General features: G+C 35.9%; 1 protein-coding gene across 1 annotated transcript; it reads right to left on the bottom strand.

Annotated features, from left to right (window-relative positions):
• Positions 1 to 27,885: 27,885 nt before the first annotated feature.
• On the bottom strand, positions 27,886 to 137,122 carry KYNU (kynureninase). The gene is made up of 14 exons (XM_037020789.2): positions 136,955 to 137,122; positions 132,713 to 132,892; positions 116,267 to 116,387; positions 107,943 to 108,025; positions 97,729 to 97,790; positions 96,081 to 96,152; positions 94,826 to 94,900; positions 92,375 to 92,521; positions 71,874 to 71,972; positions 71,004 to 71,077; positions 45,422 to 45,474; positions 37,679 to 37,764; positions 31,989 to 32,219; positions 27,886 to 30,604 (listed from the first exon to the last, which is right to left on the bottom strand). Exons 2-14 carry the CDS (start codon positions 132,879 to 132,881, stop codon positions 30,479 to 30,481), a joined length of 1,398 nt encoding a protein of 465 aa, XP_036876684.2. The 5' UTR covers positions 132,882 to 132,892; positions 136,955 to 137,122; the 3' UTR covers positions 27,886 to 30,478.
• Between the last annotated feature and the right edge of the window lie 7,057 nt (positions 137,123 to 144,179).

Raw genomic sequence — 144,179 nt, 5'->3', positions numbered from 1 at the left:
AAGTAAAGAATGGAGTATTTTATCTTTCCCATATGAAATGTACTACTGCTGAGTAACAAAAAGCTGAGAGAGGAAATTTCTCTTTATAGACATATTTCAGCCAACAAAAGAAGCAACGATAGGATATTAACATTTTATAACCACTAATGGCATAATGGATCTATCCCAAGCAGTAAACATCAACAGTTATCAATACCACAAAAAAGAGAGACAATCAGACTTTATGTGCTTCCTGGTGGAAGTGTCCAGCCCTTCCCGTGAAGTGTTCTTGTAAAAAAAAAACAAAAACAAACCTGAACATAACCAAGCCAAGCTTTTAGATCTAATTACTAGTTTGCAGGAAATACAGGAAACAAACGAACTACAAGGCAAATGACTGTTTCTTCGACAGATACATTTCTAGGGGTGAAAATAGGAGGTGGAATGGGAGGGGAAAGAGTAAGCAGGATTAAAATAAATTTAAGAGACATATCAATAACTACTATTTGTGAACTTTATTTGATTCTGATTTAATTCAACAGAAAAAATATAACAATAAAAAAAAAGAAACATGGTGTGAGGGGTGCTAACATTTGGGGGCTGTTCATGGAACCAGCCACTTTGGCAAGTGGCTTATTCAAAAATGTTAGGATATTTAATCTTCATAGCTGCAGTACAGAGTAGAAGCTAAGTGATGACTCATTTTACACACATAAATTAGAAGGTTAAGGGACAACCTTCACAGTTAAAAAGAATACCATTAAGGAAATTGCTCCATATCAAAGTAGGAGTTCAAACTTAGTATCCTTTCCACTTCTCTGTAATGCTGTTCTTGTATTTTCCCAGCAAAACTACTGTTTCACTGAATGGTCTCTAGTTTGAGCCTTCATTCTAATCATTTTGGAGGATGTTTAAAAGATACACATTAGTACTATGTTCATATCTATTCCTACCCACAGATATATGACAAAAATGTAGCAGTGTATACATAAAATAAGATGGACAGTTTTAAAAATTTGGTTTGTAGCTATTATAAAGAACATTTCATGAGTATAGAAACCAAAAAACAGTAGAGCAAGCATAACAGTTGAAATTTTCCAGTGAAAATACTGTCCATAATAACCCAACACATTTTTTTTCATTTACACATACTTACTAAATTATGTGTAAAATACTGACACCTAATGTTAACTTTTTGTATTATAATTTCAGAAAAATTTTCAATATCCCAAAATTGAATTTAGGAAATTACTGAAGAATTAAGGTTAAGCAAATGAAAAAAACCATACGGTTTTTCAAAATAAAGTTATTTAATTGTCTGGTGTGTTAATGGGATAATATTCTTGAAAATTAAAGATAGAAAAAACAGCTGATACACATTTAAAACTTACAATAAAGGCCATAGGTGTACAACTGAATTGAAGATTAGTGGCACGATGGTGTTACTGGTAACAGGCAACAAACTAAAGTTTTAATGCCAGACTTCCTGTAAAGTTTCCAGAAAGTAAATGTTTTAGATTTTGTACAGCTATGCAACTCTGACCTTACAGTGTGAAAGAAGCCATAGATAATATATGAACAAATAAGTATGGCTGAGTTCCAAAAAAAGTTGCCAATGAAATTTGAATTTCATATAATTATCATGTGACATGAAAAATATCTATTTACTTTTTTAAACATTTAAAAATATAACAGCCATTGTTAGTTTGCGGGATGAAAAAAAAAAAGACACAGTGGACTGGATTTGGTCCATGGGCCATAGTTTGGTGATCCTGTATAATGACTTTTAGTTGAATGATCAATGTAAGACAAGATGGAGAAACATTTCTTTCTCTATGGGGTGAGAATACATCAAATAAAAGGGACATTCAAAGATCAAACAGATTTTTTGGTTCTTATGAGTCCTACTCATATCAGACTGATGTTGCCCAGGAGGCTGTTTTATATTAACTGAATTAGCTGCAAGTGCACGAGAACTTAGTTTAAAACTATACTCACAATTAATGTTTTTCTTTTGTTTAATCAAACTGTATAATAGTCAAACTCAGAAAACAGAAAAGGGTTTTGAACTTTTAAATAGGAAATCTTGCCTGTTACTCTGTTTCTCAAAAGACTGTGAAGCTCATTTCCACGTGAAGCCCTTTTGCACCACACAGGCCCTTCTCTTTATTTAGAATGGTTTTTCCCAGATCCGCTGTTCCCATTTCTCATCCACCAGGTCTCATTTAAATATCACTTCCTTGTACGTGTCTTCACCTGACTAAGGTAGTGAGTGGTAAACATTTCCCCTTGTCAGTCTCCCTTTGTGCCCTCTATTCTTTTTCTTTATAAGCCTTACCAAGTCCTTTAATATCTGCAATGGTTTACCCTATCGCAGTGTACCCTTGATTTTGAGCTCCCTGTGGCTGGATGATGATGCCCTTTTGCTCCATTACTCACTCTTTTCCTGAGCCTGCATGGCGCAGCATCTGTAGCCAGGGCTTAGTGAATGATTCTGAAGGATGAGTATGTAAGTCAGATGAAATCAAATGATGTTTGGTTGAAGTGCAGTGGTGAACATAGGGGCCTTCACCTGCTCTGATTCCTGCCTTTCCTTCTGTGCTTTTAAGGAAATTGTAGAACTTCATTTTAAAATAAGGAGACTAAAGTCCAATAAATCAATTATCTGTTGTGTAGTTACCTAAACATCTTTAAAAGTTATGTATGCTTTTCCTTTTTCAGGGAGGCAGAGTCTGGAACCCTTAGTATAGTAGGAATGTAATAAGCAACATAAAGATGGCAGTTGAAAAGGTGTAAAATGTGGAAGTAGCAAGATGATGTTTAGACAGAAAAGAAACCACTGGATATCACTGACCTGTGGCAAAAGGCCTCATGACAGAATTCCAGAGATTACAAAGTGCTTCCTTGTTTATTTTTCTGATAGGTAAGTGGAGTAGTCATTTACTTTACTTTATCTTTGAGGAAATGGATGCACAAAGTTAGAATTTTATGAGTTTTATATGGACATTGTGAAAGGTGAGAAAGCTGTAAACATTTGAAAATAAACCAAATTATCAGTGAGCTCCAGAAGAGGATATGCTAAGGCACTGGTTAAATATTTGAGCTCTAGAATCAGACTGGATTTGGATCCCAACTCTACCACTTTCTACCTTTTTACTAGGCCATATTACTTAACCTCTCCTGTTTTATCTATAATACAAAGTAATATTTATGTCATACAGTCATAATAGAAATTAAATACAAAGTGTTTAGACAAATATGTCACACATTTAGAAAACAATTAACTGTAGCCATTACTGAGCTATTATCATTACATCTGTTAGATACCAATTAGATTAAACAATGGTATCTATGAGAGAAATACTTTAAGTTTTTAACCTCTAAAAACTCAACTAAAATGATTAAAAAGTCAACAGAAGTAGTTCTTGGTTGGACACAAGTTTATTTTCACTTGTAGAATTTTAATTGTTTCAAATATTCTCCACATTTCAGAGTTTCATCATCAGTCCTAAAATCATTCATTCATTCATTTTTTGAATCAATATTTTAATATTGTGTTAAGATTTGGGTATATGAAGATGAATTAGCCATAATGCAATAGTTAAGTGAATCAAAATTACAACAGAGTATATTAAAAGCATTAATAAAGATATTTTCATGTGCATGAATATATTGTGGAAGAAACTTTTCTTGGCCTAGAAGTGTCAGAGAATCTTCTAGGCAAAGTGGAGTTTCTGTTGATTCAGGAAAGTTAATTGAAATTAACTAAAGAGACAAAGGTAAAAAAAGTATTTCACATAGAAGGAACAAGATGAAAATAATAGACTGATGCAAGAATAGGGTTAGATATATGTATAGTCTTAAAAATGGGTAAGGGTAAGTTAATATTAATGGATAGAAAGAACGATATCTAAAAGAGCTTTCAGTTTCATGTCAAAGAAATCTATATTTTTCTAAAGGTTAAAGGTTTATTGAAAAAATTTTTTAAATAAAAACTAATTTACAAAGGTTTGTATCTTAGAAGTATTTCAATTGTCTATTTCTGTATAAAATACCACCTCAAACATTGACTTCAAACAATGATTTATTTATCCTATGATCCTGCTGGTAGACTGAATAGTTCTAATTCACAGATGGTGTATGAGGTGCTAGACAGACCAGAAGGTGAAGTCACTCATGTTTTGTGTTGACCTTTGGCTAGGAGCTCAGTTGTGGCTATTGTTATGGCCTTAAATACCTTCAGCTGTTTCACATGCCTGATTAAGGTTTCTCAGACTACGGAAGTCAGATTTGAAAGGATTTCAAGTGGTAAAAGCAGAGCTGGAGATCTTCTATGACTAAGACTTAAAAGTTATAGAGTAACATTTCTGCTGCATTTTACAGATTAAAGAAAGTCTAGGACTAGTCTGGATTCAATATGGAAATGGACATCACCAGGGCATCAATACCAGGATGTATCATCTGGACACTAGGTTAGATTCAATTCTCTGGCCTCTAATAGCTCAGTTCCATTCTAAATGCAAAATACACTCACCTCTAATACTTCTAAGACTCTCATTCTATTTTGGCATTGTCGTAAAATCTAGTTTGTCATTACCTAAATCATGTCCTTACATGATTGTGGCTCCTCAAGTATGGTTCCTCTTCATCTAAAAACCTGTGAAGTACAGACATATACTTAAACCAACACAGCCAACATTATATGGTAAGAAAGGGACAGAAAGACGACAACAGACATGCTTATTCAAAAACGGAGAGAGTATGGAAGGCACACAGCATAGAAGGCACATAGCAATCACTGGTCCATAACAATTCTGAAATTCAGAAGGTGTATGTCGCCAGTACCTATATCAGAGTCAGTTCTACTCCCTTGGAGTGGTTCTCTAGATCTTGGGTTCACTATTGGTCCTTTTGATTCCCCATATGAGTCGGAATTCCTTTTTCATGAGAAATAGACCATGTTTGAAACTGAGTCACTTTATTAACTTGCTTCCTGCATACATGGGTTACCTATGGCTGTATTACAAATTACCTGAAAACTTGTTGGCTTGAAACAATAAATGTTTATCATCCTTAGGTGGAGCCAAGATGGCGGCATGAGTAGGACAGTGGGAATCTCCTCCCAAAAACATATATATTTCTGAAAATACAACAAATACAACTAATCCTAAAAGAGAGACCAGAAGACACAGGACAACAGCCAGACTACATCCACACGTGTGAGAACCCAGCACCTGGTGAAAGGGGTAAGATACAAGCCGCAGCCAGGCGGGACCCGAGCACCTCTCACCCCAGTTCCCGGCAGGAGGAGAGGAGTCAGAGCAGGGAGGGAGAGGGAGCCCAGGACTGCTAATCACCCAGCCCTAGCCATCCGCACCGGAGCGCAGATGCAGTGCGTCCGTGGAGGGCTGTAAACTAGGGAAACAGGGCAGCAATACCTCTGAGCGGGTCCCGAAGCTGATGCCTCTGTGACAAAGAAAAGTGAGTGCTTTTTGAAAGTCTTAAAGGGACAGGGATGCAACAGCTGGACGGAAACAACCCAGGTCACAGTCCAGCAGCTGGAAATTCCAAGGAAACCCAGGGGCACTAACCCCCTGGGCAACAGCTCTGGGACCCCTCACAGAGGTAAACAGCCAAACATTCCCCCATCCATTACCCCTCCAGGGTGCAGACATAGCAGAGAAGCAGCCTGAGGCTGGCCATGCCCTCAGCAAGGGAGCTTTCTCCATACCAGCCAGGCAAGACACAAAGACACAGTCTACACGCAATTGCCCAACACAAGCCACTAGGGGTTGCAGTTGTCAAAGTAAAGAAAGGCCAGTAGCGAGGCAGAGCCAGGATGGCGGTGTGAGTAGAGCAGCAGAAATCTCTCCCAAAAGCACATCTATCTATGAAAATATAACAAACACAACTCTTCCTAAAATAGAGACCAGAGGACACAGGACAACATCCAGACCACATCCACACCTGTGAGAACCCAGCACCTCGCAAAGTGGGTAAGATACAAGCCCCGGCCCAGAGGGTCCCGAGCGCCCCTCCCCCCAGCTCCCGGTGGGAGTAGAGAGGTCTGAGCGGGAGGGAGAAGGAGCCCAGGACTGCTGAACACCCAGCTCCAGCCATCGGGACCAGAGCACAGGCAGAGTGCATGCACGGGGCCCTGGATACTAGGGAAACAGGGCAGCAAGAATGGTGAGTGGGTACTGGAGGCCGGTGCCAGAGGACAAAAGAAAAGCTAGCAGACATCTTTTTTTTGTTGTTGTTGCTGTTGTTGTTGTTGTTTTGTTGTGGTGAGTGCTTTTTGGAAGTCTTAAAGGGATAGGGACCCCAATACTAGGGAAACAGGGCAGCAAGTCCGGTGAGCAGGTGCCCGAGGCTGGCGCCGGAGAATAAAGAAAAACGAGTGGCCATTTTTTTTTCTTTTTTCTTTTTTTTTGGTGGTCATTGTTTTCTTTTGGCGGGAGCTTTTTGGAAGTTTTAAAGGGGCAGGGCGGGACACTTAGTCCAGAGGTAGGGAATCCCGGGATCTCTGGGCACTCTAATCCCCAGGGCTGCAGGGAGCACGGAGGCCCCTTACGGAGATAAATAGCCTCCTGGCCGCTCCCCCTCCAACGCAACTCCACCACTTTGGAGCAGCAGCCCGAGCCAGGCCACGCCCACAGCTACAGCAGAGATAAACTCCACAGTGGCCAGGCAAAAAGCAGAAACCGTGTCTGCATGCAGCTACCCAGCACAAGCCACTAGAGGTTGCTGTTCTCCCAGGAGAGGAAGGCCACAAACCAACAAGAAGGGAAGTTCTTCCAGCTGTCACTAATCCCAGCTCTGCAAACTATTCCTATCACCATGAAAAGGCAAAATTACAGGCAAACCAAGATCACAGAGACACCAGAGAAGGAGACAGACTTAACCAGTCTTCCTGACAAAGAATTCAAAATAAAAATCATAAACATGCTGACAGAGATGCAGAGAAATATGCAAGAGAAATGGGATGAAGTCCGGAGGGAGATCACAGATGCCAGAAAGGAGATCACAGAAATGAAACAAACCCTGGAAGGATTTATAAGCAGAATGGATAGTATGCAAGATGCCATTGATGGAATTGAAACCAGAGAACAGGAACGCATAGAAGCTGACATAGAGAGAGATAAAAGGATCTCCAGGAATGAAACAATATTAAGAGAACTGTGTGACCAATCCAAAAGGAACAATATCCATATTATAGGGGTACCAGAAAAAGAAGAGAGAGGAAAAGGGATGGAAAGTATCTTGGAAGAAATAATTGCTGAAAACTTCCCCAAACTGGGGGAGGAAATAATCGGACAGACCACGGAAATACACAGAACCCCCAACAGAAAGGTTCCAAGGAGGACAACACTAAGACACATAATAATTAAAATGGCAAAGATCAAGGGCAAGGAAAGAGTTTTAAAGGCAGCTAGAGAGAAAAAGTTCACCTATAAAGGAAAACCCATCAGGCTAACATCAGACTTCTCAACAGAAACCCTACAGGCCAAAAGAGAATGGCATGATATATTTAATGTAATGAAACAGAAGGGCCTTGAACCAAGGATACTGTATCCATCACGACTATCATTTAAATATGATGGCGGGATTAAACAATTCCCAGAGAAGCAAAAGCTGAGGGAATTTGCTTCCCACAAACCACCTCTACAGGGCATCCTACAGGGACTGCTCTAGGTGGGAGCACTCCTAGAAAGAGCACAGAACAAAACACCCAACATATAAAGAATGGAGGAGGAGGAATAAGAAGGGAGAGAAGAAAAGAATCTCCAGACAGTGTATATAACAGCTCAATAAGCGAGCTAAGTTAGGCAGTAGGATACTAAAGAGGCTAACCTTGAACCTTTGTTAACCACGAATTTAAAGCCTGCAATGGAAATAAGTACATATCTTTCAATAGTCACGCTAAATGTAAATGGACTGAATGCACCAATCAAAAGACACAGAGTAATAGAATGGATAAAAAAAGCAAGACCCATCTATATGCTGCTTACAAGAAACTCACCTCAAACCCAAAGACATGTACAGACTAAAAGTCAAGGGATGGAAAAACATATTTCAGGCAAACAACAGCGAGAAGAAAGCAAGGGTTGCAGTACTAATATCAGACAAAATAGACTTCAAAACAAAGAAAGTAACAAGAGATAAAAAAGGACACTACATAATGATAAAGGGCTCCATCCAACAAGAGGATATAACCATCCTAAATATATATGCACCCAACACAGGAGCACCAGCATATGTGAAACAATTACTAACAGAACTAAAGGGGGAAATAGACTGCAATGCATTCATTTTAGGAGACTTCAACACACCACTCACCCCAAAAGATAGATCCACCGGGCAGAAAATAAGTAGGGACATGGAAGCACTGAACAACACAGTAGAGCAGATGGACCTAACAGACATCTAGAGAACTCTACATCCAAAAGCAACAGGATATACATTCTTCTCAAGTGCACATGGAACATTCTCCAGAATAGACCACATACTAGCCCACAAAAAGAGCCTCAGCAAAATCCAAACTACTGAAATTCTACCAACCAATTTCTCAAACCACAAAGGTATAAAACTAGAAATAAACTCTACAAAGAAAACAAAAAGGCTCACAAACACATGGAGGCTTAACAAAATGCTCCTAAATAATCAATGGATCAATGAACAAATTAAAATAGAGATCAAGGAATATATAGAAACAAACGACAACAACAACACAAAGACCAACTTCTGTGGGATGCAGTGAAAGCAGTCCTAAGAGGAAAGTATATAGTGATCCAGGCACACTTGAAGAAGGAACAACAATCCCAAATGAATAGTCTAACATCACAATTATCAAAATTGGAAAAAGAAGAACAAATGAGGCCTAAAGTCAGCAGAAGGAGGGACATAATAAATATCAGAGAAGAAATAAACAAAATTGAGAAGAATAAAACAATAGCAAAAATCAGTGAAACCAAGAGCTGGTTCTTTGAGAAAATAAACAAAACAGATAAGCCTCTAGCCGAACTTAAGAGAAAAAGAGAATCAACACAAATTAACAGAATCAGATATGAGAATGGAAAAATCACGACAGACTCCACAGAAATACAAAGAATTCTTAAAGACTACTATGAAAATCTATATGCCAACAAGCTGGAAAACCTAGAAAAAATGGACAACTTCCTAGAAAAATACAAACTTCTAAGACTGACCAAAGAAGAAACACAAATGTTAAACAAACCAATTACGAGCAAAGAAATTGAAATGGTAATCAAAAAACTACCCAAGAACAAAGCACCCGGGCTGGACAGATTTACCTCGGAATTTTATCAGACACGCAGAGAAGACATAATACCCATTCTCCTTAAAGTTTTCCAAAAAATAGAAGAGGAGGGAATACTCCCAAATTCATTCTATGAAGCCAACATCACCCTAATACCAAAACCAGGCAAAGACCCCACCAAAAAAGAAAATTACAGACCAATATCCCTGATGAATGTAGATGCAAAAATACTTAATAAAATATAAGCAAACCGAATTCAAAAGTATATCAAAAGGATCATACACCATGACCAAGTGGGATTCATCCTAGGGATGCAAGGATGGTATAACATTCAAAAATCCATCAACATCATCCACCACATCAACTAAAGAAAGACAAAAACCACATGATCATAGATGCTGAAAAAGCATTTGACAAAATTCAACATCCGTTCATGATAAAAACTCTCAGCAAAATGGGAATGGAGGGCAAGTTCCTCAACATAATAAAGGCCATATATCATAAACCCACAGCCAACATTATACTGAACAGCAAGAAGCTGAAAGCTTTTCCTCTGAGATCAGGAACTAGACAGGGATGCCCACTCTCCCCACTGCTATTTAACATAGTACTGGAGGTCCTAGCCACGGCAATCAGACAAAACAAATAAATACAAATAATCCAGATTGGTAAAGAAGAAGTTAAACTGTCACTATTTGCAGATGACATGATACTGTACATCAAAAACCCTAAAGACTCCACCCCAAAACTACTAGAACTGATATCAGAATACAGCAAAGTTGCAGGATACAAAATTAACACACAGAAATCTGTAGCTTTCCTATACAGTAACAATGAACCAATAGAAAGAGAAATCAGGAAAACAATTCTATTCACAATTGCATCAAAGAGAATAAAATACCTAGGAATAAATCTAACCAAAGAAGTGAATGACCTATACTCTGAAAACTACAAGTCACTCTTAAGAGAAAGTAAAGGGGACACTAACAAATGGAAACTCATCCCATGCTCGTGGCTAGGAAGAATCAATATCATCAAAATGGCCATCCTGCCTAAAGCAATATACAGATTTGATGCAATCCCTATGAAACTACCAGCAACATTCTTCAATGAACCGGAACAAATAATTCAAAAATTCATATGGAACCACCAAAGACCCCGAATAGCCAAAGCAATCCTGAGAAAGAAGAATAAAGTAGGGGGGATCTCACTCCCCAACTTCAAGCTCTACTATAAAGCCATAGTAATCAAGGTCAATTTGGTACTGGCACAAGAACAGAGCCACAGACCAGTGGAACAGACTAGAGAATCCAGACATTAACCCAAACATATATGGTCAATTAATATTTGATAAAGGAGCCATGGACATACAATGGCGAAATGACAGTCTCTTCAACAGATGGGGCTGGCAAAACTGGACAGCTACATGTAGGAGAATGAAACTGGACCATTGTCTAACCCCAAATACAAAAGTAAATTCAAAATGGATCAAAGACCTGAATGTAAGTCATGAAACCATTAAGCTCTTGGAAAAAAACATAGGCAAAAACCTCTTAGACATAAACATGAGTGACCTCTTCTTGAACATATCTCCCCGGGCAAGGAAAACAACAGCAAAAATGAACAAGTGAAAGAAGCTGAAAAGCTTCTGTACAGCAAAAGACACCATCAATAGAACAAAAAGGAACCCTACAGTATGGGAGAATATATTTGTAAATGAAAGATCCGATAAAGGCTTGACGTCCAAAATATATAAAGAGCTCACATGCCTCAACAAACAAAAAACAAATAATCCAATTAAAAAATGGGCAGAGGAACTGAACAGACAGTTCTCCAAAAAAGAAATACAGATGGCCAACAGACACATGAAAAGATGCTCCACATAGCTAATTATCAGAGAAATGCAAATTAAAACTACAATGAGGTATCACCTCACACCAGTAAGGATTTCTACCATCCAAAAGACAAACAACAACAAATGTTGGAGAGGCTGTGGAGAAAGGGGAACCCTCCTACACTGCTGGTGGGAATGTAAATTAGTTCAACCATTGTGGAAAGCAGTATGGAGTTTCCTCAAAATGCTCAAAACAGACTTACCATTTGACCCAGGAATTCCACTCCTAGGAATTTACCCTAAGAACACAGAAATCAAGTATGAAAAAGACAGATGCACCCCTGTGTTTATAACAGCACTATTTACAATAGCCAAGAATTGGAAGCAACCTAAATGTCCATCGGTAGATGAATGGGATAAAGAAGATGTGGTACATATACACAATGGAATATTACTCAGCCATAAGAAGAGGACAAATCCTACCATTTTTAGCAACATGGATGGAGCTGGAGGGTATTATGCTCAGTGAAATAAGCCAAGCGGAGAAAAAGAAATACCAAATGATTTCACTCATCTGTGGAATATAAGAACAAAGGAAAAACTGAAAGAACATAACAGCAGCAGAATCACAGAACTGAAGAATGGACTAACAGGTACCAAAGGGAAAGGGACTGGGGAGGATGGGTGGGTAGGGAGGGATAAGGGGGGGAGAAGAAGGGAGGTATTAAGATTAGCATGCATAATGGGGGGTGGGAGAAAGGGGAGGGCTGTACAGCACTGAGAGGACAAGTGGTGATTCTGCGGCATTTTGCTATGCTGATGGACAGTGACTGTAGGGATTCTTGTGGGGGGGATCTGGTATAGGGGAGAGCCTAGTAGATATAGTGTTCTTCATGTAAGTGTAGATTAATGATAACAAAAAAAATAAAAAAATATAAAAATAAAAAAAAGAAAGAAAAGGGGGATTACTCCCTGATAGGAAAAAACTAACTGTAAATCAATGATTAATGCATGCTTTAAATATCCTTAATTTTCATCACTTAAAGGGTGTCAGATGATTGGCTTTAGAGGTACATTTTTCTGATAATATTCCTTTCTCTTAAAAAAAAAAAGCTGTTCCTGTGTGGTGACCTCCAATGAGTTCTACACAATGGTATAAAGGGCATATCAAACTGTGGGCAAAGTGTCTGTTTGTGTTTATACAGAGGATCAAAGCCTAATTTGGCTACCCAGGAAATGAACTAAGATACGATATGAAGAAGAACTTCCAACATCAGCACTCTCTGGAAGAGTCATACCAGAAGATGATCATCAAAAAACCTCAACAAAGATCCAGGCGCTGCTACAGTTGTAGCTGCATTCATCCCACCATTTCCTGGACTTGCCATGGGAATGAAGAAAGAGATACCTAAGCTGGCCTGTGCATACAGTAAAGCAACAAATTTGACTGGATCTATACTGTTGGAACTCAACCAAGAATTAGGAGAAGTGCAAGTTTTAGCGCTCCAAAATCTTACAACTACAGACTATCTACTGTTAAAAGAACATATGGGATGTGAACATTTCCCAGGAATGGGTTGTTTTAATTTGTCTGATTTCTCTCAGACTGTTCATGTTCAGTTGGACAATATCCATCATATCATAGACAAATTTTCACAAATGCCTAGGGTGCCTAACTGGTTTTCTTGGTTTCACTGGAGATGGCTGGTAATTATAGGTCTGCTTTGGTTATGTAACTGTATTCCTATTATGTTAATGTGTGTGCGCAATTTAATTAGTAGTTTAAAACCTATACATGCTTAAGTTACTCTACAAGAAGATATGTCAAAGAAATAATCAATCTTCCCATGTTTTCTTCCATCTGCTACTTCTATAGCTTTTCTTCTTCCTTCCTAATTACAACCCTTAAAATGGAATTCGTGCCTCATATTGAATTTACCAAGTATCATAATTCTTCCAAGTGGTAAAGATACCTCAAGACAAATGCTGGGCATAGAAGCCACAGGGCATAAATCTGCAAAGAAGTAAAAAGCTAACCTTTTCAAACAATATTGCTTCTCTCTCACTTACCAACTTTACATTTCCCTGTATGGCCCCAGAAGATGACTGGTTAGCCAGACACAGGTAAGATTCCTCAAGGGAGGAACAACCTAAGACAGGCACAGTCACAGGGGGGCCATCAGGTGAGAAATTGAGGATCAACAGAGGTGAGGCTTAGAACCTCACCCCCCTGTTTTGAGAGCAATCTTCTGCATCCATGGATGTTTTATTATATATTGCCCTTGTCTAGCTTGGATTAACACTTAGTCTACAGGCACACACCTGATCATCTACATTTGCTCTCTTACAACACTGAACTATGTTTTCTACCTTTATCTTGCATCTACCTACCACTTCAGCATTTTATTAAAAATAATAATAATAAGGAAGAAATGTGGGATTCACATATAAATCAAGTATAAAAATCAAACAAATATTCATATTTGACCTGATTGTTTATAGTTCATAATGAGTGATCAAAACCAAAAGTTTCTATGATGACTGCCCTTGTACTGTTCACCATGTAAGAACTTGTTCACTATGCTTCAGAAGATTGGAGACTGACGAGAATTAGGCTTGGGGTGGATTAATCATTGTGCATTGAGCATTGAGTCCCCTATACAGAATTTTATTGTTGTTAACAACCATTTGATCAATAAATATGAGAGATGCCCTCTCAAAAAAAAAATTAAATAAATAAATAAATAAATGCTTATCATCTTCTAATTTCTGTGGCTCAAGGCAATCAGTGTGTTTGCTGGGGATGCAGTTGTGTCAAGGTTCAAACAAGGAAGATCCTTTTCCAACATCACCCAAGGGATTGTTGGCAAGGTTCAATTGCCCACGAACCATTGGACTGGAGATATTCATTCCTTATTGGCTGTTGGACATAGTCCTCTTAGTTTCTTGCCACATGGTTCTCACCCTAGGGCAGGGAGCGACTTTGCATCTATCATCACACCCAGCAAGAGAAAGAACAAGAGAGAGCAAGAAAGTAGAAGCCAGAGTTTCGTAACTTAATCTTTGCAGGGACAGTTCATAACTTCTGCTATAATTTAGTCATTAAAAGAAAGCCAATAAGTTCAGCTAATACCCAAGAGAAGGGAATTACATAAGAGAATGAAGACCAGGGGTAAATGTCATTGTGAGGCATCTTAGGAACTGCCTGCCCACTACCCATAAAATTTTGGGAACCAATGGACTTATTTTCATTTTGAACTGCCTTTGTCTTTTTAAGTCTGACTGATACAGTTCCTCAAAACCTGTAGATTTTCTCTGTATCAAATTAAGATCCACTCCATTAGATGAATGCAACACCCATTTAAGTTCCATTCCATATTGGGTTAAGAGTTATAGTGCTGTGAAAAACACTGTTAAGATCCTTAGAAGGGATGTCTAGCTTAGAGGTCTATAAGATCTCAACAGAAGATCTGTTAGGGACACCTCTCATCTGATCTTGGGCCTGAGGTCATGTTTAGTGGAAAGATTTGATCTTTACCCCAAGGTTTTATTTTAACTTGGAATTCCTTTTCAGAATGGACAGATCAGTAATTGAGAAATGGTTTTATTTCCCAACCTTGGAAGTCTTGGATTTAAAATATTTCCTCTATATTCTGATTGAAAATTGAACAGTAGTTCTCTCTTTAGTTCATCTCTCTGTAGTTGATTCTTATCATATGAAAAAAGAAAGAAAATCAAAACAAAACAAAACTGTTAGAACTTCCTATGTCCTCTCTGGAAATCTTAGCTAAATACATAAGTTAAATGGATTTTTTTTTTCATATTAAATCATGGCAAACACATTGTTGTTCTACTCCTAACATGGGTCAATTTTTTCAAGTTTCCAATGCCAGTGCACTCACTATCCCTCCAACTTCCATGAGAGTCTTTAAAAAACTTCTGGATTCACTTACCTCCTAGTCATAAAGCCAATGCTAGAGATTTTAGGTTTTTGTTACATTAGAACCTTACTTCCAGGTAGCAATTTTTTAGTTTTCTATAACTGTGTAACTTAGAATTTAGTAGTTTAAGACAGCAGTAATTTATTATTTCTCACAACTCTGTGAGTTGACTAGGTGATTTTTCTGCTTCATATGGTAGGAGCTGAAATACTAGGACAAGATAAAAGTCCAAAGTGGTCTTACTTGTACGGCTGGAAATTTGTGCTGGATGCTAATATTGATGCTATGTGCTGAAACCCAATTTGAGCTATTGGTTGGGACCTCAATTCTCCTCCATGTAGAACTCTCCATGTAGTTCCTTGGTGCGGGGAAAATGGAGCTTTCTGACCAGGACTCCCACCTGGCCTTAATAGCTCCCATTGTGTATATAGTAAGAGCATGTTTGCAGTCCTAGGATCGCCAGTCCAGGGTGGGGGTGGAGAGGAAGCACCCATTCTCTCCTCCCCTCTGTTCCTGGTATGTAACTGGTCAGGTGCCTGCCTGCTGCCAGTCACTGGGGACCTAGCTCTGCCTGATGGTGTAGTGTGGCCAAGCACAAGCTGGGGAGGTGTTTGGGGGAACAGCCAGGCATCTGGGTTTCAGAAAAAGGAGAGACAGAGCTTTAAGAATAAATACTTTCATCCCCAACCTCTTACTCTTGTCTTCCCTCAGTCTGGATGAATTCATAGCGAACTTGCCCCAAGCAGGGAATCTCCTCCCAGAGCTACACTTGGGTTTCTACATGGCATAGTAGCTGGCTTCAAGATAAACATTCAAACGTGGTAAAATTTAAAGATGAAGATATGTTAAAATGAAACTTTAGAAGCTGCACAGTGCCACTTTTGCTACATTCTATTGATCAAAGCAAGTTACAGCACCAGGCCAGATTCTACGAGGGAAAGGACTATATAAGACTGTAAACACCAGGTGGCACGATTCATTAGGAGACATCTGTGGATCCCAGCTCCCACAGAAATGTATTGCCAGTGGTGTGAAATATGGATTAGAAGGCTATAAGACTGAAACCAGGTATAAGAGGAGCCTAGTAGCCTGCCAAGAAATGTTTAAAGCCCAAATTAAGGCATTTATAAGTAGATGGAGAGAACACAGGCACAGAAGGCATTATGAAGGTCACCAGTGGATTGAGAGATTCTAGGGAGTAACAGGATACTAGGATAACTCACATATTTTTACTACAGTAGTTTTAACTACAATGGCTTTACTTACAAATAGGATGTGAAATAGCTTAACTGGATGCTCAAACCAATGTAAACTTCTCTTTTGAAGCCCTGAATATGCTCACTCTTAATTATTTACAGGTACGTTCTTCTATGAATGATTCTTTATGTCCCACCAGCACTTATGAGACAGTGTAGTGAAAAGCATTTGAGTTACTACTTATTTTGCCTTCTAGAATAATGTTAATGATATTCTCCATTATAGTGAGCTCCTGTTCTCCTCAATGTCTGAACAACTAGAATTTGCTAGTACCAACTCTATACATCATTATTTAATTTCACAGACGTCTCAGAAATCTAAATTCCCCTTTAATCACAAATCAAGAATTCAAAATATCCTTATATTATTGCAAAAGCAGCTTTTACTGAAAAAGCAAGAAACTTGCTTCAACAGATTTTCCTTGCAAGAACATCTTGTACACATGTTCTTGTTTACATGGAGCACAGAGGAGAGAAACCAAAGACCCAACATTGAGAGGCCTGAAATAGACAAATAGACCTGCTTCAACTGTAACTCAGAAGTCTACTGGGGCCCCCAGAAGGTAGATCAAGAATGTTCTTCCTAATAGAGTAATAACCAGACAAATTTCAGCCAGTGCTTAAGAAGAGATTTATGACACAAAGAACTATATATAAAATTTGACCAAATAAAGCCAACATTAGACATACTAGAGAATTTTAAGTAGTGCCTACTTCCATTTAAGTGGGTAGAGATTACAATAGATTATCGATGATACTTAGATAAGCAACTGCATCTGCAGACCCTCTACCCAAAACATACAGTTTGCCTAATTCACATGAGTGGCTCACAATTCTAAATATGGCTCAATCTATTCCCTTCTATTGAAACACTAACATGCTCTATAGCTGCAGCAGTTTAAATTCTGCAAGTAAGAAGCCCAGGATGCTCAGTTTCATTACTCACACCTCTCAGATTGTAGGTTTATCCAGAACCAGCATCACATAATCATTTTAAGCAATTGCGTGCTTAAACCATGCAATTGTGCGCCATTTCTGTTCAATGGTCAGAAATCTTTTCTAGTTTTCCTCATTTTTTGTCTTATAAGGAAATCATGAATGTGATTTTGAGATATTTTCTAAGCTGTAAAATAACTAATATTAGATAAAATATGAGTTGAACAGAGGACTATGAAGATAACTTTTAAATTTATCCTACAGTCTCCCCTACTAAAACTCCTTACTAGAAATGTCTTTAAATATTTTCATATATCTGGTGGCCATAACTGGATTAAGGTTTGTCCTTTGCATAACTTTTTCTCTCCTTCAATAGTCAAACACACACATGTATACACAAACTTTCTAGCTTTAATCTTTTTCATATAATGTATATTATTCAAAATTTCCAGGATGCACCCAGATTTACAGAGATAAATATGTCCCACTGTGATTTTTTCTTGAGTTTCTGATACTCTGAATAAAAACACTTCCATGCCTGCATCAGATGTATGATGGTATACATTGTCATCCAAAAGCTCTCCTCTTTTTTAGATTATGTATGTTAACTGTATAATGGAGGGAGAAGTTCCTATTTACATGACCCCATTCCTCTTCAACTTGCTCAATCCTGAAGTACAGAATGCTAAGTTCTCCAAAACCCTTCCTTTTTCATTTACAATAATAAAAATTCATTTTTTGTCCACATGTTTAAAATGTTTTAAAGCTGCCATTCACTAACAGCCTTAGTTTAGCTACACACAAACTGTTTGAATGCCATCAGAACTTCTTTAGTTACAGCTTTTTCCCTAATTATAAACCATACATTATTGTCTCTATCATCTGTCAAATAAACAGCTTTTGTGCTTGCCAAGAAAATATCTGGAGGTGCTCTTATTTACATTGTATGTTAAAAATACAAATAAAAACACAAACATGGTTTACAGCATGTTACAATTAATAAACTACCACAATCAAAACATTACCTGTTTTTTTTCCCCAGTTAACAGTATTCTTTAAAAAACAGTTGATTTTTAAAAATTTGTGTCCTCAACCCCTATTGAGGAGAAAAAAAAAAACATTCAATATGTTTTGCTAAATTTTTGGACTCACTATATATGAAAGAACAGGGACATATGTTAAAAAATGTTAAGAATTTAGGATTTTCTTAATTTTAAACTGCAATGGCACAGCTGCTACTATATGAACTCATTTAAAGCAGATAGAAAACTAATGTTCTGTACAACAGAAAAAATTTTAGCATAAGTATGAATCAGAATCCTGAAAAATATTAATTATTAGTTTGAAATCAATTTTATTGTCTTCATTCTTTTCAGTGAATGAGATTCTGATTTTCTAGAATCCAGTTTTAGTTCATATGTTAGGCAATATGTTCATATACTGATAGTTATAATGGGCACAAATTAATCTTTTATGATTAAGCATAACTCATGGAATGCTCTTATTTAAATATTAAATCATAAAAAACATAGTTTAGTAGTTTAACATGGCTCTATTTCATTAATGACTATTCATTAATTTTAAAATAAAATAATTCTTATTTCTTGACCACTTTATATGTATCACACAATGTGTTATAATTTCCTTTTAATTTACTCAAAGTAATTCATGTAAATAGTTAAGAGTTACATACTAGTAATATGTGCCACATATGATTTAAATGATTTCATATATTAAATTACTTATCTGTTAAGTAACTCTATGAGGCAGTATTATTATTATCTAATTTTAAAAACAGGAAAATGAAGGCATTGAACATTTAAGTCAAAAGATCACATGACTAGTAGGCAGCAGAGCCAATATTTTGGCCTCAGAGTCCATAAATTTGACCTTACAGAGTACTTTATTGCATGTTTTAACTTTTATGCAAGAAACAGAAATCCTCTGAGCCTCCCTCACCTACCTTTAGTTCCTGGTAACCCAGAGGCAACAACTCTCAACTATTCTAGCTATTTCTACTTCTACTTAGCTCAATATTTTTAAATAATCATTTTATTGCTATTTCTTTATATTCAAATTCAGCATTATGTTTTTTCCTACTGTAGATATTGAGGATTAGTTATTATAGATCTCCCTCTCTCCCATGGCCCACAAACACATAAATACAAAACAATATACTTTTTCTTCCCTCCAAATATAGTGAAATCATGATTTAGATTACATCAATATTCATTGTTTGCATGTTTATCACTACATAAATATTATTTCAGCTGGTATTGTGTGCACTTGAAAGAATAGGGATATATGTTAAAATGTGTTGAGAACAGAGCGTTTTTATAATATTAACTTGAGAAATAGAGGGTATGCCTTCTATACCACATAGGTTATTCTGAAAATGTTTCTTTTACAATCTTGGTTTTTAGAATTAATAATCACTTTCTTTTATGTTTACTCAATATTGTTGTATTTGAACTAATTTGGATCCTCAAATTAGTTCTGACAGCATTTAAAAACTCTTCTTAGAACAGTGAAACATATCAGGTGTTAAGGTATTTCATCAATTTGTGTGTGTGTGTGTGTGTGTGTGTGTGTGTGTGTGTGTGTGTGTGTGTGTGTGTTTATGTGAGAGAGACAGAGACAGAGAAAGGTATCCAATTCCCTGAAGCATTTGCTCCAGTCTGTTGTGATTTTTCTCTAGGACTGATGGACTGATATTGTCATGGGACTTCTCTTCATGCTCATTTTCTGAATCCCATTGCTTTTTTATTTTTGCAGCTCAGTCTTTTCCAGTAACTTCTGAGAAGCAGTGCATGGGAAGAAAACATTATGAGAACCTCGCTTACCTTAAAATATCTTTATTTTACCTTCACATTTAATTAATAGCCTGGCTTGCCATAGAATTCTCAATAGGAAATTGAGGATTTCCATTGTTCTTTATCTTTCAGGTTCAGTGGTGAGACTCTGTATATTTTTAATGTAATTTAATTTTCTCTGAAAAGTTTTGAAAATCTTTTTTTTAGTCCCCAGTGCCCTCTGTTTTTCCATGATGTGATTCACTTTAAAATAAATTTATGTTTGAGACTCGTTGAGCCTCTTTATTCTGAAATTACATCCTTGTTTTGGGGTGAGTTTAAAGTTTTTGGATAATTTTCTCCTTTTTCTTTTATCTGCTTTCTATTGTAGCTACTATTGGACTGATGTTGACCTCATATTAATTTTATCAGTATTTAATTTGTTCTACTTTTTTGATATTTCCTCAATTTTGTATTTCAAAATTTCCTTTGAAATTTTTATTTCTGATAACATACTTTTATTTTCAAGAGATTTTTCTTGTTCTCTGTACCTTTTAAGTGTACAGTTTTCTTGCTCCATGGTTTTGGTTTTGTCTTAGAAGATATTAATAAAATCTTTTTCTACTTTTCTTTTCTTTTTCCATTTTATTATTTGTTTGTTTGTTCTTTGGAATTTTATCTTGCATTTTAAATGTTATTATTGAGTATCTGGTGATACTTTGTGTCCATTCCCTTATTTTTTATTTTTTAAATTTTTATTGAAGTATCATTGATATGCAATCTTGTATTTGTTTCAAACATGTAGCACAGTGGTTCAACAATTACCTATATTGTTGAATCCTTACCCTCTCTAGTGCAGTTACTATCTGTCAACATAGAAAGATGTTACAGAATCATTGACTATATTCTATGATGTACTACTATCCCTGTGACCAATTTATATTATGATTGAGAATTTTTGTTCCCCTTTATTTCCTTCATCTTCCCCACCCATTCACCCCAACCCTTCCCCCATGATAATCACTAGTCACTTACCAGTGTCTATAAATCTACTGCTGTTTTTTTCATTCTATTTTGCTTTATTTCCATATTCCACAAATAAGTGAAATCATATGGTATTTGTCTTTTTCTGCACGGCTTATTTCACTGAGTATAATATCCTCTAGATCTATCCATGCTGTTGCAAATGGCAAGATTTCTTTTTTTAATGACTGAATAATATTCCATTGTGTATATGTACCACATCTTCTTTATCCATTCATCTGTTGATGGATACAGGTTGCTTCCTTATCTCGGCTATTGTAAATAATGCAGTGATAAATACAGGGGCACACATATCTTTTCAAATAAGTGACTTTGTTTTCTTCAGGAAAGTTCCTAGAAGTGGAATTACTGAGTCAAATGTTATTTGTACTTTTACGTTTTTTGAGGAAACCCCATACTGCTTTCCACATCAGTTGTACCAGTTTACATTCCCACCAACAGTGCAGGAGGGTTCCTTTTTCTCCACATCCTCACCAACACTTGTTATTTCTTATCTTTTGAATAGTGGCCATTCTAATAGGTTTGAGATGATAGTTCATTGTGGTTTTGATTTGCATTTCCATGATGATTAATGATGGGGAGGATCTTCTCATATGCTTGTTGGCCATCTATATTTCTTCTTTGGAGAAGTGTCTTTTTAGGTCTTCCAACCATTTTTAATTGGTTTATTTGTTTTTTTGTTATTGAGGCATATGAGTTCTTACCATATTATGGATGTTAACCCCTTATTGGATAAATCATTTACAAATACATTCTCCCATATTGTAGGTTGCCTTTTTGTTCTGCTGATGGTGCTCTTTACTGTACAGAAGCATATAGTCCATTTGCTCATTTTTTATTTTGTTTCCCTTGCCTGAGGAGATGTGTCCAGGAAAATAGTGCTGATGTTTATATGCAAGAGATTTTTGCCTGTTTTCTTCTAAGAGTTTTAAGGTCTCATGACTTATATTCAGAACTATTATCCATCTTGAGTTTACTTTTGTGTTTGGAGTTATACAGTATTCCAGTTTCATTCTCTTATGTGTAGCTGTCCAGTTTTCCCAACACCAGTTATTGAAGAGGCTGTTGTCATTTCCACCTTGTATATTCATGTATCCTTTATCATATGGTAATTGACCACATATATGTGGGTTTATATTTGGGCTCTCTATTCTGTTCCATTGATCTATGAGTCTGTTCTTGTTCCAGTACCATATGCTTTTGATTACTGTAGCTTTGTAGTGTAGCTTAAAGTCAGGGAGCATAATACCTCCAGCTTTGTTCTTTCTCAGAATCGCTTTGGTTATTCAGGGTCTTTTATGGTTCCATATGAATTTTAGAACTATTCTTGTTCATCGAAAAATGTTGTTAGTATTTCAAGAGGGATGCATTGAATCTATAAATTGCTTTGGGCAGGATGGCCATTTTAACAATATTAACCACTCTTTGACAATCACCACTCATCAAACACAGAACTGGAGGTCCTAGCCATGGCAATCAGACAACACAAAGATAAAAAGTATCCAAATTAGTAAGGAAGAAGTAATGTCACTATTTGTAGATTACATGGTATTTACATAGAAAGCCTTAAAGACACTACCAAAAAGCTATTAGAGCTAATAATTGAATTCAGCGTAGTTGCAGGATACAAAATTAATGCACGGAAATCTGCATTCCTATAAACTAACACCAAACTAGCAAAAAGAGAAATCAGGAAAACAATTCTATTTACAATTGCATCAAAAATAAAATAATAAAAAATAAAATAAAATAAAATAAAATAATAAAATAAAATAAAATAAAATAAATAAAATACCTAGAAATAAACCTGACCAAGGAGGTAAAAGACCTGTAGTCTGAAAACTATAAAACATTTACAAGAGAAATTAAAGAAGACACAAATAAATGTAAATTTATCCCATGTTCCATTTATTTTTAAAACTGGAACTTTAAAAACCAGGTGCAAACACTGCATACAGGGCAGAACTTTTTGCTTCTTGGGCTGCATTATACTGCAATGAGACCCATGTAAGAATTTGTAGCTCTTATCAATTGGACTGGACAATTTTCCCAGAGAGAAATCTTTAGTCATATTCCTGGGGTGGGCTGGAGGGAAAATGTACATGAACCTGGGTACATGCATAATTTCTTAGAAGCCAAGTGGGAGAAAGGAGTTAGGGTTTTCAACATTGAGAATGTGATATTTTGCTGAATCACTCTATTTTCAGTCAAATGGCTTAGCCATCTCTGCAGCTATCTGCTTGTCCCTAAGGCTAGACCTAAATCAGCTCATCTCTAGAAAGTAAACCTTCTCTGTTAGTGTGGGGAAGATGTACTATTCTGGTTTCACAGGCTGGAGGAATGATCCAACTGCTAATTTTACCAACTTTTAACCACCTGTTTCCCATCCACTTTGAATCCTGGCTTTCAGAAATATGGTACCTCCAATTCCTAAACATTTCAATGGTTCTTTAACCTGCGTCAGATACTACTCTTTGATTTCCTTCCCTCTCACAGGGCAATTAATTATATTTCAGCTTTCTACATCCTGCTAAGTTGGTTTCTTCTGCTTCCCATCTTTGAGAATGTGTTGACATCTTTCATGTACTCTTAGCCCTTATCATTCTATGTTTATGCCACTTTTTTCATATACTATCTTTTTTGTGAGATATATGACTAGTATTATATGGAAATATAGATTAGCATATACTGATTTTGCTCCCCTAAAATGATTGTTAACTTACCCAACTTATTCAGGGGCTGTACTTTAAAATGTATAATAGTTTTCTTATCTTTCTTTTATATTCTCTGACACAACTATACTTCAGTATCTTTTAAAAAGTTGAGATTTTCTAAAGGACAGGTAATTACACAGTTAAACTGTTAAACTGCATGGAAGTGCATGAGTTGATCACAATTCCATTCAAATGAAATGTTTTCTAACTTTTAACATGCTTTTCTTCAGTTTTAAGTATTATGGACAGAAAGAAGCATAAGAAGCAGAAAGGTAACAAATATAGTGTATAAAAATATATATAACAAGTTTGTTATGAAATAAGTTAATATGTCCATCAATACAAACCAGTAACAGTTACACAATGGCAATATTATTTAGAATTCAGTGAAAAATGTGACATTTGGAGTCAGTTACCAGTTTCAAACAGTCTGGTTCTGTTGTTGTCACCTAAAAAAAGACTGTCTGTGATTCTCTCTTCTGTTCTTTTTTTTCCTCTTAATTGCCATTTTTTCCCGGACCAGCTGTAGCATCTGTGTCCTGACTTTGATCCAACTACTTGCTTTAGCCCATAGAGAAACTGTCTCCCAGAGACACTGCCTATATCACAGCAATGTCTATATTCCTCACAAGCTTGCTGATTTAACACAATAGAATGCAAGAAGAGCCACATGAAGTAGAGCTCCCACATACTGGGAAAGAAAATTATGACCTCTGTTTAGTAAATATTGGCACAACAATGCAGTTAAATATCGTGAATATATGCAATTGAAATTTATTTTCATCTCAAGTAATATCGTGAGTATATATGATTGAAATTTCAATGATTGAAGCCCAGGAATCATTATTAGTTGGTTTATTTGTCTTACAGTACAAGTCATGCTTTAAAGCATTATTCTCATTTGATTTAGGACAATGAAGCCATTCTCAATTTCGGTCCTGTGTGGGGTACTGGGAGAAGGTCTTTGAAGCCCTTTCAAGGAGGAGGATGCAATGTGATAGTAAACGTGTCATCACCAGCTATGGCCCCATGAATACGCATAACACATCTGTCTTGTTAGAACTGCATATTTCTTACTTTTTACCTGATTATGATTATAAGGGGCTAACTACCAGTACATTGATTAAGTACTGAGGAGCACACCAAGAAAACCAAAATATTCACCATATCACAGAGCAAGGTACATTAAGGTAGGAAGACATATATACAATCACAATGTAAGATACAGTGCTCCTTTCAGAATCCATCATGAGGAAATTACTATGGTGGAAAACATTATTGAAATCATGAATTTTGAAGTCAGTATCCTGGTTCTCATCTAAGTTACACAATTTATTGTTTTTTCCTAAATTTCAATCATTAACAAAAGTAGAGACCCAAAATTATGACCCAGTTTCAAAATTATCAAGAGATTTTCCTTCCTGCCTTCCTTCCTTCCTTCCTTCCACCCATCCTTTCATCCTGTGGTAGGAAGAATAATGACCCCCAAAGATGTCCATGTCCTAATACCCAGAACATGGAAATGTTTTATGTGAAATAGCAGAAGGGAATTATAATTGCAGATGAAATTAGAGTGTTAATCTATTGATATTCCTGTATATTTGCTCTATATATCTATAAATATTATCTTACATCCACAGTATAGTTAAAGCTAAAAAATTGAATAAAAATTCTCTTTTCATTCAGATGTCCTCAATTCTCCCAGCAATATAATTCATAGTTGGTCTTTGAATTAAGATCCAAAATTAAGTCCACACATTGCATTTGTTTATTAGGTCTCTTCATCTAAGGATAGTCCCTTATCTCTCACCTGAAATTTCATGCCATGAAATTGTTGAAGAAATCTGACCAGATGCCAGGTAGACTGCCCAATATTTGTTTCTTTGTGAGGTCATTTAACTTGCTTCTCTATTCCTCATAGGTTTTGTAGATTGGAAAATAGCCCTAAAAGTTTGATTGGATTCAGGTTTATTAATTACTGAATATACTGCTTGACTAGTGCTTTCTACTTCATGTTGTATCACATCAGGGACATAGTTATGGATTGTTCTCTTTTAGCAGTGCCAGTGTTGGTTAACGAGTTCCGGTAATGATAATCTGATGCCTCTTGCCATGTAGTTTCTTATCAACTTTTTCTTTAATGTTTGATCTTTGCCTTAACCAATTATTCTATTGAGTTGAAAATAATTATTTTCTAAGTATCAATAATTTTTATTAGGAGTTAATATTAAAGTATTAACTATAATTGTCTGCAAAGAAAGTTTTCCAAAGTGGAGGCAAGTATTATAATATGATACTGTATTTCTTACATCCAAGAAAGGAGAGAATTGTGCAGTGTGTGTATATGTATACACACATATACATACACATCTATATTTTATATATAGGTATTACTTCTATTAGTTTACATGTACATGAACATGTAAATGTATACATTTGTAAAAATAGTAAATGTTAAGGTATTATTATTGTAAGTATTACATGTAAAACATGTTTTTTTGTAAGTATTACTTGTAAAGTAATAGAAGGATAAACCAAAACATATAAAAAATATAATGGTCGGAGGGCATAGGGTGAAAGGGATAGGGGCAGAATCTAGACTTTTCTGAACATATCTTGCTTTGCAGATTTGAAGTTGAAATTACCTAAGTATTTTAAATACTGTTGAAATAAATTTTCAAATTTAGGAGAAATTTACAAAGATTGAAAACTGTTCTAAAGTATTGAACCTATTTATGTATGTTATTGGTGAATGAAGCCATACAAAGAAGTGTTATTACAAGAGCCCTTAAAGCACAGTAATTTGACTTACCATTTGAGTTGTTTTCTTTACAACTATAGAGTTGAATTCAATTGAGATGTATTCTAAGGACAAAAAAAACACTTCATATTAAACTATTAATCATTGTTCATAAGAGTTTGGGCATTATTAATTTTAAAACTATATATATTATTAATTTTAAAACTATATATGTGGTAATGATAGCATATATTAGATATGATAAAACTATTAATCAATATTATTAGAACCAAGATTTTCAGCATGAGATAAAAAGTAAAATCAAGTAAGTTAAATAAAAATCACATCCTAAATTGAATTTAAAAGACAAATACGATATAAAGATACAATTTCTCTTTAAATATATATTACCTAACTCTGTTAACTGAACACCCTGGAAACAATGATCAATCCAATTACAATATGCACCCTTACTGTTAAGATTATGGTTTCTATTTTCCTCCAAAAGGAGTTGGATATTCTTAGAGAAATGATTGATGCCATTTGAGGTAGGAAATATACAATGTTAAGTCTACATCTTTCATGCCAAAAGCAATGAAGCTATCAAAAAACGATTGAGGTAATGTCAAAAGGACTCAGGAGCTATTTAAAGAGTCACAAATGGAAAACTAGAGCATTAGTAAGAATAGTAATTTGAAATTAACTAAAAACACATTAGAAATACTTCGATCTATTTGTTCATACGACCCTTTTCATTGTTTCCTTTCTTTGAGATTACATCATGCTGAGACGAAAAATAATGTTACTAGAGGTCAGGGAACACATCATGTCTTTTTGTCAAACACATAATGAGATGCTAATCACCCATACAAGCATCAGATACATTGTCTCAGTAACAGGTGCCCTAACCCAGTGATTTCCATGATGGACTTTATAATGTGATGCTTCCAGGGTGTTTTCAAGTTTCTTTCATAAAGATTATGCAAAAATCTATTTAATTGAAAATTAATGCTGTAGCACCTTCAGTTTATGGAACAAAATCTTAACACTATTTGAATATAAACCCATGTAGTTTTAAACTCAAAAGTAAACAGAAAATCATTGAGCAGAAAATAGTTATAGAAAAAGTTTATTTCTTACATTTGAAATTAGTTTTTGACCCCTTTCCTAGCTTTTTCTCCAGTTTTGTATAATTTAGTGTAATACAAACAACTCTGTGAATTACAATAGCTCCCAAAGGCATGACTATAAAAACAATTGGTATTTATATGAATGCACATAAGTTATTGAGAAAGCATGATTCATCTTTTGCATATTCTACTTAAGAAACAGGAAGTGCACAATATTTTTTGTTTTCGGTCATAAAACATTTCTTGATAGTTTAGCGTATTGTGAGGGATTAGCTACCAGAAAAAAAAGAAAACAACAATAAAAAAGCCTTTTAAAATGAGATGGCATGGAAGTAGGAAATTCTCAGGAATCCTGAACTGAAATAAAAGCAGGAACCTGGGAAGTCAGCAAGGATCAAAGTAAGCTTATCATCAAAGCATGAATTTCATGCTAAGAGTTTCTGCCATATCCTAGTGTTACTGAGCTGCAGTGTAGATAACTAAATGGGACATGGAACAAGCCTAGGACTGGTCAAGGAAACAAGCTGATAGGAGAGCTTTGCATAATACTGACAATCAGAGAATTTCTTAATGATCAGCAAGAAATATTATCATCATCTGATAATTTGTAACTATAAATAGGCCCTCACAGGGACTAATATAACTGGTTTCCTGCTATTCATATGACCTGAAACACCTGAAAACAAGAATTTAAAACGTTCTTGTGTCAGAAGTGAACCTGGGCACCTGGCAGATGCAAACATGAATATCTCTAGAAAAATATACTTTAACCCAGTCCACAAAGAGAAATTGCAAAAGGATCAAGATAAATGAACAGCTTAAAGTTAATAATTACAATGTACCCCAGGAAATAAGCATTATAGGTAAAACTAACAGCAGAACTGTAAATTCATCACATATTAGAAATAGAATGTAAAATACTACAAGGTTTAGGAAATGCTTTCTTGGTTTGGGTTCCCCAGAAGTGGAGCTTGAGACAAAGATTTGTATAAATATGTTTTATTGCAGGAGGGCCAGTTTAGGGGAAAAAAAGATGATGAAGGAGGGAATAAAGGAGAATATGCAGAGGGAAAGAGCTGAGCAAGGGTTAAAGGTAAAATTCCAGTCTTGGCTTAATCCACAGATTAAGGATGGTGTGTGAGTGTCCTCATATTTTAATAATGACCCTGGCTATTTTAACAAGCATACATGACAAACACAATCAATAGCTACCACTGGCAAAGATCAGGGGCAAAGGAACTTTTATTTCCTACTGTTTGGAGTGAAAACTGATATAACCACTTTGGAAAAGAGTTTGATATTACATAATAAAGCTGAGCATGTGTGTGCCCCGTGACCCTGCATTTTCACAGTTACATGTCCTGGACAAACTTTTAAACATGTGTACCAAGAATGTTAATAGGAGCATTATTGCAATATTAAAAATATTTGGAGCAACTCAAATATTCATCAGTAGTAGAATGAATTAATAACTCCAATTACATAATTGAATACTGGGCAGCCATGGAAATGGATGAAAAGCCATGTGCAACAAATGAATGTATCTCAAAAAGTGTGATGTTGAGCAAAAGAGGTGGAAGAATGTATACAGCATGATTACATTTATACAACGTTCACACACAGGAAAAAATAGCTCATATAGTTTTATTGGTACATACCCTAGGTGTAAAACTTTCAGAAAAGTAAAAGAATGATTGACACAAATATAATTTAATGATTATCTCTGGATTTAGGGAGGGAGGGGAAGGCAAGCTGAGAAAAAGAGAGTTTCTAATGCTCTTTTCCTTAACCTGAGTGATGAGAACATAGTGCTGGTTAGACTTTGAATGAATTGTGTATATACTTTAATGTAATTCTAATGTGATTAGCATGAAATATTTTAGAACTTAAACTTATAAGCACTTCCATGTACCTAATCTGACTCAACCATCTGATTAATACCCCTGAGATTTTTTTTCATCAAAGTATTATTTGTTTGTGTTTCATAGAAGTTAGAGTTTGTAATTAAATATTTACTTGGGTGTTTCTGTTTGCTGTTTTTCTCACTAAGCTACATGTTCCACAAAAGCTGAAACTATGTCTATTTTGTTTACCACTGTGAGATTCAAAAATGATTCCTTTTACATGAAGTTGTCTGTGGTTGAGTTTTAAGATTTTGCCAAAAGTTGGAGTGGGAAGTTTTGCTAGCAATTATGCAACCACCCAATTAAGTGAGCTAAGGAAAACAGTGTAGCACAATGCCTAGTACATGGTAATTACTCAATAAATATCAGCAGTTCTAGCATTAGTGTGGGATCTCTGCATCTTTTTATTTAACTGTACCATCCAAAGTGGTCATTCAAGTTAATTTCATTCAAATTTGTTGCATCAGGAGCAATAATTGTGTTGTAGCAATTCATTCCTACATACATCAGAAAGTTCAAATATAGTGCTCATTAGAAACTCTTCAGTTAATTAAAACAAATGTCTCTAAAATTTACACAAAAAATTACACATTTATTATGAAGTTGTCAGTCAAACTGTAAGTTATAAACTAAACCAATATAACATTTCCCTGATGGTTAAATGTGACAGGTAACCAAAGCTGTGGGACAAAACTTGGACCAATGAATACTTTGATCCACTAAAACTTGAAACTGGACAAATAATTGGGTTCCTCAGAGCCACAGGTCCTTATAATTCTTTAAGATGTTTGTGAAATATACAATTCATTCTACCAATCATGTGTAATCAGTTTTAAAATATTTCCCATAATTAAAACATGAATAATTAGAACAAAATAACTACAGCAGCTTTCATTAAGATTTGCTTAAGTTGTTCTAGAAAACACTGCTATTTTTCTGTTTCTGCAGAGTTAAGTGCGGAAGCAAACAGATTGACAAATTTGTAAACATCGTGGAAAGAATTGTACAGAGGAACTGGAGCCACACGGATGCCATTTGGATCCCTCTTGTCACACTGTGGGGGAAAAGATACAAAGATACAATAACATTAGCATCATTCACATAATGAAGATCTACTTTCAAGATAAACTTACATAAATCAGCAGTCATGCTGATTTCCCTAACTTAATAAACAACAAATTTCTTTTCACTTTTAGAAAAATCAGTGTTTCTATTTTATTTGAAATTCTCCTTTAAATAATAATTAAAATACCAATGGGCTGGTACATGAATACCCAAAGGACTTACCTGAAGTCCACTCGGCCATCACCTTCTTTAAGCACCCAATAGATGATGTGCACAATTATCTGTGGGGAGATGCTGAAAGACTGGAATCCTTGGACACATTTAAATGAATGAGAACCTCACCGAGCTCTGAAGAGTTTTAGTCAATTGCCCTTACATTTGACTCTCTAATCCCTCAGCTCTCAGGTAAGAAGTTGGCCGTACCCTCAGGAATGCTGAAATGTCGTGGAACAGGCCCAGGTAACTTGGCTGCCCTGAAGATGGCTATGGAGTATGTGTAGGTAACTCTGCTATGGGCTAGACAGTGTGGTTTATGTGTGCTGGTCCATAACTCTCATAACAATCTTTTGACGTAAGTGTTTTTGCACTTAAAATATGGATGAGAATACTCAAGCCAATACACGTTCACTGGCCTTCCCAGGAGCACACAGCTTGGCAATGATAGAGCTTGATTTGGAAGGCTAATATTCTGATTTGTGCCTCTGGCCTCCGAGGCAACCCCTCTTAAGGTTTGGACGACTAATTGAGTGGAGCAGCTTCTAAATTACATTATCCCTAGAAATACATATGTTACCACCATTATTCTTGAAATTACTCTGTTAACATTTATTAGTTCTCTTCAAGAGACTGAGAAGATTGCTTAGGCCCAAGTATTAAAAAAAAAAAAAATGTTCCCTACATGTTAACACTCCTGATATGTTTCTACATATCTTTTTGGACTGAAGTGACAGAATTGAAAATAACTTGGTTGAATCAAACAACTAAATAAAAGTGGCTTCTTTTTTTCCCTTTCAGTGTATTGATATCTTCTTTAATTCCACTTATTTTAATAAATAGTATGTGAGGGTTTCACTAACAAAAACTAGTGAAAACATGTCCTAATTGATGGTAATGAAACTATTTTTTTCTACTCAAAATGTAATGAAAATGAATAAATGATATAACACCATTTTCTATATCCAAAATTTGTATTTTCTTCCCTTTTATTGGAAATGAGATTTCTATGCCCTTCAAAGAGCGCAGCGATGAATGCTTACTTGGCACTTAATTTATCCTAATGACAGATGTGAAATAACGTGCAGCGGTGAATTACCAAAGAATCCACATTTCATCCCCCACATGCAACCCATAGGGAAAGCAAGAGATTTACTTACAACCACTCCTCTCTTTTCTAGTTGTTGGAATACACGGTTCATGGGAACAGAAAACGTTAGTGTTAACTGGCAGCCACGCTCCTCTAGACGCGATGGAGTAATTATGTTCACAATTGGTTTCCTGGGTTCTGCTTTATCTTCACTATAATAATGCTTGATCATGTATTCAAGGTAACCAGTCAGCAAAATAGATTTTCTCCTCAATGCTTTCATAGTTGCTTGCCTAAAGATCTGAGAATGAGAAACAATTAGATGAACAGGGTCTTGCTGATTTACAAAGAAGCAAAAATTAAATCTTTCACAAAAAAGGAAATGCCCACTTTTTGACCTTTCCAATAAACGTGATGTTTAGATACTCTATTTGTAAAACCATGTCCTCTTCTAAATGTTTGGCCGAATACAAAATGCCATGACAGAGAAAATGTACAAAAATTATTTAAACAATACTCACAAGATAAGAAGAAAAAAGTAAACTAACATAACATTCCTTCTGAGGTATTTTAAATTAGCTTAGTATAATTAGTATACTATTTATGCACATTATATATTATATAAATGTATATTTGTACATATTAATATGTGCACTTAAGTATCATAAAATTCAAACTTTTCCCACCAAACCATTTATATGATCATAACAAAGATTTTTTTCTATTCTGATATAAAGTGTGTTTGGTCCACAAAAAAGTACAAGAATGAAACACCCATGCATATGTGGAAGGCAGTGTTATTAATATTATTTATAATTGTTTTAACAAGTCCTAAATCTACCTCACTTTGACAGTAAGAAAACAAGCAGTTAAATAATAAAGCTAAGCTTTGTCAGACAGGGAAGCAAATACTGTTAGATAATACATTTATATTATCTAAAAAGAAAAGAGAAAGAAAATGAGGCTCAAATGCTTCAGTACTGGTTTTCTTTCTCTCTTTCTTTCTTCTGTTCTTCCTTCATTTTTTTCCCTGCTGAACTCTAGCACTGGTGTGAAAAAACTGTCATTTGCAGTGTGAGGTGTCTCACATTGGGATGAGTGACAAGTGTACACCATAACTTGGGCTGGAACATTAGAGGTCAGAACAGACATGCTTTTCTAGCTTATCTCTTAAGGTCAAGTAGAGTTTAAAAATATATCCTACGTATAAGAACTAAATGAACTGCCAACAGAGTGTGATGCACTGGTGTGCCACTTAATATCCTTTTTCTCTATCATGTTATACCACAGAGCAAAGACAGGGTCATTTGGTGAAACCTAGACTTTATGAAGCCTATGAGAATAGTTGTTTCTGTGTATACGTGTGGCGTCTGTGGACAAGCATTCTAATAGGACTTAAGTCATCTGGGCATAGATTTCCTTAACCTGTATTGCATGGAGGCTATGGATTTGGCTGAAGGAGATGATGGGAATTGTACTGAAGGTAACAGTATCTAAGGAAGAGAGGAGAAGCAGTGGAATGATATCTGCCTCTCTCTTCCCAGCCAGACCTCACAGACTATGGCAGAGACCAGCAGGTAGAGGTTAATGTCTTTGTTACAAGAAGGCATCTGAGATTTCTAGAGCAAACAATACTTAACTGCTTTAGGACATGCGTAATCCTGGTTACATGGAGTTTGGTAGGAGGCATCTCTTCATTTTCTTGTGTAGAATAAAATATTTTATTGTAGACCTGGCACAATCAGGACTCAAGGGAACACAGCCAAGTTTTAGATCAAGATATTTTTTTATTTTTTTAGTTCGTATGTATGTTTTTAGATCGTGATTTTTGCAGAGGGCAGGAGTGGGATCAGGCATTGCATGATCCACCAGTGTGTTGGCTGTCAGGCTTGGAATAAAGGAAAAAGAGAGGAATCTTTCCAGTGTTCTGGGGTTTTTTTTTTTTTTTTGGAGATTGATAGTACTTTGGGGAAATTTTAAAAAGTAATTCAGAGGAATTTTCTGTTTCTGCTCTAGTCCCCAAAGATGTGGGTAGGGGGCAACATATGAAGTATGACTTCTAATGATACTTCATTTGTATTCATAGGTTAATAAGACTGAGGAATATTACTGAAGTTTGTAGGATTTTATAAAGTAGGTTTTCCTCTTGCAGATTTCTCTTGATAACTGGGAACCAAACTTTTTTAAATAACAAATTGTCTCACTTTTCACGTGCCATTACTCTGTTAGTAATGAAATAACTTTTAAGTATAAACTATTTTCCATCATGACAACAACAGCATGAGCAGCTGTATTCTGACACACTCTTAAATTTTTCACAGAATGTAAAGGTCTCTTCTGAGATGTCCCATGAAAATATTAAGAGAGGCTAATAAGACTTTACAGGGGACTAATGAATATCCTTTTTTGTTTTTTGTTTCTCTGTTCCTATGCTTTCAGTATTGAGAAACGATGTTTTAAAATTAGAAAAAAAGGAAAAGTGTAGTTTGAAAATATTCAGTTTATAACAATTCTTGGCAGAGTTTCAATTACTTGGTTATTTTTCTTGCTGAATAAAATGAATGCAAAGCTAGAAAAGTTAGATAAACTTAAATAGGAAAAATAAGTATAGTATGATGTTTTCCACTGTCATATTCTTCTTTAATTCTTAAAATTGGCTCCCTAATAACATTTTGAAGAAGCATGTAGTACATTTCTCCCGACTTGCCAGGTATTTTAATTAAACACTTTACTTTGCATTTTGGAGCTGTTTATTTTATTATAAATTTATAGACTAAAAGGGTCTAAAAACTGCCTATTTCTTCATAAAAGTATGACCCTTCAAAATACAAATTTATTGCTGAATTTCAAGTTAGCAATTGGAAGATCAAAGAAACTTCTTAAGTAATCTAGCTCAAATATCTTCATTTTTAAAATGAGGCAAATGAATTCACAAATAATTGTTACCTGTGTAAGGTCACACTTAGTGTTCCAGTGAGGGTTAGTTAGCATATTTGCTTCCTTGTTCTGACTCTAGTGATCTTTCAGTATTAAAAATACTATCGTGTCAATGACTTAGAGTCAATAATATTAAAGAAGAGTCTGAAACTGATTATAAGTTGTTATTTTTCATGGTACCCATGAATTAATTGAATGCACATCTAATTTATAGACAAAGCCTATATTTATAGGCTATATTAATTTAAATACTAATATTTTAAAAAATCATCATACTACAAATTTGAGATCATATCGATGCTCATTGATTTTTAAGTATAGAATCTCTCCCCCAGTTGGTATTTTATTAGAATATTTTTTTAAAGGAATGTAGAGAAAAAGTTAGTTTGATTCATGCATTATTTCTTGCAGTTACTCAAACTTCAACCACCTATCTCCTATAATAAGATAAGTCTTTAAACAAAAGCATTTAGTAACAACATGATCGGTGCACTGGTGCTCACTCGCATGAGAAACTGAGAAACATCCGAAAAGGAGAATATTTTAACAGGTAGAGTGGGAAGCACTGAAATGTACTGTTTCATAATTTCAGAATTTTGTAATTTCTAACAGGAAGGAAGAATTTCAAAAAACACTTTCTTCAAACACAAGATTTGATTACCTAACAATAATTTGGTTAGCACATAGGCTTAGTAGTGCATGTCTTCAGTAAGGTATGTACAAGAGGCTCCAAAGAAATAGAGAGTTAAGTGATAAGAAGCTTCAGAAAAGTGTATATTCCACTTCTTACGGCTTTTAGGGACCTTTTGCTAGGCTTCTCTAGATATTACAGGAAAAAAATATGTACATATATAAAGTATATTTAGATATTAATTAATCTTCAGATTCCAGCTGATGATAAAAATCGTGTGTAGGTGACTATAATGCAGTGTGATACAGTGATGAAAGCTTCTGAGATTTTTATCATTCGGCCTCACCTAGGAAACTAATGGTAGGAAAAATGAGAATCTGATTTCCTTCCCATAGTAGAGGGGTGAATACTAGAACAACCAGCCCACCACAAAGAACATACTAAAGAGAGAATACCTAAAAGAAAATTTCCATATCTAGCTTGAGAAGTCATTTTCAAAGGTAAGGGAAATCAGAAGCAACAACTTAAGTATTAGTTCTTCCTAAGGTATACCTTAGTTCCTCTCATATTGTAACTCATTTTCTCCCTGATATAAATTTGCAAAGTAAGCAAAATTTTATTTTCTTTTAAATGTTTAATAGAAGTGTTTCTCTGAATGGATAGTATAGAAACACTTTAAATATTATCTGAGTTGCTAAACAGATAACCCTCCCACCCACCAAAAAAGATAAAGAAATGTATCACCAGCTAAAAAATGTTGCTGGGTCTATTTTTCAATTAAAGAAAAATAAAATCTGCCAAAAGGTAAAAACAACACAAGCTCCATCTAGTGGTCAAACTGAATAGGCGCTTTTTAAATTGGGATGATGTGAAATGAGTTGATTACCACTATCTGTAGGTGAAATTGCATAAGAACAAAATTTGACACTGCCGTCCAGTGGTCAAATGAGAAACTGCTAGAATGTTCACAGAATCCTAGAATTTAGGTTTAAAATATATTTTGGAAGTCTTTATAGTCATTCATGCTGGAATGCTCCACAACAGGATTTCCTGAATTATCATAAACTAGATGATTTTAGGAGGCTATAAATAAAAAATAATTATTATTTTTTGAATAGCTGTATATTTAAAATCTCTATTAGAAAAACTAATATATTTACTTAAAATGCTTTTTACTAAATGTACACATATAAAATATATACTTAATGTATTAATATTATTAATTTAATAGCATATTATTAATAACATACATTTACTTAAATAAATTTAATCTTACCCTGAAATTAATTAATGTCCAATAATCAGGTTAAACAGACACAGATATAAAATAGAAGTAAATGGATAGCAAAAGTAGATAAGTATATATATCTGTATATATACATGTGTGTGTATGTATATATATGTATATATATATGTTTGTGTGTTTGTGTATGTGTGTATATATGTATATCTATGCATATGTAGAGAACCAAATTGAATCCTAGAATACGTTATTTAGAATGAGACTAACTTTGTTTTAACTAAAAATATGAATGAACATAAAAGAAAACATTGAGCCAGTAATTATACCTGGATATAATAACATAGCAACCCCAGTAAAAAAAGAAAAGAATGCACCCTATCTCATGAGACAGCCTTACTAAATCTTTGGTTTACTCTGATTATTCATTGTTTGTTTGTCTTTTCCCCCTTAAAATATGTCTTCTTAGAGCTTTGTCACGTGACATTTTGTCAGTTCATTGACTCAGGGAACTGGAAGAAACAGAGTTCTCAGTAATCACAACAATGTCTGGCACACAATACTTTCTTAATAAATAAATTCTGAATGAGTAAGTTAATCAAGAATTAAATACAGAATGCTTCTATTGTACATAGAGAGATCAAAAGAAGATTAAATGACTAACTCGAGTTCACACAAATTCTAAGTGGAACTAAAAATATGGTACCCCAGGTCAGTTCCATTTAACTTAATTAAATGCTAACAACAAGCTAAGCATTATGCAAAGGGATGGAGATATAAAGAAAGGTGACAGCACACAGTCACTGTCCTAAAGAAGAACATTGCCTTTTGTCCATTGTTTGTGCACAGTGCACATTAATCTTGTTGATTTGCAGAGAAAGTACTACAACATGTCACAATCAGATAGAGAAAAAGGTAAAGATGTGGGAAGGGTAAAGCATAGATTGCTTACCTCTAAGCTAGCATGTAAGGAACAGACCAACAAAATGGGAGGATTCGAAATTCGGAATCCGCTGGCCCCAGAGATTAGCTTCAATTCTGGAAAATTAATATCATTTCTTTTTTTTCAGGTATTCAGAGCTGTTTTAATTTTTATTTATTTTTATTTATTTTTTTATTGAAATGGTCACCACAATAAATCTAGCTCCCTCTGTCTCCCCTAACCCTACCTTCTTAGCAGCCTCCCAAACACAAGAGTCCTAGACAAAAGATAACAAATGACCTCTTCTAGAAGCTTTTCTGGATCCCTTCCTTTGCCCTCATAGTCCCAAGTCAACATTCCTTGTTCTGTCCCATGATTATCTTTTCTTTTACGAAACCATGTCAGTGTGACAAAAACAGCAAACTTGAAAGACTCATACTTGTAATGTCATCCAAAGACCAACATATGAATGAAATTACCTAGGAAGGTAACCTGTAGTACCAGGATTTTAGGTAAAGTGGCTTCTCTTACAGGAGAAAAAAGGCTTTTAAGCAAGTGTTTTGCCTAAGTATGATATATTAACAAGGTAAATTAATAGTAGATATCCTAATTAGAACTAATTAGATTGAATTGTAGCAAGTCAAATCCAATAGGGTTAAGATTGCTATTCAGAGAATGAATTAAAACTAAGATGTACTACAACAATGTTAGAATATTCTGAGTGTTTGCAGATTCATATAATCCAGGGCAAGGTAAATTATGTCCTGTGGACCAAAGCTGGCCCATCATTTGTTTTCATGAATAAAGTTTTATTGGAATATATCTACACTCATTAATTTATGTATGTCTATGACTGCTTTAGAACCTCAATTGTAAGTTGAGGATTTGCCACAGACAGTAAAACTTAAACTATCTTCTCTCTGACCCTTCACAGAAAAACTTTACTCCCCCTGATCTAACTCAGTTCCCTTATTTACAGATAAGAAAACTTATCACTAAGTATTTAAGTAATTGGCATAAATAACGAAGCTAATTCTTTCATCACGAAAGATAAGATACAGGTTTCCTGATTTGGCTAGAAAAGCCCATCTTGATTGTTTCAAATGTGAGTATATTTAAAATAATATCTCAGAGTTGGAACCAGTCTGAAAGATCAAGTTTAAGTTGACGTCTCAAACCACTTATGAAACTTTCTGTATCCCATGAGATTAAAGAAGAGAGTCACTCAGTGTGGGTAAAATTTTAACATTTCCAGAGTATTTCGCCTGGCTTTAGTGATTTGCATATCCTCAGGGGTGGAGAGAAGTTCATCTCCATGTCAATGGGTAATTTCCTGGGCAACTGAGGGCGTGTCTGAACCTGGGTATTTAAAGGGAGAGGCTTGCGTGCTTGTTTGCTTCTTCCAGAGCAGAGAACACAGATGGCTCTGGACTGAAGTTTGTAAGCAATAAACGGGTTTTAAACTTTATTTCTCCCTTTGACTGATTTCAGTTTTTAGAGGTAGTTTGTCCCAGGATTTCCTCTCCCCAGACTTATATCTGGCGGCAGTTGGCAGGGTGCCTCTTGAACCCGAAATCTGTCAAAATGGGTGAGACCTTTGGGAGGGCTGCTCCTATGGATGGTGGTGAGGCCCCAGTGGATGCAGCAGCAGAGGGTGCCGCTTCACTTGTTATTATTCCCCCAACTGTGGGGCTTCCAAGTTGGGAATCCTAGTGTGGAAATGGTCTTGGGTAAAAAGTATCTCCTAGAGATGGTACTTCCCCAGAACTGGGGAAGGGTGGAAACATGAGAAGCTGCAGAATTAGCCCTCTGTGAGTTGGAAGACTGCTTGGAGACCTTAGGGGGCCATGTAGTGACCGGTATTGTACGGTCTCTTTTCATCGAGATAGTGGAAAATGTTATACAGGAGAAAGAGGATTATCAAGGGACTTAGGTGGGAGAGAAACACACTTCAGCATGGCTTGGAGGAGCTGGGCAATAACCTACGGGATGCTGTTAAAGAAGAGAGACAGTTACTGAAAAGGCAGGTCATACTCCTAGAAGATTCCTTAGCAGCAGCTAGTAGAGAGACAGCAGGTAAAGCCGCCTTGCAGGAGGCCTTGGGGGATAGGGAGGAAAGAGTAGTGCCTTCAGCCCTGGAAATGGTGGAGGAGGAGCCATTGGTGGAGAAGCCCAAGGGAGAAGAGGAGGAGGCGGGACCCTTGGCAGGTCTGCTACCCAGGCCACTGCCAGAGGTACCATCCTATCCTGTTTTAAAGGCCCGCCTGGCTGTAATTAAGAAAATAAAAGCAAAACAACTGTGGGCTCCTCATGGGGAGGAGCAGCCCCATCCCCAGGTTGTGGAGCACACCATGCTCTGCCCCCATACCCAGGATGAGCTGGTGGACATGAGCCTCCAGTATAGGCAGAGGCCATCGGAATCTCTGCTTACATGTCTTTTATGTCTCTGGGATATGGGGTGGAAAACACTGTGGTGTCAGGTACTGAGATGGGTAGAAGGGCTTCCCTGATGACTCACCCTTCCCTCTGGCAGTGCAGTGGTTGCAAAATGCCCGTCACGCCTCAGGGAATCATACACTTCTGGAATGGCTGCCAGCTGCCATCAGGATAGTTTGGCCTAATTAAGGTGATTTACCATATTTTCCCAGTAGTTGAAAACGTATGCAGAGCTCCAACAGGTACTTTGGGAATTGGATATGAAAAACATTGTCTACAGTATGGACCCCCAGGGCCCTGATGAGGAGGTGTTCACTGTAGGAATGAGAAACCTGGTGCTGCATGCAGCTCCCACATGTCTCCTTGGGTCCCAGTGAATACTCTTGCCCCCTAACCTAGGGCAACCCATAAGTGAAGCTACTTGTACTTTAGTAGATCTGGGGGAGGTTGAAACAATAAGTGCATGGAGGGAAGTACGGGCCACGACTGAATGGAGAAGTGCCAAAGGCACCACGAAGGTCTTGAGGAACCAGATGTGGGTTGATTGATAAAGGCTCCGGTAGTGAAAGAAAAACTTGATAGGCAGCCCAGTAGAATATTGTTAGAACTGTGGCACCAGTTAAAGCCAGAGCAGCAGTTCTACCCACTAAGGTCCAGGGCACAGAAACCAGAGTCAAGGCCTCATGCCCTGCCTGTGTCCCTGCAAAACTTCATGGGAGATGGTACTCAGGATTCACCTGGGCCCTCGCCCCAACAGGAGGATGATTGGGCATCATGGTTTGACTGAGGAGGGGGTCAAAGTCCCTACCTTGGGAGACATGGTGGGGACCAGAGGCCACATGTAGAATTAGCAATTCATTGGTCCCTGTGAATGTTCAATGTGTCCTGGTGCTGGTGGACACAGGAGCTGAGTGTTCTTTGATTCATGGCAACCCTGAGCATTTTCCCAGGACCCCTGCTGTGATGCATGGTTATGGGGGTAAGGCAATTAGAGTGAAGAAAACCCAAATCTCATTGGGGATAGGGCATTTACCCCCAAAGGAGTATACCGTGTACATTTCTCTCATTCCTGAATATATTTTGGGGGTAGATATCCTGCAGGGCCTGTGGTTACAGACCACTGTAGGTGAGTTCAGACTGAGGGTACATGTGGTAAAGGCAGTTCTAAGGGGCATATTAAGCACCCACCTGTAGCTCTGCCTGTACCTCAGCAGGTGACAAATATTAAGCAGTATAAATTGCCTGAGAGGCACAAGGAAATTGGAGAAACTCTACAGGAGTTTGAGAGAGTGGGCATCATAAAGCCCACTCATAGTCCTTTTAATTCTCCAGTGTGGCCAGTGAGAAAGCCAGACGGCTCCTGGCGTATGACTGTACACTACAGGGAATTGAATAAAGTCACACCCCCTTTGCATGCTGCTGACACCTCTATAGCAGACATTCTGGACACGCTCAGCCATGAACTGGGAATGTATCATTATGTAGCAGACCTGGCTAATGTTTTCTTCTCTATTGACATAGCACAGGAAAACAAGGAACAGTTTGCCTTCACGTGGGAAGGCCGGCAGTGGGCATTCACTGTCCTTCCACAGGGATACCTTCACAGGCCCACCATCTGTCATGGACTTGTAGCCCAGGACTTGGCCACATGGAGGAAACTGCGAACAGTGTTTTATCACTACATTGAAGATATTATGCTCACATCTGACTCTCTTTCAGATTTAGAAGGGAGAGTTCCTAGACCATTGCAACATCTACAGGAAAAAGGATGGGCTGTGAACAACACCAAGGTTAAGGGACCTGGTTTGTCTGTGAAATTCTTGGGGGTTGTCTGGTTGGGTAAAACTAAAGTTGTTCCTGAAGCAGTTATAGACAAGGTCCAGGCTTTCCCCACCCCTTACCTCTGTGGCAAGAGATTTTGGGTCTCTTGGGCTACTGGAGAGTGTTTTTCCCATACTTGGCACAAATTCTGAAGCCCTTATACTGGTTGGTATGAAAGGGTGTCAGGTGGGGCTGGGATGAGACATGTGCAGCTGCTTTTACTGCTGCCAAGCAGGCAGTCAAGGCTGTACAAGCCTTGAATGTAATGGACTCCATCAAAGCCCTGTGAACTAGATGTTCATGTAACTGAAGATGGTTATGGATGGGGTCTTTGGTAACGGCTTGAACGGATATGCCAACCTATTGGATTCTAGTCACAACTATGGAAAGAAGCAGAGGTCAGGTACACCTTGATAGAGAAACAACTGGCTGCTGGATACCATGCCTTGCTGACTACAGAGCCCATTACTGGAACAGCTTTGGCCAAGGTAATAACCTCTTATCCCATTGTGGGGTGGGTATAAGACTGTACCCAAAGGCTAAGAGTGACATGGCACAGACGTCTACACTGACCAAATGGGGCACATATTTACAGCAGTGCAGTGCCCTCTCTACTAGCCCCTTAAGTGGAGAACTGCAACACTTATTGGGGCCAGTGACATATACTAGTGGAAAGCAGGAAGACCTTGCTTTTGAGCCATTGGTAGCTGACAGTCCTTATTAGGATGGAAAGCCCCTATACCTGAAGATGCTTGGTATACAGATGGCTCCAGTAGTGGGCAGCCCCTAAAGTGAGGGCTATGGCTTTCCATTCTAAGACAGACAATATGGATGGAGGATGGAGAGGGGAAGAGCAGTCAATGGGCTGAGTTGTGGGCAGTATGGCTCATGATTACCCAGGAGGCTTCCCACAAAGTTGTCTGACAGCTGGGCCATCTATTGGGGTTTGACCCTGTGGCTATCAACATGGTACCATGCCAACTGGATAGTTGGTCACTGGACCCTTTGGGGGCAAGAGTTGTGGCAAGACCTGTGGGCCTCTGGTCAGACTAAGACTGTTACGATGTATCATGTGATTGGCCATTTGCCTTTGGCACCCCCAGGGAATGATGAAGCAGACACATTGGCCCAGGTGCACTGGCTAGAAGGAAAGCCTGCCTCTGATGTTGTGCAATGGCTGCACCAGCTTTTGTTGCACCCAGAGCAAAAGACAATGTGGGCTGTAGCCTGTTGGTGGGGCTTGCTATTGACCTTTGAAGAAGTCAGCAACGCCCGGAAAGAGTGCCTTGTGTGCTCTAAAAGGGACTTACACTGAGTCCCACAGCAACATGGGACAATAGTAATACCCTTTGTTAGGTGACAAATAGACTATATTGGGCTGCTGCCTGTATCAGAAGGATATCGGTATTCCATGACTTGTGTGGTCATGGCTACTGGACTATTGGTTGCTTTTCCTGCATGTCGTGCAGATCAGCAAACCGAGAGGGGTCTGGAGCATCTTTTTGCAGCCTCTGGCTGGACGCAGATGATTGAGAGCGATCAAGGCACCCACTTTACTGGACATGCATTACAAGAATGGGTGCAGCAATTAGGAATAATGTGGAAATTTCATCTACCATATAATCCTACTGGGGCAGGCGTGATAGAGAGGTACAACAGTTTGTTGAAATCTGGCCTGAAGTCAGACACCAATATTCTACATGGTTGGTTGGTTCGCCTATGGACGGTGCTGTGGCATTTGAATGCGAAGCCATGTAAAGGAGCTTTGAGCCCTGTGGATTTGCTCACACACTTTGCTGCCACTCTTAAACACCTGTACATTGAAACTAAAGAAGAGCTATTGAAGCCAGGATATGGCCAGCAGAGCAACATCCTGCTGCCAGCCCCTATTGCATTAAATCCTGGAGGCACTGTTGAATGAACCTGACCCTGGACATTTTGACACATAGACCAGCAATGGCTGGCCCTTATGGCACCTTGGGGGAAAAGGCCTGGAAGCTGGCCTCTTATGTATTCCTGGAGTAACAGCTGAATGTCCCTCAAAGGTCATGGTAGTGTACCCAAAACGTCCAGGAGGTAAGTTCATCTTGCAGGGAAGTTTTGTTTTATCTTTATGGCCAGTGCATGTGTCTCCCATAGCCCTATGTATGAACCCATCTGTAACTCCCACAGGGAGGCAGGTAAAAGTCTGGTGTAATAGACCAGGACGAGATCCCATTCCTGCCACTGTTTTATCACAGGACCACTCTCTTGCATATAACCTACCTGATGGACAAGATTTGCCTATGCTGTTGTCATTAAAATGCGTGTCTTATCGCTCTTAAGGTTATTTTCTCCTACAGTCCTTGCGGCCTGAATGTGCCTCCTTGGCTGCATGGTGATTGCTCTGAACCCTCAGCTACTGCCTGCCTATGGAATGGACCAGCTATGGACTTCATCTGCATGGAACTTTGAACCTAGCTGATTCCTCTAGCTTGAGGATTGTCATGATTTTATTGCTATTGCTATTGTTATGTCATTAGTCTGGTCACAGTGCTCCAGTTTTCTCACCCAGAGACCATTGCAGAAGAAGGGGAACGAGTAGATTGTAAAATGAGATTTCTGGAGGGGTGCCCTGTGGGTAAAATTGTAACATTTCCAGAGAATCTCACCTGGCTTTAGTGTATTTGCATATCCTCAGGGATGGAGAGAAGTTCATCTCCATGTCAATGGGTAATTACCTGGGCAACCTATGGCATGTCTAAACCTGAGAGTTTAAAGGGAGGGGCTGGCTGGCTTGCTTGCTGGCTTCTTCAGGAGCAGAGAAGACAGATGGCCCTGGGCTGCAGTTTGTAAGCAATAAACAGGTTTTGAACTTTATTCCTCCCTTTGACTGATTTCGGTTTTTAGAGGTATTTTGCCCCAGAATTTCCTCTCCCCGGACTTACACTCGGGAAAGAAGTTGGGCAGTTTGGGAGCCCCCAGGGTGTGGTATACTTTCATTTCTACTCACTGGCGTTTAACCACTACTGTTTGATATATAACAAAAGCCACAGAAGGAGGAAAATTTTGGAAAAGAGAAAGATAAAAGTGAACATTTATTAAATGGCACTGTTTTGATCTTGTCTTACCCTCACTCCAACCTTGAATTAGATACTACTTGCATTAAATATGTGAGAAGAAAAAACAACAAACAAAACCCCAAACCTAAGATGCTATAACCCGGGCAGTGCCACAAGCCCCAGATTCCTTCCTGTCCTCAATGTTTGATGTTTTGGGCGTTCATATTGATGAGATCTGAGTCTCAAATGTTAGATTTCACTGCCTCTTATCTCTCTACAAAGCTATAGATTCAAAATCATGCTAAACTCTACACTTAGTCTTACACTCTGGAAATGTCATTTCTTATTTTAAGAATTCTCAGTGGCATTTTCAAAATTCACTCTCCATGAGGCATATATATTACGTATCATACAAAGACAGATGAAAATTGAAATAAAATAAAATGACTTGTGAAGTAAAATTGAATGTACTTACTGTTATCCATCTTAAATCTGCTGCTGAGTTCATGGCCAAACCATCCCACTAAACTAAAATATAAATAATTCATTAGATATTTGGGTATACAAAAATAACCAAAATTAATATAGGAATCTGGGTCCTGTGTATTAAAACCACTTGTGTACAAATCATCAACTACTGAAGCATATAAATGCTGTATAATATCATAAGGCAAATATATTTATATCTTTATCAAAAATGAGGATAAAATCAATTCATTCATACTACTAGTTGAAGTTAAATCATCCAAAGAGCTACATTTAATTACTGTTTTCTTATATAAATAAAATAAAATAAACAGACAAGTTTTTTAAAAATATTTTTAAAACAACGGTAAAAGCTCAGAAAGGAAAAGCAGTTAACATTAACACCATGATATATTTTTCACAGGAGGATCCTTAAAGAGAAATGGCATGAAAATAACCTATACAATTGTTGAACATTTTTGAATAATTTCCTACTGAAATGGGTTATTTTCATATCTTAATAAGAATGTTAAGTGGCCAGACATAATATACAAAATACATAGGAAAAAATCATGTACATATATGTGCACATTAGATGAAAAAATTACAAAATAGTTAAAAAAAAATAAAAAATTTGAGAAATAGTGATATAATATCTCTTATAATCAATTCTCTCTAAATACATATTTAGTTTTAATGCTGTCAAAATAAAAGTGTCAAGGCACTTTTTTTGGAATTTGGCAAATGTTTTTAAGTTTATATAGAGTGAGAGTAATTTGAAATAAAAGAGTATAAAGGTGAGTATGCTGTGTATTATAAAGCATATTATAAAATTCATTCAATTAATGAGCATAGCACTGGTATAAGAGACATCAGGGAATCAAACAGAACATGACAGAAAATGTAAAAATAGTCCTTGGATCACACAACAATTTAATGAGTGATAACTGTGACCGTTTACAAAATGGAAAGATAAAGAAAATACATTCACATATTTATGTGGCTTTTAAAGATAAATTTCTAACTATAGAAACAAAAGGAACATAAGAATGGATTCATAAATGTTTAAAATTCTGTATTAAGAAGACAGATTCAAAAGACATACCAATGATAGGGATAAGGGTGTTAGTTGCCATACATTGAAGAATTATCACCAAGTGGTTTCATCAGAAAAATGGCAATGCCCCAAAAGTTGTACAGCCACAGAGCATGGGCAGGGGATTTATAAAAGGAGAAGCTTAAATGCCACAGGAATTCAGAAAAAAAAAACCACAAAAGATCCATCTCAGTAATAATTAAAAATATCAAATAACACAACGATGACACCATACTTCATATTCTAAAGTGGCAAAGGAAAGGAAATAAGCCCTTGGCCTAATCATAAGAATAAGAAATAATAAAGCCTTTGCACAATTCAGTTTGAGAAAATATATGAAAAGTATATATAAATTTCTGTCCCAGAACTCTTACTCTTTCCAAGTTTTCCAAAAGGATTATTTGGATTACATTAAGATTTATGTAATAGGACAATTAGCATACAATTTATAGTGTTGGTGCACCTAAATATGTTGTAATAGAGAATTAATCAAATAAATTGCATCATATTCATTTAATGGAATATTATGTAGCCAATATACAAAGCCAACTGAAAATATATATCCAAAAAGAATAAAGTGGAGATCACAGTATTTAGAGTATTATTCCAATCTTAGAACAATGAAATATAATGCATGCATTTATATGTAACTGATCAAAATTTTAACGTTTTAAATTTATGCTTTATTCATATATATGCTTTCCAGAATTATCTAAAGAACATGTGTTATTCTTGCACCAAAACCCTAATTTTAACCCATATTCATTAGCCCAAACTTTTTTATATTCTAAAAGTTATTTTGTACATTTTGCATATGTGTGTGTCTATGTATATGTGTCCATTATATATAGAATTGGACAAGTTTGATTACTTATGTTACATGATTAATCTCTTTACTCTATTACTTACAAAATGTTATATGGCTTGTCTTTACTTCAAGGAAAATTTCAAAGCAAATCAGCCCAAACATACCTTTCAAAAACCTTGTTTCTAAAATTTATTCTCTCATTTAATTCATTCATTCTCAAAACCTATTGAACACCTCCTCCCAAGTCCAGCACCCCAGTTTTTCTCCCTGAAATGCTTACATGAGTAGAAGCTGTACAGAGGAATTCAAGAAAATCATCAGGGCAGAGTGGTGAAAGCCCAGGTGATAAAATATCTACAGAAGTTCCAGTAAAAATATACTTTCTGAAGTGAAGGCAAAGTTGTCCGATTTGCACTTCAAAATCTACACCCTAGATAAAACCACAGGCAAACAACAGGGGTGAGCAGGGTCATTTTCAGAATGGCTGCTATAGTAGGTGTTATGCAGAAAAGAGGAGGAGGCATATCCATATAAAGAAGGAAGAGAAGTCCTAATAGTTGGCAGTAGTTAGAGAATGAGAAACCTGACAGGCCACCCTGTACCTGGACCCTAACCTCTTGTAACCGGTGCCTACACTCCAGTTTAGGTATCTTCCCCAAACTGCTGATATAGGAAAATTCAACTTTTTCTGTTAGACACATGGAAAATGAATTACGTGTTGCACTGCCATAAAGATTCTATATGAAGAATAAAAAGACAGCAAAATTTGCCCACAGATGAAAAACACGCACCAAAAAGAGTTGCCAGAAAGCTGATGGAATTGCAAAGCAAGTGAATAAATAGATAAAATAAAAAAATGCAATGAAGCAACATCACATATGATGTAAAAATATCAAGTAGAATAGGAATAGGATTGATAAAGCTAATTGGGGATGAAAATGAGCTTGCAGAAATCAGGAAAGAATTAGAGAAAAAAATATATAAAACACAAAAAGAAATAAAGACTAATTTGGAAGGAATGTAAGGAAGTCAGGAAACTAGAAAAGATGGCAAGTGTCAGAGGAGAGCTCTGAGAAACAACAAACAACAAAAGACGAGGTTTTAAAATAGTTTACAGAGGAAATGATAAATGTAATAAGCAGATAAAGAAGTTTCTATCAGAGCCAAAGTGATTTTCCAAAGAAGAAAAGCAAAAATAATTGGAAGAACATTTTTATAATCTATAATTCAAGACAATATTGATTCAATAAAAAGATGACTTGAATCTATATATTGAAAAAACACAATATTGTCTGACTGAGTTGGGGGTGGGAATTAACCCAGAGTGGTCACTTTTATTTATAGCTTATTTAAGTTACTGAATTTTAAAGCTGAAAAAAATATTGTTGTTCTGAACAAAAATGGTGAAGACAGAATAAAGAGAAAAACATCTGGTGGGCTTCAACTTATCAAATGTAGCCATTCAATGACAGAGAATAATATAGAAATACCTGTATAATACACAAAGAAAAACAAAACATAGTGCATGATTACGTACGTGTAAACCAAACTGTATAAAGTTACTGCTGTTGATCAAGCAAGAGTTCAGCTAATATTTTTCCATGAATTCTTCAAGAAAATCTACCTAACAGTGAACTTCAGTCAGCTCAGAGATGACTGGGGAATTTATGGCAGATAGATATGTGGTGATAACTGAATGTATTTAATTATAGGATGAGGATTCAACAAATGTGAGGGTTAAGGTGACAGGATATAATGAAAGAAAATGTATGAAAATGTTAAAAGGAACAACTGGAAAAATGGGGGAAAGTGAGGTAATGTCACTGATCACTTGTAACTTAAACTTCATAAATCAAGTCTTAGATGTATAATTATATCAAAAATACACCACGAAGGTCAAAACTGACTGACCCAAGGGATGACGGGAGGTTAGGCAGAAAGAAGGGGAAAACTACTAAGTTTATTGTTGCTCATGGAAAGGAATTAATAGAATAAAAAAAGAAAGATTACATTTTAAATAAAAATTGTCTTAAAATCAAAACTATTCACTGAAAATAATGAACCAAAAAGCAAAACAAATCTCATGTTGAACGACTTTAAAAAGCTCTAGAAATAGAAAATGTGCCATTAAATGACTTTGAATTAAGACCAGACATAGCTGCCAAAACAACAAAAAAGCAATGGGTTTAATTCAAGTACTGACACACAAAGTTATGAGATTGTACTATAAATCAGAGTTATTCAGAAACAAAATAGAATTTTAAAAAATGAGCACAGATAGAAAAGGAAAATGCAAAAATAAAGCAAATGTGGGTACAATCTTTGTATCAGACAAAGTGGAATTCAGACCAAAAAGGATGAAGCAATTTGAAGAACATCTTATAAGGCTAATGAATCGAGATAATTCACAATAAAGATAAAAGTGTTATAAATCTCCAGACATCACATAACAGGGAAGCAACAGTCATAAAGCAGGCATTACAAGAAGCTACAAGGACTAATAGAAATACCCTGTGGTAGAAAAGTTTTATTAACCTGTCTGAGTCTATGACAGATGAAGTAAAGAAAAATATCAAATGAGAAGGTAAATCTAATTGATAAATATTTAATGCATTGCCCTGAAATAAAGTCTTCAGAATTTCTCATAAAATATTGACTAATATAAGCAGAAGAATGAATATATTTTAGTAAAAGAAGAAAGAAAAGAGTGTTCCAGATAGTCAAAGCAGCATGTGCAGACCCCGAGCTCGGAAAGGGCAAGGCTTTGCGGAGTTAAATGACTCCCCAGGCAGGCTACTCCATGGTATATAATTGTCAGGCCAGCCATTTGAGTTATTGCCAGTATGCATAGAAGCGGTGTTGTCTGAAACTTATTCAACATTTAAAAATAATTTTCTTTCTTTTAACTTTTTAAATCCTCACTTAAACTGGAAGCAAATTGCAAAAGCATAGTTATCAAAAGTTACAATTTTTTTAGTGTACAATTAAGGTCAGGACTTTTTCAAGCTTAATGTAGATATGACTTCATATAACAGTTTGAACTCTACCAATGGAATAAAACAGAGAAAAAAATTTTATGACACAATTGTTTACACAAGATGCTGAAGTTTATCATAATGATATTTATGTTGAAAAACATTAAGAATTGATGTAAAAGAACAGTTATAGCAAAACACCTGTGACTTTTTGTTACTAATTTATAAAATCCATGTACAGTCAGAAAATTCTCAACTTATACTGTATATAAGAAAGGAAGAATATAAATCCTTTCAGAAATAACCAGATTGTTTTTCTGAATTACATATTCACATATTGAAAGATGTACCTAAGAAAAAAACAGAATTCAAATAAAGTTGCCCATGAGGTCTTGCCTCATCTGTGAAGAACAGTATAACATCTCATTCCAACTGAAATAACTATTAACTCTGTGAAATTTTACATGACAGCAATTAACTTAATACTTTATCCATATAGATTTTCACTTTGACCTTTAAAGCCTCAGGAAAAGCTTTATTTTAAAAGTTAACCTGCCAAAATATGTTAATATTGTAAACTTTGAGAGCAAAGTATATTCAAGAATTGATTGGTGTTTAGACTATAGATTTTGGATGGCCTGTATGGAAAAGGTAAAGGAGATAGGATATATTACATAATGGAGAAAATTGAAAAGACAGTTCCACAGTTTGGGCAAACATTTATTTGGCATTACTCTAAATTCAACTCAAGCTACTGAGTTTAATTCAAATAGCTCATCAGGAAATTTCTCATTGTTTGAAATTGACATTTCATCTAAGTTACATTATTTCTTACTAGTAGAATCTGAAATTTCAATATATATGACTTATTCTGTCCACCCCAAAATACAAAAGTCATACTTTGAGAGGAAATGTTTTGGATGGTCTCATTAAAGGCTGCAAAATCTGTGATTATATTTCAGCAATTGTAGGTATTGCCAACCTTCATTTCCATGAACAAAACAAAATAAAGAAAGAACAAAATGGGGAAAATGACCTACATAGGACGTAAGAAGGAATATCCTTCACATAGTAAATGAACAAATAACTAAGCTTACATCTAGCATCTCTTTGTGTCTCCTGGGAAAGTTTAAGGTGTTGAGGGGTTATCGTTTGTTCTCCATGTCTTCACTAGTTATTAAATGCCTAGCATTTGAAAGCTGACTGGATTTTCAGTTGTACACATCAATACTGTGAAAAATCATCACATGCTGATTCATTCTGTTTGACCCAATGAGCGTTTGCATGATGTCTCTGATTCTGTCTTCCACTTCCAATACGCAGAGAAACTTTGTGGGCCAGTTGTCCCCCACCTCCATTTTCCATGTATGTTTAGTTGTCTTTTTATTCTGTATATTTGACTTTAAATTATTTCTGCTGATTTCTTACAAATTAAGTCTCAACAAGTTAATGCAATTTCAGAGTGGTTGTCAAGTGATTTTTCCAGAATGAAGTACTAATTTTGATTAAAAAAAATGATGGTGCAGTTTGGTTTCTCCTCTTGATGCCTAAGATATTAGTCACCATTCATTTCCTATTTCCCCTGACTTGAAAAATCCATGGATTCAGGGACAAATACTGGTACAGTACAGTTGGAAAAGATGTTTGGGGTGATCAAAACTTTGAAGGTACTAAGAACTTTCCCCATCATTTACAAATAGATCCCTACAACTTTCCTCCTCTCCACAGTGACTCGATAAATTTTATTGCTTCAGGTCATTTGTTAAGTGGAGAGAACAAAAGGATGTATACAGTACCAAAACTTTCTAGCTTTGAGTTTCTTCAAAATGAGCTTTTGAGACTTACAGTGGAGACAGTAGTCTTCAAAGCCAAGGCTTCTGATTTGCAATTGATAGACATTTTGGAATTCTAATCATCACATGTCTCATATAGCCCAGCATAAAGTTTATGCCATAAACAGCAAAAAGAAAAGACAATAAAAGAAATAATGAACCTAAATTGTGAATTAAGAAAAAAGTTTGCTCAAGCTAAGGAGAAGCTTCAGAAAGGGAAGAGAAAGATTGAATTCAGGTTCCTAACACTGAGCCTCGCTGCCCTCCTTACTCCCAGTTAAATTCTGTGGGATGAGAATTGGGATGATTGTAAGGTTGGTGGGAATTCCAGATATATTTGATGATAGAAATTGCATGAGCTCCTCAGCCCTATGAGGGGTTCCCTCAGCCATATGAAGCAATCCAAAAGGTCTGTATAGAATTCCTCCATGCTAGCTTGGTGCCATAGATTTCATGTAAAAATCTTAGCAGAAGGGACCTGAGATAGCACCTTCATTTACTAATGTCATGCTAACTAATGTCATGAGATTCCAGAGAGCATCCTGAGATTCCTGTACCCCAGAGAAGGAAGCAGAAGTGACTGACAGACTCAGCACTGCCCATGGAGCTGGCAGGTTGGGATACAGGGCATGGGGAGGTGGTGGTCCCACAGAAGTCTTTGAGGCTGCAGCAGTAATGGGAGCAGATGACCAAGTGCTCCCCAGTTACATTTTAATGGATTCCTCGAGATGGCTGTGGGCCAGATGCCTCTCCCCTACCTGTGTCTGAGCACTCTGTACATCACCCGAGCCTGCAGTCTTAGATGCCATCCTAAGGAGTAAAGGACGGGAAAGAACTCTGAACTGACAGAACTTGAACTCTGAATTTACTGAGAAAAATCACAACGGTCACTAAGCTTGCCTAAAAGTTACAAGACTGAATTTTCTGCACCACGTAACTTGAAAGATAAAAATAGGCCCACCTGAGTGTATAGTTTGATGACATTTAAACATGCAATTTAAAAAATCATCAAATTTCTGATGACATGTGGAATCCATAATAACATTAAAAGTGTATTTATCAAAGTTCTGTAATCTTTTTGTATTAAATATCAGAATCAGAACACATAAATGAGACATATCAATGAATTAAATTGAGTGGGCAAACAAAACCACTATACAAAGTAATTGTTTCTTTGAGGGGCCTATGTTTATTGTGAAGCATACTTCTTGGAAGCCCATGCTCTGGTAGGTGTGGAACTGTGCAGGACACTGAAGGGAACTCAGTCTCACCCCGGCCACTGAGGTTAAGATGGTATTTGCATAAAAAGTGGAAAGTAACGAAGGAGTCCTAGCCTGAATGAATCAGATCCATCCACCATCATTTAGGACAAAGACATTGACTACTATTTTATCTCTCATTTTTGGGAAGAGCAGAAAAATACTACAGTTTGTTAAAGAGAATTATTTCTTCTCTACCAAGACACTTCTGCACACGATGTCTTCTGTGGAAACAGATTCAAAATTTACCTCCTGGCATTTTCTCTCTTAAAAAGGTAGGGCATAGACAGTAGCTGTGAGACAGGGTAATGAAAAAAATAGCAGCATTATTTCCACATTTATTTTCAATGGGATCAAAATAAAAGTTGGGACAGTATTTCAATTCTTTTTTTCTTATTTAGCAACATCTCCTTCATTTTTGTGTATTCACTAAAGCACTATGTATCTGTCACTTCTGTTTATGGGGTGATATTAAAAATTCAAGAGCATGAGTTATGAAGATTGTTGGTTATATCTGACAGAAACATCAAAGGCCTAGTGTGTGAACATGATATCGTAGGAGGAAATAATAGCTTGTGCTTGAAAGTACTCATGACATATTCACAACCTAAAGATGAAAGAGACAAGTGACTACACAAAGGGAAAAATGTTTTTTTCTTAAGAGAAAAATCAAACCATCACCTAGGGTCTGATTCCATTAACTGAGGTCGAGGCATCATTTTTTTTATGCTTTGTTTACTGACTCTATCAAAGTAATTTTATATATGAAAAAGCACAAATATGATCATTATGATTGTTTCTAAGTTGTCTACCTCATTATTTGATATCAATATGCCTCTCTTGCATTTATTCACTAAAGAAATTATATTTTTTCTATCTGACAGCTTACAAAGGGCACTGGGGGACTGGTTCATCCAGTCCCTGAACGAGTCCCAAAGGAGATTCTGATTCTGTTTGCCATCCAACCACCAAATCCCTATCACCCCTAGATGGAAGTTATATAATCCCGTAGAACATTTAAGAGTGGTCTAGTTAATCAGATCATTGATTCTCATGGCAATAGGAAATCTTACTCAAAAGTCATGGTTAAGCAAAGCTTTTGCCCAGGAACTATGAAGGATAAAAAGGGTGGAAACTGTGATATGTTTGCTGGGAAATGGGCATGACAGTTTCATGTCATCAGGCTTAATCTTTGCAACACCACTCTAAGGCAGGTGCTATTTTCACTGTTTTATATTTGAAAAAAGTAAGATTTACAGAGGTTGAGTGATCATGCAAAGGAATATAGATGCTTAAGCCCATGTCCTACTCAGTAAGTAAGCAGGGACACCGATTCAACGCCAGAATCTGTGGTTGGGATGGCATCATCAGGAGGGAGCTGGAGGACAGCGTTCAGACAGAACACCTCAACCAGCCGATAAGCAAGTGGAAGTTGAAATGCTCATTTCTTGAAGCTGAGTGGAACAGCAGAAGCTAAAAGTGGATCTGATAAAGTAAAATAGGTTATTGGAAGTTACAGTTGATATTTGTTATTAGTCACTCTATCATTTTTATTCCTAATTACCTTTCTTTCTTGAGGTTTATTAGAGTTTTTCTATATTTCAGTTATCAATTCTTCAAAAATAATTAATGGGGCAATTTGCTAAAAGCTTAAGATGTAGTACAGTGAGCTAAAACTTGTCCCTGCCCACAAAGAGTTTGAAGTCTTTGGGTATGGGTATGTGGGCTGGGAGAGAACTAATTAAACAAATATTAATTCAATGAAATGGTAGTGCCTCTTGGTGTTCATGCCTTTGTGTGACCCTTTCCCTCTGAACTATGGGTGGTACTTGTGCTTCTTTATCAGGAAACAAGAATCCAGGGTACATAGTGAAGTGGAAAGAATTGAAAGGAGGATGGACTCAAAATCAGATGTTTGATATTAAACAATAGCTAAGGAAGAGAGAGTTGCTGACATATTCCATTAGGAGTGAGACACTGAATGGATTGAAACTCCAAAATAAATGAAACTGGAGACTCAAGAGTATGAGAAGTTTCAGTTTCATCAGCACAGATATTGAAGTATTACAGAAGGAAAGTAGAGTAAGAGAAACAGAAAAAAAGAAAACAACAGCTCTTTATAGAGGCTATTTATACCACAATTCCCTAACAATTAGTAATAAATAAGGTCAGCATACTCCAGAGCAGGAGGACAATATGATTTCCTATACAATATGGCACAAAGTGTACCATCTAGATGTGACAGTGATATTGATTTCACTGATCAGAGCAATTACTTGATACTCATCAAAACACCTCAACAAATCATAAAGATAAGCTCTATTGTAGTTTTCTGCCATGTAGTCATAAAAAAAGGAGGGGGCAGGATTTTCCATGTTTAAATGCTTCAGAGTCCTCGGACCTTACAGTAGTGGTTAACTGTTGAAACTGTCACTGAATTTTCATATGACGTTTTTCTTCCTTTGCATCTTTATTCTGATAGAAAGTATTAACAACTGCCATGTTCTTTTAATTCCTGGGGGTTATCTATCTTCAATCTTAATGAAATTCTAAATGTTATTTCTTCTGGAAATAACTGCAACTTTCCAAAATTAATTGCTCTACATTTTCACTTGGTAAAAAGAAATTTAATAATTTAAATGGCATATTATAACAAGAGAATGACATTTTTATTTTATTAAAATTTATTTTTACCTATAAGCTCTTGTGAAATAAAAATGTCTTGGGATCTCTTCTTTAGTGTCAGACATTTTTCAGATTATTCTAGGTATTTTCATGAAAAACAACACCAATGATATATTTTTAATATGAGTATATATTTAAATAACTTCTCAAAACTAGGTTGAATTTTTGAAAAACTGTTGCTTTAATAAAGTAAGAAAAGAATAAATAATTTTATTTGTTAAAATAACATTAGAGAGAGATGAAGTTTTTTCTCTGTATTATCTCCCAAATGATAAAAAAAAATGAACAATCTAATTGACTCTTTAAACATTTAAGCCTTATAAAATATAAGACCTCAAAGGTCTTATGAGAATAGCCAAACAAGTTTAACTTAGGGATGCATGGACTTTTCCTGACTTAGGTTCTTATAATTGTTTTATTAACTTTGAGAAAAACAAGAACAAATGTTAATTGAGCTTTCTTTATCACTGTCACTGTTCTAAGCAATGGCTTAGTCCTCAAAATAATCCTATGATGTAGATACTATTAGTATCTTCATTATACAGTTAAGGAAATTGATATCCTATAACATACTTATTCAAGCTTTTTGATAAATAGTCATAAGAGAACACAATTATTAGTCACTGGGGCCTAAATGTAGGTATTTATGACTATGACAAAGGATATTCACCAACAAATGCAAAATAATCTGGGGCAGACATTTTAATAACTGAATTAGAGATTTTATAAAAGCAATATTCCACAGATTACTTAAATACTGCACTTAAGGTTCTGAGCTGGCAGGATGCCAAGCTAGATGATGGCCCTATTCTTTTCATATGAGGTATTTTTTGCCCTCTCGAAAACCTGTTCTTTTGACTTTCCCTGTATTTTGTAATCTCTGTAATCAGTTCCTCTTCTTTAAAATGCATGGATTTAGGCATCTAATTTAGTGAACTTGGGCAAGCATATCACTCGTATGTTATGTCTTGAAGTCTTTCCAAATGGATGGGGACTGTTTAAAGTCAAAGAAAAAGATGATTATTTCAAAAAACATTCATTCAAATGCAGAATGGACTCCAACTCACAAGGAACTAGGAAAAAGTTAAATTCATTTTCATATGCCATCACTTGAAATGTAGGAAAGGTAAAATAAAAATACAAAAGAAATATAATGTAAATGAAATCTTGGCATGATTCTAAAACAACAAATATCTAAAGCTAATGAAGTAAAATTAAAAACCATTAAATTAGTTTACAAGTAGCTGTTATCACAAGCTCATAAATCATCCCTACAAACAGAGCATGAGCAACAATTAAGATGTAATCTCATCTTATTTGGACTAGAAATTTGAAACTTTTGCCATCAAAAATTAAAAATCAAGCAGGGAGTTAATTTACTTAGAATGAAGATATTACAAGAGTTTTGAGAGACAGTATTGGAAGTAATCCAATAAATAATAAAAAGTAGATATTAATATGCTTTGTGTTCTTTGAACATCATAAATTTCCTGAAAAGATTTTCAACTAAGTATTATCAAATGGAAAGCATCACTTATTATAAAGGCATGATATTCAGATTCAGAATGGGAAAGTCACCAGGGATCCACAGAATATGATTTTAGATGCTAAGAGTTATGAAATGAAATACCCAAACTCTCCTTGATCTCCTTAGCAAGCCTTTAATGGCAGAATCTCCAGTATGAATCCCTAAATATTTCATGCACTGAATTAATTTAACTTATTTCACAAACCACTTACCTCTCTTCACCCCATACCTCACCAAAACTAAAGGAAACAATGTATCCCCATTTTTTCAGCCTGTGTTAAATATACAGCTCCTTACCAGAGCAAAATCCAGCATATAAGATCACAATCTTTTCTAAGAAAGTGCATTTCCATAAAAGACTGCTTTCATAATGTCCTTTAATTTGTATGCTTATCACCCAATATTTAATAATGTAACCCTGTGTTTAGGAATATGAACCTAATTTTCTTTCTGTTTCTTTTTATCCTCCTCTTCTCACTCCCACCCTCCTGGCCCTACCCCTCGAAGGGCACAACTTAGAACTAAAAATGATTGTCTTACTGCTTTCATGGCTCCAAAAACAATGTGTTGAATCAATCAAACTGTTATAGCCTTGCAAAGAACATGGAATATTTGGGATACAGCATAACTGTTTATTCTTAAACAAAATCTGTAATAGCAATTGGGGATAAGTTTGAATGTCTAATTACATCCCCATGTCCTCTATAACCTAACTTCAAATAAAAATATACTACTTACAATCCTCATCAAATAGTCATGTTTCACAGGATCAAAAGTTCCTCAAAGGTTATTTTATTCAGAAGGTAATGAGGAATTTATTCATTCAAATAGCTTTTATATATTCATAATATTCACAATACAAATTCTGGCAGCTGAGCTTTAAGAAATATGTATATAGTGTTTTACACTTGAGAAAAGGAAAAAGATGAGAAAATTGTAATAATGTTTGTTACAAATTTGTTTGAGGTTCCTGTGTTTTATTGCATCCACCTACTTGTTAAAAAACTGTGGAGGGGAAGGAGGTCACTAAACTCATCAATATAATCAATGATATGTCAAGTTGGTTTTAGTTTCTGAGCTATCCCGACCAGGTGTTCAACTTACTCTGATCTTACTCTGATACCTTATTTTTATCTTAGGAACCAGAGAGTTTAAAAGCTGAAGAGGACCTTAAAGATGCCCAGGCCTAAATATTTTTCCCATAAGAAAGCAAGGCCTGGAGAAGTGAAGGGTGTGCTCGTCATGTTGTTCCACATGAAGTGTCAATGGTTCCCCTTCGTCTTTAAGATAAAATCAAAATTCCTTACTTGGAACACAAGGACATCACTGTTCTGACCCCTCCCTGACTGGGATGCACGGAAAACTACTTTGCCTGGAACACACTACCAGTGCCTGTTCCCCTTCAGTCTGACTAAAAGTCAGCTCAACTATCACCTCTTCAGCAAAGGGTTCTCCAGCTTCTCTCTTTCCTTTGCTTTTCACACTGAACTAGTAAGTCCCAGAACAATAAGGACTCATTCATGTCCATATCCCTAGTGCTTTGCCTATAACATAGAAATACTTTTTAGTTGATAAATACAATAACTATATGATGTTTGATGAATGATTTGGCATCCCTTTACCCAAATATCAGTCTCTGATTCTCCCCTCATGCTTGCCCCTCTATCCATACTCTTCTCTGTGTCTTGTTGAACCAGTTTCCTATTAACTTTAACTCTGTCTTGCCTTCTTCACCTCATTTGCCATTACCACATTTTAGACAGTGGGCTGCTCACCCCTGTCTGGCGACAAACATCCCTTAACTGACACATTTCTATTTATGACTTCCTTCAGAGTGCTGCCACCTCTTTTATAGTAGATCCAGAATCCTACAATGTCTTATCACCTCCTCTGCTTCTCCTCTGCTTTGAATTATTGTCACCTCTTGACTGCCTCCCATAATGATTCCCTAGCTGCTCTTCCAAAGTGTACCCTTACCCTTTTATAGCCTATTTCCTACAAAGCCTCCAAGTGATTTTTTTAAAAGTTCCACGTCATGTCAATTTTCTGGCAGAATGGTCCGTGGATTGCAAGTCTTTACATTGCTTTATAAGGACCTGCATTTCCTGGACCTTCTGTCTCTCTAATTTTATCTCCTAATCTCCAGCTTGCTCAATCTATTTCAGCCATGCTTGCCTCCTTGCTGTTCCTCAAACACTCAAGACTCACTCCTGTCGTAGAGCCTTTGATAAAATACTCCCTCTGCCTGGAACTCTCTTAACCAGATAACTGCTTGGCCCACTCTTTACTTCCTTCATCCCTTCACCCATATCTTATTTTTCCAGTGCAGGCTTCCTGAGTGATTTTTTTATACTGCAAATTTCTAAGGAGCCACTTAGAGTATTTCTATACCTCCTTTTTGTGTCTTACTTTTCCAGTTGTCCACAGGACTTAACAACTTCAAACATATTTTGCTCTTTATTAGGTGTATAGTCCCTCTTCCCTTGCTGGAATGTAAGCTCTGTGAAGGCAGGGGTCTTTGCTTTGTTTATCCTTATATTTCAAATACTTTAAAAATTTCTTGGAATATAGTAGTTGCTCAATAAATATTTCTGCAATGAGTGCAAATGTAGGACAGGGGCATTATGCAGCTGTGCCTTCAAAGATTACAAGTCAAAATTCAACAAAGTTCAGTGAAAATATGAACTTTTTTTCTTGAATAATTATAGACCTTTTTTTTCCTCTTCATTTTGGGTTGTTCTGAGCTCTATTCATCTATTGTTAGCCAAAGTGTTTCTTCTAGCCTTCACATCAAATCTGGATGACCAAATGCAAACAAGGATGGGTCTGAGCATAATCAACCTCTTCCCTCAGGGAAGTGAGATCAGTTTGGTAGGATTTGCCCAAGGCTTCATAGGCATATAAGTTTCACAGTCAAGGTCTTAGGCCATCCCTCGCAGCAGGACTTTCATGTTGTTGAATTACCATGTGGAGTGAGAAGAAAGGCTTGGGAAACAGAAGCACAGTTGCTATAGTTCAAGCAGATATCAGAATCCAGAAATAGCAGTAATTCAGGCACACGTATAGAAGATGTTGCCAGTGAAGAGGAATTAGGACCAGAGAAAGCTGTAGACATAAATTGTAACAACAACAACAACAACAAAAACAAATTAAAAATGAGAGAAAGAGCAAGGAAAAGCTGGTGACCATCAATTTGTAGGAAAAGTAAATGCCTGGCTAAGTGACAAAAGCAGATTCAAAGGTGCTATTGATAAATAAAAATCTTGAAGACTGACAAAATAATTTATTCATCCTTTAAATTATTCATTCATTTCTTGATTTCAACAATGAGTCCCTGGACATGACTAGTGTAAGGTCCAATATAGCCATGACATTAGACAGGTAGAATTATCAACTCATTCTTAGTTAATAAAGAAGATCTCTATCAATTCCTATTTTCTAAAAAATATTCATCTATTCACAACTGCTCTGCTCTGTTCTAAGTCAACTGATTTAACACGACTCTAGAAAGCAGTTTGAGGAAGTATCATAAAGTTCCATTTCTTTTCCTCCCCTCACTTGCCCATTAATCTCTAAACATGTTAAGATAGAGTGTTTTACTTGCTTCTGCTACATATTACATTTTGTCTTCAAATCTTACTCAAGAGGCTTGTTCAAATATGTCCAGTGAGCTAACAGTATGATAAGCATAGTAATAAAAAAAGTACTTTCTGAGTACATTTTTCTGATAATATTCCTTTCTCTTTAAAAACAAAACAAAACAAAAAAAAGCAGTTCCTGTGTGGTGACCTCCAATAAGTTCTTCACAATGGTATAAAGGGCATCTCAAAGGGTGGGCAAAGGGTCTGTTTCTATTTATACAGAGGATCAAAGCCTAATTTGACTACCCAGAAAACGAACTAAGATACGATATGAAGAAGAAGTTCCAACATCAACATACTCTGGAAGAGTCATTCCAGAACATCTTCTGGAATGATCATCAAAAAAGGTCAACAAAGATCCTGGCGCTGTTGCAGTCGTAGCTGCATTCATCCCACTGGTTCCTGGAATTGCCACTGGAATGAAGAAGGAGATATCTAAGCTGGCCTGCATACAGTAAAATAACAAATTTGACTAGATCTATACTGCTGGAACTCAACCAAGAATTAGGAGAAGTGCAAGTTGCAGCGCTCCAAAATCTTGAGACTACAGACTATCTACTGTTAAAAGAACATATGGGATGTGAACAGTTCCCAGGAATGTGTTGTTTTAAATTGTTTGATTTTTCTCAAATTATTTAAATTCAGTTAGACAATATCCATCATATCATAGATAAGTTTTCACAAACGCTTAGGGTGCCTGATTGGTTTTCTTGGTTTCACTGGAGATGGCTGGTAATTGTAGGTCTGCTTTGGTTATGTAACTGTATTCCTATTATGTTAATGTGTGTGTGCAATTTAATTAGTAGTTTAAAACCTATACATGCTTAAGTTACTCTACAAGAAGATATGTCAAAGAAATAACCAATCTTCCCATGTTTTCTTCCATCTGCTACTTCTATAGCTTTTTTTCTTCCTTCCTAATTACAACCCTTAAATAGAATTCGTGCCTCATATCGAATTTACAGAGTATCATAATTCTTCCAAGTGGTAAAGATACATCAAGACAAATGCTGGGCATAAAACCCACAGGGCATAAATCTGCAAAAAAGTAAAAAGTTAACCTTTTCAAACAATATTGCTTCTCTCTCACTTACCAACTTTACATTTCCCTGTATGGCCCCGGAAGATGACTGGTTAGCCAGAGACGGGTAAGATTCCTCAAGGGAGGAACAACCTAAGACAGGCACAGTCGCAGGGGGGCCATCAGGTGAGAAATTGGGGATCAACAGAGGTGAGGCTTAGAACCTCACCCCCCTTCTTTTGAGAGAAATCTTCTGCATCTGTGGATATTTCGTTGCCCTTGTCTAGCTAGCATTAATACTTAGCCTATAAGCACACACCTGATCATCTACATTTGCTTTCTTACAGCACTAAACTATGTTTTCTACCTTTATCTTGCATCTACCTACCACTTCAGCATTTTATTAAAAATAATAATAATAATAATAAGGGAGAAATGTGGGATTCACATACAAATCAAGTATAAAAATCAAATGAATATTCATATTTGACCTGATTGTTTATAGTTAATACTGCATGATCAAAACTGAAAGTTTCTGTGACGACTGCCCTTGTACTGTTCACCATGTAAGAACTTATTCACTATGTAAGAATTTGTACACCATGTAAGAACTTGTTCGTTGTGCTTCAGAAAATCTGAGATTGATGAGAATTAGGCTTGGGGTGGATTAATGATTGTGCATTGAGTCCCCTGTACAGAATTTTATTGTTGTTAACTGTTAATAACCATTTGATCAATAAATATGAGAGATGCCCTCTCACAAAAAAAAAGTACTTCCTGATATAATGAGCTTTAGTTAATGAAAATTGTTTCCTGAAGTTTCAGAACAGTATGTTTTCCTTACAAAAGCTGTCAATGTTTTCTTGGTGTGAAAGTTTTATGAACAAATAAAGCCTTTGAAAATTCCCATATATACTTTTTTGAAATATATTATTTTGAAATACCTGTTCATAATCCTTTGAGGTAATATTGATGCTAAAAGCCCACAGAGAGATGATGGCTAAATTTAGAACTTTAAAAAGAATTATTTGCAATGTTGACTAAAATACCAATCAAGGACTTTTTAAGTTGTCTGTAGCTAGTTTTCATGGATGTATTTTGTCTTGTAAAAGCATTTGGAAATGCATAGTTAATTTGACAGTATTTTGCAAATCATACTCCCTCCAGAATAACATGCAAAGTAGAAACACTTCTGTAGGCTACAAGATGGTTTGTCTCTCATGCTCAAAGTCAGGAAAAAACCATATAATCAACAGTAAAATTTTAAACAATTTTTTGGGGGCATTATGGATTATAAAAGTAAAGAAAGATCCAAAGACAGTGCCTGTGTACTCAAGAAATTTAGAATTATAATCAATTTTTCAAGAAACCACATTGGATATGCTATGATGAATCATTCTCATAAGCATCACAGGCCCCTTAAAAAAAAAAGCCAAACGGTCATTTTTGGCTAAGTTGCCATGACTTATGCCAAATCTGAAACCTTGACTGAAGATGCTTGGAGAAAACTCTGGAGCCAAGCTGATTGGAGCGTAGGTTCATATGGGAACCAAGGCAAGCTATCTGTATGAAACTGGTCACAACGAGGAGACACCTCAACTCTGGAGAAAAAGGTAATCTCCACCCAGTCACATCCTCTCCTCTGAGTGCAGTACAAACAAGTGAACGAAGGGAAAATGGATCATATCAGTTTGGTTCTTTGTTGTGAGCAATGCAGTGCAAATGTGCTCATGGTCTGTGGCATTAGCCCACACAACCTTGGAAGCCCCTGGACCCGGTGGGTCTGGGTGTGATGAGCTGTTCCCCATGCTACGGCTCACAGCATTTGCCATGGCACCGTGGCTGTTCTGGTACCGTAAAGAGCCAGATGGATATGTGTGTTTTCTCAATGAGGACAAATAAAAGTTTAGCAATAGTTCTTAATAATTCATTTTTTAAAAGCCCTGCAGATTTTAAAGGTCACTTTAGGGACAAGACTGGAAGTAATTAAAACAAAAGCTGAAGCTCTTTGACAAGTTTTATTTTTGTTTCTGAAAGGTTCATTGACCTCATATATCCTCAGACACACTAGACTGCAATATTTGAAGAGGAAACAAAATTTGAGGTTTCAAAGGACTTCAATTTTCCCAAACTAATGATTGTGTCATTATTATCTGAGAGGAGTGATTTCCAAGGAACAATGGCTTTCATGTATCTTTTTATACTGATAATTACTATCTCAGCTTTCTTAAAAGAGCCAGGATTACTTCTTTTTATTGACTTGAAAAAATAAGATTATTTACTGAACTTATTTTTAACTGTGATCATGCCTCAGTGCATAAATGTTATTTTTATGATCACAGCAAAAATTCACAACAAGAAAATTATCTGGGTGAATTTGTATAGTAAAAATTGTCGAGGCAAGAAAATGAGGGAACGTTTTATAATTATTTTTCTAAATGGTTTCTGAATGAAGATAAGTGTAGGTTACTTGTCATTATTCCATAAATGAGTTTTCTTCAATCAATTTATCTTTTACAGATCCATTATAATGAGGATATGGGGATTATCTTTTTTTATTGTTCTATTTTTATTTTTATTTTGGTATAATTAATATACACTCATATGAGAAACATTGTGGTTGCTAGATTCCCCTGATATGGGACTATCTTGCTACAGGTGTAATTCACTCAGTGAGCATGGCTCTGGAACTAAGTGATAGCATTAAGCAAACTTGATTTTACCACTGTTTATAATTTCTAAACTATTGTAGAATGGGGATTAAGAGCAATTTATGATAATAGGTAGACTTTCAAATGTTAAGTCAATAACTCAGATCCAGAAAAATTCTACTGAAGAGTATAAAAAGGAAAAGATCTCTTGACATATCCCTTTAAGAAATAGCAAGTCATTCTTTCTTTATATCTCCTTAAGTGTATGAAACTAATCAAATGAAATCTCTCACAGGCAACAATTTCAGCTTTCAAAGAAGCAGAGAGTAAATTTATTCACTTAGTTAGCATAGCATTCCATTTTACAGAGGATTAGTATCTGCAGGTTTCCCCGTTGCCTTGCTCAAACTTTCCTAAGGCAGCTCTGAGTTAGTCACCCATCCTTCCACTGCTCCTGAGGTGGTGTCTGAGAATTCACCTAGCAATGATTAAGAAGTTGCCTGTGGCACATACTGTAATCTTGTGTTTCCTGTCATTTAAGTCATCAGCTATGACATGACATCTCTCAGAATGGATTAAAACACTAAAAATCACAGGCAATTTGTTTATTTCTGTGAAAGTTTCATGTACAAAAATATTTGTTGGTTGTTATCTGTTCACATCTCCTTAATTGACTCAGGGTATTTTCTTTACGTGATAAAGCAATGAGCACCTTTGAAACATACTTGTGTAAGATAAAATGGAAGTTTCACCATGTCTAATTCCTGATTAGAAAGAAATAAAGATATACTGGAAGTCCTCATTACTTGATGATAAATGGAATACTGGGAAAAGGCATTTAAAATAAACCCATTTTAAATCAGTAACCCTAGTTTTGCAGCAATAAATGGAGAAAAATATGAAGATTTGACTGAGATACTCTTAAAAATAAAGTTTGAAATTATATTAAAATTTGACAAACAGATAAAATTATAATATGCTAATTATTGAAAAGATTAATAAATCAAATGTTGATTTTCTGGTGTATTTTGAAAAATGTTATAGCAAAATATCATCTCATATAACATTTAACTTTTACAGTAGGACCATAAAGATGATCATTTCTACAAAAATTGTTGAACCATTCATCATTTCCTTCTAAGCCCTGATATTCAAGTCATTTGCTTTTGAAGTACCGTGTCTAATTTCCTTCACTTCGTCTGTTAATGGTTGCAACTGGAAGATTCTCATTGTCCACGATTTTGTAATTCAGCATTTTTTCAGTATCATTTACAACATGAAATCTTGAATCACTGGAAAAATTTTACTTTTCAACCCATTTTTATTATGTTTTCAATGTGTTATCTGATTTTATAACATTCTAGAATCAGCAAGAGACCAAGATTTTGTATAATGATAAATAGCAAATGTATGCTAATACTAATCGGGAAAGCATGTTTAGTAAGAGTTAGTCTTATAAGTGAGTAGTTTATTAGCAAATATTTCTTCTTGTAACAGCGTTTGCTTTCTTTATGCTACCATGTAACTCTGGGAACTGGAATAATGCTTTGATAATCAGCAACTCTTGCAATTTTGCCATCAGATGAAAGTAAGAGATGAAAGGTAAACAAGTTGTAGGACTGAAAATACAAATTGGTGTCCACTCTACAAATATCTATGGCTAAAATTATGACTGTGGGTGAATTAGGCCCTCCTAGGCAAGAGGCCAAAGGTTGAGGCATTGAGAGAATCATCAATAAGCTGAAAGTGAAACAGAGAAGAGTAATCAATACATCAGAGCAGAAGCAAAAGAAAACCGTCCACTGGAAACTTAGGACTCTGGGAGGTAAAGACTAATGACAAAGGGGATGGCCAAGTGTATGTAATAGGGCTGAAAGGTCAGGAATTCGTGACTGAGCAGTTATCCACGTTAATAATGAGCACCAACTCCAGAAACGGGCTAAATAGGTAGACCTAACGCTCCAGGAGGTCTAGGTCAAATGTTAAGTGGAAATTCTGTGAGGATTCTGAGAAATCCAGTGAGAACAGTCTATTCCACTTGAAAGCACCTAAAGTCTTGTGAATTCACACACCTTGTCCTGCCCCCTACACGCTCATGCTTTCAGCCTTTGACAGGGAGGCCTTATGCAGGTACCACACAAGGACGTGATGCGCTGGAAGTCAGAAAGGATCATTACAAAACTAAAACAAGATTTAAATTACAGATAAATTTTGGGCTATGGTATTCCCCAGTACTGCCTTGAAAAGTAGGTAAAATCAAATATATAGAGTCAGTATTCTTCAGAACAAATGTGCATTAAATGATTTCCCCCTGTTATATTAATTGTACAGTTGGACTAAGTATAGCATATATTTATAATATTTAGTCTTCTTAATTTTGATACTTATTCTTTCTTAGCCTTACCTTTGTTATATGCTCTTTTTTCCTTAAATTGCCAAATAATAATAATAATAATAATAATAATAATAATATTTTGGAGTTCTAAAATTTGCTTAAACCATGCACTGAATTCAGCCAGCCTCTTTAACAGTCTCTTTTTAGCCTGCAAATTAGTTACTACAATAACGGAGATGACTCAAGCCCTTAATAAAGCCTTAAAAATGCCATCTCTACTTAGAGCTGTCAATCAAATATCTCTTGCTGATTATGGAAATGGATTGGCATGACTTGAAATTTCAGCATTTTCATAAAAGCTATTGGGAGGTCCCATTCTTAGCTTCTCAAAAAAAACTAAATAAAAAGGAGAAACGAGCATTTCAAGAGATCTAATACATGGGAGCATTTAGAAGTTTGTTATTGTAGCATGAAAAGTGAGGAACAGAAAATTTCCAATATGTATGATTTCACTGGGCAGGGTAAAAAGGTAAGTGATACAAAGAATCTTAAAAGCTCATATGATCCCTCTTCTTTTCATGCTGGAGTCTCTAAAACAGGCAAGGCAGGAGGATCTTGAATTGCAGTCTATGGGCTCCTAGAGAAAAATTTTTGGGGGGACTTCAGATATCTTTGAATCCCCCAAAATCAAAGGGTTAAGTATTGATCTAAAATATATCAGAAAAGTCAGCCTTTATAATGTTAACCAGTCCTAATTTAGTGTAATCCTTAGCTACAGATAAAGTTTAGAATATGACACTGGAATGAGAAAAAGTAATGGTAAACTTGGGATCAGGTCAAATTCTAGTTGAGAATAACAGCTTGAATTATGATGCTTAATGCAGTGGATTGACTCTGGCCTCCACTCATTCTCTTTATTGGCAAAAGGTTCTTGGAAAAAGTCTGAGGTCATCAGTTTTGAACAATGGCCAAAATGCCTATTTGAACAAAAAAGGGAAGTGAAAGCTCTTGGTACAAATCTAATGTACCAGTTGCTAATGGAAAAATCATATAAAAGATATTTTTAAATTACTGAATATTAAACTTTTAGAAAGCAAGGTTACATATCCCAGGATGCGCTCTTTATACCAGATGGGCCATCCACTCCCACAAAGCCTTTCTTTCCCAGCCTTTAGGAACACTGATACATTCTGTGTAACCACACACCTAGAATACCCCTAACTTTCATTTTCACCTTCATCCTCTTCTATCTCTTTATCAAAGAGGTAGATAAGCTTTTTTATTGAACTATAATTATTATACTATAAATATATGGTCAAATGATACAAATGAAAAATAATTTAAATACATGTATTTTAAAAATACTTGAGAAAGAATGAATGACTGGCTAGGGAAAAGAAATACTAATTTTGATACTATTTGCCAGAAATAATATGCTTAACCACTAGATGTCAGCCTTCTTTAAGCAACAAAGTTTATTTCACAAAGTTTGCAACATCAACAACAGTTAATTCCACTATAGGGGAGTAGTTGGCACCATAAGCATTAGTCACTCTGACACCACATCAAAAGAAGCTTTAACAGCAAAGGGTTTAGGGTTTCCCATAAAATGGGGGATATTGGGGAGGAGCTTCATGAGTTAAGCCTGATTTGAGTGTTGTTGGTCTCCAAAGCCACACAGTTAAGATGCCACAATAGTTAATAACATAATTTTCAAAAAGTTCAAGTTTGGCTCTCATACAAACATAAAATGACACACAGAAAGATCTTATTCAACTCATTAATTAGTGAGGGGACTAGTAAGATGGTAAGACCAGTACCAGACAGTATTCAAAGAATGGAGATACACAGACAAAGGCATGCTGAAATAAACTTGGGGATAGGTACAAAACTGTGTGATGTCCTAAAGATCGCAAGGGATAAACTTAAGTGCTCTATGTCCTGCTTTAGAGAGATGACCTGTACTTGGCAAATGTCTGTAAGCTAACATGCCACCTCACTGTGAGCAATACAGTACTGAGCCTCCATGCATGGCTGAAGTGGCTGTGCTTCTTGCTTTACAGACATCATCCCCATTTTACTCTCACACTAAGTACCTACGAGGCAAATGCTGATATCTTCCTTTAGAAGCTGGAACGCTGAGAGGTCAGGGAACACTCTTCAGGCAAAGGACCAGCAAGTGAGCAAGCTGGAATGTGAAGTCTGGTCTGTCTAGATGATCTTTCTCCTGGGAGCAGAGACTTAACAATTACTTACAGTGTCTATAGAGGATGTGGGGATTCTACAAGAGCAGGCAAACCTGAGTATACTGCAACCCCTTTGCTCTCTCCCATTCCTCAGCCGTGATTGGTAAATAATGGTGACAGAAATCTCAAGTGCAGAAGGCCTGTGTGGCAATATCAGAGCTTACCTGCGAACGCTTGCATTCTCCAGAATTAGTGTAGATTACCTACCACACTCCCACCATCCCCACTGGCTTCCCCTTTGGCTTGATGTACCACATCAGATCCTCTATTGCAATGTAAGTAAGTGTTGAGTGGGAAATAGTGAGGATGGTGAGGTTTCGCATATAAGTGAACAATAACTTATATACTGTCAGTATGGAAAACATTCATGCCAAGTAAAATATTTTTAATGGAGTTTGCTAAAAGTGAACAAGAGACCTTTTAAAATATGCATGGCATTCTTATACTATATGCTTTTTATTCTTTCCAAAGAATTTGGGACCTGGGGATAAATCTAATGTACTGGCAATATATTTGAGGAAGATATCTGCCTGACAAAACACATTTCTAAAGAAAATGCTCTATTTCATTTTAAAACTTTAACATCTTGTAGAAACTTCTGACATGATTGAAGGAACTATAGAAAATTATCTTAAATTCTAGGATTTATATGCATAGAACATCAGAAATGTTAGGTGCTCCAACTTTTATTACTAATTCAGCTTCAATTCATACAAAGATTATACCACTTAGCCATTGACTGAGAAGACTCAAAAAACCAATCAAACATTATTATTTTACCTTTAGGAGACTAGACAGTCTCCTCATCACACATACTCTGATACAACAGCTATGAATGGACATTTTTCCAGAATACTATATATCTCCATACCAGAGAAAAATAAAAGGAGCACACACTTATGAGTTCCCCAGTAAATTTGTTGATGTATCACATTTGCATTTATTCTTGCTCTAAAAAATGCAAAAAAGTTATATAAAACAGCAAAGTATTGCTTTTATGTAGTCGGTCTGTTGTTCAGTGTTCAGCTTATTCAGTTTTCATGGATTATAAAATCTTTTAGGACAGAAGATATTCCTTACAAGGCCATCATATAATGTCTCTAGCTTCAAAGGTAAATGTAACTTTAATAACATATCACATTTAAGGCTCTACTAGGCACAGCTCTGGTTGCTTTTGATTTATTCATCAATTCTAGGCATCTGAAATTTTCTGAAGTCTGATTTTTGAAAAAAATTATTTAAGTCTGTGTTAAACCGTCTGCTCTACATGATTGCAGTGACTTGATGTAGCATTGAAGCTTCCCTTTTGGTAATTAGATTTCTTGTTCTACCAACTGAACTCTTTGGAAATACTTATTTCTGACAAAATGCATCATTGTTAATATAGTAGTAAAATAATGATAATGAGTTCAGATTCTCATTGGATCACATCTTAAAGAACTCACGTAAGTTTAGCATATTATTAATGCAAATGAATGCATCTGCACCAAACAAAAATCTGAAGATAGTACTCACGCAGGCTTGATTGTATGGGCATGTTTTTCATGGACAAAGGCTCCAGCAAGTCCTCCTGCTCCTGAATTTAAATACTGGATTGAAAATAAGTTAAACTGAATGGGTTAATGTGAATTTTTTATAAACATGAATGAACAATGTAATCATTTGACTCCTTTGTTATGAAAACAGCTTTTGAATGGTTCAAAATGCGTGATTATTTGAGATTATATCATAAAACAGAATTTTGGGTCACCTTGTTTAAAGACAAACAAATGAAGCATAGCATTACTAAATGAGAATAAATGGCTATTGCTTTTTTGGCCAAATTTTGCTCCAACTAGTAGATAACCATACAGCTGAAGTCTATCTGAATTTTAAAGCTCATTCAATGATTAAGTCACAAAAATATTTAACTAGCAAGAAAAGCATCATATTTTAAAAATACCTAAATTAAAATAAAATTGGTTCATCTCCATGCTCGCTGTCAATGAAGTCATCTTTAAAAGTCAATTCCAACTTGATTTCTTAAGAATATCTTTACATATGTAGAAATTTCACAACATATCAACAAAAATCTGAGACCATAATCTATTTGAATTAAGTTCTAATCTCAGAGCTTTTTTTCTAAAACCTCCTTACTTGTTCAAAGGAGACAGGGAATTGAAGGAGTAAGTACTCTTTAGTGGATGAAAATTCAATAATTTAATTATGTATCATATTATTTATTCTAACATATGCCTCCACAACTAACTAAAATTGGAAAATACAGTAATGAAAGAAATGGAAGAAAGTAGTTCAAATAGTTAAAATTGGCCACTGATCTAGTTTTGCATTTAGATTAATGTCTATGTGCAACAAATGGATGCAAATATATTAACTAGTTTGTACCTTGTAGGAGCACCAGCAGGCAAAATCAACTCCCCAGTCATGTAAATGGAGTTCAACATTTCCAACTGCATGTGCTAGATCAAAGCCAACAAAACAACCCTGGGACAAACATAATAATGAGTTTTGAATTTACTTAGTGAATAGAATTAGTAAATACAAATATCTTTAAGAAAATCTAACAAACTGCTATGTCATAAATATGGTTCATCCTTTGGTGCAATTATTCACAAATTGTGAACCACGAAACCCGGGGCATTACTAAGACCCTTTCAGGTCAAAGCAATTTTCATAATATGAAAACATTCTAAGCCTTCTTCACTCTGTTGACAGTTGCACTCACAATGCAAAAGTGGTGATGGGAAAAACTGCTGGCACCTTAGCACAAGTCAGGGCAGCAGCACCAAATTGTGCTAGCAGTCATTGCCTGTTAAAGCCAAAGTTGCAAGGGAATGAAAAGATAATTTCACTTAAAAATATCATTGATAGTATTCCATTGTGTATATGTACCACATCTTGGTGTGGGGGGCATCATGGGGAAGAGAGTGTAGCACAGAGACGGTAAATAGTGACTCTGTGTCATCTTACTACACTATGGGCAGTGACTACAATGGGGTATGAGGGTGACTAGATAATATGGGTGAATGTAATGACCACATTGTTTTTCATGTGAAACCTTTGTAAGAGTGTATATCAATAATACCTTAATTAAAAAATCCTTGATAAAGCTATAAAAATAATAAATTTGTATTAAGTCACAATACCTTAATTCTTATATATATTTTTAATGTTTAATATGGGAAGTATGCAAAAAACATTTGGCCACATGCTAAAGTAGGATGGTTGTCTCAAACTAATGCACCTATGCAATTACTTAAGTTGCAAGCTGAACTAGCCACTTCTACTTCGTGGAGAACCAGTTTGTGCATGAAAGAGCAACTGATAGAAAAATAGTAATTCATACTTGAGTATTTGACAGACATTCTTCTAAAATGAATGAAGTGAGTCTGTTGGTTGAAGGAAAACTACTGAGAATATTTATTGTCAGTAAAAAAGTAGTTTCCAAAAGAAATTAGAATATTGGAAAATGTGCATCCACTTCTATGAGTATGTCCCAGTGTTTAAAGATTTCTAATGAGTTTAGTAGTAATACATAATTTTTAAAATATATGATAAAATCTGTACATATATTTGGAAAATATGCATAACTTGGTGATCCAATATTTTCCATACGATCAGTGCTTGATGTTACATGTCACACACAGACAAAAGATCTATTTAAAATGCAGAATCAACCAGTTGATTTTAATATAACAAAGTACAGAAAAGTTCAGTGATTTGTTTTCACCTTCTGCACCACAATTGCCAAGAAGTTCTCATTTGCCAAAGTCTGGTACAGTATCAAAGAATACTCACAATTAATTGAAAAGTCTATTAAACTACTTCTACTTTTTCCAACTATATATCTGCATGAGCACAAATTTTCTTCTTATGCTTCACAAAACAATAAAGAGATTGAATGCAGAAGCAGGTATTAAAAAATTAATGCCTGTCTTCTATTAAACCAAACAGTAAAGTGATTTGACAAATACAAATCATTTTCTGTTTGCTTTAGAAAATATACTTTTGTTTCCCTAATAATACATTATTCATGTTAATGCATAATAGGTTTGTTATTGTTATTTAAAATAAATAAATACATTAAATTTTTTTAAAATTGCAGTACAGTAAGTATAGATAGATATAAACACAGTATCAAAACCTCTTGGGGTTATCAAAAGAAATTTAAGAGTGTAAAAAGTTTGAGAACTGCTGCTTTAGTGAATCCTACTAATCTGAAAGAGTTTACAGTTTTAACTTTATCACTTAACCCCACATTATGTTCACATTTAATTTAATCAGTTAAATTATGTACAGGCTGTGGTAAATTGCCTTAATGGTTCTGATTCTTTGTCCCTTCTTGTATGCATGTCCTTTCTCATGGAACTTTTCATTTCCCCTTGCTGTGGGCAGGGTGTGATTTTCTGCTGGTGGCATCAGCCTGGTGACTTATTTGACCAGTGGAATGTTAGTGTATGTAATGTAGGCAGAATTTCCAAAGCACTTGAGTGGTTAGGTTTGCTCTCTCTTGCTCCCTGCCAGTTTTGTGAGAAGGGCTTGCTTGGACCAACCTTCTGGCCCAGAAGGAAGATGAAAAAAATGTGTATGAGAGTCATCTTCACCTGAGCTAAGTCTGTATCAGCTGCTCTCCCCACCACCCCTTAGTTGGCCAGAGATGCATGAGTGAGCTCAGAGGAGACTAGCAAGATCCCTACACAAAGTCCTGCCCAAATCAGCTGACAGGAAGACCATCTATAGCAATGATATCTTTTACTCTGCACTGTGTTGTCCCTGCATATTGACTGGAGACCCTAACAGCCACTTACTAACTCTATTCTGTCTTTTAGTTATTTACTTGTATGGTTTCCAATGTTTCGTAGTCTGCCTAGTAAAATTCAGTGTTTTAAAAGCTAAACTCTGTTTCCACTTAGTTCCCAGAGACAACCCGGAGTAGTGATATATTACCCAAATTGTACCAAGTAGAAACTTTCTAATTTTATGACTTACCATCAAAGCCATTTAGCTATCTGCATATCAAAAATGTTAAAAGTTTTACTGAGAGAATGTAGTACTTATTCCACATTAAGAAAACTTTGTATATGAACATGAATTAAAAAAGAAAAAAATAATCAGTAAATAGTAGTAATGGTTCACTTTGCAAAAATGTTTTACCTCTGAGTCTTATTGTTAGTGTACTAAGTGCACATATACTATTACATTCTTAAAACTAGATTTCCTACAAGTTTGAAGAAACACATCTATTAGTGAAAGTTTTTGATGTAAATAATTAGAGAGGGACCAATTTTAGATTGTTTGAACACCTCAGGAACAAATAACTCAAACTGTTATTACAAGTACTTTCTCTAGGAGAGAAGGATGCAAACTATGATTTATTTTTAGTAAACAGAGTTATAATTGAACACAACTAGTCTCATTTGTTTAGTAATGTCTATGTCTTTTGCAAGAGAATTGAGTAGTTGCAACAGAGACAATGTGGCTGACAAAATCTAAATAATTTATTATCTCACCCCCATTATAGAAAAGATTTGCTGACTCTTAATCTATTATATTAATTTCCATAAGGAAAACTCAACATATTGAAGAGTCAGTTAATTAGAAACCTTATTCATTATAATTTGTCAGAACTTGCATCTCATAAAAGAAAAAGTTCTTACAAGCACTATATAAATGATTTTTTTTTGAGAGGGAGTCAAGAATTTGTGCTTTGTTTCTCACACACACCCATAAAAATGAGCAATACATGTCATAAAAATACAATAGATGATCCATGCTAACATAAGTTGTGGTAATGATAGGAAAAAATACAATTATCTCTATTCAGATTTAGAGGTTATCGAAACCTAGGTTTGCAGAATAATATTTAATAGCTTCAGTAGATACACACATATACACAAACACATTCGCTTCTATTTTAAAGTACACTTAATACTGCAAATCTATTTGGGGAAAAAAGTTCTGTATTTGACATCCGCTTTTTTTCTCACCACCATTTCAAATTAAACCAATGATTTTTTTTTATGAAGCAATTTTTAGAACTCAACTTTTCATAGGCATGTTTTTGCAAATCAGCTTTCCTTAGGAAAGTCAAGGAATAGAAAACGTAGCACTTTTATTTTATTATCAATTATTTATAAAGAATGGTACAATGAAGAAACTGTGAAACTTCACCCACCGTATCTGTTATTAGAAGCCCTGCGGTCACATCTGTGGTGCCACATCAAAACATCACTGGGGGCTACTACAATGTTTTAACGCATGTACAGTTCTTTCCCAGTGATGGCAGAAAACATAAATTATTAAAATATAACTGTCTCAAGGAAAGGACCAGAAGATACAAATTTGAATGTAATTGTTACAAAATGATTTTATATAAAATTCGCTAGGTGGCAGCATCTTAAAAATTTTAAAAGAAGCAAATAGTTTTCTAAAACATCTCTAGAGACATCCAGTTAGTATTTTAATTATTTTACCCATAAAAGCAGGTAAAATAATAAGAATAGGTAAACACATAAACTCCACACTTAAGTGCTTACTTTATATGCATTAAAAAAATCAAGTACACTTTAATATATTTTTATTAAAATCACCCCCAAGGGCTTACACGCATATTTACACAACCGCATTCCAGAGTAGCTGTGGTTCGGCCACCATGCCACCTCGCCTGTGGGCAATCCCCACACTGTTGCTGAGGTCCATTGTGAATACTTTCAGCCTGCCTTCCTCCAGTGAACCTCCTAAATCACACGTGATTATAAGACTCTCTGCATCCCTTCAAAGAACCCTCTGTGTCTTCAGAATGTCACTCATTTTCCTTGGTGTGGCTTTTGAGGACCTTTATGACCTAATCCTTTCCAGCTTCCCTGTCTCAGGTGCTCCATAGCTTCCTTCCTCTATCTGTCCAAACCTTTTCCTCTGGAGCATTCTTTTCCTCCTCATTTTCTGGGTAGTTAAGATTTTGATCACAGGGCAACTTCTATGGGAAGATTCCACTCCTCCCTCTCTTCTTACAGTCCTGTTTGCATAGATCTCTTGCGGCAAATTTCCAATTCTATTGTCTTACACTTTAACACAATATGAGCTCAAATAACTGTTGAATAAATAGATGAATAAGTGAGCAAATAATAAAGTCATATCTTTGTAAATAAATACGTTAAATTTTAACAGAATAAAGATGTTAAATTTTAAAGAATATTATTTGAGGACCTTTGTTTCTGTAACAAATTTGGAGCATAAGTTATTTATTCAGACTTGGCATCTTTTAAAATGCAGTTTCTTGGGCACTTAACAGTAGTTTAAAATATGCTCAAAATCCCTGTCAATGAAACAGGGAATATCATATGCTTTTGTTCTTACCATTTTCACTAGCACAATACTAAATTATTTTTTTAACCAGTGAAATAATATTACACACACGGTCTGTGCTGAGATTACCATGTGATGACCTAGCTCACCGTCTCTCAAGTTTGATTTATTATTTGTTTGTTTATTAAAAGAAAAATGGAATAGTACAGCTTGATTTTTTCCCTCATAGCACTGAAGTTGTGATAACTTAAATGATTCAATCTGTAATAGATTGCCTTTGAACTAATATTATTAGTTTGTTCCTTCTTCATCAAAAAGATCCTATAAATTATGAAGACTACCAATAAGTAGTAGATTTGGTATAAAAAGTATATAAGATATGTGTGTATAAAAATTATATAAGATATTTGTGGCTATACACAGAGCTGATAGCTGGCATGTATTGGAATGCTTATATAATTATTAAAGCAATAAAACAATTAAGGCAGGTAAATAGCCTTTGTCTTGAGCCACTGAGTACCCACCCCTGCTTGCAAGCCCCATGGTCCTTTGGAGGTTCCCATAAAGTAATTGTCACTTGCCTGCGGTCATGCATACATGCTGTTCAGTGCCGGTCTCAGCTCCAGTGGATGCCCTTGGCAGTGGCACTAACACCCTGGAGGTATATTACAGGTGCCTGTAAGTCCCTTCAAGGCGAGTATTAGGTACAGTGATGGGAGTGTGATCTTCTTTTGACTATATGTACGAGCTAAAGCATCCACACCATACTGATCAGGTCTTTAAGTATTCTGAACATCACTCCTGGTTTGGTAGAAAAGTCACAGAAAACCATCAAAGAATCACAGTGCTAAAAATGTGGACACCATTTCCTTAAACAGAAAACTGATGGTAAAATTTGAGGAAAATGAACAGAAAAACAGAAGTTTATGGAAGTGTGTGTGTATGTGTGTGAGTGTGTGTGTTGGGGGGGTCAACTCCATATAGATTGTGTGAACGAATGGTGGCTTAACAATTACAGATTGACTAGTTAGCTCTGATCTTGGTATTTTCCCAAGAAGCTCATAGTTAGGGAGCTGCTGAGCAGCACTAAGGGAAGATGGGAATCAAGGGGAGGATGAAAGCAGGTGAGGTTTCTTGACACAACCTTGAGGTACTTAACTTTCCAAAATTCATTCATGTACTATGATTCAAAAGCATACATAGATACTAAGTAAAACAAATAATACCCCATAAAAATCTCTATAAAAGGGCCCTCCATTATTCTCTGTTAAGTATATTCAGAAAGTCTTTTTGTTTATCTAGCCTAAATTTATATGGTCTTCAAATATCCTCACTTTTCTTTTTCATCCAACTCTGTGATTACAAGTGGGAACTAAGCATTATTTCTTATATTATGTTCACCCTGTACTTAAGGTCAATAAGTTATCTGTATCACAATTTCCTTCAAAATTTATTTAATATAGCTATTTACTATTTTTTGAAGTTGTATGGTAAGCTTTTACTTATTTATACCAATAATTTAATGAAAATAGTAGTTCCTCCCTAATAAAACAATACAAAATGAGGATAAAACACAAAATAAGGGATAAGACACAGTCTTCTAAGGGAAGCTGTAGGGAAATCTTTTTAGAAATCAAGTACTATGGCAAGGAAAATCAAAACTTAAAATTTTCTGTAGGGGGAAGAACCTGAATGCTACTCAAAGTTGTTTAGTCCTGGGACTGTTATAGATGCTATATGAGAGCAGAAAAAAATGAATAACCACTAAGTACTGCAGAAAAAAAAATACATACAATATTCCATCCAAAAAGCTAGCTACCTGAAAACCAATTCTAAATTCTCATGTCAAAGCTCAGCTCAAATAGTAACTGGGAGGGAAAAAAAGGGAAACTGGGAGGGAAGAAAAGGTTGTAAGTGTTTAGAGAAGGATGTTATCAGAAATAACCCTTCCCCTACATGAAAAGTTGATTAACAAAATTCCTCTATTGTCCTAGAACTATTGATGGTATTTATACCAATATGTGTGCACAAAGGAGACAAGCTCTAATAAAGTGAACATTCTTCTGTGCCTCTCACATGGGCTAATGCTAGGAATTTGGGGAGCTCTGAGGCTACTTGGGAGTGTTTAGAAAGCTTAAGGATTTAAAAGATAAGAAATCCAATAAGAGAGAGTTTGGCTCAGGAAAGTTTCATGAAAAAGTGTGTGCACAGAAATCAAGCTATTCATTCAAGATGGGCACCTTTAATTTGAAATCAAAATGATATTAAAATGATTGTTTCGCTTGGTGATTTAAAAATCTGGTTTAGATTCAAGGGTAAGCTAAAAAAGCAAAAATGGAGTGTATCTATGTGTCACCTGTGCAAATGAGAGTAATGCCATATTAAGATTTCACTACCCACTTACATCAAGCTATAACTTCATGTTTTTAAAAAAGTATAGTAGCTTATAGCTATAGTTGCCCTAAAGGAAAATATAAAGAAAAGATCCTGTTGGAAAAGTAATGGGACAGGGGATGGGAGGTTGGAAAGACAGGGATGGACACAAGTGAGCTAAGGAGTCTGTCTTCAGAGGGAAGCCCTAAATTCCTGAACAGGGGATGTAAAACTACTCAGGTGTTGAAGATGGCCACCCCTATCTTATTTTTGGAGGCCTTCCTAAGCTCTATGACACAGGGTAAGGAGCCTTTACGATTTTTGAAATTAATATGTAACCCAAGTTACTCTTTTCTTATTTTCTTATTTTTATTTTTATTAAGAGAAAGGAATATTATCAGAAAAGAGTACCTCCATAGCTGATCATCTGACACCCTTTAAGTGATCAACATTAAGAATATTTAAAGCATGCGTTAATCTTTGATTTACCAATAGTTTTATCCTATCAAGGAGTAATCCCCCTTTTCTTTCTATCTTTCATTTTTTTTAATCTTTAATCTACACTTACATGAAGAATACTATGTTTACTATGCTCTCCCATATACCAAGTCCCCCTTAAAAACCACATTACAGTCACTGTCCATCAGCATAGCAAAATGTTGTAGAATCACTACTTGTCCTCTCTGTGTTGTACAGCCCTCCCTCCCCTTCTTCCCTCCCCACCTATGCATGCTATTCTTGATACCCCCTTTCTTCTTCCCCCCCTTATCCCTCCCTGCCCACCCATCCTCCCCAGTCCCTTTCCCTTTGGTACCTGTTAGTCCATTTTTGGGTTCTGTAATTCCGCTGCTGTTTTGTTCCTTCAGTTTTTCCTTTGTTCCTATACTCCTCAGATGAGTGAAATCATTTGGTATTTCTCTTTCTCCACTTGGCTTATTTCACTGAGCATAATACTCTCCAGCTCCATTCATGTTGCTGCAAATGGTAGGATTTTCCCTCTTCTTATGGCTGAGTAGTATTCCACTGTGTATATGTACCACATCTTCTTTATCCATTCATCTACTGATGGACATTTAGGTTGCTTCCAATTTCTGGCTATTGTAAATAGTGCTGCGATAAACATAGGGGTGCATCTGTCTTTCTCAAACTTGATTGCTACATTCTTAGGGTAAATTCCTAGGAGTGGAATTCCTGGGTCAAATGGTAGGTCTGTTTTGAGCATTTTGATGCACCTCCATACTGCTTTCCACAATGGTTGAACTAATTTACATTCCCACCAGCAGTGTAGGAGGGTTCCCCTTTCTCCACAGCCTCGCCAACATTTGTTGTTCTTTGTCTTTTGGATGGCAGCCATCCTTACTGGTGAGAGGTGATACCTCATTGTAGTTTTAATTTGCATTTCTCTGATAATTAGCGATGTGGAGCATCTTTTCATGTGTCTCTTGGCCATCTGTATTTCTTTTTTAGAGAACTGTCTGTTCAGTTCCTCTGCCCATTTTTTAATTGGGTTATTTGTTTTTTGTTTGTTGAGGTGTGTGAGCTCTTTATATATTCTGGACATCAAGCCTTTATCTGATCTGTCATTTTCAAATATATTCTCCCATACTGTAGGGTTCCTTTTTGTTCTATTGATGGTGTCTTTCACTGTACAGAAACTTTTTAGCTTAATGTAGTCCCAGTTGCTCATTTTTGCTGTTGTTTTCCTTGCCCGGGGAAATATGTTCAAGAAGAGGTCACTCATGTTTATGTCTAAGAGGTTTTTGCCTACGTTTTTTTCCAAGAGTTTAATGGTTTCATGACTTACATTCAGGTCTTTGATCCATTTTGAGTTTACCTTTGTATATGGGGTTAGACAATGGTCCAGTTTCGTTCTCCTACATGTAGCTGTCCAGTTTTGCCAGCACCATCTGTTGAAGAGACTGTCATTTTGCCATTGTATGTCCATGGCTCCTTTATCAAATATTAATTGACCATATATGTTTGGATTAATTTCTGGAGTGTCTAATCTGTTCCACTGGTCTGTGGCTCTGTTCTTGTGCCAGTACCAGATTGTCTTGATTACTATGGCTTTGTAGTAGAGCTTGAAGTTGGGGAGTGAGATCCCCCCTACTTTATTCTTCTTTCTCAGGATTGCTTTGGCTATTCAGGGTCTTTGGTGTTTCCATATGAATTTTTGAATTATTTGCTCCAATTCATTGAAGAATGTTGCTGGTAATTTGATAGGGATTGCATCAAATCTGTATATTGTTTTGGGCAGGATGGCCATTTTGATGATATTAATTCTTCCTAGCCATGAGCATGGGATGCGTTTCCATTTGTTAGTGTCCCCTTTAATTTCTCTTAAGAGTGACTTGTAGTTTTCAGAGTATAAGTCTTTCACTTCTTTGGTTAGGTTTATTCCTAGGTATTTTATTCTTTTTGATGCAATTGTGAATAGAATTGTTTTCCTGATTTCTCTTTCTGTTGGTTCATTGTTAGTGTATAGGAAAGCTACAGATTTCTGTGTGTTAATTTTGTATCCTGCAACTTTGCTGTATTCCGATATCATTTCTAGCAGTTTTGGGGTGGAGTCTTTAGAGTTTTTTATGTACAATATCATGTCATCTGCAAATAGTGACAGTTTAACTTCTTCTTTCCCAATCTGGATTTCTTGTATTTCTTTGTTTTGTCTGATTGCTGTGGCTAGGACCTCCAGTACTATGTTAAATAACAGTGGGGAGTGTGGGCATTCCTGTCTGGTTCCCGATCTCAGAGGAAATGCTTTCAGCTTCTTGCTGTTCAGTATAATGTTGGCTGTGGGTTTATCATATATAGCCTTTATTATGTTGAGGTACTTGCCCTCTATTCCCATTTTGCTGAGAGTTTTTATCATGAATGGATGTTGAATTTTGTCAAATGCTTTTTCAGCCTCTATGGAGATGATCATGTGGTTTTTATCTTTCTTTGTTTTGATGTGGTGGATGATGTTGATGGATTTTCGAATGTTATACCATCCTTGCATCCCTGGGATGAATCCCACTTGGTCATGGTGTATGATCCTTTTCATATACTGTTGAATTCTGTTTGCTAATATTTTATTGAGTATTTTTGCATCTACATTCATCAGGGATATTGGTCTGTAATTTTCTTTTTTGGTGGGGTCTTTGCCTGGTTTTGGTATTAGGGTGATGTTGGCTTCATAGAATGAGTTTGGGAGTATTCCCTCCTCTTCTATTTTTTGGAACACTTTAAGGAGAATGGGTATTATGTCTTCTCTGTGTGTCTGATAAAATTCTGAGGTAAATCCGTCTGGCCCAGGGGTTTTGTTCTCGGGTAGTTTTTTGATTACCGTTTCAATTTCTTTGCTCGTAATTGGTTTGTTTAACTTTTGTGTTTCGTCCTTGGTCAGTCTTAGGAGGTTGTATTTTTCTAGGAAGTTGTCCATTTCTTCTAGGTTTTCCAGCTTGTTGGCATATAGGTTTTCATAGTAGTCTTTAATAATTCTTTGTATTTCTGTGGAGTCTGTCATGATTTTTCCATTCTCATTTCTGATTATGTTGATTTGTGTTGATTCTCTTTTTCTCTTAATAAGTTTGGCTAGAGGCTTATCTATTTTGGTTATTTTCTCAAAGAACCAGCTCTTGGTTTCGTTGATTTTTGCTATTGTTTTATTCTTCTCAATTTTGTTTATTTCTTCTCTGATCTTTATTATGTCCCTCCTTCTGCTGACTTTAGGCCTCATTTGTTCTTCTTTTTCCAGTTTCGATAGTTGTGATGTTAGGCTATTCGTTTGGGATTGTTCTTCCTTCTTCAGGTGTGCCTGGATTGCTATATACTTTCCTCTTAAGACTGCTTTCCCTGCATCTCACAGAAGTTGGGGATTTGTGTTGTTGTTGTCATTTGTTTCTATATATTCCTTGATCTCTATTTTGATTTGTTCATTGATCCATTGATTATTTAGAAGCATGTTGCTAAGCCTCCATGTGTTTGTGAGCCTTTTTGTTTTCTTTGTAGAATTTATTTCTACTTTTATACCTTTGTGGTCTGAAAAATTGGTTGGTAGAATTTCAATATTTTGGTATTTACTGAGGCTCTTTTTGTGAGCTAGTTTGTGGTCTATTCTGGAGAATGTTCCATGTGCTCTTGAGAAGAATGCATATCCTGTTGCTTTTGGATGTAGAGTTCTATAGATGTCTATTAGGTCCATCTGTTCTAGTGTGTTGTTCAGTGCCTGTATGTCCTTACTTATTTTCTGCCTGGTGGATCTGTCCTTTGGGGTGAGTGGTGTGTTGAAGTCTCCTAAAATGAATGTATTGCAGTCTATTTCCCTCTTTAGTTCTGTTAGTATTTGTTTCACAAATGCTGGTGCTCCTGTGTTGGGTGCATATATATTTAGAATGGTTATATCCTCTTGTTGGACTGAGCCTTTATCATTATGTAGTGTCCTTCTTTATCTCTTGTTACTTTCTTTGTTTTGAAGTCTATTTTGTCTGATATTAGTACTGCAACCCCTGCTTTCTTCTCACTGTTGTTTGCCTGAAATATGTTTTTCCATCCCTTGACTTTTAGTCTGTACATGTCTTTGGGTTTGAGGTGAATTTCTTGTAAGCAGCATATAGATGGGTCTTGCTTTTTTATCCATTCTATTACCCTGTATCTTTTGATTGGTGCATTAAGTCCATTTACATTTAGGGTGACTATTGACAGATATCTACTTACTGCCATTGCAGGCTTTAGATTCGTGGTTACCAAAGGTTCAAGGTTAGCTTCTTTAGTATCTTACTGCCTAACTTAGCTCGCTTATTGAGCTGTTATATATACTGTCTGGAGATTCTTTTCTTCTCTCCCTTCTTATTCCTCCTCCTTCATTCTTCATATGTTGTGTGTTTTGTTCTGTGCTCTTTTTAGGAGTGCTCCCATCCAGAGCAGTCCCTGTAAGATGCCCTGTAGAGGTGGTTTGTGGGAAGCAAATTCCCTCAGCTTTTGCTTGTCTGGGAATTGTTTAATCCTCCCATCATATTTAAATGATTGTCATCCTGGATACAGTATCCTTGGTTCAAGGCCCTTCTGTTTCATTGCATTAAATATATCATTCCATTCTCTTCTGGCCTGTAGGGTCTCTGTCGAGAAGTCTGATGTTAGCCTTATGGGTTTTCCTTTGTAGGTGACCTTTTTCTCTCTAGCTGCCTTTAAAACTCTTTCCTTGTCCTTGATCCTTGTCATTTTAATTATTATGTGTCTTGGTGTTGTCCTCCTTGGATCCTTTCTGTTGGGGGTTCTGTGTATTTCTGTGGTCTGTTCGATTATTTCCTCCTCCAGTTTGAGGATGTTTTCAGCAATTATTTCTTCAAAGAGACTTCCAACCCTTTTCCTCTTTCTTCTTCTTCTGGTACCCCTATAATATGAATATTTTTCTTTTTGGATTGGTCACATAGTTCTCTTAGTGTTGTTTTGTTCCTGGAGATCCTTTTATCTCTCTCTATGTCAGCTTGTATACGTTCCTGTTCTCTGGTTTCTATTCCTTCAATGGCCTCTTACATCTTATCCATTCTGCTTATAAATCCTTCCAGGGTTTGTTTCACTTCTGTGATCTCCTTCCTGACATCTGTGATCTCCCTCCGGACTTCATCCCATTGCTCTTGCATTTTTCTCTGCATCTCTGTCAGCATGTTCATGATTTTTATTTTGAATTCTTTTTCAGGAAGACTGGTTAGGTCTGTCTCCTTCTCAGGTGTTGTCTCTGTGATCTTTGTCTGCCTGTAGTTTTGCCTTTTCATGGTGATAGAGATAGTTTGCAGAACTGGTACGAGTGACAGCTGGAAGAGCTTTCCTTCTTGTTGGTTTGTGGCCTTCCTCTCCCCCTTCACGAGGGGCTGGGTTCTCGCATGTGTGGATGTGGTCTGGATGTTGTCCTGTGTCCTCTTGTCTCTATTTTAGGAATTGTTGTCTTTGTTATATTTTCATAGATATATGTGGTTTTGGGAGGAGATTTATGCTGCTCTACTCACACCGCCATCCTGGCTCTGCCTCCCCAAGTTACTCTTTTTTTAAGCTCCAGAACTGTTCTAGCCATATGATTTGCATAGCTGGCCAGGTAGCTTATGGGAAACACTGATAATAATATCTTGGACCACAGTTCAGTCTCCTAAGTATGTGAATGGATACCTGGAGGAAAGGGCAGCTTCTGAACTTGAATGGGGATGTGTCTCCTACACTATCTGACTGTTCTTCTGGAGTTGATTTACAGTATATGGTTTTGGCCTAATATTAAAGTAAAATGAATTGGAGCATGCAAAACTCTACTTTTGGTGGGGTCAGAATGTGTTGTTTTTTCTAAGACCCTTCAGTGGACTTGTTTAAACCTTTATCAAGCACTTAAGTCTAAAGCAGTTTGCTGTTTAAATGTCTGTACCTTATCTAATTTTGACCTCCTTTAAAACAGAGGTGATAGGTTTTTTCTTACTCTCTATTCTTTGTCTCTCTTTCTCTCATAAATCAGAGTCTGACATAAAGTAAGGGGTCAACATACCTCTGAAATAATGGAATTTTTGAAAGTGCTCTGCAGCTCAGCTACCATTAGAGAGCTCAGTGGATTCCCACTAAAATTCTCTGCAGTGTTACATAGGTCAGTTTCCTGGTCCTACAGGGGTTTGCAAGCTCTCTTCATTAGAAGGACAATTCCTGGAAACACCTCTAAAGCCCCTAAAGAGCTACTAACAGGAGCGACAATGAGGCCACGATTGGTGAGAGCCACTGCAGGTGGAGCAACTGCCTGAGAGATCCACCAGAAGAAGCTGTGGGGATCAGTGCTTGTGGAAAATGGGTTTGAAATTCTAAGACGGGAACTATTGAATTCTGGCATTGAGCCAAGTCTTTGTTCAGCAATAATTCTGATCCTATCCTTGACATCAAGAAACCAAGTAAAAATGGTGGGTTTTCAATATTCTCTGAACTGGAGAAACAATGACATCAACTCTAAAGACACTAAGAAAAGAAGAAGAATGTTCCCAAGAAAGGAGAACTAACTATATTTTCTTTGGCTTTTCCAAATGTTGAGACTTCTTTGCCATTACATGATTGGTTTACATATATTAAAGGAGACAGCAGAGTGGAAAGGGATTTGGGGTATTGGCCAGAGCTAGACTCTAAACCTCGCTTTTACTGGCTGGCTAAGACAGTTTGGACAAGTGCTTAATAACCACTCTGACTCAGTTTCTCATCAACTAGACCCTGGTAAAAGCTTATTGGTGGGGGGCTAGGAGGATTGGAAATACTACATCTCAGATTCCAAAAACACAGTAGGCCATCAAGAGTACCTGTTATTATTCACATTTGTACAAAGTACGAGAGCAGAAACTAGATTCATCCTTTTAGCGCAGCTTTCTTAAGGTGGATATTGGTGAGAATGGCAAATCCAGATATGAGAAATTAGGAGGTAGGGAACATGGGAACGTTTTGTTAATGACATTTAAGGGAAATATGTCAATTATGGAGTATAAGGTGGAGCTAACAGCTATATGGAGGAAAAGAGTAACAGATTTGATAGAGAGGAAAAGCAAAAAGATCTTGAGACCCTAAAGCATTGTGTAATTTGCAGGTGAAAATGTCTTATTAGAACAAAGAGTGTGCTTTCAAGAGGAAATTTCAGCTATTTCTTTTACTGGAGGCAACAGTGATTGCCTTCTCTGTTTATTGTCAGAACTAAGTACAAAACCGAAGGGAAAACATAAAACAAATTGAGTAGTACCCTTCTGGAGTCTTTCTCCAGTTGGCAAGGACTTTACACAAAATACAGTTCATTTGATTTATTTCAGATTCCCAAGATGAGAAAAATAGCTCAAGGTAATTTTTCATGCTTAATTTAGTTCATTTAATTTTTAATGACTTAATGGAGCAGTCTGCATGTCTTAAGTGTGTTGAAGAAAAGAAATGGAATTTGAAGAAGACCTCAAAATTTACAATTGTGTTTTGTTTTTTAAAGTAATTAACTGTTATAAGTAATTCTTCAGAAGTTAATGGTTCTTTTTAAATGTGAACAGTTATGCTTTTTATGAAATATGTGATCCATAAAATTAGCCTGATTTATTCCTACTGAGTATACACACTTTTTCATTCACTGGCCAAACAAGTATGCACGTAAAGGTAACTGACTATGTACAAAGCACTAGCGTGAGTCTGTGAAATTTGTAGGTAACCCACTTTCTATCAGTCACTGAACACTATACTGACATAAGCTTCCCAAATTTGAGAGGTAAGATAGGTGTAAAAATAATTATATGATAGTGTGAAAGGTGGCCAATTATACATTTTCCAACATGCTATGTAAATACAACAGGAAGATATAGATTTAGCCTGACACAGAGGAGAAAAAAATTTTAATGATCAAAGTCAAGAACTTCACACTCATCTTTCTACAGGAAGTCCAGAAATATATGTTGGACCTGTAAGAAATATTTTACTTTACCCGTTCCTGCAAGAAAACTGCAAAGTAAGCATAAAGCTATATGCCAGCTGTCACTCTGCTTCAGTGCTGGGGTCAATACAGGCACCCCTCATTTTATGGCACTTTACTTTATGTGCTTTGCACAATATTATTGCATTTTTTTACAAAGTAAAGTTTTGTGGCAACCCTGCATCGAGCAGTTTTTCCAAAAACATTTGCTCACTTCATGTGTTTGTGTCACATTTTGGTAATATGCATGATATTTCAAACTTTGTTGTTATTAATATATCTGTTATGGTGATCTGTGATCAGTGATCTTTGATGTTACCACTATAATTGTTTTGAGGTTACCACAAACCATGACCATATGAAACAGTGAACTTAATTGATAAATGTTATATGTGTTTTGCCTTCTCCATCAACTGGCCATTCCCCTATCTCTTTCCTCCTCAGGCCTCCCTATTTTCTGAGACACAACATTTAAATTAGGCCAATTAATAACCTTACAATGGCCTGTAGGTGTTCAAGGGAAAGGAAGAGTTGCATGTCTCTCACTGTTAATCACAATCTGGAAATGGTTAAGCTTCGTGAGGAAGACATGTCGAAAGCCAAGAGAGGCTAAATGATATATAACTTTTGCACCAGTTAGCCAAGTTGTGAATGCAAAGGAAATTTCTTGAAGGAAATTAAAAGTGCTACTTCAGTGAATGTACAAATGGTAAGAAAGCAAAGCCTTATTGCTGACATGAAGAAATTTTGAGTGGTCTGGATAGAAGATCAAATCAACCACAATATTCCCTTAAGCCAAAGCCTAATCCAGAACAAGGCCCTAACTCTCTCCAGTTTTATGAAGGGTGAGAAAGATGAGGAAACTTCAGAAGAAAAGCTGGAAACTAGCAGAGGTTGATTCATGAGGTTTGAGGAAAGAACCTCACACTTGTTATGTTTTACTCCATAGAGTGCTTCATAAAGAAACTGCAGCAAGTTATTCAGAAGATCTAGCTAAGATATTTAATGAAGGTAGTCACGCTAAGCAACAAAATTTCGGTGTAGAGGAAGCAGTCTTCTATTGGAAGACGATGTCTTCTAGCACTTTCATAGTTAGAGAGGAGAAGTCAATACCTTGCTTCAAAGCTTCAAAGGACAGGACTATTTTCTTGTTTGGCGAGAATGCAACTGGTGAGTTAAATTGAAGCCAATGCTCATTGGCTACTCTCAAAATCCTAGGATCCTTTAGAATTATGCTAAATATACTGTGCTCATGCTCTATCAATGGAACAACAAAGCTTGGATGACAGCAATTCTGTTTACAACATGGTTTAATGACTATTTTAAGTCCACTATTGGGAACTACCACTCAGAGAATAAGATTCCTTTCAAAATATTACTGCTTACTGACAATGAACCTGGTCACACCAGATCTCTGATGGAAATGGACAATGAGATTAATGTTTTTTTCATGCCTGGTAATCCGACATCCATTCTTCAGCCCATGGATTGAAAAGTTATTCTACTTTCAAGTCTCATTATTTAGGAAATACATTTTGTAAGGCTATAGCTGCCATAGATAGTGATTCTTCTGACAGATCTGGACAAAGCAAATTAAAAACCTTCTGGAAAGTTTTCACCATTCTCGATGTCATGAAGAATGTTATGATTCATGAAAAAAGATCAAAAGATTAGTAAGAGTTTGGAATAAGTTGGTTCCAACTCTCATAGATGACTCTCAGGTTACGACTTCTGTGGAGGAAGTAAACTGCTGGTGTGGTGGAAATAACAGGAGAACTAGGATTGGAAGTAGAGCCTGAAGATGTGATAGAATGCTGCTGTTTTATGATAAAATTTAAATAGATGACTTGTTTCTTATGGATGAGCAAAGAAGGTAGTTTCCTGAGATTGAGATGGAATCTACTCCTGGTGAAGAAGCTTGTAAAGGTCTTGTTTTAAAAGAGAGCAAAGTATCTAAATTGCCTAAACTTAGCCGACAAAGCAGTAGCAAGCTTTAAAAGGATTGACTCCAATTTTGAAAGAAGTTCTGTTGAGAGTCATATGCTATCCAAACAACATTATATTCTATAGAGAAATCTTTTGTGAAGGAAGAGTCAATCAATGCAGCAAATTCATTATTTTCTTATTTTAAGAAATTTCCACAGCTATTCCAACCTTCAGCTACCGCCATCTTGACTAGTTGGCAGTCATCACAACTGAGGCAAGAGGCAAGATTCTCCACTAGGAAAAAGATTACAACTCCCTGAAAGCCCTGACAATGGTTAGCATTTTTTAGCAATGAAGTGTTCTTGATTAATTTATATACATTGCTTCTCTTTAGACATGATACTACTGCACACTTAATAAACTACAGTATAGTGTAAACATAACCTTGATATACACTGGGAAACCAAAAATTTCATTTGAATAGCTTTATTGTGAGTTCTCTTTATTAAAGCAGTCTGGAACCAAATCCAAAATATCTCCAAGGTGCGTCTATAGGCAAGCGTAGGAGTTGTGTTGCAGAGCGCAAGTCCCATCTAATGGGCAGAGCTGTTACTCGGCCTTGCCACTCATTATTCAACAGGAATGATGGTCCAGTCCTGCCAAACTTATTTTTCATGTTTGAAATTATGAACATCTTTGAAATATCTATGAAAATTTCTTTATGAAATCTCTTGATCTTTTGCTGTTGGCATGTGATAATTTTTTTTAAATATACTATGTTGGCATATACAAAGAAGGCTCAACAAAGCAAATCTCTAGGGCAGGTTGCAACCAGTGAAACAGATAGTGATTGAGCTGGGGTGGAGGAACAAAATCTTCACATATGGGAGTTCACATAACAGAGAAAGGTAAGATACAAGCACGGAAACAGAAAATATGACATTTGGGAATGCTAGGTGATATGGTAGTTCTATTTTTAATTTTTCTGATTAACCTCCATACTGTTTTCCCCAGTGGTTATACCAATTTGCATACCCAAAACAGTACAAGGGTTCCCTTTTCTCCACATCCTGGTCAACACTTGCTATTTCTTGTTATAATAGTTATTCTAACAGGTGTGAAGTGATTTAGATATGCATTTCTCTGATGATTAGCGATACTGAGTAATATTTCATGTGTCTGTTGGCCTTCTGTGTAACTTCTTTAGAGAAATGTCTATTCAGGTCCTCTGCCCATATTTTAATTTGATTGTGATATTGACTTGTATGAGTTATTTATATATTTTGGATACTAACTCCTTATTGATTATATCATTTGCAAATATATTCTCCCATTCAGCAGGTTGTCCGGCTTTTGCTGATGACTTCCTGTGTAAAAGAGCTTTTTAGTTTGGCATAGTTTCCCATTTGTTTATTTTTGCTTTTGTTGCCTTCCCTGAGAATATGGATACAAAAAAATTATTGCTCAGATCAATGTCCAGGAGCTTACTGACTGTGTTTTCTCCTAGGAGTTTTATAGTTTCCAGTCTTATATTTAAGTCTATAATTCATGTTGAGTTTATTTTTTTACATGGTATAAGAAAGTGCTCCAGCTTCATTCTGTTGCATGTAGTTGTCCAGTTTTCCCAAGCAAATTAACACTGTAAGAGACTCAGAAAAGTCAACTAAACTAGCTGAGATCACAAAGCAATTACATGACCTAGCCAAGGTTTGAACCTGTGTGATTCCACAACCCATGGTTTTCTTATCTATCTTCCAGCCTAGTTTCTATGAAGGGTAATGAGACTTGCATGTAAACTAAGGGGGTCAGGGACTGCTGAATAATAGCATAACAATTTAAAACACGATTTTTTTATTGGCCTTCCTTTATTTTGGTGCTTAGCATTTAATATCCAAATTAAGAAGACATTATCTTTGTATCTTTTGTAATGTACCACTTCCAGAGTTATCCATCAGACCAGTTGGAAGTAGAGACTCCTGATAATGGTGCTAAATTTCTCTTCATTAGTTCCAGTCATTAGATTCAATAACTGAATATATTAACTAGCCCTCACACATATATTAATCCCATAACTTATTAATATTCAGAATAAAATTTGATCATCAGCTTTTTAAATACTTGACTTCATTGCTGACTCAAACAGAACGTTTTTTTTAAGGGATTCAAATACAAATTGTTAACTATTGAATGTCACTCTAATTTCTTTTTTCAGGCAAACAAATACTAAAAACAGTTTTTTGCAAATATTGATGTCAAGAGACACAAATTCAAAATAGTAAGCAATTTGAGTGTGATTTAATAGTATGTGGGGAAAAGCTCTTGCTATAGGCAGTATAATAATTTCTCGAGATTCTCAGAAACCAAACGGCTTTCTTAAGGTAAACTACAAAACTCTAACTACTGACACACTTTCATTTTGCAGCCCTCCTTCTTCAGGTACCTAGGGTTAAAGGAGAACTGAACAACATTTAAACTGAGGAGTAGGATAACAGAGGGGCAGCAGAGTTTCCAGGAGTCCTAGCATGCAGACACCGTCCTAAGTATTCTGTCTGCTTCCTGCTGATGAGCAGCTCAGCACCAGTGACGTCACCTGGAAGTTCACCTGGCCTGCGGATTAGAGGCAAACACTGGGAGAGCAGATGCTTAGGAAGGAGGTGTGATCTCAGAAGTGACAAAAAGAGTTTTAAATAGAGATGCCTAAAGCAAAGGAAGTATAGATTTTTTGTTTAACATAAGGCTTACTCTTTTAAAAAAATCTTTAAATAATTTTACAGGAACAGAAAGGTGTTCACTAGAAATGCAGTTGGAATATGCTTTTGGCATGGTGGGGAGGAAGGAATGATGTGCATACCTTTGCTTGCCCAGCTTTTGTGATGGCAGGTATATTAAAGAACTGTCCCGTGTAAAAGTGCAGCCCACTGAACAGGATCACTGCAATTGAGTCTCCTTCCTTTTCAATTACTTCAAGGATATCCTCTAGTCTCAAGGTTTCTTCCCCCTAGGACGTAAGACACAAGTTACATCATAGCCACCAAAATACATTTGTCACTTCATACTTCCCGATTTAAAATTCACCTTGAGATCTTTCCCACCATAAGAACAATCAAAGGTAAATTTTTTTCAGATCAGTTGTCTTCAAACCTCTGGCAAGAGAGCAGCAATTCAGTATGTGTTTTGTTATTTTTAAGAAATATCAGTAAAGAAGTAAAAAAAAAATAAGGCTTATAAAGTGTCTTTGCAAAGTCTTACTTGTTTGATTTATTCTTCAATTTTTCAATCAATCTTTACTACTTATCCTGTAAATTGTTTCCTCCTTTTTCCCATTCAATAAAATACCAGAAAGTACAAGAAGTCTATGATATATTAAGTGGAAATTTTTTTTGGAAATTAGCATTTCAGTTATTAATCTGATATCACGTAATTTTTTTCCTAAAAATCCTACTTACACATCTCTCATCTGAGTATAACCTAAACCAGAATTTTCTATTAATTGAAGAGTAAAATCTCTCCCTTACCAGTCTAAAGATCAAGCCCCAAAGTGAAGAAAAAGATCAACCATCCTCAATATTATCAGTTATTTTCCCTCATATCTCCCCACGTAATATTAGGGATTGGCATTTAGTAAAATTGTGAATAAAGTTAGATTTGGTCTTGCAAACAACTTGAGTAGTGGGAATAATCAGCTAAACATAGCACATGTTTATATCCTAACAATTTTGGTCTGTTTACAAAGCCTTCATGAATTTTCTCGAGTGCTAAATCTGACACAATTTTGAGGTCAAAGCATCATTACCTGCATTAATATTTGGGGGAAACTCATTAAGGTATGCATGTAGTTTCCATATCTTATTTTTAATTTTTTGTGATTCTTGCTATTTGCCAATTCTTGTGTCTCATGTTTCTCATATATTATATATATCATAAATGTAATACATGCTCTAGTTTCTACTAGAAGCCTGACTTTTATTTACAAAATGGGAATCTATAAAAAACAGTATGGATACTGATATATCTGAATTATTAATTGATGTATACTTTACATGTAAAGAGAAGTACTTCAATAATTTTAAGAAAAATTCTAACTAGAATTAATAACATGATAAACCAAAACTCTCTTTTTCTAAGAATCTAATATAGTTTGTCCACCATAATTTCAAAAAAAGAGTAAGGAAAGTACTATATATAACAAAAATTTATTTCTTTAAAGAATTAGTATTAACCAAATTAGAAATATATTTCTTAATATTAGGATACAGTCCTCTCTTATGCTGATTAACTCTAATCTATTAATGTTGTAATGTTCCCAAGATTATGATTAATTCATGAGCCTCCATAAAATTTATCACTTTTAACATAGTGACTATATTAATCTTTGCTAGAAATTAGCAATTTATGTATCATACATGTAACATTCTTTCACAGGTGTGAGAATTTTCTCTTTTGTTAATTTATTGCATTAACAAAAGTATTCACAGTTGCATCAAAGTATTCACAGTGCATCAAAGTATTCACAGTTGAAAGAAATAATTGTTCAAACAGTGGCTTACCAGCCTGAGAGCATCAACTGTAAAACCTAAAATTTATTCTGTATGGCTCTCTTGTTGCCAAATTATACAAGTTGCAGGGTTTATATGTCAAAGTCTATACACCTTAGCCTTATATCTCTATTAATGTAAAGTGCACAGTATTTTAGATCTTGAATTTATGTCAAACCTGATTAGGTATTTCCTTTGTTACCTGTTCAAATATAAAGGAATTTCAAGGAGATAAAGTAACTTTCTCAAAATCCCTTACCCAGTAAGTTGGTGAGTCAGGGATTTCTCTGGAGGGTATTAGCCAGGCTATAAAGCCTAAGCCCTTTCTGTTATACCATGTCCCTTTTTTATACCCCAGTGCTTGATTAAGGGGTGACATAAAACATAAGCATCATTCAGCTTCAATAAATCACCAGTCTTTAACATGATTTTAATGGCATCCACAGGCAATGACATTTGATATTGAAAATGATATGTGCAATTTGCCATCTACTCCCATCCCCACTGAAGAATATTGCAGACTCCGCTGGTATTAACAGGAAAACAGTCTGCTTATGACTAATCCTTGAAAAATGAAAATAAATATACTTCTGAGATAATTCTCCATTTTAAGCAAAGTGACCTCATAGTAACAGAAGTACAGGTCTTTCGTACTTTCTTGAGGATTCCACTAAAGTAATGAAGATGATAAACCTTTGAGGCTGATGAAGAAAAACATCAATACTAAATAGAAGCATGATGAATATTTCTTTCTCTTTTTCATATACCTCTCTTGGACTTATAATCCGCATACTTTTCTCAACGTTAAGACTGTGAAGTTGAAGTTGTGACTCAATAGCATACTGGAAAAGAAAGATGATTCATTAAATCAAATCCAGTGCACAGAAGTACATTAAAAAACTCTGAAAAGAAATAATAAAGCAACAATAAAAACCTACTACTCTATAAAATCTAAGGTCAAGGTTAAAAGTGACTAAACAGAGCACATCAGAGAATAACTCTTAATACAGTGTGCATGCTGGAATCTGGACACTGCTTGAAACACTCAGAGATGGATGGAAACATAAATGGTCATCTAGACTTTAGGGAGTTACAAGAGATTTTTTAGAATAAGATACTAAGTTACCTAATCTAAGTCAAAGTCAGAGTTTGCAAAAGAACCATAACGAATAGTGTGGACTTGTTAATGCCTGACCACACATTAGAGAAATGGCTTAACTTAGAAAGAGTAAGCTAGTAAAAAGAAAGAACACCAAAAAGTTCCCTTCATTGAGAATGCAAGAAATGAATGGGAACAACCCATTATAGGGACCATGAATTTTTTCAAAATATTAAGGTTTTGATCCTTTATAATAAGGTAATGGCTATTAATTTGGACATGATTTAATGACTTACAAGATGTGGGCTAGAACAGTTAACAGTGATAACATAAAGACCTTAATCAAGTTTCTCTATCACTAAAACTAAAATATATAATATGCTTTCATCTGTGTGTCTGGAACCATCAAATTTCTTATCAACAGATTTCTGATAAAGTAGCATCACTTTTTTAAAGAACAACAAGTAATATTTTTAACTTTTAATAACTATTTTCTCAATAATAAGGTACCAATTGTTATGTTAGCATGCTATGAAACAAATGGAAAAAGTTTATATTCCTATTCTATGTAGCTAAAGAGTTAAGCAATGGGGTATGTATTGATTTGACTTCATAAAACAGCAACAAGAATTAATAAAACATTTATAACTGCACTTGATTTAAACCAGTGGTTTGCTCAACATCTTTAAAAAGACTAATAAATCAATGTTCTATTCGGTCCTTTCTTCCCTTTACACATGCTTTGCTTGAACAAAAGAAATAAAGCTACAATCTATTAAAAAAGGCCTAAATCAAAAGCATTTGACAGATCTTTTTTTATTGGAAGGGTACTTGAAAAAGACTAGTGAATAAACATTCAAGTCAAATGATAGGCTCCTCTAGGAAGAGGAGAAAGAATTTAAATATAATTCCAAAATACTTACATGATCTGAAGGGAAGGCTTTGGCTTCTAAAACAATTTTATATCGTTTTGGTGTAGGCTTAAAAAATGACAACTGCAACAAAATGGATTTTTTGAGAAACACATTAGTGTACAATTTAAACATTTGTTCATTTTATACAATGCTTTCATTTTATAATCTCCAGCATTTTAAAGGCATTAATTAATTACACATCTAGATGTGTGTCAAGGGTACCTTTTCCAATTAACCTTCTTTCCAGTGAATTATAAAGAAGAAAAAGGTATTGGCTTATTAAGTTTATCAATGGAAAAGCAAATTTGGGAGAAAATGTGAACTAGATAAAAACAAATTCTCAAATTTTACTTAAATTTTAATTGACTTTTAATTTAAAAGATCATTGAGAAATGATCTTCCCAATGCATTTAATGGTAATTTCTCTATTGTAAGATTGAAATATCATGTTCTATGTCTGTCTTATTTATTCTGATTTATCTTAGACTATTGCTTTGGTTTCTACTACATAAAATTTCCACTGCTGTATTATTTTATGGGATTTCATTTATGTCTAACTAAAAGTACCTCAGCCCTACATGAAACATTTGACATTTCTAGGGTCACCAGGGAGAAGTAGCTCATTTGTTCAGTGGGAACCTTCATTTCTCCCCACAGTTCCTAGAGAATAAATACTGACTAACACTAATAATGAAAATGATTGCTTTACTTAATTGTATGTTGATGATTGTCCACGACGCTAAAGCAATGTTCACCTATTATCACATTTTACCTTCATACCCATGAGGTAGGTATTAGTGTCCTCATTTTTACAGAGGGAAAAATTAAACTTAGAAATGCCAAAAATCTTGTCTGAAGTCAAACATACATTAAATAACTTACCTGGGAATTGAACCCAATGGTGTATGAACTTAAAGCAATGCTATTTGGCATCATACTTAACATACATGTAAACATGTTCCTTTGGGCATATTTAACAATCCTTTCTCCATTTTATTAAAATATCAGTATATACACTGTATATCTTGGCCATGTAAACATGTTTTCAAAATTCACTTGAAAACGAAATTAAAGATATTTAAAGCATCAAGCAGTAATTATATGCATCATATTCCAAATCAAGAATATATCTGATATTTTAGGTATACATATTTATTAAGCACTTAGGATAAATGAAGCACTTTAAAGACAGTAACTCATTTATGGTATTAAATTTTCTTCAATTTAGTTTTATTTTCTAATTCTTTTTAACCTACTCCCTCATAATTAATATACAAAAATACCGACCCCATTATCCTATCCTATTAAAGTCCAGCATATTGGAGAACTATCTTTCTGCAAAGCTCAGTGTTTGCTAGCATCTGTCCATCATTGTTTTGCATGCCTGCAAGCATTTTTGTTTTTTTACCCACTGTGACCCTTATGCCTTATGTTCTGAGAACTATTCATTTTTTCTGTCGCCTTTTGCAAGAGTCAACACTCTTATGCTTATAGAGAAGCCATTCTCTCATGGTCCAGCATTTCCTGGTAAAAACCAAAATAACCTCACAACTTATTTTTAATAAGTAAACCACCAGATGCTCATGAATTAAAGATAGAAAAATGTCAGATTCTGTAAATGAGGGTATACTAAACATTGGTGGGAAAGGAAACTTACCAATAAAAGATGTAAATTAACAGTCAAACCATTCATTAGGACTACTTCTCTCTCTTTCGCTCCTGAGAAGTAAATACATCATAATTTAGATTTTTCTGTTAGTGCTAAAGATGCTTAGAAAAACAAAGGGAGGCTTCATTCTTTCATCCTTAATGTTTTTAAAGATAAGGGCATATTTGATGTGTCATCACAAAGAAGTGAAAGTCTTCCCACTTGACTCACTTTATCAAAAGCTGTATGTACTCACATGTACTTCACTAACTAAAAAATTGTATTTTCTTTTGGATAAAGTAAACAATGGCAACAAAATAATGAAGCATTTCCTCATTCCTGTAAACTAAAAATGATTTATCCTATTACTAGCTTGTTTGCCAAATTCCCACACAGTACATTTTTGTGGTAATGTATCTCCAAATGGAATCTGAAAAGAAATGAAGGCCAATCACATTTTTAAAGCTGACTGTTTCTAACGTCAAATTAAAATGCACCTTTCATAAAAGAAGGCACCTTGGCCAAACATAATCCAGGATTATCACAGTGATGTATATAATAGTTTATAAGACGAAATAGCTAGGAAGCAAAATACAAAGACCTAAGTAACTCTGCGGTTTATTCATACACACTGAGATATAAGATAATACATAAAAGTATTATCTGATGGAGAAAACATATAAAATTAAGATATCCACCACACAATCATAACCTCATTTAATTCTTTTTTAACAAGAGTTTGGACATTAGAAGCAGACCTAGAGACAAAGCATACTTTGGATTTTCAAGAGCTCAGAGCATAACAACAACAATAATAATACTTCCCTGATTTTTCATTCTTACGATGTCTCTTAAAGGCAATTAGACCTTTGTAACAGGATGTTTTTTCCTTGACTGAGAAAAATGGGCAACATCCCTTGAAACAACTGGGGGGCAAATCCCAGGGCAAAATACCTTTGAAACCAAAATCAATCAAAGGGAGAAATAAAGTGGGAGAAACCCATTTATTTTTTACAGACAGTCCACTTCTGCTCTCCATGTCTCTCACGACTAGGCTGCAGAAGACACCAACCAACCTCTCTGGTCCAGATAAGCCCTCCCTTACCTATATAACTGCCTATTGATATGGAGATGGACTACTTCTCTCCAACCCTTGGAAACAACACTTGTATGGAGATACACTAAAGCCAGGCAAGAGATTCTGGAAATATTGCAATTTTACCCACAGCCTTAACGTCTGCAAGGCTCTACTAGATGTTAGAGAAAATGTATAGTACAAGTCCCAAATGTCATATATCCAAAGAGATATTTCTGATAGAATCCAATTTTAAAAGAATAAACAGCAAGTGGAATAATTAATATAATTAATAGGTAGATTTCAAGATAAGTTCACTTGAGGGAATGCTACTGGAAATAAGTATACAACTTAGGAATTTATATTTCAACACAGGGTTTGAGGAAGAGCCTGTGTCTTTACCAAGTCAAGAAAAACGTGCTGTATTTAGCACATGGACTTCTCCATTTGATGAGTAACGTTGGTCAACAACTGGTGGGTGTTAAAAGATGTCCCGCTGGTCATTGTAAGATGAATAGTACCAGAGGTCAAGGAGCAATCAGAGCAATCTCATTTTACATTCCTAGCACTAAATAAAATTTATCCTCAACACACTAGATATGATTACAATAACCTTATGTTGCATCCAGTGGCATAGGTCTTCTCTGGCGATACAAAAATCTCTTTGAAACATGGTAAAAGAAATGCTGCCAACTTTATTATATTTGTTTCTTTACATCATGGTATGCAGTTGTTTATAAAATAAAACATTATCTAGGCTGTCTAATTTGATATTATACTAAACTCCTTGTTAGCTATTTCCCCACATCTTTTCTGAAAATCATTTATTTCAATAAACAGTATTTTGTCAGTGAGAGTAGAAGTAAAGGAAGGCCCAGTAATAAAAAGAGAGACCAGAATTGGTAGAAAGAGAAACATTTGTGAGACTGTAATGAGAATAAAACAAAGGAAGAAAAAATAATACATACGTCAGTCATCACAAAATGAAACCAATGAAATGGGTGAGGCAGAAATAGAGAAGAACTTTCTATAGAAAATCAGACCTTTTGTTTTCTCTTAGAGATTTCATTCAGATTAAAATGATTAGATTCTTTGGATACTGTAGTCCTCCAAACACTACAGTGTTCATTTTGGATCACCTAAAATTTTTCTTGTATGGGATGCCATGAGTTAGATGTGCTGGGCTGAATTAATCTAGACACACACTGGCACTGTGTTTTCCTCCCCTCACTTTCCAGGGTATAGTAATACTCAGATCACTTCTCTGTAAATAATCCCCACTGACTTGAATAATCGGTCTATTCACATGCACAAAAATGATCCTATATTAGAAAACTTCAAATTCAGCCAAACGCTTCTCAACTCCATCTCTTCACCAACTACTGAGCTTTGTCAGTCAATTTAACAGTTGTACGTGAACACATGTTTATCTGAGGATGATGCAAATACTGAAGTTTCAGAGGTTTAACAGAAATGTTTAGTCCAAATATAACCGAAAGGCACTAGAAGAATCAAGAGTTCTCCACATCAAAGGACCACAAATCAGACTGATTTTTTACAGTATTTTCAAAAGAAAATTTACCTACTTAACCTGTCATTTCAAATTGTATTTCTGAAACCAACATTTGCATTTCTATTTCAATATCATCAGTATTTCATAATAAATAAATCTCTTCTTTTAAAGCAAACTGAAATTCTTTCAAGTTGTTTTTCTTTGTTCCTTTTCTTTATCCTTTATCTAAATGCAAATACACAACTAGTCTGCTTGTTCATGACACATTTAGATAGCCTAGAGAGTGAACAAAAATACATTTGACTTCTGCCACTCTTTAATTCAGTTACACATAAGTATTTTAATTATTTTGTGATTTACACAACATCTATTTCCAAAGAGGATTTGGGGTTCCTTGTACTACAATATGAGGGAGAATGATAAAAAAATAGCAATAGAGTACAACATATGTAGAGTTTTTTTGTTTTCAAATTACTGTTGAAACATCAGAACTAGAAGCATTAGGGAGAAAACTTGTTTAAAAAACCTCCTGAAAGCTTATCAGGATTGGAAATCTTCAAACGACCATCTGAACACACTGCTTTAAAGTATGCATATTTATATTGTAGTAAATATGAAGACTGGAATCACTTCAACTGGGATGGTGTGAGCCAGGATTCTCATTTGAAGAAGGCTTTCCTACTTGTTTTATTTATCGAACTTTTTTGCTTTATCAGAAGGTGAAACTTAGTTAAATGCAAGCATTGGCCCACTAACATTTATTGAGTCCTACTATAATGCCAGCACTTTTAAATATGTGACTTGTATTATCTCATATAATCTTCACAGTAACCTGATACAGTATCTACCTAGATTTTCCATATTTGCCAGTAAGGAAACTGGCATCCCAAGAGGTAAACTAACTCACCTGCATACTTTCAAAGGAAGTAGAAGACAAAATCTTACCCTCAAAAAAAAAAAAAAGAATTAACTGAAATATTTGTTCAAGATTACACTTGTTAGTGTTGTCTACATTCTCCATTCCCTGTGAGTCAAATACGAGGCACATGCTCCTTATCAAAATCCCTCTGTATTTTCATAATCCCAACTTAATTTCAAATATTTCAGTGAATGACAAGGGCCCAAAGCTGCTTAGTGATTAGAACCTGTAAGAGGGACAGTGATGGATTTTTATACCTGCTGTACCGTATTCACCATATTTTATTAGGCAGATGCAGTGTATTGTGGATTTTGTTTTGAGGTTTGCAGTTAGGCTAAGTATAGAACTTTGCACTCTTTTTTTCCCATAGCAAATTCCTGTGACCTCTGGAGGCAGCTGGTGCATAAGGACTCGTAACTATTTGGAGATAGCTTCCAAGGATTATTGCTTCTTTGAGGGTCAACCAACCACAAGTCCCATAAAGCAAATTTATGTTCACATTAAAACAATTTTATAAGCTGAAATGCATCTATCTAGCCCTTTGTGATTTTTATGTACCCAGGGAGAAGTAAGCTTAATAATAATACTAATGATGCTCTTCAGCAATTCTATTTCTAGCATCTTGATAATATGACATTGATTATAAGGGAAAGTTATTCCATGTTTTGTGGAATTATTGGCTCTGTATTAGAGGTTTTATTCATGGTTTTTCATCTCATCTGAAATTGAAATTCTTTTCTATGTTTTTGAATAAATATGGATGGTGTTTGTCTCTTTCCCCTCTCTATCCACTCTATCAATTTGTACACATATTTTATATTATTTTCCTGTTACTTCTTTTTGAGAAATTTTACAGTGAAATAAAGACTGTGATGTTAAGAACCTGGAGGTTTTAATCATATCTCCAAATACACAACTAGTCTGCTTGTTCATGACACATTTAGATAGCCTAGAGAGTGAACAAAAATACATTTGACTTCTGCCACTCTTTAATTCAGTCACCACATAAGTATTTTAATTATTTTGTGATTTACACAACATCTATTTCCAAAGAGGATCTGGGGTTCCTTGTATTACAATATGAGGGAGAATGATAAAAAATAGCAATAGAGTACAACATATGTAGATGAGAAGCAACATAGAAGCTAATCAATGTTTTCGCCACTTTAAACTTGACCAAATTTTCTCAGAACGTCTTAGCAATCGAGGTGAAAAGAGAACCTGTATGGGATTTGCTACAAATAGGATAAAGACATACAAATACCTTCTGAAAGAATCTGTTCAGGATAAAGCGAACAGACTAAAATCATTCATTTTTCAATTTGACTTACATAATACAATTTTAAAAATAATTAGGGGAAAATAGTTAACTGAAATTTTTAAATAAGTACCAAGCTTTTAATCTATTCCTCATAATAATACACTTTTGTAGACTATCATCGTATTCCTTTGGTCAACAAAAAATGGTGGAAACATTTCTCCTGATAAAACATGAATTGAAGGGCATCAAACAGACATTTAATAAGATATTCATTAAAATGAAAATCATCTTCATTCACTGACAGTATTTCAAATGAAATATGACAAGACATTTGTCATTTAAGGCTTGAGACTTTGGAAATGTATATGTATACATAGGTATACATATAAACATATATGGGCAAAATAATAATATACATACTGTTTGAGTTTCATGTCTACAAAAATGGCTTTGCTCATTTCAAGAGATGATTGTTGTCTTTTACATCTGTGGGGACAATCAGTGCCTGCTTGCAACTTTTTGCCCTAGAATAACCATGTCTATTTTCCATCTTTGGGCCATATGTTTGGTATTTGATGGCCTAGGGCTGGCTGAATCCAGACCTTATTGATGGTCACATCTTACTGGAATGCACCAAAGGTTTCACTCCATGGGATGCTAGTCACACAAGATAACACTTGGTATAGTCATAAATCATTTACCCTCTTTGGCAGCATGTAGTGTCTGTCCCTTCACCCCGTGTAGGCAGTTCCCTCCCTGCCCATGATAGTGGTTGCCAACCTCGTGTCCAGCAGCCTGTTCCTGGACTCCCTGCACCTAAGTCCCAATAAACCCTCCTATCTCATATGGCATCTCCAAGTCTTTCCTTCTGTCTCTCATGCCTTTTGCCATTAACTCATCTGCTTGGATGTGAGATTGGACTTGTCATTCAGCAATATCCTATATTAGGATCAAATTTCTATAATTTAACTAATGTAATATTCAAGGAAAAACCACAGAAACAATTAAGTGTATTAAATTAAACATGTTATAACTTTGTATGGTATCTCAAAGACATAAAAAAATTCCTAAAGTTAGAATTGATAAATATTCTTTACAATTTTTTTAAGTAAGCTCAATCGTTTTACTTTTCTAAATAAATTTGAATATTTAGTTGTTGTTCTTTTCATTGTCCTTACTAACAACAATGATAGGTGGCTGTTTTGAAAATTCAGTGATCATTGTAACATGCATTCATCTGCTGGGCAACACAACACCTGCATATTTAATAAGTTGCAATATAACTATAAACTTTTAAATGGTCAAAGGATATCTTTTTGCAGGGTTTACTGGCTTCATAGATAGTTATCATGAAATAATATCGCCTTCCCACTTCCCTGGATTATATACAAACATCCTAACTCCTCTTCAGACGATGATAAATATTAAGTGCAAAGTAGCAGTATTAGAATGCAGTTTATGTTCTAAAGCAAACCTAATGCAGAAAAGTGCAATCCACAGCTAAAGAAAACATATATGCTTAGGTCAAATTAATCCAGGAGTTTTTCAGGTTTTGTGTCACATGTCCAACATTAGATTTAATGTAATTGACTTCTAAAAAATGAACACAAATGAAGCAACATTAAACAACTATTTAACACACCTTTAATGCAACCCAGGATTGTTCAGGTGCTAATTCCCTCCATCAGAATGCTTTCCTCTAGGTCGTGCTGATAGCCTGATCAAGTTCTCTGTGTTCCCAAGACCCTGACTGGTATGACAGGAGATAGTATGTTCTCATCCGTCTGCCCTGGCTGACAAATATTCTGGTCTCGGGTCCTGACTTTAGGCATTCAGAGCTGTGCAGATTTGCCCTGGGTTCCTTAGGCCCTGCTCATTTGGCCTGGGTCCACGTGCTTCCCCCAAAATACTATGCTTCCAGGTTTCCAACTGCTCCTTTCTTCACCAACAGCTGTATTTCTTATCTATAGAGATTTCTATTTACTTTCTCTATTCCTTTCCTCTCCTCTCCTCTCCTCTCCTCTCCTCTTCTCTTCTTCTCTTTTCTTCTTTTTGTTTTACTGTTACTATATGTTTGTAATAGCAGGGAGCATTTTCAGTTTGTCCTTAATCTGTAACTTAAACTAGAAGTCAATATTCTGATCCCATAATATAACCACATAAAACAGAAGGGTGTGGTATAATGGTCACTCAAAAATGACTAGCAGAAAATGGAGCTTGTTCTCTCTTGCAACCCTTCTATGGGGGTTGTTTTTTTTTTCTTCAACATGTTAAATAAAAAACATATTCATATGGCTCATAAACTAAAAATAGATTTTTCCTGGAAGTCTGGTAATTTGGGCTTTATTTGTTAGAGGCTCTAACAAAGCCTAACTCCATTTTGCAACAAGCCAAGAAGTTCCTTCCATGTTGACCTCTAACCAGACCTTTCTGAGTTTTAGGAAATTTGCCTGGAGTGCCCCTCTGGAGCTCCCAGATAAAAACATCACATCCTTGAGGCAGTTTCCAAGCACACAGTTTTCTAGGCGACAAGCCATTGATTAACTGTTGATTCTGTAGGTAGCCCCTTCCTGCCTTCTCGAAGTTCCCCTTTAAAACACCCTCACTTCGATCCACACTTTGGAGATGGCCTAGACACTCTACTCCATCATCTTTCCAAGTTTCTGGTTTCCTGACTAAAGCAACCTTCCCTTTTAATCACCACTTGCCTCTGGAATTTCTGGTCATAAGCAGCCTAGTTAAGGTTTGGAACCTGGCTGTGGGCCTGGTAGCATAGTGAACATAGGTGCTTCCTTCTGTGGGTGTCATGGGGCCTGTTGTTAAGGGGACCCTATTGGGTCATTTCCTGGGAAAATTCATGTCAGAATCTTTAGGTAGTTCAAATAACACAGATTAGACTTTTCCAGTCTCCTGCACAGATACTGGGAGCTATTAGAGCAGATGTAGGTAAACATTTATTTAATCCTTTTTGCTTCCACCAGGTAGCATGTTATAATTTGAAACTGTGCTCTCCCAAAATTTATATGTTAAAGCTCAATGTGACTACACTAGGAGGCAGGACCTATAAGGAGGTCATAAAGGTTAAATGAAGTCATAGGGTGAGGCCTTCATCCAATAGGACTCGTGTCCTTATAAGAAGAGAGAGAGACACCAGAGATCTGCTACTCTCTGAGTGTGCACAGAGGAAGGTGCATGTGAGGACACAGAAGGCAGCTGCCTACAAGCCAGAAAGAGGTGTAACCAGAAACAAGCCCTTGTTTTTGAACTTCTAGTTCCATCAAGTACTATGAGAAAATAAATTTCTATTGTTTAAGCTATGCAGTCTGCAGTATCTTGTAGAATAGGCAGTCAGACACAAGCAGGAGAAAGGAGCCAGCCCATCACCAAGAAAGACTCCTCACTGGCCAACGTTAACTCCCAGTTCCACAGTCAAGGATGCCTAGCTTGTCAGGAGGCCCAGACAATCAAGGACACCTAGATTGTCAAGAGTCCCAGGACCACAGGGGCTTTCCTGATTATAGTGCATATGCAATGTCTCAAGACCTTTTCTGAAAGTAACCCCACCTCATTAAAATAACATCTAAATCTAATTAGCATTGTGGTTTTGGACCCCTTGAGGGCTTTGCTTAGGTACTTACTGGGAAGGTGCCGGCTCACTGAGAAAAAGGTTATGTAACCTAGAGCTGTCAATCAACCTGTTGATCAAATGAAGTAAGACACAGGGCAGGACTTCCTGCCATCTTAAGAAAAAAATAAAAGCCAACCTAACCCTAATAACAGGGCTGCTTCTGGTTTACAGAAAACCCAAGAGTGCTCTTTTAGCTTTCACCCAATAAATTCCTTGCTGCTCTTTTTTGCTATCTGGTCTCTTAACTGAATTCTTTCTGCCAAGGAGAAAAGAATGGGGAAAACACAACATGTTCCACCAGTAGCATATCTTCCTTTATTCTTACCATTTTATCCTCAGTGCCTGTAAGTCCTGACACAAAGCATAGCTTCAATAATTTTTTTTAAAATGAGATATTCCCCAGCTTTTCCTGATTCTACAATTGCCATAACTCTGGATGTAAGTCCCACTTTTCCCACTCTATTTCCATTTTCCCCGTAGTTCAAGTTGATTTTGTTTTTTGATTACTTGCAAAGATACAACTGATGGGAAACAATAAAGATATTTTATTCTTGCCTATAAGGGAGTGAGATTTGAAAAAGCATTTTGAAAGTTAGGGTTTTCCAAAATCTTCCAAATATTTCCAAATAACACTTCCAATTCTTTAAATATCATTAAACTTTTCTTGTTTGAAACCCTAAATTTCACAAAAGATTTCAGGTGATAATGAATTTTCAAGCCAATAAAAAAAAAACTTTTTTCAAAATGTTAACACAGTTATCTTTTAAAACTATCATGAATATTATGAATATATATATATAACTCAGTTTAGGACACATATAAGAGATGAAAAAACAGCATCGACTATATTATTTTTAACACTCAGAGTAATTTTAAATGAATCACCATGGATTAAATTGAAATGAGCCAAAACATGATTGGTATTTTAGGCCTTTAGGATGTGAAGGTTAGTGTTTATTTTGCAATGTAATGAAATCTTAAAAACTTTATTTAAGTTGATTTTTATGAAATTTGTTTCATTGCAAATGAATATGGTGCATGTGTTTTTCATTGAGGAGTAAATATTAGTCTTAGAATATGCAAGAAAAGAATAATCACTTATATTTTATTTTTGTACCAAATAACCCAGTAATATCACCTATAGCAATAAAGTCTCGATTAAAGGTGTGTTTGCTCTTTACTGTTATGGATTAAAATAGAAAAGCAGGATGATCTTGAATAAGATTTTGAATTTATCTTCAATAATAATAACTAAGTGATAAAAGCTACAATTATTTTGGAAAAAAATTCATTTTGTATTGCACGGACCAAGAGCAGGCCACCCCAAGAATATACCATTGTGATATGCAGATTTTTTTAAAGGCCAAAACTACCAAGGTCCAAAAGACTTCAGGAAGAAATTCTGGCGTTCTACTATTTATTGCCTAAAAAGAATTCAGATAGAAGGCCTGCTCCAGGAAGAGTTATTACTGTAGATAACAATATTGAAATGTAAATAGTACGGTAGACAGGGAGGGATGTGGCTAAGTCTGTTAAAATTCCTGTCTGTGCCACATTGTTTGTGCAGCCCAGAAAATATTTTGTTTACCAAACATTTACTCTTTCATATTCCTGTGAATTGTTTCCCTTTTCCTTTGAAGTCTCAGACCCCTGTTCTCTTCTCCTTGGTTCAGGATGACATATATACCTCATTCTCCCTGTCTTTGGAATCTTTGTCCATAGATTCCCCATACTCCTGTTAATCTGTCTCATGTCAGTTTGATTCCTAAACCAGCTAGAAGAACCTCAAGAGATGGAGGAAATTTCTTCCTCCCCAACAGTACTTACCTACAATGTCATTCATTAGACCTACAATAGTCTCATCTCCTGTAATCCAAGGACGTTTACCTATGTCATGACCATAGGCTCCCCTGAAATAAAAAAGGGACATAAACATTAACTTTTGTTCGTGCCTCTGTGTGTGCATTAGTGACTTTTTAAATACCAGCAGTTGTAACTAGACATTTCTAAATAAGTCTTTCTAATGTCTTAGTAATTTTACAAAAGAATGTGGTCTTTTCAAACCAAAAAGGTAATACTTTGTTTTACAACTTGTCATTTAAAAATTTCTGCGAATTTCCTACTTTTTGTGGTGGGGGGAGGGAGGGAGACAGATTACCCATATGCTTTTTCATTATTTTTCTCTATTTTAGAGTCTGAGGTGTTGGGTTTTTTTTTCTCTTTTACTTTGAAAATTTCAACTCCTTGAACCCTCTACTTGTATACCTGTAGCAACAATAGTATCTATACTAAGGCTAGGGATTAAAAGGGTTACAAATTTAATTCTAAAACATAGCTATAATCTGTAAATTAAATAGAAGTACATAAAAAGGTATACACTTAAAAACTTTTGAATTTATACATATACCTATGGTAACATTTTAATGAAATACTGAAACTGGCAATGTAATCAAAGCCAGTACTACATCTTGGTCTGTTTTCTAGCAATTTCTTCTATCATATCGAGACAGGAGGTAGCCAGTAGGGTAGGTAGTACAGGATATGTTGCCCCTGTAGAGGTCAGCCAAGCAGGATACTGGCACTATGCATTGTAGTCAGCTGGTCAAGTGGGACCCTGGTCAAAAAGAAACATCATCTTGAAAGAATGGATACAGAGGGCCAATACATCATGCTTGAACCCAGCAACAAGCCCTGGCCAAACATGTGAACTTCCTCCTTCTAGTGCTTATAACCTCCTAGGCATTGCAGCCCTAGTCTATCCTCCATTGAAGCCCCTCCTGATTAGCAGGATCCCTTTTCTTTTCACTCATCAAAAGCTTTGCTGGTTGTTCCATACTCTTGTCAGCTTCATTTGTTGTCACCTCCAAGACATGATCCTGGGAAAAACAGCCTCTCAGCCAATAACAATCTTTCAGCTCAATTTTATTATTCTAGTAAATATCAGTAGGGAAAATCAAAGTTCCCATGGCCAGGATCCTCATTCAACTCTAATCTACTTGATGATGTAATCAGCCTACTGCATAGGCTATGCTTGCACACCTGCTGGCAATAAACCAATACTGCCTGTATTGCTATATAAAGAATTCCACCCAGTTCTTGGGGCAGAACAGAGCCTGGGGCAGAGCACAGGAGAGCAGGAAAGCAGAAGCTAGCAGTGGAAGTGGTACCTGGGACAGAGGCAGAGACAGAAACTTCCTACTTGCAGACCGCAGAGTGCAGATGGGATCCTAATGCTCAACATACCGCCATGAGAATAAAGCTTGGTAAGAGCCCTTTTTTACCCCTAATGTTCCGTTGTCATTATCCGGTCTCACTGAATCCAGAGTGAACTTGCCTGGAGCTGAAACCCCCTTCAGCCTGGAGCTACAATATCCCAGTGGGCATAATCGAAAAACCAGAAACACCTAAGAGAACTTCAACCCTCAAGAAGTTTCAGTCACATGAGGAAAGCAAATACACTTGAAAAACATAGGAAAATACATTAAATATCAAAAGGGGGGTGATTTTGTGTGCTGCTACAAACTTATATTTTAGGAAGCTCTGAATTATACCATTCTTAATTCTTTAGGAATCCCAAAATGATATAAATTTAGAAGAAATAAATGAATATGTGTTTTTTATATAGTGCAAAGGGTGTTTGAATGCATATTCTGAATTCAGTAAGCTTGTCAACCTGCTCTCAGAAGGGAAGGGTAGCAGAATGTGCCACCCCAAAATATGTTTCTGTGGCATTTTGATTACCTTGAGTTATAGGCACTTGAAAAACAGCAAAGGTGGAAAGAGAGCTTCTCTGGACTCCCCTATCTACAAAAAGACAGAGCTTCAAAAGGAACTCTGTTGCCGCAAGTCCTCTCCCTCTCCTTTCATCAACTAGGCAAAACTGACTCTTACCACAGGAGAGAGGGCTAGAAGTGGACACCACACCCAGCTGGACTTCGTCACAAACTATCCTCTCTCCCATCTCTTCTTCTAAGGACCCACTCACATCTCCTAAAAATCATTTACTGTCCCCTTTCCCCCTTCTCCACTTTCCCTATTTAAATGGGATTTATGAAATCTAAGCCACCTCAGGGACTTACTCATTTTTCCCCGGGTACCTCCCATGGATACATGAGGTATATATGTTGGTAAACTTGCATGTTTTTCCCTTGCTAATCTGTCTAGTACAGGGTCTCAGCTAAGAGCTCAGAAAAGTAGGGGGAAATTATTTTTCCTCCCTTAAGAAGCAGTGGGAGAATTGGTGGAGAGGAGCCTTGTTTTTTAGCCTTTGCTGGCTTTCATAGTTTGAATACCTCCGTCATGGCTGATTTCACAGCATCAACAAAAATTCTGAATATTTAATAATTGGCTTTCATCTCCAGTTCTAGGTCACTCCTGGCTATAAGACTACAAATATTAGAAGCTTACAGGGTCTAGTGTTCCACTTTTGCAAAAGTAATGGGTGATGCTATGTACCTGAATGGATTGCTGTGAAAAATAAATAAGATAACATGTAAAAGTGACTGGGACAGAGCACTCCTTTCCTAGGTCTCCTTTCCTAATGTAAATCCACTGCTAAAGCTCCCTTTATCAGCATATAGTGTGCAACACAATTTTTAAACTAATATTTCAATTACCATATAAGCTGAGATGAGGGAAGAGGTCTTTCTTTGAGAATAAACATAGACTAGAAGAACTAAGGAGGAAGAGTAGGCTAAATTGTTAGTTATTATTCATATTATTATTTGATAGCCTGCAGCTTGCCTCTTTCCTCACTTACAATCTAAATGCTAAAGACAAAAATCATTATCATTAAATAGTAGTTAAAGGCAGATACTTGGATCCTTTTTTATTTTAATCACAGAGAGCTCCATGGCCTTGCTGATAGCGCAATACATCTTATTACATTTAGGTAGTAAAATTCTATGTTCTGCCTCAGAGAATTTATATCTCAGAATATTGTGCCACCTACTTCCTTCTTACTCTGGTAGACAGCATGGTAATAATCTAATCTTTAAGGAACATTTCTTCCTGCAATGCTTTTGGCATCTCTTTTTCTTTTAAATATCATACATAGTCTGCTTCACTTTGTCAGTCTACTAACCTGGGGTAGTGAAATGGATTTAGAAAGTGTTACCCAAATAAAACTCAAAGTAAAGTGGCCTGTCGTTAGAAAGAATTGATGTAGATTGCAGTACAGTTATAAATATACAGAGTAGGGTTTAGAAAGAGATTATATTGTTCTCATTCAAAACTGCCTAAAAATAGTTGTGGCATAGGTGCAGTCTTCCTTGACAAATGCTGGAAACGGAAAGAGAACATGGAGAGACTTAACTCACAACCAGAGCATAAATCATTGCTATGAGTGGAGTGTTCTCTGAGGCATCTACAGAGCAGTATTTGCTCTTGAAATTAGACTTCAGGATATAAAATCTAATTAGGAAGTTAATAGAAATGTGGATCCCCTTTGAAATAGGACAATGCTTTACCCATCGTACAAAATGAAAAATGGCCCTGCATTTAAAAGCTCTTTCCAATAAGTAAACAAATAAGACTTCACAGTCTTTCTTAATGATACCACAACTATATATATATATATCTATATTTTTCTTTATCTGTGACCCAATTGATGATTAGCCAACACAGATATCACGAAAATCTTTGTTACATGTCATGCCTCATACTTTCTTATTCATTCTGAAGGGTGGCAGAACATGCCACTCTAAAATTTGCTTCTGTATAAGGGTTATTTTGAGCTAAAGGTATGTGAAAAACAGCAAATGCAGGGAGAGGCCACCCCTGAATGCCCTATCTGCCTAAAGACAGGTCTTCCAAAAAGAATGTAATTGCCTTAAATTTCCTCCATGGGCGTTTTATCGCCTTGGGAAGATGACTCTTATCACAAGAGAGGAGACTAGAAGTTGACATCACATCCTGGACTGTGTCTCGCCCCAAGAGCTCTCTCCCTTCTTCCCCTATTAAGACAATATACATAAACTCTCAAACTGCACCGTTTTTGGGAGGGATTCACTTTTATTTTTCCTCTGATGCCCTCATGCATACAATATTAAAAATTAATAAATACAAATACTTTGCCTTTTCTCCTGTTAATTTACCTGTTGTCAGTTGTTTCATAGCCCCAGCTATTGGACCTAGGAGAGTAGAGGAAAAGTCTTTCTTCCACTACAGTACACTTTTTTTTGTTAAAGAAATGCTTCCATTGAAGGAGACTGCCATGTGTACAGGAGCACCTCTCCCATGTGCTTCGCCAGTGCCCTTATTGCACACATTTTGCTGTGTAAGTAAGGCCCTGTTTGCAAACCAGGTGGTTTGTCCCTGATATGTAATTCAGTAGACTATTTTATTCTTTGAATAATGCTCCCTAAAATGCCATAGTTCTTAGAGGAATCCCTATAAAGATCCAACTGTGGCAAATTTGCTCCTATGAGAAAGAAATATTTATCTAGTAGATATGACAATGCAAAAGACCTAAAATATTGTGATTATATCTTAAGGACATAATATATATTTCTCACCTTAGAACGTGCTCTTTAGGACGGGTGTATCTTTCCCTTCTGGCTGAACTTTACCACTTTGATTATGAAGCCATGTAATTTTCCTATAAATACTCTGAGCCATTAGTAAATATATAATATAAAGTTATCTCAAAAAGTTCTTTAAGCTTATTGCCTATACACTCTAGCAGACCCACAGGATCCATGCATACTGATTTAGCTGCTTCTTACCACCATTTTGTTAATTAATTATTATATATAAAATGAGCCAAACCACCCTAAAGATTTTCTATTTCATTATATTGAAATTATCTAAGTATTGTCATTTCCCAGAACAGATATACTCTCCAAAGAAAAGCATTATTAATCTACCTTAGAATCACATGTAATTGAAAATGAAATTAAAAAATAATAAACATTTTTCTTTAAAAATACAGAGATAAGTATTTTATTTTCATAGTTTTATCTTAAATAACTTGAAATTTTGGAAGAACTCATTTGGGTCCAAAAATATTTCTAAGCGTGCCTCTATTTTTAAATTTCCTTTCATATAAGCACTCAAAGATGACACTGATATAAATTATAAGATCAGGCTGCACTGTGACCAGTGTTGGTTTATTTGAGTGATAGGCAGATAGTGGATCTGCAACAGGCCCTACAAGATGAAGACATGGAAAATGACAGCCATGAGAAAATGGTATTTCCTACCTTATAGATCATAGTTGGACAGTCAGAGACTTCATACCAATGTTCTAGAACAGTACCTCACTTAGTCAAGGCACTCTAATTTTTATATTACTGTTAAGATTATAAATTTTTAATGTGATTTTTTCCCCATTAAGCAACTAATTTCAGTGTGCATTAGAGTATTTAGGGACTGTGTAAATCTTTGATTTTTGTCCTTCCTGAAATATCCTACTGGTCAAGAAGAGAGGGAAGCACTGGCCTACCTTGGCTATCAGCTAAGAATAAGGCAGAAGTGAGGTTGGAGGAGGTGAAGAGGAACAGATAATCAAAAAAACTCACAATGGGAGGCCCTGAATCTAGAGGTAAATTCAACATAGGCAGGGGACACTCAGTACAAAAACAAAAGCAATAGTTAAAGAAGTAAAGGAACTAACAGCCCACCAGAGTGGCATGAAGATTACTTTAAACTAAAAGCGTGTGAACAAACAGCAATTTAAGAAAGAAACACTGTCTGGACATAAGGAGAGTCTTGTGAAAATACAGCTGCCATTTACCCACCCTCACAGGTAGGGTGACCATTAATACCAGGAGGCACAAATTAAGTTGCCATCAATCTCCCTCTTGGAATCTTCCAGCCACAAAGGATATTGTCCATTAGCATCAGGATGATAAAGCCCAATAGAACCTTCCAGAATTTCTTATTGAAACTCTAAAATTGCCCTCTTTTGTGAACCTGATATATAAACACTGAACCCTGGCTTTTCAGTGAAAAACTCACTCCCTGTAGAGTGCTTCTGTGTAAGTGAAATAAACTTTTCTCTTGTTGATCTGTCTGTTGTCAGTTAATTTGCAGGCCACCAATCATAAGGACATAAGTTGGTAGAGGAAAAGTTATCTTCCCAATAGGAACCTAGCTGAAAAAGAGCAGATTGGACTTTTCAGCTAGATGTTTGGAAGCAAAAAAATAATGAGCAAACACTTTTGAGATCAAAGATGGGGGCTGGGATAGGAGGAAACTGGATTTAGTTGATTGTTCTCAAACCCCAGTGACATCGACAGGTGCCAGCGCCATCACACTGACTGGGCCAACATGGTTTAAAGCAAGAAGACCAAATAGAGCAAACTACCTAATCTTTTTTCAGAAGTTTTCATTTTTTAATTTAGTTTACATTGCTTGAGGATTAAAATGCACCTCCTTACTGAATCACCCATCTAATGAAAAATAGGGAGAAGGCTTTAAGATTATGTAATTTCTATTGTCACAAGGTAAAATATAAAATTGAAAGATAACAACAATAGAAGGGTTTTATGACAAGAGAAGCACTTTCCTGGAATATAACTTTACAGTCCTGAAAATAATCAACCAGTCCCTTAATAAAGATGTATAATCATAAGGAAATGAATAGATACCAGGGAGCATCTTTTTAAATGCCTAAAGAATAAAAATGCACAGCCTTGCTGAATATCTAAGAGGCAAGGACACTTTCTAAAGTTCAAATTCAATCTAATTCTTTTCTCTCTTTAACATTAAGGGCAGAAATGAATATTAACCATTTTTATTAACTATGACCCTCATTTTTTAAATACTAAAACCTGCTAGTGCAAAATGCTTCCAAATGTGGTGATATTTATTTTTCGATTTATGTACAAAAGTTATGTATGCAGGTATAGTTACAACACGCTTAATAAATTATGGAAACCTATATCATCCTTGCACTGAGTTGTGAACTTACAATCTTAACCATTTAAATTAAGAACTTTGCAGTGTTATCTAATAACCTTGGTAGTAACCATTAGAATGATCAGTGAAAACTAAATTTTAAAAAAGAGATACTGTTTCCAATAGGAAAGTTCAGCAGCATGAAGAATAAAGAAAGAGGGAGAAAATCATCTGCTGGTCTATGAGAGACAAATGTCTTGCTCAGAATTCTTTTTAGTTTGTTTTCACCTTCCTGAGATGTTTTGTTTTGTTTTTTTGTTTTTTTGCTGGCCTTCAAGTTTGCCTTCCCCTTAATATCTATTTTTCAGATTCTATTGATCAGAAAACATTTAAAAATATTTCCACCTATTTTTACTATTTTTAATACTTGAACATTTTTAAATAAATAAAAATTTTTAAATAGTCAAAAATATGTTTTAAATATTTCTTGTTTCTGCTTTGTCAGTAATTACAGGGGAAGGATAAAAAGAGTATAAGATTAGGTGATTTTCCTTAAGGGATTTATATAGTAGACCTAGGAATACGAAACTAACAAAACAGGTACCTCCAAGCTGCTCCTCCTAAAGCAGTCATCATTATTACAATAGACATGTGGGGAGGTATGATCAGCGCTGTTGAGAAGGTTGGAATTAAAGAGGATAAGCATTCAGGTACAAAGCTAGGCTGAAGGGTTTCATAAGTAGAAGAGTAAAAGTAGAACAGAAGAGAAGGAAGAAAAAATGGATCGTGATTTAAGATAACTGAATGGTTGGAACAAACCTGGTTGGATGGAGCATCTTAGCCGAGATGGAGCATCTTAATAATCATGCTCAGTTTTGGGGGAAAATACTTTCTGTTCTACTCAACCTCTTGCTACAGCTCCCAATTTTTATTTCCTTATTTATAAAATTTCGTGTGATAGAGTTTAGTCAAGAACTAATCATGAAAATACTAAATTAAATTATTAGATATTAACTTCCTTGTTAATCATTACAGAAATAAAATAACTGCCTGTGATTTAGGTTTATATTTTAAAAATTTTTATGCATTATTCTTGATTCTGCCACTAATTTGCCATGTGCCTTTATTTATTGACTCTCAATTATTTCACTGATAAAGTGAGAGTATTGAACGACATGGTCCCTAAGGTTCCTCTCTGCCCTAAAATTCTAGAATTCTATTATACATCCTTCTAAATATTAGAGAATCTAGAGTGATTTTCAAAATTCTTGTATGAGATGTCAAATGGTAGCTTTTGAAATAATACTTACATTTTGGCCCACTTATCTAGTTCTTCTTCCAGATATGGTTTAACCATTTTTGGTTGAAGGCCAAGAGAATTTCCCAAGAAATAGATGGAATTTTCATCCTTGTTTACTAAAGATAAATCAACTGAAAGAGAGAGCATGCAAAAAATGCTTATTCAATTAGTTAACATTCTTCCATTTGACATTGTTAATTCAGTGCAAACAATTAATATAATTAACTCCAAGAAGGCTAATAAATAACTTATAATTCCTCCCAAGGATAATGTCAGGTTTTCTTAAAAATAATATTTTACATTTATATTTTAAAAATGCAGTTTAAATTTATAGAGGCATTTACTGAGCTCTTTTATATTTATTATGCTCCATGAGGAAATCTGAATTAGTGACTACTCCCCATTATAAATAGACTAAGGCAATAGAAAAGAGTTAAAAACATAATTTTTACAGGAATATATCAGTCTATCTAGTTTTATTAGAAGGTTAAACAAACTTAGGCAATTACAAACCCTCTGCATTAATTGGTGGTGTAGATATAGAAAATAAAAAACCATTTAAATGATTACTTACATATCTGAGGTAGATATATCGGATTTACACATTCCTCATTTTATGTACTTACACACATATAAAACAAGATTGTTCTCTCTATATACCTTCTTATTCAGATAAATCAGAACTGTAGTGATCTTACAACTTTCCCTTAACTACAACGAATGCAGTTTTGTTAGCAAACCAATCCATGTTTGAAGACTGCGTGTGCTGTGTGTGATCCCCATCAGTGACTCAGGATATAAGGAAGCAATTACCCAGATCTCTGCTCCCATTGTATTGTCTTGTTCTTTCATTACTGATGCATTCGCAAACAGGTAGTGGCCTGCTTTTATCCAGAAAGTCATTTTTAAAGTGTGTTCAGTATGAGAGGAAAGCAGAATTATAAAATAATCATCTTGTCCCGTGCCTGCTGAGAGTATGATTCCCCATTGCCTTTAACTATATCCCTTATACTTGGTTAAGTTATTTGTTTAAAAAGACTCAGAGCACCTCAAATGGCATTCTGTGAGCATTCAATTGCATTGTGGAAAGGGACTAGATAGAGTATTAAAAAAGTGCATGTTGTAAAGATCCCGAAGAGTGAAGAAATAACCCACCACTCTCCACCCTTGTCCTGTTGGATCTGCACGATGTGAAAGACAAGCAGGACTTCCAGCCTTGGGGCCCTAGGCTCTGCTGTGCCAGAAGAATGAAAAATAAGTTTGCCATTAAAATCTGGTGCTCTTGGCAGTGATGGGATTGAGGCATGCTACACCAAAATATGGCACCTTGGCATCCTGAATATGTTAAAACGAAGCAATCTGAGAATCGGCATGTGAAGGAAGGGCTTTCGGATCTTCCTCTAAACAGGCCATATAACCCTCAGGTGAGCCGTCCCTCACTATCCATCCTTATCTCCAAGACACCAAGAGGAGTTTGAACAAATGAACCTTGCTGTATGCCCTATTTTCTACACATAGCTTCTAACTTTTTATGCTGTGACAGCTTCCCATAATTCCCCACTCTTCACCAAACCTAGCATGAAAACGGGTTAAGCTCCGCTTTCTTCACTTCCTTATGAAGTCCCCCCTTAACACAAAATTTGTGTTAGAATATATATATATACACACATACATACATATATGTCATAAATGCTTTTCTCTTGTTCATCTGTCTTTTGTTAAGGAGCTTTCACCTAGAACTTAGAAGGGTTGGAGAAAAAGTATCTTTCTTTCCCTACAGCAGCAGAGGATGCTCATGGATAACAGTATATGTGAAACAACTTGATGCAAGGTGCTTTCCATATGACTGAGAGAATGGAGGGGTGGAGACCCTACCAGTGGCTCCAGTGAAGACCCCAGGCACGGCAGGGGGCTTTCTGCGGGGAAGAGTGGGGACTGAATAGGAGATTGATGGGGAGCTGAAGCTGCTGCCAGGAAGCCACCTGCCCTCAAATGGCCATAGAAACTGGGGCAAAGGGAGCAGGGGAGGTCATGACCTTACAGACTTCTTCCTAGGACACCACGAGGCCTCTAAAAGTTTGTGTGGACCCTAGGAAGAGCGAGGGGAAATTCCAAAATGCAGGAACCAGAATTTTCCCTCTGATCTGGTAGGTGTCAATTTTGAATCCGTTTTTTAGCAATGAAAAACTGTACCATATTTAGACCTCCAGGTTGATACTGAAAATTATACTCATTGCTCTATGTTTGAATTGGTGTACCATGGCTCAGAGTTCAACTAAGCCTTCAAATAAGTACAGTAATCAGACCATCAGGAGGATATGAATGACTTTTTAATTGCATCAAATAAAAGATCCTTTTTCTGATAGTGATCTCTCATTCCTCTTAAGTCTAATAAACGCCTGGAACTAGTTTATTTTACAGCTGGCTTCTGTAGCATAAATTAGGAATGGGCATTCTTTTTCCTCACACCATTGCCCTTCAAACAAATTTCAATTAAGACCCGCTCATCCACCTGTGTAATATCTCCTGCAGGTCCCACACCTGTAGGTATTAGATTCATTTCTCTCATCTCTCTCTCTCTCTCTCTCTCTCTCTCTCTCTCTCTCTCTCTCTCTCACTGTACTGCCAGACTGCCAGAATGGCTTGTTTCCTTAGAGAAAAGAGACAACAACGAATGACATTAGCAGTGTGAGGGGGACAGCTGGGACCTGAGGATAAGAACCTGTCCGCTTCATACATACCTACTGCACAGGCATGCCTCCCCCATGCCCTCCCCCACACCCCTGCCAGTAGCTAACTGTAAGAAACAACAGCTCTGATAACTTTGGAGGAGCAAGTGCTGTGGGGAGGAGACATGGAGCTCAAGAGACAGCAGTAAAGGGCCCCATGAGGGTGTTGAGGGCCTGCAGGCAGCTGCTGTCATAGAATACATCCAGCAGGGAGATGTTTATAATTATTTGGATCTAAGTTGTTCTCCTTTCTCCCCTGGTTTCCCTTTTACTCCTTACTGTTCATTGCAACCCAGCAACTCTTTCCATTTTCCATACAAGGGGGGATGGGGTATCTCCAAACTGCATTTGAAGATTCAGAAGCTGATCATGGGATTCTTCACGTGTTCCTTGAGTGTCTGGGGGTTGTTCTGCATTTGTGCCAACAGGAGCCCCTTAGTTAGGACACCCTTTATGTGGTGAACCTCAGGTTCAGCCATGATTCATTGCTTCCATCCTCAAGATTGCCCTGTCAATTTTTATTCTCACATCCATCACTGCTAATAATCACCTGTGGCTTCTTTGTAGCTAGAATCCAAGTCTACTGTCTTCTGGAAAACATCCATAAGAATGAGTGGGTGCTAGATGTGAAGATACTTCCCAGACTTACAGTGCCAGTGGCTTGGCCATTATGTAATCTGACATCTTGTGGGTTCCGTGGGATGGCTTGTTTAATATTTCATGTTTATAGTCTGGGAAGTGCCTCCCTCTGAAATCATTCACTGTATTTGTTCTTTCTTTCAAAGTCAAGTCAGAATTGACATAAACCTGTCATTCTTGTTTTTCAAGATATTTTCTGTCTACTGACCTTTAGCATATTGAGGATTTGGCATTGTGCCAAAATACATATTTCAGAAATGACAGCACTCTTATTTCTTTTCTTTCAAGTAGGAGTTGCCAATTTGGGCATAAGTTTTTGTAGTTTCTCAATAGTCCTCTTGGCTTTCTTCCTTGAGTCCTTGGCCTTTTCACAAAGGGCATGGAGCTTACTGTCATCTCTCCTTTTTCAAAATATACTTCTGCTTGATTAACATACCATTTTGGTCCCAAATCTTGGCTAAGTCATAATGCCTCAAGATTATGACCAACTCTTCTCTTTCCAACTCTTCTTGTTTTAGTGCTTTTCCTTCTATTTTCTGAGGAAGGTCTTCCTCCATTAGATCTGGTTCCATCTCATTCTTGGGATGAAGAATTAAATGAAGTGCCTCATTTCTTCCTCTTAACCCACACCATCCAGGTCTACTCAGAGAAAACACTGAAAGGTGTCACGAACTGGGCAGCCTATGATTTTGTGTCCAGAGCAGACCATTTGCTTATTTTCTCTATCAGTCTGCTGTAGGCTGGATCTCTAAGCAGTGATCTTATTCTAGGCAGGGCAAGGCAAGCTTTCTCTGAAAAGAGCAAGAGTATATATTTTAGGCTTTGTGGGCCAGGCAGTGTCTGTTGCAATGACCCATTTCTGTCTTTGCAGCATAAAAACAGCTAAAGTGCAGTACATAAATAAATAGATGAGGCTGTGTTCTCATAAAATTCTATGACAAAAAATGTTTGCTGACCTTAGCCCTAGGGTCACTCTCCAATTTCTGGCACAAACTGGGCATGCCGAAAGAGTTCATGAATTTTCTATCAGTTGAGTTTCTATCTTCTGTCAATACTCCTTGAGCTGGAAAAACTTGCTTCCTGTAATAAATCCTTTGTATTAGTTTGCTAGGGCTTCTGTAACAAATTGGGTGCTTAAACAATAGAAATTTATTATCTCGCAGTTCTGGAAGTCGAGGTGTTGGCATGGTTTGTTTCTTCCAAGGTTCTGTGAGGGAAGGATCTGGGCTACGTTTCTCTGCTTGAATTATAGGTGGCCATCTTCACCTTCACAGGTGTTCTCTCTGCAGGCCACCCTGTGTGTGTCCATATCTGCCTCCCAATTTCAATTTTATAAGTCATACTGAGTTAGGGCCCACCTAATAACCCCATTTTAACATGATTGCTTCTGTAAAGACTCCATTTCCAAGTAAGGATACATTCTGTGGTACTAGGGGTTAGGATTTCAACATATACATTTTCAGGGAACACAATTCAACACATAACACCCTCCTCAAAGATACACTTGACTTCAAATGGTCTCAGAACTGAAGAGTTTCAGCTTTTAAATAGGCCTAACCTCAATGAGGCCTTAAGTCAAAGGTTTTAAGACCATTTTGTCTGGAAGTCTCATTCCTTAATAGTTTGCAGTATGATTGCTCTAGAGCTCATGATTCTAGACAGTCATGTGATTGCCTTTTAGTAACACTTTAATAGGCCCAAAATGTCCTTCATGGTGGACTTAATTTGCCTATTCTTTTAGTTTAGTCATACATTCCAAGTCTAACCTGGGAACCAGTTTCATTTTTGCTCCTTTAATCAAGATTTCAGCACCACTTCAGATTCAAAGCCTTGCCCCATCCCCAGCTCAGGGCTGACCTAGTTAAGAAAATGTAGTTTGAAACAAAGAATATGTCAATTGTTTGTTTTTCTTGTTCCTCATTGCCACTACTTTTAATTCCTTTAATGGAGTGAGGAGTAATGGTAAGAAAACCTTGCTTGTCTTTGGTGTCTTTATGTTAGTTCTTCCATTTTGGGAGTGATTTAAATTTTGCTATTTTTCACTGGGTTCACTTAACTCAAAGGAAATATGGCCCCTTAAGATACTAATTTTTGGCATGCTAATGAAGCTATTTTAAATTTTGAATTGTAATTATTTTAAAAGCTTTGAGTAAAGTTTATGTCTTCTATATATATGAATTTCCTACTAGAATGACTTCCACAAAAACAGATTAATGTGTTTAATAACATTAAAGTTGGTCAAACACGATCCTAATTGCAAATATGTTGTTAGATACCAGAACCACATATTCTGTCTTTGAAAGTTCTTTTATTTTAAAATCATACATATGTAGGTATACTTTTTAAACTAGTTATAATAATCTATTCATGAAATGATAATTTAAAAAAATAACATATGTGTATAATAGATCTTTATGTTCTTTGTATATTTCATTTGGATTTATGTACTCATCTATCATATCAGAAGCCTTAAAAAAATACAGAATGTGACTTAGAGATTCCAGTTTAATTTGTCTGGTGCAGGGGCCTGTGTATAGGCAGTTTTAAAATTCCTGCAACTAATTCTTTATGTAGTCACATTTCAGGAGGCCTGGAAGTAACCCTCTTAATAAAAACAAAACAAAATAAAACAAAAACTGACATTCCTCACCTTTAATTGAATTACCTAAAGTCACAGAAGGTAGCATACTTTCAACTTAATATAATATGTGGTTATGACTATTTGTAATTTAATTAGTCCATTTAAAACATTGTAGGACAGGAATAAAACATGTGAAATCATTCTAAAGCAAGATTAATACATAACTATAAAATAACTACATTGTTGTATTGTTTTTCTTTTTTATAAATTAAAGAAGAAAATAGAAGACATTCTATGGCTTGACTAAAAAACAAAGGTAAATTCAAAAGATTTTTTTTAAATGATATATATTAAAGAATATTTTCTAATATAAAATTGTTATATAAAAGAACTCAAATGTTGATGGTTTTGTTTATCAGGTGCTAGTGCATATCTCTGATATGTATGCCTTAGGGGAAATGTATACATTCATTAGATAAGAATGTCAGTGTCTAAAATTCAAAGTCTAAATATTTCCTTCGAGTATCAAAAAAAATTAATTCATTCCATGATTAATGTTTATTGACAGAATATTATTAGACACTTTTTCATTAGAATGAAAGACTAGTTTGCTAACATATTCTGCTTTAATTTTTTAAAAAATTAAGTATTCCTTTTTAAAATACAGTTTAGTTTTAATTGATTTTCTTTTCTTGAACTAAGCAATTCCACTTCCTACCTATTATACTTCAACAGCATAAGATACAACTTGATATAAAGGAGAAAAGCTGAATCAAACTTCCCTTTATGATGTAAGGGAGAGTGTAGTATAATTGATCAAAAGCTATTTGGTAAACCGTGTCGTAGGTTGTTTGCTGTGACTGCTATATTTTCATGACTTTTTCTTCTATTTTTTGGTGTGCAGGTATAGAAACAAAAAGAAAGAATTATCTCTGTGTAAGTTAGCCCTTTAAGAAATGTATTTATTTTGAAAGAATTTATATTTGAGATCTTTTCTTCCATAGGTATATGAAAAGATGAAACCCCACAACCTTATTAAAAGGCTGCATGAAAGGCTGGTTTAGAGGCATCATTAGACTGCTCTTGTGATTAGAAGTCCTAGACTACAATTTTGACGTACTGTGACTGTTCATTTGGAAATATGAACTTTTTTTAAAAAATAAAAACAAGGAATTCTATTGTCATATTTAAGAAACAGAAATAAAGAAAAAGGAGAAAGGAAAGGAAAAGGAAAAAGAAAATGCCCTCCTCAACTATATACAATGTTTTTATAGATCGGCAAACATAAAATTGGTGCTGATTGGATTATAATTAGTAGTCTAAAGTGTAGAGATTCTAGCTGTGTTTGTTGCATTTGTGTTTTGATTATTTGGAGCCCTGGTAATACCAAGATTATAAGCAACTAAAATGAATTTGTGGGGCAAGATCTAATTGTTAAATTCTCCTAATCTTAATAACTGTGGTACTAATATGGTTGGGTTTTGATTGCTGTTGTTGGCAATATTGGATTGAATTGTAGCAACAGGAATACTCTTTAACTGGGATTGATGATTAAGTCCATAAATCCTGAGACTGTAGTTCCTTGAGGAACTAGTTCAAAATTTCATCAATATATAAATAATCTCCAGAAGCAAACCAGTGGAGCCGGGACTTACCACTTTCATTATATAACACACAGAGCAGTCTACCTCAAAATTCCTAAGGACCTATTCCGGTTCTTGTCATTAGAATGAAAAATGATCTTGCTAACATAATCTTCAAAAAAAAAATGTTTTCAAATAAATGTTCCTTCTTTTTATGTTAAGATTTAACAGGATTTTTTTTTTTCCTCTTGAGCCACAGAATGCCATCTCTTGCCTCCAGTACTTCAGGGAATAAAGCACAGCTTGACACAGAGAAGCACACTCTACATACTAAGTGTCACTAAACAGCACTGGAAAGCATGTAGAATATGAGGAGTCTGAAAAATAAGTGGTAACAGGTACACTATGGCAGAAAAACAGAATTTAAAATGCCAGCAAATTGGCATTGAATTTCTTATTTTCTTTCTACTTCTGAAGAATCTCTCCTGACTTAGTTTCAAAGACAGCCAGGAACCCCAGCTATGTGAGTATTAACTGGAAAAGCTTTAAGAGGAATTCTTTCTCCCTAATTCTGGTCAGATTTGGAGAGAGAACCACCAAAAGCCAGAGAGAGACAGTGGGGGAAATCTTGTAGGTTTCTGATTTCTTTCTTTCATCTTTTTCTGTTCTCTTCTGTGGTAATCAACAGTCAATCCTGTGACACTGGGGGCAGTTATGACAGCAGCAGCTGCCTAGGCACTCAGATAACTGAAAAGGAAACCTTCCCTCTAACCACAGGAAGGAAGGTTCTAAGAATACGGGGTAACTGGTTTTTTATGATCTCTGTCCTCTTGCCTCTGCCCATCAGAGACGAGCATACTCAGGAAATGCAAGACAAAATGATTAAAGTCTCAGTTTCCCACCAGAGGAAAATGAAGGTGGGATCCTGGAAGCACGAAAGTGTTAGGTCTACTGGAAAGAGAGAGCTTTGTAAGAATGATCAAATAAAGTCACACATGAACTTTTGAGCTGATCCCTGTACTGTGCCTGTATGGATCTAACTCTAAACAGTCTAACAAAACTTTGAGAACTGAACCCAGATCCCAAATTGGTGTTTGAGTGGCACACACACAGGACAGATCCAAATAACACTTCAAAGCCTTTGAAAACTGAATTGGCATCACAACAACTATCCACACAAGGTGGGAAGGAACTTGCAAACTGAACTTATCTGCATACAAAAACAAAACAAAAAAACTTATCTGCATAAAAAGCAAAACAAAACCAAAAAGAAAAAAAGAAAAAAACAATACCAATATTCTTCATAGGATTTAAAAACCCACAAAGTCTCATAAGAAAATATTCAAAATGTCCAGGATGCAATACAAAGTTATTCTACATAAGGAGAAACAGAGTAATCTCAACATCTCTTAATGGAAAAGAAGATCAATGGACATCAACCCCAAGAGAATACAGATATATTGGATATTGGAATTATCAGAAAAGGACCTTAAGGTAGCTATTATAACCATAATCCCAGAAGGGCAGACACTCTTGAAATGAATAAAAAGATTGAAAGTTTCAGCCAAGAAACAAAATATTTTAAAAAGAAACAAATTGAAACTTTAGAACTTAGAAATAAGGTATAATTTCATTAGAAAGTTCTAGATGGACTAAAGAGCAGAATGGCAGTGACAGAACAAAGAGTCAGTGAATTTATAGACAGTACAATATAAATTATCCAATCTTTACATAAGAGAAAAAAGAGATTATAAGAAAATGAACATAGTACAATGAATATATAGGCAATACCAAGAAGTATATTGGAATACCAGAAGGAAACAAGAAAGAGTGGGGTACAAAAAGTGTTTTAAGAAATAATGGTTTAAAACTCCCCAAATTTGTTAAAATATCTCAACTTACACCCCTCTAAAATCCAATGTATTCCTAGTAGGATAAACTTAAATACTGACAAGACACATTATAATCAGCTGCTGAAAATTAAAGAATTATCTTTTTAAAGCAAAATTATCTTTTTAAATAAAAATATTATTTAAAGCCAAACAGAGAAAAACAGCCCATTGCCTGTGGGGGACTAACAATTTTAATGACTATTTAAGAAGTGACTGAAAGACAATGCTCAGTACAGATTTCTTTATCTAGCAAAATTATACTTGAAAAATGAAAGCATAATAAAGACATTCTCAGATGAAGGAAAACTAAGAATATTCTTTACCAGAAGATATGTCTAAAAGAAATACGAATGGAAGTTCTTTAGGATAGAGAGAAATAGTGTTAGAGAGAAATTTGGATTTTTAGGAATGAAGGGAAAGCAACAGAAATAGCAAATATCTAGGTAAATGTGAGACCATTTTCTCTTCTTTAATATTTCTAAATATACATGATATACATTTTAAATATTGAAAATAAAAATAATAACATCTAGATTTTCAGTGTTGATAGATATATATGATAATTGTATCATTGAGAGGAAAGTAGAGAACTAGCTATATACAAACATACCTTATTTTATTGTCTTCAGCAATTTACATTATCTTAAGGGCTTGAGTTCCATAAGCTGGGAAAGTTGGCGTCCAAAAACAGATCCAATATAAGCTCCAGATGGCTTTAAATCGCTGTCATGCTCTCCTTCCCCCTCTTATAAGTTTTTCTTAATGCTCAGTCATCACTAATCCCCAACCTTCTTTCATTTTCTTTTTTCCCTTATTAATTCTTCCTTTCACAGCAAAAGTTCTCAGAAAAATACTCTAGATAGCCAGTTTCTAATATTTTACTCTTTCATTTATACCTAGGAAAATGGTTTTCCCTCCCTATCACTTCAATGAAGTTGTTAAGGTTACTTAATTCTACTCTTTTAACTGCTAAATTGAAAAGCTCATTATAAAACTTCCATGATATCTGATGCTGGTGAGCACTCTCATTTCCTTTGAGTGCCTCTATTCACTTTCTTTTTAAAACACTGCCTTTTCTTGTTCTTCTATGCCTCTGACTCTTTCTAAAAGAGTTCTCATTTTTTTCAGTACTTTAAATTGTATTTTTACCAACCTCTTTTAACTCTAGGTATGATGTCTAGATAGTATCATTCACACCCACAGTTTCAACTACTACCTAAATGCTGATGACTTTCAAATTTCTGTCTTCAAACTAAACTCAACTGCCTGCTGTGCCCTAAATTCCATTCTATTCTTCCTCTGTAGAAGAAGAATTGATAGATTCGCAAATGGCTTCCAAGCATGAAAATGGTATTCTACGCCAGTTGTCCTTCCAGACAGATGGGGCCATGACCAAAAAATGGGCCCATGGCATGTAGGTGGGTAAAGTATGTGCAAACATGCACTCTTTCTTTTTTCTTCTTTGACCATGCCTGTTCCCTACTGCTTGAAACACAGCTGCCAAATTCTTGGACTCCAAGGTCAAGGTCATAAATGGCAGAGCAACAAGAGAGAAAAAACTGAATTCCCTTAAATGATGTGTTCCCAAATAAGCTAATTATACCAATAAATGTCTCATGCTTTATCTGTCTTACTTAATAGCGTAGTCAATGAGTAATGAATTCAGGTTTTTCAATGAGTATTTCAAATATTCCGTAAATGTCTTTACTTTTTCACCTCTGATGCATTTACTTGGACTTCCACAAGTGGTTTTAGATTTCTGCCAAAATATTCTAAATTATTTCCTTAATTCTATTTTTGCCCTCTTCAATATGATTTTACATTGTTTATAGAATGATGTCAGTAACATGAATAAACAATTTTGTTGTCTCAAGCTTAAATATTTTGCATAGCTATGTATAAATGCAGAATAAATTTCACACTATAGAGTAGTTAAAACTGTCTAATTCTTCAGCCTTATTGCCAGTTACCCATACCCACCTATTTTCTCTTTACCCTAGTAAATCATTTGCCCTTTTGTCCTATTTACCCTGTTATATATCCCAAGATATGCTATTTACGTATACCCACCTATTTACATGATAACTTTTGATCATGTAAAACTATTCTTAGAGATCAAAGCAACTATGCTTTCTCTTGCTCGTGGCTTTACCAACACTGTCCCTTCTGAGGGATAAGACCTCACTGGCTGCCTCCACCTGAGGGTCTGTCTAGATGACACCCACTGATACACAAAGGGATAAAACAGTCCCTACTTTCAGGGAGTAGATAGTCTAATACAGAAGAAAAAAGAATATTACAAATAAGCCCATGAAATTGCTGACTACAAGTGCCATGAGAAGTTAAAAATGTCTGGAAGATGGGACTTTTCACTAAGAAATGCTCTTGTTTTTCTTAGGTGAAGCAGATTAAGTCATTAAGATCACATAATCATAAATATGTCTTTTCATAGTTGAATAAAGCCTTTTTATAACATAGCAGTAGCTCTTGTTAAAGAAAGGGTTGTAGTTTGTGTTGAAAAGAATACTTTCCCATATTTCATCACTGATACCTGACACTTGTCACTGTCTTCCGAGCCTAATGGTGGCTGAACTGATGGGGCTCCATTACGTTACGTGGAACCCTGGAGACAAACAAGTATAACAGTTGCTATGCCAGTTGTTTCTAACTGAGGCTGATATAACAGTCAGAGTTATTACTATTATAGATCTTATTTGGGTAGCATTAAATTTAACTTACTAAACTTAGTTGGCAATTTACTCATCTTACTGCTATGTGATAAAATCGAAGGAAGGAAATATTTGAGTATGAAAGGAACAGTGACAGAAACAGCATCGCAACAACTTTCTAGGCCCAAGACAGAGCCACTCCTGCCTCAGGTGTCAAGTCAGCAAACTAAAACTTAGAAAACTTTCTCATCCCTGTTAAATGTTTCACTTAACCAGAAAACAGGATATCCAGTCAGCCATTCCTGAAACACTGCACTAGCTCTGCTCCGTGTGCTTATTTCCTATTCCTTCTTTCCCCAAACAAGCGTGACTCTGCTGTCCCAGCCAATCAGATATTTTATATTTTTCTCTTCCTTGTTCTTCATCTTTTATCCTATAAAAACTTCCTGCTTTGCACCCCATTTCACAGTTCTCTGGACTCTTGGGAATGGAGATTTCTCACTTCACAAGTTTGTGTCACCTAAATTGTGCTCTTAAATAAATTTTAAAAACTCTTTGTTTAGAAGGACAAATACAATTAAAACTAAAAATCCTCCAAATACAATTTACTGATAAAAATGTCTTGGAATTACTGATCTTGTATATACAGCAAAATAATTGTAGTGTTAGTAGATTACTGGCCACTTGTAGCTGGGGAATGAAGAATCTTCTAAAACTGGATTGTAATGATGGCTGTCCAACTATACACGCTAAACATTTCTCACATTGCTCTCATCCCTGCCCAGACACCATTTCCTGTTTCCTTCCCATGTGCCCCGGATGGAGTAACACTACTGCCACCCTCCTACCCCTGCCACTGAGAGAACACCTAAGAGTAGACTATACATGACATTTTTTGTAAGTGTGTCTCTTCACATTTGAATGAAAGTTCAAGTATATGACAGCCCTGCTCTTTAGTTCATGGGTGAACTATTCTGAGAATACTATCTTAAAGTGAGTAAGTGCTTAATGAACATTTATTGAAGGGATGAGCCAGCCATCAGAGCAAGAAGCATCTAGAGTGAGAACAGTGAGAACAGGAACTGACCCAACCTCTATGACATGATCCCAGGTGATGTAGAACAGATGTCCAGGTGCCCCGCAGAGCCTCTGGTTTAGTGACTTTCAGGTGGAAACCAAGAACTTGCAAGTTCTGGTAAATTCCCTGAGGATCCTCACATGGCTGGGCAGGAAAGCACATACTCTGGCAGTAATTTAGAACTCTTGGGGTTAATGAAGTAAATTTTTGTATCATCCATAACTATTTTTTGAACAAATGAATTTTTAAAATTCTTCTTTGAAACAATTCATCTTCTTTCCCTTTACATTTCTTTAAGCATCAGCAATAATGTGTATTCATGATTATAATTTTTTAAAGCTATACTCTATTTCATATGTAATTAAAACAAATGTTACACCTACAATCAAAACACAAGAGTCAACTCTTTTAAGTATAAGAAGTGATTTATGTATAATGCTATCTTTACCTGGATATTGATTAAATTATCTCAAAGCTTAGAAGAGTCTTGTATTGATCTGGCATCAAAAATCCCAATTAAAGTTAAAAGTCTACAATAAAAGGGCAAAGAAACCGACATTCTGGCCCCATCCTAAGCTCACTTAACATAATCTCATTTTCATGCTCAGGAAGACTTTAAATATTTTAGAGCAGTTATTTGTCTTTTGGAGGAACTGTGGTTTTAAGAGTTTGATTTGCTTCTCAAAATACACCCAGCAAGAAAGCTGGAGCCAGAAATTCACAGCAATTTCAGACCATACTTTCTCCCGGGACAAAAACCATGAGTTTTGTTAGTTGTTTATGTCACAAATCCATTGAGCTGGGAATAGGAGATCTGGATTAGAAAGCAAGTTTCAGGCATGGGGAGGACTATGAAAAAGGTAACCAATAAATATTTTTTGAATGAAACTGATGCAGCATGAGGCTGAAAGTCATGTAAGCTAAGGAGTCTTAGGGTCAAGAACAGAAAAAGTGATAAAATAAAGATAGCACTTTAACTGTCTGTTTACCCCTTCATTCAATAATCTTTCATGGAAATTCATAGTTAGCCCCTACCTCAAATCCCTAATGCTGTTATATAGAAGAAAGACATCTCAAGAAAATATAAAGAAACCAAAACTCCCTAATACATCACCTCCAGTGTCCAGAATATAGTCATTGCTCATAGATGTATGTCTAGATGTGGCCAGTATTTAGTGTGATTTTCTCAAGACCTCTCAACCTAAAGTGCAGCCACATGGACCACTGGCTTTTCTCCTCAGTGCTTCTGACATACTTTTACTTTTCTCTGTAAAACCACTATTAAAAAGAAAACCACAGGTCCCAAATGGAGTCACTTAATGCTGGGCCACATCATCAAACCAGGGCTTAATACCTAATCTAATTAGTTTCAACCTCCCCCAGAAATGTAGTCTTAACCAGTCAGTCAAGAATTGTCTGGTCAGCACCAATGAGGAAATCTGCCATGTGGTTCTGTCCATCCTCCAAAGGCTGATGAGGTAAGCCACCTACTAAGATCCCCACAACTCCCTCCTAAAGGAAGGTAAACTTGCCTAAAACAATCCTTTCTTTTATTTTGATAATTATCCTGCCCTATTTCTTACTATAAAATCCTTCTATTTTGTACAGCTCATTGCAGCTCCCCTCTACTTGCTATATGGGATGCTGCCTCATTTATGAATCCATCAGTGAAGTCAATTAGATCTTTAAAATGTACTCAGTTGAATGAATTTCTATTATTTTAGACCATCATGCACCCTTAATTAAGGTTTTGTTAGTATTTTTGTTTGCTTATTTTGTTGTGTCTATTTTTCTTATCACTCACGACAAGGGAAAAAATAAGACATTTGAAATTGTGCAGAAATCAGAACTTTCAATAAATGTCATGAAGTTCTGGAGCTGCAATTCCTGATTCACCGCTCTCATAGCGTGCTGAGAAAGTGACTCAAAGTTCTGTGGCACTCCAGGGATCTTCTGTCATTCCCTGAACAAGGAGCTCAAACCTCCCAGGCAGCCAGTGGCTGGATAACATGCAGGGGAAGGTGCACCACAGCTGACTTGTCTCAAGTGGGTCGTGGGTATTTCTGAGGACTTCCATACTGTGTACTGCATGTCACCAGGACCCTTCCTTCCCATCACTGAAAGAATATCCCTGTATTTAATTTCCTCATTTTTCACACATAGTTTTTTTAATCCCTTAAGATTAAAATAAAAAGTGCCCTTTCATTCTAAATTCTGGAAAGACCTAGATGTTTCTTTGGTGATCTCAGATTACTTCATTTACAGCCACATTTTATCTGGTCTCATAAAGCTGTCATTTATTTGAATACTTATTTCAGTTTATATTAAGAAACTTTAAATTAGATATAGAGTTATCTCTGATGTCATTACAGGTACCATCCTGTGTTATATAATAATGTATATACCAAATAAGACAGTTATATGACTCAATCTCATCTTCAAATCATATTAGCTGATGTTCTTGGGTTATGAAATATCCAAAATTGTACCTTCCTCAAGTAATCTGAAAAAACACAGAAATTAGATTATATTTTAAAGTATATGAAACCCATTTTGGTGGGTTACTTCCTTTCAAACTGTTAACCTTTTTCATTGATGTAAAATGCAATATTGCCAAATAGGAAAACATTTTCATATTTCTATACCTGTGTTATCTATGTTTTCTTTTGTTTTGATCTTTTTAAATAGTGCATCTCTTAAACTAAGAAAACAGCTTACTATACTTTTCTTTTTAAAAGTATTATATATTACTTAGTCATTCACTGTTTCTTTCTTCTTTTTTTGGTAAGTTTTATACATGCCACCTTTACTCACAGCATGCAAAGATGGCTATTCATATAACATCCTTCCTAATATACCCAAGTTCCAAAATACTATTCTCTCTTAGATAAATATCATGCTATCATAAACTAGGTGCCACAAAATAAGAGATATTCTAATACTGTAGTGAAAAGGAATTGTTTTGAGCTCTAAGTGCTTAGAGAACAAATAAATGCATCTGCCTATAATTTCAATCAGTCACTCTATTGTTCAGAGTAGATGACAGGATAAGAACCCTGTAAGTATTTTGTTCAGAAGAGGGGAGGAAGCATAAAGAATCTGAAGGTAAGGCAGGCTGACAGTTTGATTTAGCAGCATTAGGAACGTGCTGTTTTCCAGACATGATTACAATAGCTGTATTAGGCAACAGAACAATGATTTTCAAAAATTTATGATAAACACATACAGCAGCAAAAATAAAATAATAAATTGATTAATATAATTAACCCTTTCTAGTATTCTTACTTAGAGGCAGATCCTGCATTTTGGGGATATAAAAACAATCCCTAAAAGGCCTCAGTTTATCTTCCTCGTCGAGACGGAGGGCGACCCTCTCATCTGTTGGGTGACATCTAAGTTCAGAGGCAATATGTCGCACTGTGTCAGCTGGTAACTCAAGAGATGAAGGCTCCATTACAAGGTGTTCTTTAAAAATGAAAAAAAAAATATTAGAAATAATCTAGCCACAATCATTATTTCTATATAGTAAAAGAAGCTTGGGGTTTTTGTTGTTGTTGTTGTTTGTTTCTTTCCTTCTTTTATTTTTGGAGGATGAGGCATTATTTATGTAGTCACATTGGAGCGAACAGATTGACCTTATTGAAGTGGAGCTCAGTTCATATGACCTGAGATAATGAAAGTGCAGTTGTGACAGTGACATGACTTACCTTCTTAAGGATACATAGGAAGAATGTTGCCTTGTGCACATATATTAAGTAATGTTTTCTTTCTTTCTCAATAAAAAGCTACACACTTCAGAATTTGTTTTGCCTGGTTCATCTACTCCTTCCACCTCAACCCACACACAGAGCTGATCAAAGAAGAGTTACGTGTCTGTTCTGTAAATTTAATTTCTTCTGCTTTATTTCTTTGACCTCCTTCTTTCTCAATTGCCACCAATCTCCCCTAATAAGCCATTCTTTATGTTCCCAGATAGGATACTAAGCTTTATTCAAGTGTATCTTTATAGCTTTGTTACCAGTAAAGGCTTCCACTTGCTACGATCCATGCTATTGTACAGAAGTCAGTGATTTCAACATTGATGTTGAAAATTCTTTCAATATCTGACCACATTAGATTATTATTTGTCCTCTTCATGAAGCTTTTGATTTTTCTTATGCCATTCCATTTGCCTAAAATGTTCTCGTTCCCTCCTACATATTCAGATCCTAGTCACCCTTCAAAATCCAAGCTCAAATGTCACTCTTTTTTCATGAGGCCAGTCATGATAACTCAGCTAAAAGTAGTCTTTCCTCCTCTGAATACTTGTAACCCTTAGGAGCATATCTCTAATGATAAATGAAACGCTGCTGGGACTATGGAACGTATGTTAATAGGAAAAATCAAACGTTCGCTATGCCTGCAATTTGATTCTACATGGGTCCCTACCTACAGCTTTCCAATGAAGGAACCTGCTTTTTGAACAGAGATGACTGTGTCTACACTGCCTGACATTATCAATTGCCTATCACAGTTGATTAGATCTCTGTTGGACACTTGACCCACTAAAGACAATGCATTGTTTTATCAATGATCCGTGAGTGATTTCCTGTGAAAACTCTAGCCAAACAGTCCTGATAGTGTTTAGCTGAGCATATAATCAAATTCTCTCAGGAATCTGAGCTGTGAGATATAGTTATTTATTCAGTTAGACACAGGTGCAAATATTTACAAGAATCACAGAAGTGATAAAATGGCTGAGTCTAGCAGTATTGTCATAAGTGACTAATTTTTTCAGAGACAAACAGAACCAGTGATTGTTAAAGCATGAAGTGATTCCATCGTCAAGTAAGAATCACTTACTCACATAATGGCAGGGATTAGAATAGCTACAACTCCTGAGAAAGTGACAGGATAAGCCAGTCTGGAGATTCACTGAATCCTTTCTTGAAACAAACTATGTGCAAGACCCAGAGGCCACCTACTTGGCTGTTCCAAGAATCCCATTCTAAGAATCCTCTTTTGCCTCTCAAGTGTGTCATTACTATAAATCCATTAATTAACAATAACTTGATCAAGTTGCTGGTCTATCCTACTAACCTGTATTCTACCCGGGGGCCTGAGTCTTGTTTAATTTATCTTTGTGCCCAACCCCCATTCCTGAGCGTGCCTTTTAGATAAAGCATTCCCTGCAAATGTCAATTGAATAAGAATATACAACACAGCTTGGTGATTAATTTGACATGATTAATGACTGTTACCAGAGGGATGCCCTCCTCATTCCAGTCACATGGATGATAATTAAAAGAACATTTTCAGTGAGACTCAGAAGCAAGATAACTTTGGCCTTATATTTGGGACTCTCTTTGGAGAGTCAACACTGAGAATTCACTGGGGTTGCCTCTAAATTCTAAATGGGTTACCTAAATAAACATACAGATCAGTTTGCTACCATTATATTCTCAGTAAAATCCAACTTTCTTGATTAAAAATAAAATATTTTCATATTGAGTCACTAGGCTTCTCATGTTTGTTTCTTATTTAATCCTTGTAACACTCTTTAGAGGTTGGAATAATTTTCCCCCCATTTCAATACCAAACTCTGGAATGAGCAGCGTAGAAACACAAACTGAATAGAAGGACCAGAGAGCTCACTCTCTGGGGCTGCACTCTGCCTGATTTGCGGAGTCAACCACACTTGTCTTTGACAGAATATGTAGGTAGAATGTGCAGACTTGAGCCTCTCACTCTATTTTTCCTTCATCTTGCTTCCTGATTTTTAAAAATGTTTCTTTGGCTCATTCCCTTTTTCTTCCTTCATTTCTTTTTTTAAATCTCATACTCAGATTGCAAAGCACCAAAGGCTATCAATCCATCTGCTCTTTTTAAACCAATACAATCCCAGCCAGGCACAGGTTAAAGTGGCTGCTTCCACTTCTCGCTAGTCAGCCCAGGTGTCGCAATCTCATCCTCACTGATAGTGAGGCACCTGCTGTGACATAGTCTTTCTGGAAGAGCACACGTGGTTTCACCCTTCCAACATTCATAGTTTACAAGAGAAGCGGATACAACCCTCAGGGCCCGCAAAACAAAGTGCTGTCACTCCAAGGAAGGAAGTTATTAACTCATAATTGCAGCTGAATTATACACGCATCCCACCATTAAGACAATTCTTGCTTTGCAAGCCATAATTGTATGCCTTGTTTGGGTGTAGCATTTGCGACCTAACTGACATATTCTTCTTCTGAAATAAAGATATTCAATTCAAGTTCAAAGATTCCAAGTTTTGTAGTGCACATATTTAATGTGAATTTTATTAAGATGGGCACATACACATATGGCCTTAGGCAAGTTATTTGGCCCTTCTGTGCCACCATGTTATATAAAACTAGCCTAAATTCTACTTTCTTCGGAGGATCAGGGTTAATAGCAAATGAAATTAATTAAGTAAATGACTTTATAAAGAAATAAAAGATATTCTTACTTTTTTTTTAATATTAACACCTTGTGATGGAAATTACCATTTGACCCTCAGATTAATTAGCCTTTGGAATTTTGTAAATTGTGTTTTCATGGTTTTATTTAGATAATTATAAAAACTGTTTTTAAAGAGTCATGGAATTCAGGATCTCCTTGTCACCCAAGGGTTAAGTGAGTATGCAGTAGTCAATCTTTACACAGTGTCAGGTTTCATGTCTGAAATGAGCAAAGTATATACAAGTTCAAAGTTTAGAACCTGGAAAAGCAAATTACAAAAAAAGTGTGTAGCTTTTCATTGAGAGATAAAAAACAATGTTATTTAATATATGGGCACAGAGCAACTTTGCTTAAATGTGTTATTGTTCGAGAAATGAGTGATGTAACTGTCGCAACATTTCATATCCAGGATTATATGAATTACCCACTGAGCTTCACATAAATAAAATCAGTGCATTTGCTCCAGTGTTACTACCTAAATAACTCCCCCATTGCCTCACAATAAAAGCAGGGAAGGGGAAAAAAAATCTTCTTTTAGTGTACAACAGTGTGCCAACTTCCTATTCTTAGGCAAATATTTCATAAAATGAAAGGGTAAGAAACCTGCTCAAGAAATAGACATTTTCACTTCTCTAACTAAATACTCAGTATGCCTAATAGCATCATTAAACAACTAGAATTACCAGAAAACAAAGGAATTAAAGTTTACTTAGGGGAGTCAGAATCTTAATCTCATCTTACCATTTAAACTCAAGTAACTACAGGTTAACTTTAATTAGTCAAATAAAACCATCTTTTAGTAGGTGAAATGCAGTGTACTGTTGATATCAGTTATTTTTCACTACATTGCTAGCAATACCTTCCTTCATTTAACCAAAATTTTAAAGGTAGGGGCCAATAGGGAGCTCTGTATGAATTATGAAGATAACTTTTAGAGGGAATAAAAAGAGGAGAAACTGGCAGAGGAAATCTTAAGGTATTATGACAAGATCCTAACAGAGAGAATGTTTGGGGAAAAAACACCGAATGTGTATTTGTGTATAGAGTGTATGTTAGTGTCTCAGTGCTTACCGGCCAGGATTCCAATGGGTTCCACAGCTCCCAGGCTGGTTGAAAAACAAAACGAACACAAAGCAAAACAGAAAACACACCTCTCACGATTTCCCTGCAATTTGTAGGCCAGAACTCTTGGTGAGAAATTCAAGGCACTTAAGCTTAGACTCCACCCTGTGGGAAATTTGTGAACTAACGAGCTCCTCCCACTCTGTCTCATCTGATTCTAAATATCCAATGACTGACATACATCCAGGCAAAAATCCTGCTCTTTATTCAGACTCAGGAACTCTGCTTAGGGTACTTAATTCCCTAAGCAATTTTGCTCTTTGTACTGTGATAAACACTTCCTTGCCCTCCAGCTAACTTGGATCTTTTGACACGTAAGCTTTTTCCTATGGCGTAAACAGAGTATCCATGTTTGTGTGAGCTGAGCAAATGGAGCTGAATTCCAAAATCTGCATTCCTTCCTTGGTTTGGACTCTGGAATACACTAAGGCCTGGAGTAAAATTCTTTCCCAACTCTGAACATAGGGGAAGCTTGGATTGTAAGGCAGTATTCCACTGTCAAATGCACTGTGAGTTTCTAGTCTGAAGACAGTTTGACATCTAACAGATAAACATTCTAGTCAAAAGTTTAAAATACATTCCCAATTCTAGAAAATGCTTTACTATCCAATAGATGTGTTTTAAAAACTCATAGGTCCCAAATCTAGGCAGTTAACAATCCAATCAAGGAAGAAAGAGAGTTTGAAGATAAAGTGGAAACTCGCCTGGAGAAATGCATACTTGCAAATTTTTTCAATTAAGCTTGTGGGCTATTTATTGTTCTATCTCCTTAACTTCTTTTTTTATGCTGATACCTGAGTTTGGGTCTTTTGGTGAGTATCCTTTTAGGCATAAAAAATGAAAGCAAAGAGTTTCAGAGTTAAGACTAATAATAGAGATGGGACCTGAATAACTGAATCATTTTTGTACACTTACGCCTTGTTGAGCCCCCAGGTAAAGCACTATTTGATTCAATCATCTCTACCATGTGTTTGCTATATAACTGGACAATTTACTGTGTTGAGGCTTAGTGTCTACCAGATGGACATAAAATTTCCTTCCTCACAAGTATACTGAGATATAAACAATGCACGTAGAAAGCCTGTGTACCAAGACGTGTAAGTCAATAAGTGACACGTTATTTTTTTCTCTTTTCTTCTTAATGTAACCAGACAAAAAGTACTTCCCTCCAGTCTTTAAGAGAGGGGGATAAAACACATGAAACTACTTTAATACAAATAACTGGACAGGGAAAAGAAAATGTGTTTCATGTAATTAATCCCATCCCATAAAGTAAACAGAGTATCCTTATTTTATTAAATTGGAAGAGTAAAATTTTGAATTTAATCAGGGTGTCTCGAAAGTTGTATGTTTTTTCCCCTATTTTGCTTATTTTTTACACTGTAAGCACTTTAGATGATTTGCCCAGTTCTAATATCAAGGAAGTGAGCCTGAGGGTGGAGTCTGTCTTTTTTGGTAGGAGAATCATATTCCTTTAACTATTGACTATGGATTTAAGTATAGAAATGCAGGTAGAGATTGATACATCAAGGTCTTGCTTTCACATTGCTTTTTCTAAACTCTTTTGATAATAGTGCTAAAAACCATTCTATCAAAATATATTAAAAACTATTGTTTCACATAGTCACTTTTAAAGAACTTGCTTGGAGATCTAAGCTACATTCCTGTTTCTTGTGTTTTATAATCCTCTTTGTTAATTTGTTATCTTCTATGAAAACTCAAAATTCAGGGGAGTAAATTTTAAAGATCTTATTGGCTTTATTCAGTGATTCATGAATTGGGCAGCAGGCAATCTAGCAGATTCAGAGGTGCTCTGAGGGGCTATACAAAATGACCGACTTTCATAGGCAGAAAAGGGTGAGAACTAGGAAGTTAACACTGGATGAAAAAAGTAGATTGGCCTTGGTAAGGTCCCTTTCCTTAGGAATGTGGCAAGAGTCTATCAGGCAGATTACCTAACTACTGCTGATCAGGTGATTCCTGATTGACTGGTGTAAGATTCTGGGACAGCCAAAAACTGTAATGAAGCCTCAAGTTTGGTGACACTGGGCTTAGCATCAGCTGCTCCATTTGGGGTCTCTTGTCTTATTTTTAACACATCATTCATTAAAAAAAAAAAGATTAAACATACTTTTGCACCAGGCACAAAGCTAAATGCCAGGGACATAACTGTGAGCAAAATCTTCATAATATTCACATAAGCCCTCAAAATATAAAGGGATTGTGAGATATGAAGCCATGGAGGAAGTTCTGAAAGCAAGATCCACTGTAGGGCCAGCGATGGAGGGAAAAGAGAACAGAGGGAACTTCCAACTTTTCTTTTTTGGAGACATGAAGAAGAAATGTGTCACCAGGATAAATTATTTTATCACTTCAGAGCGGTCTATTAATATGTATGTCGTCTTGCCTACGATGTGACACATCTCTGAGAGGCAAGAGACTTTGATTTTATCACCCTCTTGGTTTGCCCGTGAATGGAACTAAAAAAGTATCTGTTGATTTAGTTGTTTTTTCCCAAAATGATTGAGTTCCTTCAATCAAAATAGATGATTGGGGATATAAGGAAGTTCTGTTCTCCCGAGGGGTAATTCTTAAACTTTGAACTTATTCTTACTCTTCAAGACTTGTTCCCCAGGGCAGGGGCCAGAGCCTGGCATACAGTAGACTTCAGTGCATGCTTATTATGTCACGTCAAATTCAATTCAGGGTAGCAGACTGCTACAGTAAGGATCCAGGGCTACAGATCCACTTCTGATGCTCTAATGCTGAATGTTCAATAAGTAAAAGTCAGTGATGAGTTTGAAGACAAAGATACTGCTTGGTAGCCAATCAGGTCCTACTATTACACGCTGCCTAGAAGTAAAAGAAAACCTCAACCTGGGGCCAGTTGGGGAAGAACTGATAAAAAGCCGCAGTCTCAAACTTGGGTGTTGACGGGTAACAGAATAAGCTACCCCAAAATATTACTGTAGAAGTTCAGGACTTGCAACCACAAAATATGCCTCTGTGATATACTGATTGTTTTGATATGTCGGCACTTGAAAAACAACAAATTCAGGGAGAGGCTTTCTCTGAAGTCCCCTTATCTGCCTAAAGACAGACCCCCCAAGGAACTCTGTTATCATCCCCACCCTGGGAGTTTCATCAACCAGAAAAGATAGACTCTTATCACAGGAGAGACTGGAAGTCTCCACCACACCCAGAACTTTGTTACAAACTATCATCTCTTTCACCTGTTCTTTTAAGGAGCCATTCTCCTAAAATCCCTTTACTCTCCCCTAAGAGGCTTTTATACCTCTCTGCTTTCTCTGTTAAGATTGTAGTTAAGCCGGAATGTTAAACTGGTGGGGGTGCAGAGGTGGAGGGTGAGGGGGTTTGGATTTACTCTTTTTTCTCTGCGTATATCTTAAGTATACAGGAGGTATAAGTATTAATGAACTTCTGCTCGCTTCTCTCTTGCTCATCTGTCTTTTATAGTCCTGTCTCAATAAAGACCTCAGAAAGATAAAGGAAAAATTATTTTCCTCCAATACAGTATATAGGGAAATGTCACATTAATCTATTTTATAAATTAAAAACTTTCTAGAAGTCACTACTTACAAGAGAGGGAAATTTGAAGCATTATTGAGACTCTCCCTTCTTCCAAGAGGGTGGTGGGGAATTTCCAGATATTTTAACCTACAGCAAAATACTCAGGGACTGCCTCTTATCTTCATTCTCTCCCTCCCTTCTTCTCTCTGTTCTCCCCCACACCACCCTGCACTCCCAAGCACTCTTTCCTCTTTCTCTTGGGGTGAATCAGTATAACGTAATAGAAGCTTTCCCAAAAGCCAAGCCCAGAGGTTTTCATCAAGCAGTTTCTATTATGGACAACGAATGAATGCATAATATTCTTCAGATGAGTAGGGAAATACATAAAGAAGAGAACACACACACCAAAACTTCTCTGTCCTATGCTCTGTCCTTCCCCTTGCCTTCCCCCCTCTGCTCCCCCTTTGCCTTCCCGTGCCTTCCCTCCCTCTCCTTGTTCTCCCCACCTTCTCTGTTCTCTTCCCTCCTTCTCCCACTCTTCCCCTTTCTTCCCCTTCTCTCTCTAATTTCTATAGCAGGGAATGTAAAGCAAATTAATGTCCCAATGTATCATGAGGCTGTATTTAGATAATCTGTTCTCTCCTTCCTCTGAGGTATATATTCTGCTTATCAGAAAAAAATTTCCCAGTAATGGGCAGGGACTTTCCTACCCTCTATATATAGTATTTTCAGTTTTTCTGAGAAAAATACACAGGCTCATTATAAAAATGACATTAGGCAAGTTGGTGATAAAATTCATTTAGAAACTAAAATTCCTATAACCCATTCACTTTTTCCTGCATCAGAATTTGTCCCTCATTGTTTAATTCACAGAGGTATTGAAAGCTATCTACATGCTGTGTTCTAGCAAGGGAACCATAATAGGTCTCTATTAAATGTGTTTGCATGTCATTTTGCCCAAATGTCTGTTTTCCTGAAGGACTGGAATTAGCCATAATATTTTTTTCTCTGTATTCAAATAGGAAGTGGATCAAAGAATCAAAGCTGAACTACAAATAGTTGATACACTGTTCCCCTATATCTCTAAATATCAGTGTGATTTCCTAAGAACAGGGATGTTCACTCACATAACTTCAGGATACTTATCTATATCAGGAAATTTAACACTGACATGACAATATTATCAAATTAATTGAACTTAAAAATAAGGAAGGTAGTAGAAGGTAGAGTTCTCATATATTCCCTCCTCAATATTAATTTTTCCAATAAATATCTTATCTTTACTAACACTTCTGTCCAATCTGTTCCTTCCTTATGTTTTATTATATAGTATTCTGATACTGATTCTTTTAACTTTTTGACTCATTTTTTTCCTTTTTTAGTTTAGTTCATAACTCAATTTTTATTTTATGCTCTCAATCTTTATTCTTTTGATTGTCGTCTTCGTTACTCAAAGTTTTCCTTTATCGTTTAGCCTTTACTATATTTTGCTTTATACTACAAATTATTTATAATTTTTCTTATTTATTATTTTAATTCAACTACTTAGTTTCTTGCATTGTTTCATTTTATGTCATTGGTTTCATTTCATAATTCTTTAATTCTTTCTCAGTTATTTTAAATATTCATTATGAAGAAATTGTAATTGTATTTAATTCTCAATTGTCTTTTTTGTCCTATAGACATTAATTTAAGATGAGTGACCCAAGCTGAAAGAGTTTGTACCCCTAAAAGCTGGTCTTGCAATTGTTCATCAAACTCAGGAAAACTCCTTCTTTGCCACATACTGACTGGAAAAGGTCCACAGGCTCTCAATAATTCTCAGCTGAGGTGGAATACAGTGCCTTTCATAACCTCTAGCTGGACACTAAAGGCAAAGTTAGGTCAAACTCTGGTTCATATTTCCATTATGTTATTTATAGTAGAACATTTTATTTTCTGAATAATACTAGCTCTATTTGTTGGAAATGTTTTCTTCCTATTTATAAATTTTTTTGGTGAAATGAATCTGTTTCTTCATTGTAACTACCGGATCCCCATCCTGTAAAGACTCAAAGCTCTGTCCCCACTTACTTTTCTTCATGGGCATCCCTAGGTCACTTAACTTCATAGACGCTGCAGGCTCTCTGGTGACTCCGGTGCTGCTGAGTCCCCAGGTCTGATGATCTTGTCTCATTTACTGACCTCCGTGCGTTTTATTTAGTCTCTTGGAGGCTCATCCAGTAATGTGATCTATCTGTCTATCTATCTAATCCGTGTATATATTACAAAATATTTTTAGTGTTACATAGAAGGATACTTTCTGGATGTATAATCTTTCATATTACTGAAAATGAAATTTTCATCACTTATTTCACAGGCTTGCTAATTGGATCATTTGATTCCAGATATAGCTACTTAAGTAGGTCTATTTTATTTATACATGTATGATGACATATGAAAGATGTTAAATTTGAAAACTGAAGATTTATCATTTCATTGCTTTAATATTTAAAATTTTTATTTTGAAATAATTTCACACCTATAGAAAAGTTGCCAGAATATTACAAAGAGTTTTGTATATCCTTCACCAAGCTTCACCACTTTCAACATATGACGTATCTACTCTTTTCTCTTATCCTGTATCATAAACACACATATACACACACCAAAAAACACATGTGTGTCTTTTCTTGAACCATTTAAGAATAGTTGAGATATCATACTCTTTTAAACCGAAAACTTCAGTGTGATTTCCTAAGAATGAGGTTCTTCACTTACATAAATTCAGAACAATTATCAGTATCAGGAAATTCAAAATTGATGTGATACTATTATGTAATAAGCAAAATATATTCAAGTTTTTCCATTTGGTATAATAATGTCTTTTATAGCTTTTTTAAAAAAAGCAGAACAGTGAATCCAAGATTATGTACTGAATTTAACTGCCATATATCCTTTAATCTGGTAGAATTCTTCAGCTTGTCTTTGTATCTTTATTTTTTTGGTGTGTGTGCATGGTAAAAAATATGTAACATAAAATTTACCATCTTAACCATTTTTAAGTATACAGCTCAGTAGTGTTAAGTATATTCATATTGTTGTACAACCACTGTCCAGACTTTTTCATCTTACCAGCTTCAGCTCTATTCTAATTACAAATCTCCTCTTTTGTCCCTCTTCCCAAGAGCTGACAACCACCATTCTACTTTCTGTTATGAACTTGGCTAGTTTAGATTCCTTATATAAGTGGAATCATACACTAATTTTCTTTTTCTGACTGGCTTATTTCACTTAGTATAATGTCCTCAAGGTTCATCTATGCTGTAACATGTTGTAAGTCTGAGGAAAGGAAATCCCGAGGCAAAACACCTCTAAAAACCAAAATCAGTCAAAGGGAGAAATAAAGTTTAAAACCGGTTTATTGTTTACAAAACTGCAGTCTGGCCCATCTCTCCCTCCTGCTTAAGCAGTCACAACACCAGCCCTCTGTAGCCCAGGTAATTACCCATTGATATGGAGACGAATCTCCACCCCTGAAGAAAGATGCAAATGCACTAAAGCCTACTTCTTTACACCTCTGAAGGCCTGTTGATATGCAGATGTACCAAAGCCAGGCGAGATATTCTGGAAATGTTTCAATTTTACCCACACATGTGACAGG

Source organism: Manis javanica, chromosome 7, assembly GCF_040802235.1.
Source record: "Manis javanica isolate MJ-LG chromosome 7, MJ_LKY, whole genome shotgun sequence".
Taxonomy (NCBI): domain Eukaryota; kingdom Metazoa; phylum Chordata; class Mammalia; order Pholidota; family Manidae; genus Manis; species Manis javanica.
The sequence above is the reverse complement of the archived record's forward strand: the minus strand, read 5'-3'. Positions and strand labels throughout refer to the sequence as shown.

Coding starts and splice junctions, on each gene's coding strand:
- KYNU (XM_037020789.2), bottom strand. CDS start 132,881: ATGGAGCCTTCATCTCTTGAGTTACCAGCTGACACAGTGCGACATATT. Junction 92,522..94,825: donor GGATTATAAGTCCAAGAGAG/GTATATGAAAAA, acceptor CTTACGTCCTAG/GGGGAAGAAACCTTGAGACT. Junction 32,220..37,678: donor CCTTACATGCTAGCTTAGAG/GTAAGCAATCTA, acceptor TCTCATTCTCAG/ATCTTTAGGCAAGCAACTAT.